General features: G+C 38.8%; 2 protein-coding genes and 2 long non-coding RNA genes across 17 annotated transcripts in view; 1 reads left to right on the top strand and 3 right to left on the bottom strand.

Annotated features, from left to right (window-relative positions):
- CNIH4 (cornichon family member 4) overlaps positions 1-7,074 on the bottom strand; it is a gene marked incomplete at its 3' end in the record, with an annotated part of 16,773 nt that extends 9,699 nt beyond the window's left edge. The window contains exons 1-2 of one of the 5 annotated variants that reach the window (XM_082428147.1): positions 6,932-7,074; positions 3,418-3,486 (exon numbers count right to left, since the gene is read on the bottom strand). In XM_082428147.1, the coding sequence (XP_082284273.1) occupies positions 3,418-3,486; positions 6,932-7,000 (138 nt within the window). In that variant the 5' untranslated portion in view covers positions 7,001-7,074. Of the gene's footprint in view, positions 1-3,417; positions 3,487-3,618; positions 3,725-6,878; positions 6,900-6,931 lie in introns of those variants that run through there. The other 4 variants (XM_082428143.1, XM_082428145.1, XM_082428146.1 and 1 more) reach the window with 4 other exon arrangements.
- A 21,322-nt stretch (positions 7,075-28,396) lies between these two features.
- LOC309644508 lies at positions 28,397-32,887 on the bottom strand. Its single transcript, XR_014254465.1, has 3 exons — positions 32,728-32,887; positions 31,819-31,894; positions 28,397-31,578 (listed from the first exon to the last, which is right to left on the bottom strand). It is a non-coding gene; the product is annotated as an uncharacterized lncRNA (long non-coding RNA).
- NVL (nuclear VCP like) lies at positions 32,882-139,053 on the top strand. 10 transcript variants are annotated; one of them, XM_082426370.1, is made up of 25 exons: positions 32,882-33,195; positions 36,807-36,880; positions 38,595-38,647; positions 38,734-38,833; positions 44,682-44,739; positions 45,489-45,761; positions 48,407-48,539; positions 48,729-48,805; positions 49,337-49,471; positions 50,910-51,011; positions 54,430-54,547; positions 59,892-60,036; positions 70,954-71,218; positions 72,916-73,134; positions 74,272-74,376; positions 79,160-79,222; positions 84,053-84,172; positions 87,595-87,694; positions 99,379-99,420; positions 104,631-104,737; positions 118,300-118,376; positions 121,070-121,158; positions 124,092-124,162; positions 135,661-135,688; positions 136,380-139,053. In XM_082426370.1, the coding sequence occupies exons 1-25, from the start codon at positions 33,139-33,141 to the stop codon at positions 136,394-136,396; spliced, it is 2,628 nt and encodes an 875-aa protein (XP_082282496.1). In that variant the 5' UTR covers positions 32,882-33,138; the 3' UTR covers positions 136,397-139,053. The 10 variants fall into 10 exon arrangements, with proteins under 10 accessions (XP_082282496.1, XP_082282497.1, XP_082282494.1 ...); XM_082426371.1 differs by lacking the exon at positions 135,661-135,688 and having other exon boundaries at positions 70,954-71,203; XM_082426368.1 differs by lacking the exon at positions 135,661-135,688.
- LOC309644670 lies at positions 63,358-70,945 on the bottom strand. Its single transcript, XR_014254547.1, has 2 exons — positions 70,406-70,945; positions 63,358-63,956 (listed from the first exon to the last, which is right to left on the bottom strand). It is a non-coding gene; the product is annotated as an uncharacterized lncRNA (long non-coding RNA).
- Positions 139,054-144,179: the final 5,126 nt, after the last annotated feature.

Below are 144,179 nucleotides of genomic sequence, written 5' to 3'. Positions count from 1 at the left end.
GAAAACACCTACAAAAAAACTGCTACTTCAGGTACCCCCAAAAAAGGTAGACACCAACTACCCTCAGTGAAGTCTTACCTACCAGTCAGTCAACAGCCTGGACCACCCAGTGAGCTTCCAATGAGTATTTTAGTGCCTTACCCTAAAGTATGACTAGATAGCCATGTATCAGAAATTGAGGAAAGCCCTCAATATGAAAGAAGGGGTAAAAACAAAGAGAAAGGAACTCGGAAAAAAACAGATATAATGTAGGAAGCAGAAGGAAATTTCAAAACTACTATAATCAATATCCTTGAGAACGAAGACAGTCAAGCATGAACCAAGAGAACAAAAAGCTCTTAGAAATTAAAAATTTGACATAAATGATATACATACAAAAAAATTCAGAAGATAAAACAGAGGAAATCTTAAAACAAGAAGGTAGAAAAAAAAGAGGGACAAAAAGAAGAAAAAAGAAGAACTGGGAGATCAGTCCAGCAGATAAATTATCCAGCAAATCCAAGTTGCTGAAAGAGAAGAGAGAAAATAGAAGGGGAAGACATTATCAAAGAAAGAAGTAGAAGAAATTTTCCCAGATTGAAAGAAGCTCTCAGATGCCCAAAACAATGAGTGAAAAAGGCCTAAACAAAGGTATACCACTGCAAAATTCCCAAACACCAAGGATTACCATAAATAAACCCAAACACCAAGGATAAAGGTTAAGATTCTAAAACTTCTGGAGAGGATGGAGGTAGGGGTGGGAGGAGAGGGAAGAGAGAGATCCCATTAAAAGGATAAGAAATCAAAATGGCACCAGACTTCCCAACTTGAACAACACTAGAAGTTAAAAGACATTGACCAAGCAAACTCTGAAAAAAAATCTTTTCTAACCTAGAATTCTATACTCAGAGAAACTATCAATCAAGGGAAAGGATAAGACATTTTCAAACATGCAAGTTCTCAAAATTTAATTCCCATGTACCAAATCTCAAGAAGCTACTCCAGCAAAATGAGGTAGTAAGCCAAGAGAAAGGAAGACATGATTTCCAAGAATCAGGGGATCCAACCAGGAGTCCGAGGATGGAGGCTGTGAAACAGGCCTAAAGAGCAACCAGTCCAGACTATAGCAAGAGGATATAGGTCTTGAGGAAAAATGTCACCTAGAAAAAAACTGACAGATTATTTTAGCATGTTTGAACCATGCAGAAAATAGTACTAAAGGGCTTTAAAGATGTTATCTGAAAAGACAAAGCTATGCAGAAAAAAAAATTAGAAAGAAAAATATGATCACTGTCTACCGTAAGGTTCGGCAATAAAAAATGTTTATATAATAGTACATCATAATGATATAAACATTGAATATGAACTTAAAAAGAAAATAGAAAAATAGGAGAGATGTTTAGAAGGGGGTACCTAAAACTAAATCTACCATATTAACTCGGAAGTCAATAGGTAATATGTAAAATTGATAAATCAAGAAATAGTGGGAGGGACTACCCTGGTGGTGCAGTGGTTAAGAATCCGCCTGCCAATGCAGGGGACACGGGTTCAAGCCCTGGTCCAGGAAGATCCCACATGCCGCGGAGCAACTAAGCCCGTGTGCCACAACTACTGAGCCTGCACTCTAGAGCCCATGAGCCACAACTACTGAGCCTGTGTGCCACAACTACTGTAGCCCGCATGCCTAGAGCCCATGCTCCGCAACAAGAGAAGCCACCACAATGAGAAGCCCGCGCACCGCAATGAAGAGTAGCCCCCGCTCACCACAACTAGAGAAAACCCGTGCACAGCAACGAAGACCCAACGCAGCCAAAAATAAATAAATAAATAAATAAAAATAAATTTATAAAAAAGAAATAGTGGGAGCTCTCCGGTGGCCTAGTGGTTACAATTCTGGGCATTCACTGCCGTGGCCTGGGTTCAATCCCTGGTCAGGGAACTGAGATTCTGCAAGCCACGCAGCACGGCCAAAAAAAATGAAAAAGAAATAGTAATGCAAGCACATAGAGAAATATGGATATAAATATCAGAAAAAAATTAACAGCTCAAGTGTTGAACTCAGTTGCCCCTAAAAATCAAGACAAATAGGATTTAAAAGGGTCAGGAAGGGACTGCTGTTTTTCACTACAAGCTTTGTAATACCTCTGACTTTAGTTGTATGCAAGTATAACTTTCACAAAAACAAAAATTAACGTTAAAAAAACTACTTAACTTCAAACTGAAGGAGTAACTTTCTCAATAGAAGAATCCAGGTAATCTTTTTTTGTGTGTTTGGATTTGTATTTTTGTAAAAGAAAACCCACAAAATACCCACCTAAAATACTGAGTAAGCAAGAAATATAAAAAGAAATACAATCCATCTGAAAAAATGTATATATTATTAGATGGATCTACCTATCAGTATAAAATCATTCTTCTAAAGATGAGGAGGCCTAATCAACCATACTTCAATTTTTTTAAAAAGCAGAGGGCCCTGCCTGGCACACAGCAGGAACTCAATTTGTTTAAAATTAATTAAATTTCAATTTTTAAAAAATTAAAAATAAAATAAAGATGAGGAGGCCTGAAACTAATGCAATGTTACATGTCAATTATATCTGAAGAAAAAAAAAGAACTCTGAAAGCATAGCAGATAAACAAAATCTTTTATTTAAATCTATCACTGTATTAAACCATGTTCTGGAAAATTGAGAAGGAAGGAAGGGAGGGATGGAGGGAGAGAAGGAGGAAGGAAGGAAGGAGAGGAGAGGAATATAATTTACTAGAAATTTTAATTTTCCAAGTGTAACTTCTTTTCCCTCATGGGCCAAAGAAACTTAAGTAGACTGAAGATGTGAAAAGACCCATGAAAATCATTTTTAGGTCAAGCCAAAAAGCACTTCTCAGTATTGTATTTCTATATGAACTTTTATATCCAGAAAACGTTTCTGTCTGCTCATCTCATAAAATGAATCAGGACCAACTGATTTCCCCATATCTAAACGAGCTGGGAAATTCAGAGTTTTATTGCCAATATAAAGTTCCGACTACATACTAAAGGTAAAATGGCCTTAAAACAAATCAACTAATTCCATTTCTCAAGGAGCCACAAAAAGGTCCTCTTTCATTCAACAAAAGACAGACTGAGCTTTTCCCCATGAGCAGGGAGGAGGGGGTTTGGACACAGAAGACAAAAACAGTTAACTGATAAGGAACCTTTACCTAGTCTGAGTTATGATGTTGTCCATTGTGGACAAAGGAAAAAAGACTAAAGAAACAAAATTTCAAGTTAGGTCTTCTGGTATAGTTTCATGATCTAAAAATATTGCAAAGCACAGTAGTTCCACCAACATTCCAATGACTATCAAATACACATATGTTGACTATCTATAATTATCTCTAACACAGAAAATGGAGAACTGCCTTCAATGCCAGAAAATGAGGAAAGAAATGTCTTACCTTGTTTAATTTCGAGCAACATGATCTAGCATTAATGTAATCACATTCTAAATCAGACAATGTAATTATCTGACAATCAAGATAAGGAATTATTAGACTTCTTTTATAACAACTATTTAAGTTTCAGAAAACAATCCCAGTTGCAAAGCAGAATTAGATTTGACTTGAAAAGATTAAGTTATTTCCTTAAAGTTCACTTACTAGACAACTAAATTTTCTCATTTATGTTCCTTCAACAAGTGATTTTCAAAAAATAATCCTCTTATTATGCGCAATTCTAATGTGACCCATACCAGAACATTCAACCTGGATTCCTCAAATGTCAAACAGTGGCTAAAAGAAATGGAAAATATGACCTATATAAACAGTTTAAATGTTATAAACCTGAATTCCCAATAGTAGAAAAATAGTGTTTATTTATGATATATACATAAAATGTCTTTGAAGACTTAAGATATTAAAAAAAAAATAGGATACAAAACTATAAACTCAGCTTGGTCATATGTTAGCAGTGGTTATGTCTTGAAAGTTGGATTACAGATGGCTTGTTTTCCCAATACTTTTCTCTATAACCAAACTTTCCACAGTAAACATATAATATACTGGACTTAAACAAAAAATGGGTTTTAGTACAAAACACAAACTTACAAATAAAAATGTGAGGGACAGATAGACATAAAAAGTCTTCAATTGAATGTGTGGTATTTACTTTAAAATGCTCCCCCAGCCTCCCCACAATAGTTGGGAAAAAAAATGAAAAAGAACGGCAAAATGTTGAAAACCACTGAAGGTGAGCAATAGAAACATGGGGTTTATTACACTACTCTCTCTACCTTTATGTTCGAAAATGTCCAATAAAATAGGTAAAAAGAAATGTTCTCAACTAAATTCTATACATTTCCATATGGATAGTCCCCCTATCACCTCAACCCAGCCAAAGTCAAAAGCATCACTTTCTCCACAAATTGTTCCACCTCCAGTTTGTCTTATTTCTGTCAATGACACAAGCATCATTTGCCCAGGCTCAAAATATGGAAGGTTATTTCTACCTTCTGTTTCATATCTCAGAATCAATCGTTACCAGGTCCTATCAATCATTTCTTTCTAACACCACTCACATTAATCCCTCCTTTCACCTGTCCACAATTAGTATCCCATTCCAGATCCAAATGAACCCATTCCCTAATGGTTTCTTACCTTCCAATCTTTCCTGTTTCCAACCCACTCTACAGACTTATCTGCATAATACACCACTTTATGTCAAAAATTTTCAATGGCTCCCTATTGCCTAGAGGATAAAAATGAAAGCCCTCCTCTGCTTAACATTCAAACCCTCCAAAATCTAATCTAATCTGGCCTTTCCAAACCTGACCTGCTGCTGCTAAAATCAACCTTGTGCTCCAGATGGCCTATTCCTCCATCACCCAGAAATGCCATGAACACACCTTTCTCTGCACCTTTGCTCTTGCCTATGTCTGATTTTGAATATCCACCCCTTTCCTTCTCTGCAGGTTTCCTTATTGGTTCAAAGTCCAGAAAAACTCTTATCCCTACAGAATGTATACCCGATGATTTTCCACCTCTTGGCTCTAATATTAAGCTAGTACAACTATCCAATAATACAATATGCTGAATTTCATCAAAACACATCCTGAATGTACCTTAATATCTAAGTCCAACACTCCACCTAACATGTTTCTATGTACATAAATTGGTATAAGCCAAGGCTTTTTTTTTTTTTTTTTTTTTGGCTGTGCCGCCCGGCTTGCAGAATCTTAGTTCCCTGACCGGGGATGGAACCCGGGGCCCCCCTTCAGTAAGCGCATCAAGTCCTAACCACTGGACTGCCAGGAAATTCCCTAGCCAAGGCTATTTTAAATTATCAAGACTAGTTTTCCAAACTGCAGTAAGATAAATCCAAGTTTCATTTCTCTGAACTTAAGCTCCAGTTCCTTATGCCACAAGAGATGTAGGTCATCAAAACTTCCTAAGTGATGCTGCCCTTTCAGTCAAGTTCACCAAGCCTAATAAAAGTCAGGGTTCTCCTCGTTAGAAATCATCAGTTAAAGTAAAAACTGCTGTTCAATGCGGTGTAGGGAGGGAAGGCAGAGCAATATCTACTAAACATTGGCCATGGGGTAGGCATTGGGCTGCTAGGTGCTTAACACGCCCTCATTGTGCACACACCTATCTGGGAAGTAAACATTTCCCCCCCATTTTAAAGATAAGAAAACTGAGGCTTAGAGAGGTGAAGTAATGTGCATAGCAAATAACTAGCTGAGCAAGGAGTCCTGATTCCAAGTTTTGTCCCTTCCCACTTCAACAAGTTGCCAGGCCATAACAAAGTATGAAGCCACACTGAAAACATACTCTGTACAACCATCCTAAAGCCAGAATGCTCTGGCAAACAAAAAGTTTAATTCTGTCGGAAAGGGACACATGTAATTTCCAAGGGAAAAAAATACAATGCAGAGCTTCTCACTGTTTTTTCTTTGCTTACATTTAATTACTTAAAATTGGACTGTGCATTGCATCATTGGGTGACAACTAAGACTAGAAGCTCCCTCGAGAGTACAGTTGTAGCCCACACGCCTTCTAGAGTGCTAGGTTCAACGACCATTTATTAGCCTGGAAAATACAGTTTGAATACTGTAGCACGAACAGCGATACACAATACGGAAGTTTTAAACATGCGTCGACACAGAAAAGTGTAAAAGCTGATAAACGACTGAGAAATAAATTACGTGTATAGTTACTGAATTTACAGATCTGCAACCGACAGGGGCAACCAAAGTAATCAGCTACAGCTGGTTTCTAAAACAAACCCTTCCCAACACTCCCTACAAAAAGGCATCGCGAAGGAAACACTTCACCCGTTTTTGAAATCAGTCAACTCCTGGATGTGAAAGGTCGCTACAAATTCCAACACCCGCGAGAACAAAGGGGCGGGCAGCGGGGGTGTTGCCCAAAGAATGACAAGAGGCGCCAAATCGCCTCCGCCGAGCTCAGCGCGGGACAGTCCACTAGCGACCACCCCTGGGACGTGAGCCGTCGTTCTCGGGACCCCCGGCATCCGGCGAAGGGCCCGGACTAGGGGAGCTGCAAGAAAAACCACAACCCTGATCTCTCCAGGGCCCAAAAGGAGGAAAACCGCGACCCCTCTCTCCTGAGGACCACAAGGGGAGGCCAAGTGCCAGCCCCCGCGCAGGGCAGAGCGGGTCCGGGCGTCATAGGGGCGAGCGGCGGCGGGCAGGCCAGGCCGGGGCGCTTCGAGAGAAAGGCCCGCTCGGACCCCCGCGTGAGGGGCGAAGTTGGGCAGCCGGGTTCCTCCTCCCGCCCGGGCTCGCCACATCGGTCCGGCGGGCCGGGCCAGCGCCCAGGGTACCCGCGCCGGCCACCGGCCGCCTGCCTTGCTCCCTCTCACCTGCCCTGGCCCCCACCCAGGCCCACCCTCAGCCTACTCCCTCGGGTGGAGGGCCCCAGGTCGGCCTCCGCCCGCCTCAGGCAAGGATACGAAGTACACTGAGAGGAAGATAAGCGCACAACAGTCAAGGAGAGAGAAGACGAACACCACCGCCTCCATTCTCCTCCACCACCGCCGCGCCGCTCCTTCCGTCAAATTGGCTCTGGTGCCCTAACCAGCCCCGCCCCGGCCCGGCCCGCCCCCTGATAGGCCCTTGCCCCTGCTTGTTGGGGCAACACAGTCCCCTCCGCCGGGACGCGGCCTGCCGGGAGTTGTAGTCTTTTTTTTTTTCCAAAAAACCTCTACCACCGTAAATCTGATGCATGCTGGGAAATGTAGTTCAGTAGTGCGAATACCTATGAAAGCGGTGGGCCGGGTCTCTATTCTAAATCTGATTGATTACTTCCAAAAATGTGACAAGCAATTAGTCAACGAGTATTTACTGATCGCTTGTAATCTGGATACGGGGTAGAACTTCTTTGCCATGTGCTAAATTTTCTTTAGATTCCGCACTGGACCCACTGGATCCCCTGACTTGGGAATGGTAAGAGGTTTTCATCTCAAAGCACAAATCTAACCTCAACACTCTTGGCTTGACAGTTGAGACTTGCCCTTCCTGATCTCAGTTTCTCCGGAGATTTCACAATCCCTTGCTTGTTCTCTGTTACAGCAATGTTTCTCTCCACTCTAGATCTTAAGATCTTTGAAAATTGTATATATTGTCTTATCCATTCATTTAACACAGGTTTACCAACTCCACTTCTACTATATGCTAAGAACTGCTCTAGACTCCAGAGATACAGAAATGAATAAGGCAGACAGATGCTGCTCTTATCAGGTGGGTGGGTGGGAGGAAGAGACAATAAGCTAGCAACTAAATACAGGAAAAAGATAATTTCAAAGGGTTATAAGCTCTATGAACAAACTATATCAAAGTCATACATTCATTCAACCAATATTTTCTGAGCAGCTAGTATATGCCAAGTACTGGACCTTAGAGATACAGAATGAGTAAAAGAAAAAAAAATCCCTACATTCCTGTAGCTTACTTTACAGTGGGGGAGACAGACACATACATACATGCACAGATACATACATAAGTAAATATCCACGACAGGCAGTTTTAGTACTTTGAAGAGGATGGGGAAGTCTCCTCAGATTGGAGACTGACTGATCAGAGAAGGCCAAGCTGAGGAACTGATATTTAAGTTGAAATCTGAACAATAGCTATGTAAAGATTTTCAGGCAGAGTGTTTCAGACACTGGGAACAGAGACCGCAAAGGTCCAGTTGCTCATAGAAACTTCGTGTGTTTAAGGAACAGAATAAAAGCCAATGTGGCTGAAGTACAATGAATACAGGTGAGAGAGTTTTGAGAGGACGTCAGAAGTGGGCAGGGCAAGGTCACATGGGCTTTGTGGACCCCTGGCAAGGAGTTTAACTGTTATTCTAATATGATGATAAACTGCTGGAGAGTTTTAAGTATAAAAGTATCAATACCTTGATCTGATTTACATTTTTAAAATATCCTTCTGTTAGGTGCACTGAATGTATGAAAGGGTGACAAGTTTGTCTGCAAGGTGATCACTTAGGGGAGAAGAGGATGAATAGGGAAATTAGGATGAAGGCAAAACCAACTGGATTTACCTGACACAGCATAGGTTCATAGAATCATAAAGGGTTCATAGGTTAAAGCTAGATGGACTGCTAAAAGATTATTTATAAACCAGCTATCATTACACTCCCACTGCACCTTGTACGTACCTCTATCAGAGCACTCATTACATTAACTGTCTTCCTTACATGCCCACCATGCCTTAAATTACAATAAAAGTAACATATTTTATTAGTTTTTGTACCTCCAGTATCTTCTATGCTGCAAATAGCTGGTGTTTGATAAATGTTTGCCAAATGAATGACCCATACTGACCATAAGAGAGATTTTATTGAAATTAGTCCAGATTTTATTAAAAACATAAACCTCATCTCACACACATTTCCCTCAAGTAGGAACAGAAAACACAGGCTATCCTATATTCTCTATCTGCCGTTTTATCTTGAGTTAATAAAAAAGCTGGCACCATAATCAAGGATTAGAAATATCAGTTCTAATTAAGATACTTCATCTCATCTTGTGAAAAGTTAAAACGTGGTTGCAATGTCAAAACTATGGGGAACGCAAAATTTAAGAGAGGGAAATAATCAGGATTAAAAAAGAATAAGTAGGCTGTGTGTTTGTGTGTGTGTGTGTGTGTGTGTGTGTGTCAGAGAGAGGGAGAGAGAGAGGGAGGGAGGGAGAGAGGGGGAGAGAGGGGGAGAGAGGGAGAGAGAGAGAGAGAGAGATCAAGACTTGTGGTTTAGGGAATTCCCTGGTGGTCCAGTGGTCAAGACTCTGCGCTCTCACTGCAGAGGGCCCAGGTTCAATCCCTGGTAAGGGAACTAAGATCCCACAAACCGCGTGGAGTGGCCCAAACAAAACAAAACAAAAGACTTGTGGTTTAAAATACATGTTACAGATTTCCCTGGTGGCGCAGTGGTTAAGAATCCACCTGCCAATGCAGGGGACACGGGTTTGAGCTCTGGGCCGGGAAGATCCCACATGCCACAGAGCAACTAAGCCCGTGCGCCACAATTACTGAGCCCACGTGCCACAACTGCTGAAGCCCACGTGCCTAGAGCCTGTGCGCCACAGCAAGAGAAATAACCACATTGAGAAGCCCGCGCACTGCAATGAAGAGTAGCCCCTGCTCGCTGCAACTAGAGAAACCCTGCACCCAGCCATGAAGACCCAAAGCAAGCAGCCAAAAATAAATCAAAATAAAAAAAAAACAAAACAGATGGATAATGTAACCAAAGAGATGGAAATTCTAAGAAAGGCTCACAAAGAAATGCACTAGGTCAGAAACATTGCAAGAGAAATGAAGAATGTCTTTCATAAGTTCATTAGTAGATTGGACGTCACTAAGGAAAGAATGAGCTTGAGAATACGTCAATAGATATGTCCAACACTGAAAAGCAAAGCAAAAAAAAAGACTGAAAAAATGGACAAAACATTCAAAATCATGGGACAATTACAAAAGATGTAACATCTGTATAATGGGAATACCAGAAGGAGAAGAAAGAGAGAAAGTGAAGAAATATTTGAAGCAATAATGACTGGGAATTTCCTTAATATCAGACACCAAAACACAAATCCAGGAAGTTCAGAGAATATAAGGCAGGATAAATGCCAAAAAACTATGCATAGGTATATCGTATTCAAATTTCAGAAAATCAAACATAAATTTAAAAATGATTGAAAGAACCCGAAGAAAACAGCGCCTTACCTACAGAGAAGCAAAGATAAAAATTACATCCAGCTTCTCAGAAACTATGTAAGCAAGAAGAGAGTGAAGTGAAATATCGGGCTGGCCAAAAAGTGCCTTCAGTTTTTAAGTAAAAATAAAAGAAACATTTTTCATTTTCACCAAGAACTTTATTGAACAACATATTCACCCTTTTGTTCCACTACCTTCTGCCATTTTTCAGGCAACTTTATAATTCCATCTTCCCAAAACCTTTTATCTTTTTGAACAAAGAACCGTCCCAGGTGCCTTTTACAGTCTTCCAGGGAATTGAAAGTTTTTCCATTAAGAGAATTTTGTAAAGACCTAAATAAATGGAAACCCAAAGGTGCAATGTCTGGTGAATACGGCGGGTGAATCAGAATTTCCCAGCCAAGCTGTAACAGTTTTTGCCTGGTCATCAAAGAAACATGCACTCTTGCATTATCCTGATGGAAGATTATGCGTTTTCTGTTGACTAATTCTGGACGCTTTTCGCCAAATGCTGCTTTCAGTTGGTCTACCTGGGAGCAGTACTTGTTGGAATTAATCGTTTGGTTGTCCAGAAGGAGCTCATAATAGAGTACTCCCTTCCAGTCCCACCATATACACAACATCACATTCTTTGGTTGAAGACCGGCCTTTGGTGTGGTTGGTGGTGGTTCATGTCACTTGCCCCACGATCTCTTCTATTCCACATTGTTGTACAGTATCCACTTGTCATTGCCCGTCACAATTTGTTTTAAAAACAGAAAATTTTCCTTATGTTTAAGTAGAGAATCTCATGCAGAAATATGGTCAAGAAGGTTTTCTTCGCATAACTTATGTGGAACCCAAACCTCGAAACGATTAACATAGCCAAGCTGGTGAGAATGATTTTCAACGCTGGATTTGGATATTTTGAGTATGTCGGCTATCTCTTCTGTGGTATAACATTGATTGTTCTCAGTGTCTCGATTTGATAGCTATCAACTTCAACTGGTCTACCCAACTGTAGAGAATCGTCCAGTGAGAAATCTCTAGCACGAAACCTCACAAACCACTTTTGACCCGTTTGATCAGTCACAGCACCTTCTCCATACACTGCACAAATCTTTCTTTGTGTGTTTCGGTTGCGTTTTTACCTTTCTTGAAATAATAAAGCATAATATGCTGAAAGTGCTGCTTTTTTTCTTCCACCTTCAATATCAAAAAGGCTACACAAAAATTCACCGATTTTGATAAGTCTTTTTTTAAATGCACACTGATATGATAGCTGTCACATACAATCTAACAAAATTGTTTCAAATGAAGTTAAAGACAACTAAGTGCTACTAGAGCCATCTTATGGAAAAAACCGAATGAACCTTTTGGCCAACCCAATGCATCTTTCTCCATCCCTATCCCCTTGCTTTTTTTTCCTCCAATTTTGTGAGATATAATTGACATGTAACATTGTGTAAGTTTAAGGTTTACAGTGTGATGATTTGATGCACATATATACTGCAACATAATTACCACAATAAGGTTAGTGAACACATCCTTTGCTTCAAATAATTATCATTTTGTTGTTGTTACAGTGAGAACATTAAAGCTCTAATGTCATAGCAACCATGCCTTTACTTTTAATCTATATGTGTTTTTATATTTAAAGTGGGTTTCTTGTAGATGATATATAGTTGGATTGTATTTTTTGGGACTTCCTTGGTGGTCCACTGGTTAGGACCCTGCGCTTTCGCTGCTGAGGGCATGGGTTCAATCCCTGGTCGGGGAACTAAAATCCCACAAGCTGCACTTTGCAGCCAAAAAAAAAATTTTTTTTACGTGATTATTGATATAGTTGGACCAATATTATATTGGATTCATATTTGTTACTGTTTTCTTTTTATATATATATAAATTTATTTATTTATTGGCTGCATTGGGTCTTCGTTGCTGTGCGCAGGCTTTCTCTAGTGCAGCAAGGGGGGCTACTCTTCGTTGTGGTGCACGAGCTTCTCATTGTGGCGGCTTCTCTTGTTGTGGAGCACTTTTAAATAACACTACACCATTTTGTGGCTAATGCAAGTATCTTATAATAAATTATTCCTAATTCCTCTCTTCTGTCCCTTGTATCATTCTTTTATTTTTTTTTTGAGTCTTTTATTTTATGTTGAATGAAACAATAGTGCTTTATAATTTTCAAAAGTTTCACACACGTGACTTCATATAATCCCATAATAACCCTTTTTTAATCCCCTAACCCTTTATTGCCCCTCCCCCCTTCCATCCCCACTGGTAACCACTAGTTTGTCCTCTGTATCTATGATTCTGCTTCTTTTTTTTTGTTTGCTTTCCTATCTCTTTTCTTTTCTTTTTTTTTTTTGACATCTTTATTGGAGGATAATTGCTTTACAATGGTGTGCTAGTTTCTGCTGTATAACAAAGTGAATCAGCTATACATATACATATATCACCATATCTCCTCCCTTTTGCATCTCCCTCCCACCCTCCCTATCCCACCCCTCTAGGTGGTCACAAAGCACCGAGCTGATCTCCCTGTGCTATGTGGCTGCTTCCCACTAGCTATCTATTTTACATTTGGTAGTGTATACATGTCCATGCCACTCTCTCACTTCTTCCCGTCTTACCCTTCCCCCTCCCCGTGTCCTCAAGTCCATTCTCTACATCTGCATCTTTATTCCTGTCCTGCCCCTAGGTTTTTCGGAACCCTTTTTTTTTTTTAGATTCCATATATATGTATAAGCATACAGTCATTTGTTTTTCTCTTTCTGACTTACATCACTCTGTATGACAGACTCTAGGTCCATCCACCTCACGACAAATAACTCAATTTCGTTTCTTTTTATGGCTGAGCAATATTCCATTGTATATATGTGCCACATCTTCTTTATCCATTCATCTGTCAATGGACACTTAGGTTGCTTCCATGTCCTGGCTATTGTAAACAGAGCTGCAATGAACATTTTGGTACATGACTCTTTTTGAATTCTGGTTTTATCAGGCTATATGCCCAGTAGTGGGATTGCTGGGTCATATGGTAGTTCTAGTTTTAGTTTTTTAAGGAACCTCCATACTGTTCTCCATAGTGGCTGTATCAATTTACATTCCCACCAACAGTGCAAGAGGGTTCCTTTTTCTCCACACCCTCTCCAGCATTTATTGTTTGTAGATTTTTTGATGATGGCCATTCTGACTGGTGTGAGGTGATACCTCATTGTAGTTTTGATTTGCATTTCTGTAATGATTAGTGATGTTGAGCATCCCTTCATGTGTTTGTTGGCAATCTGTATGTCTTCTTTGGAGAAATGTCTGTTTAGGTCTTCTGCCCATTTTTGGATTGGGTTGTTTGTTTTTTTCATATTGAGCTGCATGAGCTGCTTGTAAATTTTAGAGATTAATCCTTTTTCAGTTGCTTCATTTGCAAATATTTTCTCCCATTCTGAGGGTTGTCTTTTCATCTTGTTTATGGTTTCCTCTGCTGTGCAAAAGCTTTTAAGTTTCATTAGGTCCCATTTGTTTATTTTTGTTTTTATTTCCATTTCTCTAGGAGGTGAGTCAAAAAGGATCTTGCTGTGATTTATGTCATAGAGTGTTCTGCCTATGTTTTCCTCTAAGAGTTTTATCGTGTCTGGCCTTACATTTAGGTCTTTAATACATTTTGAGTTTATTTTTGTGTATGGTGTTAGGGAGTGTTCTAATTTCATTCTTTTACATGTAGATGTCCAGTTTTCCCAGCACCACTTATTGAAGAGGCTGTCTTTTCTCCATTGTATATTCTTGCCTCCTTTATCAAAAATAAGGTGACCATATGTGCGTGGGGTTATCTCTGGGTTTTCGATCCTGTTCCATTGATCTATATTTCTGTTTTTGTGCCAGTACCATACTGTCTTGATTACTGTAGCTTTGTAGTATAGTCTGAAGTCCAGGAGCCTGATTCCTCCAGCTCCATTTTTCGTTCTCAAGATTGCTTTGGCTATTCGGGGTCGTTTGTGTTTCCATACAAATTGTGAAATTTTTTGTTCTAGTTCTGTGAAAAATGCCAGTGGTAGTTTGATAGGGATTGCCTTGAATCTGTAGATTGCTTTGGGTAGTATAGTCATTTTCACAATGTTGATTCTTCCAATCCAAGAATATGGTATATCTCTCCATCTGTTTGTATCATCTTTAATTTCTTTCATCTGTGTGTTATGGTTTTCTGCATACAGGTCTTTTGTCTCCTTAGGTAGGTTTATTCCTAGGTATTTTATTCTTTTTGTTGCAATGGTAAATGGGAGTGTTTCCTTAATTTCTCTTTCAGATTTTTCATCATTACTGTATAGGAATGCAAGACATTTCTGTGAATTAATTTTGTATCCTGCTACTTTACCAAATTTATTGATTAGCTCTAGTAGTTTTCTGGTAGCATCTTTAGGATGCTCTGTGTATAGTATCATGTCATCTGCAAACAGTGACAGCTTTACTTCTTTTCCGATTTCAATTCCTTTTATTTCTTTTTCTTCTCTGATTGCTGTGGCTAAACCTACAAAAACTATGTTGAATAATACTGGTGAGAGTAAACGACCTTGTCTTGTTCCTGATCTTAGAGGATATGGTTTCAGTTTCTCACCATTGAGAACGATGTTCGCTGTGGGTTTGTCATATATGGCCTTTATTACGTTCAGGTAAGTTCCCTCTATGCCTACTTTCTAGAGAGTTTGTTTTTTTTTTTTTTAACAATCCAATGTATTTATTTATTTATTTATTTTTATTTTTAATTTATTTATTTATTTATTTATTTTTGGCTTTGTTGGGTCTTCGTTTCTGTGCAAGAGCTTTCTCTAGTTGTGGGAAACGGGGGCCACTCTTCATTGCGGTGTGCGGGCCTCTCACTATTGCGGCCTCTCTTGTTGCGGAGCACAGGCTCCAGACGCGCAGGCTCAGTAGTTGTGGTTCACGGGCCTAGTTGCTTCGTGGCATGTGGGATCTTCCCAGACCAGGGCTCGAACACGTGTCCCCTGCATTGGCAGGCAGATTCTCAACCACTGCACCACCAGGGAAGCCCCTCTAGAGAGTTTTTATCATAAATGGGTGTTGAATTTTGTCAAAAGCTTTTTCTCCATCTATTGAGATGATCATATGGTTTTTCTCCTTCAATTTGTTAAGACAGTTTATCACATTAATTGATTTGCACATATTGAAGAATCCTTGTATTCCTGGGATAAACCCCACTTGATCATGGTGTATGATCCTTTTAATGGGCTATTGGTTTCTGTTTGCTGGTATTTTGGTGAGGATTTTTGCATCTATGTTCATCAGTGATATTGGCCTGTAGTTTTCCTTTTCTGTGACATCTTTGGTTTTGGTATCAGGGTGATGGTGGCCTTGTAGAATGAGTTTGGGAGTGTTCCTTCCTCTGCTATATTTTGGAAGAGTTTGAGAAGGATCAATGTTAGCTCTTCTCTAAATGTTTGATAGAATTCACCTGTGAAGCCATCTGGTCCTGGGCTTTTGTTTGTTGGAAGATTTTTAATCATAGTCTCAATTTCAGTGCTTGTGATTGGTCTGTTTAAATTTTCTATTTCTTCCTGGTTCAGTCTCGGAAGGTTGTGCTTTTCTAAGAATTTGTCCATTTCTTCCAGGTTGTCCATTTTATTGGCATATAGTTGCTTGTAGTAATCTCTCATGATCCTTTGTATTTCTGCAGTGTCAGTTGTTACTTCTCCTTTTCATTTCTAATTCTATTGATTTGAGTCTTCTCTCTTTTTTTCCTGATGAGGCTGGCTAAAGGTTTATCAGTTTTGTTTATCTTCTCAAAGAACCATCTTTTAGTTTTATTGATCTTTGCTATTGTTTCCTTCATTTCTTTTTCATTTATTTCTGATCTGATCCTTATGATTTCTTTCCTTCTGCTAACTTTGGGGGTTTTTTGTTCTTCTTTCTCTAATTGCTTTAGGTGTAAAGTTAGGTTGTTTATTTGAGATGTTTCTTGTTTCTTGAGGTAGGATTGTATTGGTATAAACTTCCCTCTTAGAACTGCTTTTGCTGCAGCCCATAGGTTTTGGGTTGTCATGTTTTCATTGTCATTTGTTTCTAGGTAATTTTTGATTTCCTCTTTGATTTCTTCAGTGATCTCTTGGTTATTTAGTAGTGTACTGTTTAGCCTCCATGTGTTTGTATTTTTTACAGATTTTTTCCTGTAATTGATATCTAGTCTCATAGCATTGTGGTTGGAAAAGATACTTGATCAATTTCAATTTTCTTAAATTTACCAAGACTTGATTTGTGACCCCAGATATAATCTATCCTGGAGAACGTTCCATGAGCACTTGAGAAGAAAGTGTATTCTGTTGTTTTTGAATGGAATGTCCTATAAATATCAATTAAGTCCATCTTGTTTAATGTATCATTTAAAGCTTCTGTTTCCTTATTTATTTTCATTTTGGATGATCTGTCCACTGGTGAAAGTGGGGTGTTAAAGTCCCCTATTATGACTGTGTTACTGTCAATTTCCCCTTTTATGGCTGTTAGCATTTGCCTTATGTATTGAGGTGCTCCTGTGCTGGGTGCATAATATTTACAATCGTTATATCTTCTTCTTGGATTGATCCCTGATCATTATGTAGTGTTCTTCTTTGTCTCTTGTAATAGTCTTTATTTTAAAGTCTATTTTATCTGATATGAGTGTTGCTACTCCAGCTTTCTTTTGATTTCCATTTGCATGGAATATCTTTTTCCATCCCCTCACTTTCAGTCTGTATGTGTCCCTAGGTCTGAAGTGGGCCTCTTGTAGACAGCATATATACGGGTCTTGTTTTCGTATCCATTCAGCCAGTCTATGTCTTTTGGATGGAGCATTTAATCCATTTACATTTAAGGTAATTATTGATATGTATGATCCTATTACCATTTTCTTAATTGTTTTGGGTTTGTTATTGTAGGTCTCTTCCTTCTCTTGTGTTTCCTGCCTGGAGAAGTTCCTTTAGCATTTGTTGTAAAGCTGGTTTGGTGGTGCTGAATTCTCTTATCTTTTCCTTGTCTGTAAAGGTTTTAATTTCTCTGTCGAATCTGAATGAGATCCTTGCTGGGTAGAGTAATCCTGGTTGTAGGTTTTTCCCTTTCATCACTTTAAATATGTGCTGCCACTCCCTTCTGGCTTGCAGAGTTCCTGTTGAAAGATCAGCTGTTAACCTTATGGGGATTCCCTTGTATGTTATTTGTTGCTTTTCCCTTGCTGCTTTTAATATTTTTTCTTTGTATTTAATTTTTGATAGTTTGATTAATATGTGTCTTGGAATGTTTCTCCTTGGATTTACCCTGTATGGGACTCTCTGTGCTTCCTGGACTTGATTGACTATTTCCTTTCCCATATTAGGGAATTTTTCAGCTATAATCTTTTTAAATATTTTTTCAGTCCCTTTCTTTTTCTCTTCTTCTTCTGGGACCTCCATAATTCGAATGTTGGTGCGTTTAATGTTGTCCCAGAGGTCTCTGAGACTGTCCTCACTTCTTTTCATCCTTTTTTCTTTATTCTGCTCTGTGGTAGTTATTTCCACTATTTTATCTTCCAGGTCACTTATCCATTCTTCTGCCTCAGTTATTCTGCTATTAATTCCTTCTAGAGAATTTTTAGTTTCACTTATTGTGTTGTTAATCATTGTTTGCTTGCTCTTTAGTTCTTCTAGGTCCTTGTTGAACATTTCTTGTATTTTGTCCAATCTATTTCCAAGATTTTGGATCATCTTTACTATCATTACTCTGAATTCTTTTTCAGGTAGAATGCCTATTTCCTCTTCATTTGTTTCGTCTGGTGGGTTTCTACCTTGCTACTTCATCTACTGTGTGCTTCTCTGTCTTCTCATTTTGCTTAGCTTACTGTGTTTGGGGTCTGCTTTTTGCAGGCTGCATGTTCGTAGTTACCGTTGTTTTTGGTGTCTGCCCCCAGTGGCTAAGGTTGGTTCAGTGGGTTGTGTAGGCTTCCCTGTGGAGGGTACTGGTGCCTGTGTTCTGGTGGATGGGGCTGGATCTTGTCTTTCTGGTGGGCAGGAACGCGTCTGGTGGTGTGTTTTGGGGTGTCTGTGACCTTATTATGATTTTAGGCAGCTACTCTGCTAATGGGTGGGTTTGTGTTCCTGTCTTGCTAGTTGTTTGGGATAGGGTGTCCAGCACTGTAGCTCGCTGGTCGTTGAGTGGAGCTGGGTCTTAGCGTTGAGATGGAGACCTCTGGGAGAGCTTTTGCTGTTTGATATTATGTGGAGCTGGGAGGTCTCTGGTGGACCAATGTCCTGAACTCGGCTCTCCCACCTCAAAGGCACAGGCCTGACACCCAGCTATAGCACCAAGACTCTGTCAGCCACACGGCCAGGTATGTGGGAAGTTTCTTGCCTTTTAGGAAGTCTGAGGTCTTCTGCCAGCATTCAGTAGGTGTTCTGTAGGAGTTGTTCCACATGTAGATGTATTTCTGATGTATTTGTGGAGAGTAAAGTGACCTCCACATCTTACTCCTCCACCATCTTGAAGGTCTCTCCTCCCTTGTATCATTCTCGTCATTCATTTCACTTATACGTAAGCATGTATGTATGTATATATACACATATATATGTATATATATATTTGAATACATTGTTGCTATTATTATTTTGAACAAACAGAACAATCAAGAATAAGAAAAAGGTTTTATTTACCTTGATTTATTCCTTCTCTAAAGATCTTCCTTTCTCTATATACATCTGAGTTTCTGACTTACATTGGTTTCCTTCTCCCCAACAAACTTCTTTTAACATTTCTTGCAAGGCAGGTTAACTGGCAAGAAATTCTCTGTTTCTGTTTGTCTGAGAAAGTGTTTATTTCTCCCTCACATTTGAAGGATAATGTTGCAGGATACAGAATTCTAGGTTGGTGGTATTTTTCTCTCAACACTATTACTATGCTAACACTAATCAAAAGAAAGCAGGAGAAGCTATTTTAATTTCAGACAGAGCAGTCTTCAGAGCAAGAAAAATTATCAGAGTTAAGGCAGAGCATTGCATGATGATAAAAGATCAAGTCTCCAAGAAGACACAACAATATTTAATGTGTATGCACCAAACAATAGAGCATCAAAATATGTGAGGCAGAAACTGACAGAAATGTAAGGAGAAATACATGAATCTACTATTATAGTTGGAGACCTCAACAGCTCTCTAACAGAAATAGATAGATACAGCAGGCAGAAAATCTATAAGGACATAGCTGATCTCAACAATACCATCAATGAACTGTATGTAATTGATATCTAAGATCACTTCAAGAGCAGAATATACATTTTCTTCGCAAAATGAGAAGACAAGAGTGGAACATACATTTGCTTCTCAAATTGAACTGTTCCCTCACTTGCTGGATGGCTTCTTTCAGTAGATTCCAGAGAAAGGATACATGGATGTAAGGATACATAGAGGCTTAGTATGTCTAAGGATAGCTTCGTTCTACCCCTACCTTGATTGATAGCTTGAAATAGTACAGAATTATAGGTTGAAAATTATTTTCCATAATAATTTTGACACAATTGCTCTACTGTTTTCTAGCTTGTATTAGTGCACACATTGAAAATTTTGTGCCGTTCTAAAATTCTTGATACTATGGATGTATCCTGTTTGTTCTCCCTGGAAGATTTAGGATCTTCTCTTAGCCCTGACCTTCTGAAATGTCATGATAACATGTCTTCTTCATTGTGCAAGGCACTCAGTAGGCTTGTTGAATATAAATACTCATGCCTTCCAGTCCTGATACATTTCAAGGGTTGCTTCTTTGATTATTTTCTTTAATAGTTTGTTTTCTTTTTTTTATAAAGTTATTTATTTTATTTATTTATTTTTGGCTGCATTGGGTCTTCATTGCTGCGCATGGGCTTTTTCTAGTTATGACGAGCGGGGGTACTCTTCGTTGTGATGCGCAGGCTTCTCTTTGCAGTGGCTTCTCTTGTTGCGGAGCACAGGCTCTAGGTGTGTGGGCTTCAGTAGTTGTGGCATGAGGGCTCAGTAGTTGTGGCTCATGGGCTGTAGAGCACAGGCTCAGTAGTTGTGGCTCACGGGCTTAGTTGCTCCATGGCATGTGGGATTTTCCCGGGCCAGGACTCAAACCCATGTCCTCTGCACTGGCAGGCAGATTCTTAACCACTGCACCACAAGGGAAGTCCTTACTTCTTTGATTATTATTTTTTATTTCTGCTTTCTCCTTTCCAGCTTCATAAAACTTCTTTTAATTATAATTGGGACCTCCTAGATTGAGGCTATTTCCTCTCCTCTTTCCATCCCTGTGTATTTTGTGTTTTGTCCTCTGATTGTTCTTTCTTATAGCACCCTCTTCTTATTTCAGTGATACAGAATTTTCTCATTTCTATGAGGGTATAAATTTTAGTATACTTTAAATATTTTGCTCTGTGCTTTGCCTCTGTTTCCTCTCTTCTTTTCCCCCATTACTTTGTTTCGGTCTGTTCAGTTCATGTTCCTGATTACTGGCAAGCACACTTTGATCCTTGACAGTCTTTTCATATGTTAAAAAAAAAACCCCAAACACTAAAAAGGTGGTTGGAGGAATTCCCTGGCAGTTCAGTTGTTAGGACTCCACGCTTTCACTGCCCAGGGCCCAGGTTCGAGCCCTGGTCAGGGAGCTAAGATCCCACAAGCCATGTGGCATGGCCAAAAGAAAAAAAAAGGTGGTTGGAAGCTCAGTGTGGATGGGCAGGGCTGGTTGATTAACGGTTTCATGTGTGTTGATCAGTCGTGACCTAGTTGATCAGTGGTTGACTCTCACCTTCTCAAATGTGGATCTTCTCCCTAGGGCCCTGCAGTTATTCCAGAAAAGAATCCAAACTCTTGTCTACAGGAGTATAAGCCAGGCTGCTAGTGTTCTGAGAGACAAATGGGGAAATGCAACTGTGGTTTCATATTTGAAGACTTTCACTTAATCTTCTTGTTTTCAGTGTTGTGCCTCCTTTCTGTTCTCTGCTATGTCTAGTCAGTACAATAAGGGAAGAAAAAATACTTATGGGCTGGAAAGGAGGATATTAATTTTGTCTGTGTATATTGTCTTACTAACACAAGGTTGGAGGACACAAAGTCAATACACAAGAACCAAGTGCATTTTTATATACTACGAATTAACAGTTAGAAATGAAAATTTTAAAACAGTACCACTTATTTTTTTTTTTCAGTACCACTTATAATATCACCAAAAAAGCATGAGATATTTAGGGATAAATCTAATAAATTATCTCCAGGATCTTTTTGTGATAATTACAAAACACTCATGAAATAAATCAAACACTTAAATGAATAAAGAGATAAAGCATGTTGTGGATTAGAATACTCAAAATGGTTAAAATGTCAGTTCCTCCAAAACTGGTCTATAGCTTCAATGCAATTCCAATAAAAACCATAGCAGGGGGACTTTCTTGGCACAGTGGTTAAGAATCTGCCTGCCAACGCAGGGGACATGGCTTCAATCCCTGGTCGGGGAAGATCCCACATGCCGCGGAGCAACTAAGCCCATGTGCCACAACTACTGAGCCTGTGTGCCACAACTACTGAAGCCCGCATGCCTAGAGCCCATGCTCTGCAACAAGAGAAGCCACCGCAATTAGAAGCCTGCGCACTGCAATGAAGAGTAGCCCCCGCTCGCCACAACTAGAGAAAGCCTGTGTGTAGCAACGAAGACCCAACGCAGCCAAAAATAAAATTTAAATTTAAAAGAAAAAATAGTAGGATTTCTTTTATAGAAATATCAAGCTTATTCTAAAATTTATGTGAAAACGCAAAGGAAATATAATAGCCAAGACAATTTTGAAAAACAAAAACAAAGTTGAAGAATTCACATTACCTGATTTCAAGATATGCTAAAATCTACAGCAATCAAGACTTTGTGGGACTTCCCAGTGGCACAGTGTTAAGAATCTGCCTGACAATGCAGGGGACATGGGTTCGAGCCTTGGTCCGGGAAAATCCCACATGCCACGGAGCAACTAAGCCTGTGCGCCACAACTACTGAGCCTGCACTCTAGAGCCCTTGAGCCACAACTACTGAGCCTGCATGCTGCAACTACTGAAGCCCATGTGCCTAGAGCCTGTGCTCTGCAACAAGAGAAGCCACCGCAATGAGAAGCCCACGCACTGCAACAAAGAGTAGTCCCTGCTTGCCGCAACTAGAAAAACCTGCGTGCAGCAACAAAGACCCAACGTAGCCAAAAATAAATAAATAAATAGATAAATTTTTTAAAAAGACATTGTGATATTAATAAAAATAGAGACAGATAGGTAAATGGAACAAAATAGAATGTTCATAAAAAGACACACATATATATGGTCAATATATCTTTTTTGATAAAGATGCAAAGACAATTCAATAATCTTTTCCATAACATGTTATTCTGTAACTACTGGATATCCATAGGCAAAAAATGAACCTTGGCCCATAATCCTCACCTCATTCACAAATTAACTCAAAATGGAACCAGACCTAACTGTAAAATCTAAAAGTACAAAAGGAAAAGACTGTTATGAAACTTTTCATTGGTGACCCCATATTCAGTAAAGCAGGAATGCAACATCCTCAATATTCTAAGGGAAAAATTCAGTCGATATTGATTGAACATTATATCAATTAACCAAGCTGACACATAACTTACATGTCTTCCATCTAGTGCCAAACACAAAGAAATGTCACATAAAATGCAGCATAAAAAATAAACACTAAGGTAATTAATTAAAAGGTGGGATTACCGTAGTTTCTTAAACCCAAATCAGAGTAAAGCAGTAAAACAGGGCTGAAAATCTCATGAGAGAATTGTAGCTATGTATAGACTGCAATCATCACAAGCTGGGACTTCAATGTCCAAGTAGGAAAGTAAATCCAAGACCAAAACCTCATATGCAGGAGAGGAATGGCATAAATTACGGGAATCGTATAGAACAGCTCCATTTATAAGCAGAGTTGAGGATTAATAGAGATATAAAAAGCATATGGAAGTATCAAGGAAGCTTGACTTTGGGTAGAAAAAAGAGTCACCCAAAAGGAATCAGAATTCCCGTTCAGGGCCATGCTTATATTTGATCTCATTCACACTCACATTTACACTACACACACAGGATAGATTTCTAAGGTCTGAAGTTAATAGGGAAAAAATTTGTTCATGAATGAGGGAAGCACTGACAGAAGCAAACTACCAACTGAACAAAATAAAATATAAAGAAAAGAGATTCGAATATCTGAGGTAATGTAATATTAAAAAGGTGCACTTTAAAATAGTGGAGAAAGCCAAAAAATGGAAATCACCCAACAATTGTGAATAGACAAATGGGTAAGAAAAAACTGTGGTGTAAACATACAATGGAATACTACCCAGCAATAAAAACAACAAACTACTGATATGCAAAACATGGATAAATCTCAAAGATATTACATTGAGCAAAAGAAATCAGAAACAAAAGAATACATACTATATGATTCTATTATATGAAACTTGACAAATTAAAATCTAATATAAAGTAACAGAAAGCATTTCACTGGTGGCCTATATCTAGGGGACAGTGGATTGACTGGGATGAGGTGTAAGGTAATATTTCAGGGTTGCTAGAAATGATCTCTATCTTTGTATTGATTATACAGGTCCACATATTGTCAAAACCAATCAAATTTGAGCGACATCAGTAAAGCTGGTGGAGTAAGGAACTCCAAAAATCTCTCTCTCCACAAAACATCCAAAAATAAACTGGCAAAAACTGTCAGAATCAACTTTATCAAAACTTCAGAAACTAGTCAGAAGGTTACAGCACTGAGACAAAAACAACAAGAAAAAAAAACAGCTAAATCTTGGCAGTTAAGAAAATCTCTGTTGAATCACTAGCTGGCCACTAAACTAAAGGAACAGAGACCTTAGTTGCCACACACAACAAAGAATACAGACTTAATAAAATTAGTTCAGAAAAGTACTAAACAACCAAATAACAATTACAACAAGCTGCAACAATAAAACCTGGGGAGGGAGATGTCATATTATAACATTCAAAGTGTCCAGTTTTCAACAACAACAACAAAAAAATGAGGCATGCAAAGAAATAAGAAAGTAGGCCAATATACAAGATGAAAAGAAATTAACAGAAACTGTCTCTGAGGAAGCCCAGACATTGGATTTAATAAACAAAGACTTTAGGGACTTCCCTGGTGGCGCAGTGGTTAAGAATCTGCCTGCTATTGCAGGGGACATGGGTTCGAGCCCTGGTCCAGGAAGATCCCACATGCCATGGAGCAACTAAGCCCATGCACCACAACTACTGAGCTTGTGCTCTAGAGTCCATGAGCCACAACTACTGAGCCCACACGTTACAAATACTGAAGCCCACGTGCCACAACTACTGAAGCCTGCGTGCCTAGAGCCCATGCTCCAAAACAAGAGAAGCCACCGCAATGAGAAGCCTGCACATCACAACAAAGAGTAGCCCCCATTCGCCGTAACTAGAGAAAGCCCGTGCACAGCAATGAAGACCCAATGCAGTCAAAAGTAACTAAAATAAAATAAATAAATTTTTATAAATAAAGATTTTAAATCAACTATTTAAAATATGCTCAAAAATCTAAAGAAAACCATTTACAAAAACACTAAAGGACACTGTGAGAACGATGTCTCACCCAATACAGAAATTAATAAAGAGATAGAAATTATGAAAAAGAATCAAATAGAAATTAAGGAGTTGAAAAGTAAAATAACTGAAATGAAAAATTCACTGGAGGGTTTTAACAGCAGATTTAGGCAGGCAGAAAAAAAATCAGCAAACTTAAAGAAAAGTCAATTGAAATTACCTACTTTGAGAAGCAGAAAGAAAAATTAATAAAGAAAACTAGTCAGCTTATATGAAACCTGTGGGACATTATTAAAGGTACTAACATATGTATAATGGTAGTTCCAGAAGAGGAAAGAGAGAAAAGAATAGGAAGAATATTTCAAAAATACTGACCAATGACTTCTCAACTTTGATGAAAGACATGAATCTACACATCCAGGGACTTCCCTGGTGGTGCAGTGGTTAAGAATCCGCCTGCCAATGCAGGGGACACAGGTTCGATCCCTGGTCCGGGAAGATCCCACATGCCACGGAGCAACTAAGCCCGTGAGCCACAACTACTGAGCCTGTGCTCTAGAGCCCGCAAGCCACAACTACTGAGCTCATGCACCACAACTACTGAAGCCCACGCGCCCTAGAGCCTGCACGCCACAACTACTGAGCCCACATGCTGCAACTCCTGAGCCCGGGTGCTGCAACTACTGAAACTGTGGACCTAGAGCCCGTGCTCTGCAACAAGAGAAGCCACCACAGCAAGAAGCCTGTGCAATACAATGAAGAGCATCCCCCACTCACTGCAGCTAGAGAAAACCCACATGCAGCAACGAAGACCCAACACAGCCAAAAAAAAAAAAATACACATTCAACAAGCTCATCAAATACCAAGTAGAAACTCTGAAAGAAAACTCAAAGAGAGTCACACCAAGACACATTGTAATCAAATTATTTAAAGCCAAAGGTGGAATTCCAAAATCAGCAAGAGAGAAGTGACTAGTCTTGTACAAGGGAGCCTCAATAAGATGAACAGTTGATTTCTCATCAAAAAAATCACAGACACCAGAAGACACTGGGATAACATAATTAAAGTACTGAAAGAAAAGAAACTAAACACAACAAAATTCTACATGAAGAATTCCAGATCCAACAAAACTATCCTTAAAAAGTAAAACATAAGACCTAAAAATATAAAATGCCTATAAGAAAACATATAGGAAAGCTTCATGACATTGGATTTGGCAAAGATTTCTTGCATATGACACCAAAAGCACAGGGAAAAAAAGCAAAAAAATAAACAAATGGAACTATATCAAACTTTAAAACTTCTGTGCATCAAAGGAAACAACAGAGTGAAAAGGTAACCAATGGAATGGGAGAAAATACTTGAAATCATATATCTGATAAGGGATTAACATCAAGAATATATAAAGAACTGCAAATCAACAACAAAAAAACAAATATCCCAATTACAAAATAGGCAAGAACTCAAATAGACATTTCTCCAAAGAAGATATACAAATAGCCAACAAGCATATGAAAGGGTGTTCAACATCTTTAATAATCAGTATATGGCAAATCAAAACCATAATGAGATATTTCTTCACACCCATTAGGTTGACCACTATCAAAAAAAAAAAGAAAAAAACAGAAAATACCAAGTATTGGTGAAGATATGGAGAAAATGGAACTCTTGTGTACTGTTGATGAGAATGTAAAATGGTCCAGCCCCCATAAAAAATAGAATGGAGGTTTCTCAAAAAATTCAAAATAGAATTACCATATGATCCAGCAATCTCACTTCTGGGTATATATACGAAAGAATTGAAAGCAAAATCTTGAAGGGATATTTGCACACCATTGCAGTATTTTTCACAGTAGCAAAGAGGTGAAAACAACCCAAATGTCCCTTGACAGATAAATGGATAAAGAAAATGTGGTATACAATAGAACATTATTCAGCCTTTCAAAAGAAGGATATCCTGTCACATGCTATGACATGGATAAACCTTTAGGATATTATGCTAAATTGAAATAAGTCACCACAAAAAGACAAATACTGAATGATTCCACTTATATGAGATACTCTAGTAGTCAAACTCATAGAAACAGAGAGTAGAATGGTGGTTTCCAGGGGCTGGGTTGAAGAGGAAATGGGGACTTTTTGTTCAATGCATACAGAGTTTCAGTTTTGCAAGAGGAAAAAGTTCTAGAGATGTGTTGCCCAACAATGTTAATATGACTAACACTACTAAAATGTACAATTAGAAATGGTTAAGATGGTAAACTCTGTTACACGTTTTTTACTAAAATTTAAAATGTTTTTAAATGAAGCAAGAATAAAGACATTCCCAGATAAACAAAAACTGAGAGATTTCTTTGCCAGTAGACCTGCCCTACAAAAAAGGTAAAGGGTGTCAGTCCTTTAGGCTGAAATGAAGGACATTAACTTGAAACCATATGAGGAAATAAAGAATTCCGGTAAAAGTAACTACGTAAGTAAATTAAAAGGTCAGTATCAATTTAATTTTGGTTTGTAATTCTTCTTTGTTTCCTATATGATTTAAAATACAACTACATAAAACTATAATTATAAAGCTATTGATGGGCACACAATGTATAAATATGTAATATGTGACAAGGTAATGAGGGGGACAAAGCTATATATATAGTAGCAGCAAAGTCTATTCAATGTAGATTGTTATAAATTAACATGTTTAATTGTACTTTCCAGGGTAGCCATTAAGAAATTAACTTTAGGGAAATGCAAATCAAAATCACAATGAGATTATCATTTCACACCCACTAGGATGGCTGTAATTTAAAAAATAAAAAGACAGAAAAAAGGTTTGGGCAGGATATGGAGAAACTGGAACCTTCATACACTGCTGGTGGGAATGTAAAGTAGTGCAGCTCCTGTGGAAAACAGTTTGGTTGTTCTTCAAAAAGATAAACATTGAATTCCCACATGACCTAGCAATCCCAATCTTAGGTATATACCCAAGAAAACTGAAACCAGGTATTCATAGAAAAATTTGTATACAAATGCTCATAGCAGCATTATTCTTACAAGCTAAAAAGATGAAATAATCCTAAATGTCAACCAACTGATTAACTGATAAGTAAAATGTGACAGATCTATACAACGAAATCTTATTCAACCACAAAAAGGAATGAAAAAAAAAAAAAAAAAAGGAATGAAGTACCAGTACATGCTACAACCTGGATAAACCTTGGAAAGAAACTATGCTGAGTGAAAGAAGCCAGACACAAAAAAGTCACATGTTGTATGATTCCATGCATATGAAATGTCCATAATAGGCAAATCCATAGAGATAAAAAGTAGCTTAGGGCTTCCCTGGTGGTGTAGTGGTTAAGAATCCACCTGCCAATGCAGGGGACACAGGTTCGAGCCCTGGTCCGGGAAGATCCCACGTGCCGCGGAGCAACTAAGCCTGTGCGCCACAACTACTGAAGCCCATGCGCCTAGAGCCCGTGCTCCTCAAGAAGAGAAGCCACTGCAATGAGAAGCCCGCGCACCGCAACGAAGAGTAGCCCCCGCTCACCACAACTAGAGAAAGCCCGTGCACAGCAACAAAGACCAAACACAGCCAAAATAAATAAATAAAATAAACAAATTTATTAAAAAAAAAAAAGTAGCTTAGTGTTTTCCAGGGGCTGGGGAAAGGGAGGAACTGGGAGTGATTGGTTAAGGTATATGGGGCTTCTTTTGGGGATGATGAAAATGTTCTCGAACTATGTATTCATGATACTGGCCCAACACTGTAAATATACTAAACGCCACTAAATTTTATCTGTGATATAGTTTAAATGGTGAATTTTATGTTAATTTTACCTCAATTTTTAAAATATTGAACTATACACCAAAATGGACACATTTTATTATAGATAAAAGATACATCAATAGAGTTTTTTTTAAAAGAGTAATGATATTGAATTCTTATTCAAGAATCTTTTGCTCTTCTTGACCATTTGTTCTTTCACATTAATCTTAGACTCAACTTTTGAAATTCCTCCAAATTACCCATATCCACTCAAATTAATGTTGGTTGTCAATGACAGAAACCTCAAACACTGGTGATTTAAACAAGAAAGAAGTACATTTTCTCTCTTTCTCTTCCTAGAACAGGTCAACTTCTTTCCTGCTTTAGGGACTTTGCACACTCTCTCTATCTGAAATTCTCTTTCAGCAACCAGTTCTGCTATCCTTAAGGTTCTCACATGTCACATTCTCAGAAATTCTTCCGATAACTACTAAGACTGAGGTAGGCTGCTTTTGCTATTCTTTATCACAGTACCTTGATTATTTCTGTCACAATTTTCATTCATTTACTTAGCAATCATTCACTGAAAACCTTCTATATAAAAGGTACTGTTCCAAGGGCTATGAAATCCTCATTATTTGTCATTTTTGTAATTATATGTTAATTGTTTTGCCAGCCCACCGCTTGACCCTCTCACTAGAACATAAGTTCACAGACCATATCTGTTTGATCATCACTGTATCCTCTGACTTTAGCATAGTAACTGCCATATAGTAGACAAACATTTGTAGATCAAATGCATAAAATGCCAGCTGAGATATTATTTTTATTCTATTCAAGATTAGGGACAGGAATGAGGCATTCATCTCAAAGGAGAACAAACTTGATTAGAAATCGGAATTATTGGCCTTTACAAAATAAATCAAATCAAAGATTTTTTTTCTTAACCTCAGAAAACATGGATACAGACTCAGTCTCCAGCTCCCAGCAAGCAGGCAACCTCCCTTTTGAACCTTGGTAAGGAACCTCGGTCATGCAAACTCTCACCGTTTTTCTCCATGTTCCTATTATACATTGATGACCATATAATTCATTGTCCAAACTGGAACCCTTATGAGAGATAAAGATGAGAAACTGAATATACAAATGAACAAGACCCTGTAAAAAACATAAGAAACAAAACAAAACAATACTCTGACTTATAATCTGCAGCAACCAGTCCAGGAAACCAAGCTACTATCTGCAGGTACCAAACCAGGAAGCCAGCCTGCTATCTACAGGTTGGACTTGTAGGAAGTCAGAACAATATCTCTAGCAAACAATCCAGGAAGCCAAACAATAAACCCTGTAGCATTGGCCCCAAATGTCCAGAACTCCATTGACAGCTTCTCTAATTTTCGTCCCTGCTTCAAACTTAGGACTCACCAGAGAAAGCCAAATATACGCCCTTAACTAGTCACATAGGATGCCCTGCTTTTAGTTAGCCCTCCTACAGCTTCCCCATACCAAGAGTCTTCAGTCAGGGCATATCTGAAATCTTCCCTTTTTCAGCTATAAAGCTTTCCCAATCCTTCACCTGCCTTTGAGTCTCTGCCAAAATGCAAGTGATGTTGGCCAACTCCCTTGCTATTATTGCAAGCTCTGAATAGTCTTTGCCTGTTCTCATTTGGGTGACTTTCATTTATTTCCACAAAAGGAATACTGTTAATAATTGTGCTTGATTAAGAGGCAAAAATCGGGACTGTCTTGAGTAAATCAGGACATAGATCACCCTAATTAAGAAGCACAATTAGACAAGAGGCTGTTTGCGAGTGAGATACAAAATTTGGGAGGGCAAAGGTATGATGAACAGAAGGTGAAATGTGCCACTACCACTAGGTGGGGTTGCATCATTAAAGAATGGAGGACAATTCAATTGCTGCAGGAAGTTCTTGAGATGTATATGCACTCAAGTTACTATTCGGTAATGTTTTTGGTTTAGGTGTATGGTACTGTAAAATCTAAACACTGGAATTAAGGTAAAATTGTCTTCAGGGCAATGATTACTGGAAATAATTCCAATGGAAAATGTTCTAGCATACAGTTATTGATGCCTACTATTAACTTACTTTCAGTTATTGCCTACTGCACCTGATGCAGTAAATAGGTGAAAAACACACCCCTTGCCCTTAACAAGTTTGCATTCTAGAGTACTTAAGGACCAAATGAGTTACATAATTTTCAGGGCCCAGTGCAAAATTAAAATAAGGGGCCACTTGTTCAAACAGTATTAAGAGTTTCAAGATAGCAACTGCAGAGCATTAAACCAAGCGTGGAGCCCTTCTGAGCACAAAGCCCTTTGCGGCTGCACAGATCACACACCCATGAAGCTGACCCTAAGTGTAGAATAGTCCTCTCCAACAAATTATAGACTAATACACTATGCTGCTTGGTATATGTTGTAATGCTGCTGGACCCTTTAGCCTGTTTTATTCTATGTGGTACATTTGGTATGCACAGAATAAAATTACATTTAAAAAGTTACTGGGCAATGAGTATATTTGTGCTATTTGCTGTAAGGAATCTTCACTAAAGTTTAATCAAGCACATAAATACTTTATCTAATTTAAAATATTATAAAAGTTACAATTATAATTATTTTGCTTTTCCCCACAAGACTCAAGGGCAGGGCAGGGACTTATACTGGTAGGTATTCAGTAAATACTTGTTGAATGAATGAAAGGAGGCTTCACTGGGTGGAGATTTTAATAAAAGGAAATAACAGGAAAGGCTGTAGGGGAGATGGTTAGCTAGGATGCTGAAACTCATAGGCTGGCCAGGAAGGACATTGTAGATAAGAGGAAATGTCAGTGAAAGCAAAGTGCTGTGTATAATTTATTTATCTGTTTATCATTATTACCTTCCAATAGAACTGTAAGTCCCATAGAAGCAGAAATCTTTTCTTTCTTCATAGCTGTACTCAGTGCCTGTGACATAGTAGGTCTTCAATAAATATTCACTGGCTGAATAAATGCAGGCAATGCTGCTTAGCTAAAAGCAGAGTACCTATATAGTGAAGAAGTAGGAAATGAAGTTGGAGCCACATCGCCCAATGTTTTGAAAATCAGAGTGAGAATCTATACTTCATTCAGTGTACAGATAAGAACCATTAAAAAGAACAGTGTTATACTCCAAACTCTGCACAGAAAGTAAGTCAGTGGTACCCTGGCTAGAAGATTATCTGTTGTCGACTGAAAAAATGCATACCCTAAAAGTTGAGGATTATGTTTTATTTGGCAGACTTACTGAGGACTATAGCCCTGGGAACCAGCTCTGTGATCCAAAGAGGTAAGGGAGGAGCCAGGATGCATAGGAAGTTTTGCTGAAAACAAAAACAAAAACCTTTAGTTGAACATCAAAAGATTACTGCTAATCACAAAAAACAGACATCTCAAGTCAATGATTTTAGTGCTTTTTTTATGTACGGGAAGACGCAAGAGTCTGGCCTTATTGAAATTATACTTTTGATATGCACCTTAACTACCTAGGGTCAGCATCCTGTTTTTCTCCATCCTGAATTCCTCTCAGGGTGCACCACTGGGGGCAGCAAGAGTGGCTGATGGCTTTATGGCCACATCCTTTGTTTACTAAAATGTCAGGCAACATTCTTTATCCACACTGTCAACATCTCACCATCTTCTCTTAATTCCATCTCCTCTCCACACCTCAATACACTACTTAGGCCACACTTAATATTGTCATAAGCCAAGTAAGACCTCAAATAAGAATACTGAAAACACGATTAAAACAAGCAAACAAACAGAAACTAAAGCCAGTAAATTTTTTGATAATGGTTCCTTTATTTGTGTCTCCTTCGCTGCAAGATAAACTTCTTGCGGGCAAACACATACGTTTAATAAAATTCTGGGCAGTTTCTAAGCCAAGATGGAGTCTGCCACTGGATGTGCTCAATGAATTATCTGTCGAAAATACCATAATAGCAAGTGATTTCCAAATGTAACAGATGGTTTGGTTATCTGGGTAAGCTAATCTTTCCTTCTCTTTTGACACCAAGCCCCTTTGTCGGGTCTCAGTAATGCGCCTCACTGGGTGGGAAAGCAAGCAGCAGGGTGGCGCTGTGTTTTTATCCTGATCTAATCGTCCCAAGTATCTAGTTTTCGTTTTGTTAAGATTCTAAGTCAAGATTAACTTTACATTCGCAAACGGCGCGCCTGGAACGCCTAGAATCTGACAAGCGAAACCGGCTACAGAGGCGGGGGACCAGTCGCCCGCACGAACCTCTCTGCAGCCGCGTATGTGCATCACCGCACAGTTGGGAACAATAAAGTTGAGCGTGTTCAAACGGGTCCTTCATCCAGGGCCTCTCGGACAAGCCTGTAAAATAAGACTCCTAGAAACTCCCTACTGCTTTCAAGTCTTCTCCGTGTGTTTTCGGTAGTTTTTTTTTTCCTCACTCGCCATACAAAAGTCCTGAGGGGAACGGCACGGGCTAGGCCGGCTTGAGGAGCATTTCTGGGGGAAGCTGGCCCGGCGATCGCCGCGGGCAGCCTCGGGGAGGCCCTCGGTTCACGTGAAGCCCAGACAGTGGCGACGGAAGCAGAAGCGATGAAGCCCAGGCCCGCGAGGTTTGTGGATAATAAGCTGAAGCAGCGCGTCACCCAGGTGTGTATCCCGAACGGCCAGGCCTCACAGTGGTGCGCGTTCGGTGCCCAGGGTCACCGCAGGCCCCTTCTCGGGGGGCTCCCAGCTCGAACCCGACTAGCCGCCTGCTCCAGTTTGGGTGCGGGCATGGGGCTGTTGACAACTCCACTTCTTCGGGAGCGGTTCCAGGCCTTCCCTTCTCACTGTGGGGCGGGGTTTCACGGAGCAGCCCGAGACCGTGGGAGGCTGCGGCTTGATGGGGTCCTGCCCGGATCTGCTTGACCTCAGTGCAGATCAGCAAGGAGAGTGCAGATGGCCTTCGAGTTTAAATCTTCCTGTCTTGTGAAGTGGGGACGGAAACATTCTTCGAAAGCCCATGTGGACGAAGCGCTTTGGGGGCCATAAAGAATACGTTAATTTCCATTCTCAGGAAACTTGGGGTCAGGTTGGGACACAGTAAAAAGAGATACTCTGGATCTGACTTTATAATGGGCACTTTACCTACGGTTTTTTTCATTTTCATAATCACCAGTGGAATGCATTGTGTGGTAAATGTCTTGGAATGGTACAGTCAGCACGCAATCTTAGTTAGAAAGAGACACAGATACTTTAAGAGCTATATACTCTCGTTGTGTCTCTTTTACTTTTCCGGCCACTGTACAGTTTCCTTTTTGGATCTGTCTCTTCCTACCATCTGTTGGAAGTGCCTTTGAGCCCCTGTGCTCTTACCTTCTCTTTCATTATCCTCGTACTTCTCTCTTATCCATCCACACTTCTAGGTGATCTCATGCAGTCTAGTACCTTTAAATGCTATTTACACATTCATGACTTCTGAATTTATGTTATAATCCAATGCAGATTTTTATCTTGAATTCCAGATTCATATATGCAGCTGCCTACTCAACATCTTCTCTTGAGTGTCTGATCGATATTTCAACTTAACGTATCCAAACTAAACTTTTGATATTCTCCTCCAAACCTGTCCTTTCTTAGTGTTCTTTATTTCAGTATATAACATCCATTTGTTAAGACCAAAAACCTTAAGACTCATTCTGACTTTTGCTTCCTGTAACCAATTAATCAGCAACCTATTTGGCTTTACCTTCAAAATATACTTCAAACCTAACCACTTTTTACCATCTCCTCCAACATCCTAGTCCAAACCACACTCCCTATTAGAGTATTGCAGTAGCCTCCTAATTGATCTCTCTGATTCTAGTTTTACTTAAAGTCTGTTCCCCATAGAGCAGCCAGGGATATCCTTTTAGAGGGAAAATTGGAGTTTGCCAGGGCCCTGCTCAAAACCCTTCAGTGGACTTTCGGACATTTGGAGTAAAATCCATCCTAAATAGCCCTATGTACTTTGCCCCTGTCTACCTTTTTGTCCCTTTTGCTCTCTCCCTTGATTACACTGTCCTATATACACGGACTTTCTCAGACATGCCAAGCACAGGACTTTTGCTGTTGCAGTTCACTCAGTCTCAATGACTCTTCCTCTGGATGTTTGCACAACTTGCTCCCTTACTTTATTCAGGTCTCTGAGCAGTGACTCGTAATGGCTAAATCCAGTGGCCTCTTCTCAGTCCTTGCCACACTTGACTGCTCTTCAGCATTTGACATTAGCAGTTTTCCTCTCTTGCTTTTACTTTGGTTCATTATAAAAGTAATAGGTTCTTATGGTTTAAAATAAAAGGAACAGGAGGGTATAAAATGAAAAGAAAGAATTCCTTTCATCTCCACTCCATTTCTCCACAGGTAATCAGGGAGAGTTTCTATTGTATCTTTCTTAAAATTTTGTATGCATATATGCACTTATAGATGTATTAATTATTTTTAATCACACACATGGGCTCATCTGCATCTATTCTGCTGCTTGCTTGTTTCACTTAGCAGTATGTTTTAGACATCTTCCCACAAGTAGTACACTTGTCTCCTTTTAACTAGCATATTAGTTATCTATTGCTGTATAACAAATGACTCTAAGACTTAGCAGATTAAAGTGGTTTTAGTTCTGTTGCGTTTTGATTTGCAGTGGGTATGAGATATACATGTATATGTATAATTCAAGATTAACTGTGGTAAATGACAGCATGTTATAGGAGTTCAGAGAAGGGGAAGATTAACTAGAACGGTCCAGCTTTGGATACCTAGTCTCTTGTCATTGGAGGCATTTATGCAGAGACTGTTCTTATGTGTTAGGGATCCTTGAGAAGAAATTGCTGTATGAAATGGGGAACCTAGACTGGATAACTAGCAAGTAGTGAAACTTGGGAGTTGATGGTTAGACATTCCAGGTTTGAAATCTTGCCGTGTAACTTATGTGCACCAGCAAGTAACTGACCTTTTAAAGCCTCTTATAAAATGGGGGGAGATTGACATCTACCTCATAGCATTGTGAGTACTAAAAGAGATAATGTGTAAAAGGCCCCTAGAACAGGTTTACCAGGCCCTTAGTTTCTTAGTAATTTTTTTCACGATGCTCCTAGGCCCAAAGTAATACCTAATGGGTTTGTTTATTAAGTAGTTAGGTTCAAGCAACTTAATAACTATTTAGTTCAAATAACTTATTAGCTTTTTGAACAAATAATACAAAAAGTGCAAGGAAAGTTAATGCATTTGTATTTCATTCTTAAAATAACCACAGTTATTTACTAGTGGGATTTGTGAGTCCATTGGGCACAGCACATCTCATACCTTGCGATCAGATTGACACTGCTCCTCTCATTTTGTGTTCCACCTTGATTTTTTTTTCTTTTTTTAAATTAATTAATTAATTAATTAATTAATTTACTTTTGGCCGCTTTGGGTCTTTGTTGCTGCGTGCAGGCTTTCTCTAGTTGGGGCGAGCGGGGGCCACTCTTTGTTGCGGTGCGCGGGCTTCTCATTGCGGTGGCTTCTCTTGTTCCGGAGCGTGGCCACCTTGATTTTTATTACAGCAAATGCTTAAAAAGCCAGTTTTGCAAAGATACGACATCATCAAAAGGTGATTTAATATTGCAGCTGTGAATTGTCTCAGGCTGGTACAGTGGACCCTGGAACAATCCGGGGGTGTGGTGCTGACCACCTCCCCCCCACCCCCACCCCTACTCAGTTGAAAATCTGTGTATAACTGTACAGTTGGCCCTCCATGTGTGGTTCTGCGTTGGCATATTCAACCAGCCCTGGGTCACCCAGTACTGTAATACGTATTTATTGAAAAAAATCTGCTGTAAGTGAACTGGTGCAGTTCAAACCCGTGCTGTTCAAGGGGCAACTGTAGTTCCTGCACCTGTTGGACAGATACCGAATATTACTGTGTTCCCTCAAGTTTAAAATATCCCTCGGTGCTCTCACAAGTTGAGTGCTTTGTTCTGGTATATTTGGGAACCTAGGGTATAAGAAGCCCTCACCTACTTACTGCCTTATAGCTATCCTAGTTATTGTTGTTGTGTTGTCATAGTGATTAATAATGTTAATTAAATTATTTGATTCAGATTTGATAATTATTTGGTGATTTTTATTTATATTTCCAGTATACTTTATTAATGGAGAGTTTAACGTATGACATGTTTGAGTAGCTCAGTCGCTTACTTGTCGATTAAAATCACTGAGTTTGAACTATTGTCTTGTATTTATCACGTTTTCTGTTTTAGTACCTCACCAGTGACAGATGTGGCAAATACGTGGACACTGGAGTCTTAGCATCCGATTTACAAAGAATGTACAGGTAAAGAAATGTAGTCTCCAGATTCTTGCTTTTCTTTCCTACCATTTTTAAAGTTTACATCCTGTCTAAATTTCCAACTGATATTAATAGCCGCTGGTATTAGTTCACCAGTCCATACCTTTAGAATTCTGTTTACCTATACAAACATTTATCAAGCACTTGTGATATTATGTAAGGAGCCGTCCTTGTTGCTAAGGAAAATGGCTGCTGCTTATGTTTTAGCACCCGACTCTCTGGTCAGGAGTATTACTGCTTTTCCTGCGTCATTAAAAAATTAAAACCATTAGGCATGATCTCCCTCAGTCTCCTGACTATCTAAAAATGTGTCGCTCGAGTAGTCTTTCCACTGAAGATTAAATCCTCCTTTTGTGCCTCTAATCCCACTTCTTCTTCTGCTGTGTTGCCTCTCTAATTGTCTCTGCTTTGTGTAACTCACTGTTTCTATTTTCTTGACTTCCTTAGTCTGTATATTAGTTTGCTAAGGCTGCTATAAGAAAGTATCACAGAGTAGGTGGCTTGAACAACAGAAATTTTATTAGCTAATGTTGTGGAGGCTCCAAGTCCATGATCTAGGCATTGTCAGGGTTGGTTTCTTTTGAGCTCTCTCCCTGGCTTACAGAAGGCTGTCTTCTCCCTGTGTCTTTACATGGTCTTTCCTCTGTGTGTGTCTGTATCCTAATCTCTTATTCTTATAAAGACATCGGTCATGTTGCATTAGGGCCCACCCATATGACTTCATTTTACTTTATTTACCTCTTAAAAGGCCATGTCTCCAAATGCAGCCACATCCTGAAGTACTGGGGGTTAGGACTTAAACATATGAATTTTGGAGGGACACAGTTCAGCCCATAACACTCTGCCCTCTTGCCCCCCAAATTCATGTCTTTACTGTTTGCAAATATACTCCTTCCATCCCAGCGGCCCTGGAAGTCTTAACCAATTTCAACATCAACTCTAAATCCACAGTCTCATCTGAATATCATCTAACTCAGGTATGAGTGTGACTGGAAGTATGATTCCTCCTGAGGCGAAATTCCTCTCCAGCTGTGAACTTGTGAAGTCAGACAGCAAGTTCTCTGTTCCCAAAATATGATGATGGGACAGGCATACGATAGACATTCTCATTCCAGAGCAGGGAAATTGGGAAGAAGAAAGGGGTCATGGTCTCAAGGAAGTCCGAAACCTAGCAGGGGAAATTCCACTAGACTTTAAGAATAATCCTCTTTGACTCAGTGCTCTGTCCTGTGGGCTCACTGGGATGACTGCCCTGCCATTTGGAACCGAGTGGGAGACAGTGCCTCTCCCTGGACCTGTGTCCCCTGGGCGCATGGTATCAGTGGCAGCCCTGCCACCTTCGGACCCTCCTTTGTAGTCATTCTTTCCTTTTCTTGAAGGATAAATGTGTTCGCAGCTGCATTCCTCTTTTGGCCTGCCCTGTGGAATCCAAGAAGTCCAATGGCCTTCCTTCATTTCATCCCTTCTCTGTCTTCTTCAGTACAAGCTGGCAATGTTGCTGCTGCTCTAACCCTATTTCTAATCAGGAAAAATTACAATTGTAAAAATATAAACTCAGAAGTTGTTTGAAAATAGGTTTATGGTCAGTGTGAATACAGTGACATATATTTATGCAAATTTATGTTCTCAATTTAGATTGAGCTTAATGGGAAAATATTGGTGGAGACCACTGTACTAAACTTCTGGTTATGTTTTTCAGTATAGACTATGGTCGAAGAAAAAGAAATGCTTTTAGGATTCAGGTAGAAAAAGGTGAGTCTTTTAGTGTTAGAGCTGCATTATTAATAAAGTCATAGAAAGAATTGTTTGAGCTCATGGCATTTTTCTTTTCGTTTCAGTATTTAGCATAATTAGTAGTGAGAAGGAACTTAAGGATCTACCGGAATTAGAAGATGAACATCTGGCTAAAAGAGCAAGACACGGTGAAGAGGATAATGAGTAAGGATTACAGAATGGAGGGTTTTTTCCTAAAACATGAACCTGATCACGTTACCTTCCTACTTGTAAAACTTCAGTGGCTCTTCATTGCCAGTGAGGCCCGGCATAATGCTCACCTCACCTCTCCAGACTTTCACCTCAGACTACTGAATACCTACTGTTCCCCAGAGAGGTCAGCTGCTTTCTTTGTGCCTTTGTGTGGGTGGTTTTCTTTTTTCTTTCTTTTTTTTTTTTTTTTTTTTGTCATTTAAAGCTTCTGTTTCCGTACTTATTTTCATTTTGGATGATCTGTCCATTGGTGTAAGTGAGGTGTTGAAGTCCCCCACTATTATTGTGTTACTGTCGATTTCCTCTTTTATAGCTGTTAGCAGTTGCCTTATGTATTGAGGTGCTCCTATGTTGGGTGCATATATATTTATAATTGTTATATCTTCTTCTTGGATTGATCCCTTGATCATTATGTAGTGTCCTTCCTTGTCTCTTATAACATTCTTTATTTTAAAGTCTATTTTATCTGATATGAGGATAGCTACTCCAGCTTTCTTTTGATTTCCATTTGTATGGAATATCTTTTTCCATCCCCTCACTTTCAGTCTGTATGTGTCCCTAGGTCTGAAGTGGGTCTCTTGTAGACAGCATATATATGGGTCTTGTTTTTGTATCCATTCAGCAAGCCTGTGTCTTTTGGTTGGAGCATTTAATCCATTCACGTTTAAGGTAATTATCGACATGTATGTTCCTATAACCATTTTCTTAATCTTTTACATTTGTTTTTCTAGGTCCTTTTCTTCTCTTGTGTTTCCCACTTAGAGAAGTTCCTTTAGCATTTGTTGTAGAGCTGGTTTGGTGGTGCTGAATTCTCTTAGCTTTTGCTTGTCTGTAAAGCTTTTGACTTCTCCATCAAATCTAAATGAGATCCTTGCCGGGTAGAGTAATCTTGGTTGTAGGTTCTTCCCTTTCATCACTTTAAGTATATCATGCCACTCCCTTCTGGCTTGTAGAGTTTCTGCTGAGAAATCAGCTGTTAACCTTATGGGAGTTCCCTTGTATGTTATTTGTCGTTTTTCCCTTGCTGCTTTCAATAATTTTTCTTTGTCTTTCATTTTTGTCAATTTGATTACTATGTGTCTTGGCATGTTTCACCTTGGGTTTATCCTGCCTAGGACTCTCTGTGCTTCCTGGACTTGGGTGGCTATTTCCTTTCCCATGTTAGGGAAGTTTTCGACTATAATCTCTTCAAATATTTTCTCTGGTCCTTTCTCTCTCTCTTCTCCTTCTGGGACCCCTATAATGCGAATGTTGTTGTGTTTAATGTCCCAGAGGTCTCTTAGGCTGTCTTCATTTCTTTTCATTCTTTTTTCTTTAGTCTGTTCCGCAGCAGTGAATTCCACCATTCTGTCTTCCAGGTCACTTATCCGTTCTTCTGCCTCAGTTATTCTGCTATTGATTCCTTCTAGTGTAGTTTTCATTTCAGTTATTGTATTGTTCATCTCTGTTTGTTCTTTAATTCTTCTAGGTCTTTGTTAAACATTTCTTGCATCTTCTCAATCTTTGCCTCCATTCTTATTCCGAGGTCCTGGATCATCTTCACTATCACTATTCTGAATTCTTTTTCTGGAAGGTTGCCTATCTCCACTTCATTTAGTTGTTTTTCTAGGGTTTTTTCATGTTCCTTCATCTGGTATATAGCCCTCTGCCTTTTCATCTTGTCTGTATTTCTGTAAATGTGGTTTTTGTTCCACAGGCTGCAGGATTGTAGTTTTTCTTGCTTCTGCTGTCTGCCCTCTGGTGGTTGAGGCTATCTAAGAGGCTTGATGGGAAGCTCTGGTCGTGTGGGTGGTTTTCTGTAGCTGGAGTGTTCATTACCCCTTTATGAACTTTCATTCAGCCTTCAAGAGTTAGCTTTCTTTTTTTTGGGGGGTGGGGGCGGTTATAACATCTTTATTGGAGTATAATTGCTTTACAATGGTGTGTTAGTTTCTGCAAGAGTCAGCTTTCAAAAGGCTATGTTATTGCCTTTTCACGCCTTTTTGGACTCCTCCTTTCTCAGCATTTCCTTAACTCCTAGTTATAGATATTTAGTGTAGCGCTTCTATCATATGATATTGAGAGTATTTGTTTATGTGTTTGCGTTACTAACAGAACTGTCTCATTAGCTCTGTTTTTCTCTGCCCTAATACAATGCCACGTACATAAAAAGGTGGCAATTAATTTTGTGTTTAAGAAGTAATATTGTTGAGTTTTTTTTTGACTGTATTGCAATAAAATTGACATACAGTAAGCTGTACTTTTTTTTTAAGTTCCTTTACTCTTTTTTTTTTAATTAATTGATTTATTTATTTTTGGCTGCACTGGGTCTTAGTTGCTGTGCGCGGGCTTTCTCTAGTTGAGGCGAGCAGGGGCTACTCTTCATTGCGGTGCGTGGGCTTCTCATTGCGGTGGCTTCTGTTGTTGTGGAGCACAGGCTCTAGGCCCACGGGCTTCAGTAGTTGTGGCTCACGGGCTCTAGAGCGCAGGCTCAGTAGTTGTGGTGCACGGGCTTAGTTGCTCTGAGGCATGTGGGATCTTCCCGGACCAGGCCTCGAACCCGTGTCCCCTGCATTGGCAGGTGGATTCTTAACCACTGCACCACCAGGGAAGTCCTAAGCTGTACATTTTTAAAGTGTACAATTTGTTGGGTTTTGACATATGTATATACTCATTAAACCATCACCATAAGCAAGTTACTGAACATATCCAACCTCACAGGTTTTTTTTGCCTACTTGCAATTTGTTTCTCCTTGCATCCCTGTTCCAAGACAGCCGTTGATTTGCTTTCTGTCACTATATGTTTACATTTTCTAGAATTTTATATAAATGAAATCATAGAGTATGTACTTTAAAAATTTGGATTCTTTCAGGATAATGATTTAGAGGTTTATCAATGTTGTGTGTATCAATATTTCATTGCTTTTTATTGCTCTGTATGTATGTATATGCCACTATTTTTTTATCCATCTACCTGCTGTTGGACAGTTGGGTTGTTTCCACTTTTTGGTTATTACAAATAAAGCTGCTGTGATAACTTATGTCCAGGAATTTGTGTGGAAAGTGTTTTCATTTCCCTGGGTAAATACCTGAGAGTGGAATAGCTGAGTCACCTGGTAACTGCATATTTAACTTTATAAGAAACTGTCAGACTGTTTTCCAAAGTGTTTGTGCCATTTTACCTTTATATCAGCAGTATGTGAGACTTCCACTAGTTCCACATATTACCAACATTTGGTATGGTCAGTTTTTAACTTTAGATAGTCTGTAAGTATGATGTTAGCTGTAGGTTTTTTTAATAGGTGCCCTTTATCAGATTGAGAAAGTTTCCTAATATTCCTAGTTTGTTGAGAGTTTTTATCGTGAATGGGTATAACATTTGTCTAATGCTTTTTATACAGGTATTGAAAGATTTTATTATTGGCTTTCTCCCCTTATTAATTTGGTGTATTACATTGATTTTTGAGTGTTAAGCCAGTCTTGCATTCTTGGGATAAACCCTACTTGGTTCTAATATAGTATTCTTTTTACGTATTTAAATTTTTTTTTAATAAATTTATTTATTTATTTTTTGGCTGCATTGGGTCTTCGTTGCTGTGTGTGGACTTTCTCTAGTTGCGGCAGGCAGGGCCTACTCTTCGTCGTGGTGCACGGGCTTCTCATTGCGGTGGCTTCTCTTGTTGCGGAGCACGGGCTCTAGGCGCACAGGCTTCAGCAGTTGTGGCATGCGGGCTCAGTAGTTGTGGCACAGGGGCTTAGTTGCTCCACGGCATGTGAGATCTTCCCAGACCAGGGATCAAATCCGGGCCCCCTGCATTGGGAGCGTGAAGTCTTCTTATCCACTGTGCCACCAGGGAAGTCCCGATTTTTGCCAGTTTTATAGGCAAAAAAATTGATTGTATTATTTTTATTTGTAATTTTTTGAAAACTAGTGAGGTTAAGTTTTTTTTTTTTTTAATTTAGTTATTATTTATTTATTTATTTATGGCTGTGTTGGATCTTCGTTTCTGTGCGAGGACTTTCTCTAGTTGTGGCAAGCGGGGGCCACTCTTCATCGCGGTGCGCGGGCCTCTCACTATCGGGGCCCCTCTTGTTGCGGAGCACACGCTCCAGACGCGCAGGCTCAGTAGTTGTGGCTCACGGGCCCATTTGCTCCGCGGCATGTGGGATCTTCCCAGACCAGGGCTCGAACCCGTGTCCCCTGCATTGGCAGGCAGATTCTCAACCACTGCGCCACCAGGGAAGCCCCGAGGTTAAGTTTTTTGATTGTTTCATGTTTCCTTTGTGAATTTCTTGTTTATGGGTTTTATCTCTCATTTGAGAGCTATTTGAATTTTCCTTATTAGTTGTCAGAGCTCTTTGTATAAAATAGCACCTCTTTTTATATGTATTACAAATGCTTGTCACAGTTTGCCATTTGCCTTTTATTTTTGTTTATGGCATCTTTTAATTAGAGGAGTTTTGCATCTTTACCTAGTCAAGTCTTTCTACCTGTTTCTTTATGGTTTATGCTGATATACTTAGAAAGACCTCTATCACAAGAGTGTATAGAATAATTACCTATACATTTTTCTTGTGTCTTTATGGTATTTCATTTAACTCTTTATAATTAATTTTGTTAACTGATAATTAATTTTGTTTGTAGGGCATGAATTGTAGGGCAAAACAGTTTTTTTCCAAGTATTTGAATAATCCACCTTTTTTTTTTTTTTAAACTTTGGGTTTATTTATTTTATTTATTTATTTATTTATGGCTGTGTTGGGTCTCCATTTCTGTGCGAGGGCTTTCTCTAGTTGCGGCAAGTGGGGGCCACTCTTCATCGCGGTGCGCGGGCCTCTCACTATCGTGGCCTCTCTTGTTGCGGAGCACAGGCTCCAGACGCGCAGGCTCAGTAATTGTGGCTCACGGGCCTAGTTGCTCCGTGGCATGTGGGATCTTCCCAGACCAGGGCTCGAACCCGTGTCCCCTGCATTGGCAGGCAGATTCTCAACCACTGCGCCACCAGGGAAGCCCCTAATCCACCTTTTTTAACTTGATTAGAAATGCCCCAGATTATACTAGTCGAATTTAATGAATAACAAAAGAATTCATGTCTTAATTGTAAAGGTGGGCATAGAATTTATATAAATCTTTTTACTTAGGAAAAGTCCATTTCTTGTTTATTTTCTAAAGAAACTGTATTAAATAGTAACAGAGTCCTGTAGTTACTTGAAGCTATTAGATATCAGCTGTCAGTTATAATGAACTGAGATTGCAACTTCAGTTTGTAGTTACTAGGATTTATACTTGTTTTTGGCCCTATTATATGAAAAACTCTTTGTACTTTCATTTCTCATGAATGGACTTGGAAAAGTTGCATTTGGTTACATGGCTTGATCCTGTTGAATTTGTTACTCAAACTGCTTTATCATGGCTTGCTGGAATATTTCTTCTACTGGCATCTCACGTTCCTAAATGAGACCCTTGGATCTGATGGGAATTTGTATGTCACTTTGCTAGAATAAAGATAACCACAATTTATTAAGCATTTACTATTTGCTAAGGACTTTGCAAGCTTTCATTTAATCCTCTGTTAAGCCAGTGAGATAGACATTATTTATTATCTCCATTTTATAGATAAGGAAGCTGAGGCTCAGAGAGGTTAAGTAGAAGCTAGTAACTGGTAAAGCTGGATTTTGAATCCAGATTTCTCTAATTCCAAAGCCTGGACTCTCACTACCATAGTATTTTGCCTCAGTATATTTTCTTGTTTTGGGAAGTAATTATTTTAGGATGTGGGAGAAGAGCCTTTACAACGTTTCTTTTCTTCTTTTTACTGAGGTATACTGAAAGCTATTCTGATGATGGTTCAAATATGGAAGATTACCCAGATCCACAGGTAAGTCAGATATTTAATGGACCAACTTTGATTTTTAAAAAATCATGATGAATCCTTCTTAGAAAAGATCAATAAAAATAGAATAAGAGACTTTGAACATCTTCATCAGTAAATAATTGAATATTTCTGTGTACAGCCTTGATGAACCCTTGGATTGGCCATCCTTCCAGTATTTGTGTGTATAGCCTATTATATAGTGGAAAGAAGGGAAGAGAATGGCCAGAAATATGGGCAGACAAGAAAAGAAAGGGCAATTAATAGTAAAAATGGAGAAAAGAATACCTTTTCTGCCAAAGAGCTGGCATTGCCAATAAATAGGCTTGGATTAAAGGGAAGTATGGGAATAATATGTGAAACTATTTATAATTTTCTTTTTTTTTCCATTGATAATTCAGCTTTTGAATTTATTAACAAAGTCATGATGATACTGTTATATTTGATCCAGTTTTGAATTGATATTTATCCAGCTCATTTTCATACTTCTATTATATTTTTTAAAAACAACCATTCTTGTTTGGTTTTACTTAACTGCTAATTATGAATTTGTACATTAACTTGGAGTGGAGGGGGTACATCTTTTTGAATAGTAAATGTTTGTGAATTATCCAATTGTAAACACCTGTATTTTCTGACTGTAGTTGTTTTGAGAAGAGGTGTTGAGAGGAAAATGTAGAAAGCTTCTTAATATAGGTAATCAAACTTTCATGAGGACCTATTGAGTAATTTATGCTAAAATCATGTTTCTACAGTCAGCAAATCAGATGAACAGTTCCCTGCTCTCTTTATATCGGAAAGGAAATCCTGATTCTGTTTCAAGTACTCCTGAGGTGGAGCAAAGAGAAACCACCATTTCAACACCACGGATAACTTCCAAAACAGGCCCCATCCCTTTGAAGACCCCTGCCAGAGGTTCTGAAGGAGGATGGTTTATTGACAAAACCCCGGGTGGGAAGAAAGACAGTTTTTTCTCAGACCTGTCAGATGAGAAAAGTAATGATAAGAAGCCGATCTCTGAGATAGAGGTATTTTTACAGTGGAATTTTAGCCCCACATAGTTGGAGTACATTGCACCCTTTTCATTGAATGTAATATCAGGCAGATTCTTGTGTTTTGTAAAAGACTTAGGAACTTTGAGATACATGTAGAATTTGATCACTTCCCACTACCGTCATCATTTTCATCCTAGTCCAAGCCTCTACTCTTTCTTTCCTTAACTATTGAAATAACCTTCCAACTGGAGTCTGCTTCCATTCTTGTTCCCCTAGTTTATTCTTCACACAGAGATAACTTTTTTACAAGTTAAGTTCGATCATTGTCATTCTTTTATTAAAAACTCTCCAGTGGCTTCATTCATTCTACAGTCAGAGATCTTGTACTTGCCAGGAAAGCCCTGTATGATTTGGCTGCCCTGCTGCCCTCCTCCCTCACCTCCCAGCTTTGCTTCAGCCACAGCTGGGCTGTTTCTAGAATATACCAACCAGGGGACTTCCCTGGTGGCGCAGTGGTTAAGCATCTGTCTGCCAACGCAGGGGACAGGGGTTCGAGCCCTGCTCCGGGAAGATCCCACATGCCACAGAGCAGCTAAGCCCGTGCACCACAACTACTGAGCTTGTGCTCTAGAGCCCACAAGCCACAACTACTGAAGCCCGTTTGCCTAGAGCCTGTGCTCTGCAACAGGAGAAGCCACCACAATGAGAAGCCCGCAACAAAGAGTAGCCCCTGCTCGCCACAGCTAGAGAAAGCCCGCGCATGGCGACAAAGACCCAACGCAGCCATAAATAAATAAATAAATAAATTTATTTTTTTTAAAAAAAGAAAGAATATACCAAACCTTCTCTCACTTGGGGCATTCATACTTGTATTTTCTGTTTAGAACATCTTTCCTGAGATTCCTGTGGCTCACTCCATCATTTCTTCACATCTCTTTTCACACGTAGTCTTCGCAGGAAGGCCTTCCCTGACATGTAAACTAGCACATCATTGGATACTCTGTTTCCTAACCGTGCTTTATTTCTTTTTTTTTTTTTTAAGTACTTAAAAAATTACTTATTAATCCCTTGAGGGATCTGACATAAATGGATACACTATGAAAATGGACAAAATAAGTAGACACTTTTTTTTTATCTTTTTAAATTGAAATATACCATATATAAAGAAAAGTAAAGCTTGATGGATTATAACAAAGCGAGCACAATTGGACTTCATTCTTTTTTTTTTTATTTTTTTTTTTTTTATTTTGGCTGCGCCGGGTCTTAGTTACAGCATGTGGGATCTTTAGTTGTGGCATGCAGACTTCTTAGTTGCGGCATGCAGACTCTTAGTTGCGGCATGCGTGCGGGATCTAGTTCCCCAACCAGGGATTGAACCCGGGCTGCCTGCACTGGGAGCGTGGAGTCTTACCCACTGGACCACCAGGGAGGTCCCCTGGACATCATTCCTACCTGATTCTTTTAATGCATGGCAGAGAGGGGGTTTAAGGTAATCTGTCTCCCAGTAGAGTGGCTGGCTGTGCTCTGGGGCTTGCTGTCCAGTGTGGGAGATGTTAGCTACATGTGGCTGTTGAGCCTTTGAAATGCAGTTAGTGCAATTGAGGAGCTGAGTTTTTAATTTAGATTTAAAAACTAATAGTTCAGTTATTAGAAAACTTCTAAGTATACTTAGAACAACTTCTACTTTTTCAGCTGTAAATTTTATAAAATCTAAATACAAATCAAGTATTTCCCATGAAAATTTAGCATCTGACTTGAGATGTGCAGTAAGCATGAAGTATCCATTGGACTTTGACAACTTACTACAAAAACAATGTAAAACATCTCAATAATTTTTATACTGACTATATGTTGAAATAATAATGTTTTGAATATATTTGGTTAAATAAAATAGATTATTATTTTCCCCAAAAAATTATTTTCCCTTGTTTCTTTTTTCCTTTTTTAAATGTGGCTACTAGAATATTTAAAATTACATGTGTGGATGGTATTATATTTCTGTTGGATGATGCTGCTCTAAGTGGTTTTCAAGCACCAAGCCCTTTGATTTGGCAAAACCTCTCCCCTCCCTTTTGCATTATTAGTGGACCTTTTCCAAATCTATTTACTTTAATCATTTGTCTCTAAAGAACATTATTATCATTGGCAAGGTCAAGGGAAAAGCTTGATCCTTATGTTGAATTATACTGTTTTTTGGCTGTCCGAGCAGCTCTGTCATCATATTTAATTTAGTGATTGATCAGACATCAGATGAACACCAACTATGTAAAACGCTCAGTGAGAAATAAAAGATGAATGTTAGTGTCTTAACTCCAGAAGCACACAATTCAGTGACGGAGACATAGACAGGTGAGTCACTCAAATACAAGGCAGACTGTGGCAGGCTGTACTACGGTTGCAAATTCAGTGTTGTGAGTGCGAAGAAGAGATTCTAATTAGAAGAATCTGGAAAGGAGGTTTTCAAATGTTAGGATATAAACTGAGCATTAAGGCTATGGAAAAGGACATCCCCAGCAGAGATCAGCCTTAAGCAAATAGGTTGGGAATAGCTAACAGGTGAAAGTGCTAGGGCAGGAATGATTTTTTTAGTAATGCCCATCTTTTAAAAAAAATATTGGCATTATAATTTCAAGCATGGCACATTTAAATTTCCTTCTCCCCCCCCACCCCACCCCCAGAAGTCAAAAGATTCTTCTCTTCTGGAGAGTAATAAAAAAAGAAAAGGCAGGCTAAACGGCAAAAGAGGCAAAAGGAAGAAAGAAGATCTTCAGGAAGTAGATGGAGAAATAGAGGCTGTCCTGCAAAAGAGAGGTGAGACGCCAGTCTTGTGGGTGGCGGCAGCTGTGTTTGGTCTGAGAGAGGCATCACGATTCCAAGCTATTTTGCATGGGGGACCTTCTGTGTGCAGAGACATTTACTAGAATTGTTTAAAGATTATTCAATATAGTTCTGATTTGCTACTGAATCACTAATCCTTTCACCTCCTTTTTTGTTTACCAGCTAAAGCCAGGGGGCTAGAATTGCAGATCTCCAAGGTGAAGTTTGAAGATGTTGGAGGCAATGATACGACATTAAAAGTTAGTTCAAATTCAGAATTTCTACCTTAGATGGATATGGCCAATCAGTTATTCAAACAGAGCCTTTCTCTTTTTATCTAATAGGAACTGAGTATAGAAAAGGAAGCCAGGAAGGTGAGAAGGGCAAGCCTGGCTATACCTTTCAGGGTAGTGAGGGATAAAAGAAACATGTCTTCAACTTTTTTCACCATTTTAATTCTAGTGTACATAAGGTACATGCTTTATAAGGAGTATTACTTTAACAGTTGTAATGGTTACTATTTTTTGGTGTTTGTTTCAGTTACAGTCTAGTTACTATTCATTGTATTTGCAAGGTAGATATTATTACAGCTTAGGAAATGGAAGCTCAGAGAGGGTATTGCTAAAGTCACAAGACAGGTACTAGAGCCGGGATTCAGTCTCAGGTGTAAGCCTAAAGCCTGTTCTCTGTCTACTGTACTTTGCTGCTCCAAAGAATAGGTCCTTTCATTCCACATTGATTCTTTCTCTTTGGGGCTATGAAGGACATCGTTCCTGTTTATTCCCTAACAGGAGGTCTGCAAGATGCTCATACACATGCGTCACCCAGAGGTGTACCACCACCTGGGCGTCATACCCCCGCGCGGAGTTCTTCTTCATGGACCACCCGGCTGTGGGAAGACGTTGCTTGCACATGCAATTGCTGGGGTGAGGTTTGCTGACACTTGTTTGCTTTTGTTATTTTTGTTGTTACTCGTTTTTATTTTTTCTCTTTGGTCAACTTGAACCAGACTTGGCATATTCTCAGGAGGACTGATCCTTTCTTCATTTTTTTACCTCTTTTCATGCTGCTATTTGTGAGATGCTGTTTTCTTTTAATGTATCCAGTTATTTATATGACAGGGGTTGGGTGGGAAGCAAAATAATACAGCTGTAAACAACTCTTTTTTTAACACATAGTTTACATTTTAGTCACTTCTCTTTCTCTTTAAGCCAGCGGTTCTCAAGAGCAGTAAAATAAGAAAACTGAAGATTGTATTTTCCATAGAACCAAATATTCAGAATTTCCATTCAGAGTCATGTTTTTATCCTTTTTAGTGTTAAAATATCTTTTCTAAAATGGTGATAATAGATACTCACTTGGCAAAATAAAAAGCAGTCTTAATTTTAGTCCCATCAGATTTCTTGGAAACTGTGTTGGATGGTAAAATTCAAAATGTCCAAGTAACTTCAGTTTGAAGAATAGCATACTATGCCAATCATTAACAGATAGTGCTCTGTGAAAGCAAATTATTTTTATAGGAGAACTTGATGGATTTGCCTCATTTATTCATTTGTTGAATAAATCTTTTGTGTGACTGCTGCATGCCAGACATTGAAATATAGTGATAAGTAAAACAAACTCGGTTTTTATCTTTAAGGAGTTTTTCGATCAAATATGAGAGACAGACATTAAACAGTCTTTCACACAAATAAATGTTGCTCATGGTTACAATTACAGTGAGTGAGTGGGAGACAGAAGTGCAGAATGCTCTGCGGTATGTTGTTGGTATGTTGTCTTGAGCCAAGATAAGAGTTAGGGTCAAAGAGAATATCACTGAGGAAGTGAAATTTCAAGATAGCCAGAAGAATAGTAGGGTTTAGGCAGGGTGGCTGCCATTTGTACTGGTGGGACAGTGGTAGTTTCTCTTCCTTTACTTTAAGAACCTGCCTCCTCTGACTAGGAACTGGCTATTTCTGTGGGTTCAGGGCGGGAGAAACGCCGGTGGGGTGTGTGGGAGACCACTGTGTCACAACCCCCTGCTGTTTCCTTTCCAGCAGATAAATAACAGATGAAGTTGTTTTGGCTCAGCTCTAAGTGGGGGCAAACATATTTCTTAAGATTCAAGACCCTTTATTCAGAAGAGATAATGACAGTTTTATAGTGATATCTACAGAGTAAAAAGAAGTAGAAGGTATCCAGTCAAAGTGTTTGGATAAAATTTTAGATTTTTAAGTCATGTTTTTCATTGGACCAACACAAGATGAGGTTCCTCAGAAAATTGGTCATTTAAAAAATGTAATTTTGAGAGAGGGACTGAGTGAGGAAAAAGTAAGGAAGTGAAAATTTGACAATTTGGTCATTCTTTTATATATTTGTGCATAGGAACTTGACCTTCCAATTCTGAAAGTAGCTGCTACAGAGATTGTATCTGGAGTATCTGGAGAATCAGAACAGAAGCTGAGAGAACTATTTGAACAAGCTGTGGTGAGTCAGCTAATGGCTCTAATTTTAGGTTTTCAAATCGTATAAGGCTGCGAGGAAGATCCTGTTTTCTCTAAGGCTGGTGTCTGTTAACCTGTTCACTGGCCATTCTTTTCTAAACATGGTAATTTGTTACTCTTGGTGGCTAAATGTTTAAAGTAGATTAAATAACATAGTCTGTTGGATAAAATAATCTGTTTAATCTGAAAATAACGTAATTGGTGAGAAGTTATGGGCTGTCATACCCAGTAGCGATATGCTGAAAGGAGATTATCTTTGTGATTTTTTTTTCACTTTTACTTTCCTTAACTTAGGTTTGACAGAACAACCTATAAGCAGTGTGAACATTTTTAATATTTAAGGATTATCACATTATAAAAGCACCCATGGACATGCCAGGATAAACTCTTCTCTATTTGTATAATTGAAGCTGTGAGAAGAAAATTCTGTTACCAGAGAAATTACAGTTTGGATTTTATTCTGATTATAATTCATGTTATTAAAATTTGGATGCTTAAGAACTTCTGAGGAAGATGACATTTGTATCCCATTAAAGTTTTATCTTCAGTATAGTGTTATGGTTAAATGTACTTTCAAGTCAGAAACATGGGTTCAGATCCTTATGCCACCACATACTAATTGTGTAATCTTGGGCAAGAGATTTAACCACTCTAACCCTTAGTTTCCTTACTAGTAAACTGTTAATAATAATACTCAAATCTCATGGGGTTGTTGATTGTATTAAATGAGAGGGTTCATGTAAAATCTTTAGTGTTTAGCACACAGCAAAAGCCAAAAATGTTAGCTATGACATGCTCGCTTGAGCAGTCACTAGTCATCACTGGTTGAAAACTAAAAAATAGCAAAAAGTTTAATTTTATGTTGTCATCATTTGCACCACAGTTATATAGGGGCTGGTGAACATGGCCAATGCATCTGAAATGCAAAGCTGATGTGAAATTAGAAGAGAAAGTGTATTTTATTAGTACTTGAAAATGTTTTTTTAAATACCAAGAATGTAGCAAAATTCGTTACCTAGTCCAAGCTAGTATTGTTTGCTGCCGTAGGCCAGTAAATGGAGAGACAAGTTGTGGGAGCAAGGAATAGAGACTTTTATTTGGAAAGCCAGCCAACGGAGAAGAAGACTTTTTTTTTTTAATTATTATTAATTAATTAATTTATTTATTTATTTTTGGCTGTGTTGGGTTTTCGTTTCTGTGCGAGGGCTTTCTCCAGTTGCGGCAAGCGGGGGCCACTCTTCATCGCGGTGCGCGGGCCTCTCACTATCGTGGCCTATCTTGTTGCGGAGCACAGGCTCTAGACGCGCAGGCTCAGTAGTTGTGGCTCACGGGCCTAGTTGCTCCGTGGCATGTGGGATCTTCCCAGACCAGGGCTCGAACCCGTGTCCCCTGCATCAGCAGGCAGACTCTCAACCACTGCACCACCAGGGAAGCCCGAAGAAGGCTTCTTTTATTCTAAAATGGGGAAGAGGTAAAGTCCTGGTTCTGGTCAGACTCCAGAAGGGATGTGTTGATTTTTTCCTTCCTGCAGTTATTCACGCAGGTGAGCCTGGTCAGGATGTTTCCTGTGAGCTAAACATAGACTGGCATTGGTAAAGCTGTGGATGCACAAGAAAGATGCAGAGGAAGGGTGGGAAGGGTACTGTGCAGAGCAAAGCTAAATTCTTTCAGGTGTTACCTGTTTTCCAAAATGAGCTTGATTTGATTGTTAATTGGCGTACAGATGAAAGACAAGTAATAACTTTCATGTTTATGGTAAACACAATGATGAATGAGGATAAAAGAGACAAAGGGCAAAATTAGGTTGTTAGTTGTGTGTTTATATCTCTCTCGGAACCAGTACTGAGCTGGTACTATGCCTAACAGCAGATGCTCAGTAAGTGTATGGTCTATCTCCCCTCTTTCCTGGACCCCCTGTTTCCTAATGCAAGTCAGTACAATAAGGTATGTGTGGATTAGAGAACAAAAAGGTAAAATCAGATCAAATGGTTCTTTGTTGAAAACTATATGATTGCTTTAGGCTAAATTCTGATGACCATCATTTATTCTTTTTTCCTTTTTTTCTCATTCAGTTTTCCAGAACATTGACAAATACTTTTGCCCTTGCTTTCTGAGACCTTTGCTGTCTGTAACTTTACTCTTTTGTAACTGGGTAATGTGTCGAGCAGTCAGAGGTTCTCCTTTGCAAACATTATCATGAAGAGGATTGGAAAGGGAGCCAGCTAATGGCAGGCCAAATTTCTTTCCCTTTAAAATGCAATGGTTCACACACTTTTTAGATATCTTAGCCAGGCTGACAGTCTGACTCTTAGCATAATCAGTGTTGCTCCTAACTAACTAACTAAGGATGAGCTGTGCTTTAGATTGTAAATCTACATCTTTTTATTTAAATTTCTCATTTTAACTGATTCTTAATCTGTTTGTTTTTTATTGTGGTAAAATATATTTAACATAAAATGTGCCATTTTAAACACTTTTACAGTTTAGTGGCATTAAGCACACTCATATTGTTATGTAACCATCACCCCCATCCATCTCCAGAACTTTTCATCTTCCCAAGCTGAAACCCTGTACCCAGTAATCACTAACCTTTCATTTTCCCCTGCCCCCAGCCCCTGGCAAGTGCTGTGCTACTTTCTGCCTCTGTGAATTTGACTATTCCAGGTCGTTGTGCTTATATTGTATCTTAACGTACTCTCTCTGGACTCTATCTCGTTTATGTTCAAAAAAAGACTGAAGGTGATCGCTGTCCGCACTGATGTATTGGAACTTTACCCTCCTTTCCTACTCAATGTAGTCTTCAGAATAAGCCTCTGGTAGTTTCAGTTTGGGATGGTGAAAACAACATAAACGTATTTAATGCCACTAAACCATACACTTAAAATGGTTAAGATGGTACCACAATAAAAAAAATAAAAACAAAGCCTCTGGTGCTTCTTAAATTCCTCTTATAGCAGATTCTAGGAAAAAGCTTGGATATTTTTATGTTGGTAGGAACATTCATGAAATGTTTGTAGTGAACTTAGTTTTTCTAGTTTAAAATTTATAAACTTACTATTTTTAAATTTCAGAACATAGCAAATGTGCCTAATTTACAAAAGAATTTCAGTAGTTTTATCATCACAGAACATGGATTGATGAGAAGACTATACCATGGATTGATAAGAAGACTGTAAATGTGTTATCCTATATGTAATCTCTTACTGTTCTCTTTTAATCCTCTCACTTCTCCTAAGTCAGATAAAAATCAGAAGTAAATCACTGTGAACTGCCTTCTTTAGGGTTATTCTTTTGGTGAATGATCCTAGAACTTTAAGACTGAAAAAAATGTATATACTTAACCATGCTGCAGTATAGGGAATACATTTATGATTGTCTTTTTGTGATATTCTTATTTCTAGTCAAATGCACCATGTATCTTTTTTATTGATGAAATTGATGCTATTACCCCCAAAAGAGAAGTTGCTTCAAAAGATATGGAACGAAGAATTGTAGCCCAGCTCCTAACCTGCATGGACGGTCAGTTTGAAATAATGAATTCACTTTAAGAGAATGAATTTTTTTTTTTTTAGTGTAACATTTGAAGATATGAAACATTCAAGTAGCATAAAACACAGAGTAAAAACAGAAATCTTTTTCTTTTCATAAAAGATTGCATCATTAATTTTGGAGTATATCTTACAGTTATTTTTAATGCATTTACACACATGTATAAATGCAGTAACATTGTTTTGCTTTTTACAATACTCTGATTGCACCATACACACTATTCTATATAACCTGCTGTTTGTATCTTAATATTTCTTGGAAATGTTGCCATTTTAATGCATTTATATCTATCTCTTTTTAATTGCTGCTTGGTATCCTTTAGGATAAATTTATCATATTGTACTTAAATATTTCCATTTTGATGGATATTCAAGTTGTTTTGGTTTTTGCTTTACAACAAGTTGTAGGGAATATACTTAAATGGGCCTTTTTGATACACATGTATTTTTCTAAGACGCAGCAATGGTTAAAGAGTGTACATTTAAAATTTTTATAGGAAATGGCAAATAGCCTTCCAAAAAGTCTTTGCCATTTACATCTTTAGCAGCGCCGTACGAGAGTCACTCTTTCTCCAGATCCTTCACAACATTGAATTGTTTTAATTTTTGCCAGTCTGAGGGATGAAAATTGGTATCTTTGTTGTAATTTGCATTTCCCTGATTACCATTGATGTAGATCATCTTTCCATACTTTTTTGGCTATTCATATTATTTCCAAAATCCCTTTTCTCATCCTTTTCCCATTGTTCTATTGAATTTAAAAGAAAATTTGAGTGAATATTATATTTTAATATATTATGGAAACAAATCTTTTGTTACATATACTGCAATTACTTCCTATCTGTAATTTGTTTTTCAATTTTGTTTAATGGGTTTTGGATATAAATTTGGAGGAAAGGACTCAGCATGAGTAGAACTTTTGGAACTAAATCTTACTGTGAAATAGCATGTTTTATGTACATAAGAAAATTTGAAGTAATACATATTTTGCATTCCTTGTGATGCTAGGTTGTAGATTGCTAATTCTGCTGTTTTATTTTTATGTAAAATTTTCTTGCCATGTTTTAAGGACTGTGTTCTTTTTTTTAAATATCTGCATCAATTCTTTTTTTTTAAATTAATTTATTCATTTATTTATTTTTGGCTGTGTTGGGTCTTCATTGCTGCGTGCGGGCGTTCTCTAGTTGTGGCGAGTGGGGGCTACTTTTCACTGCGGTGTGCAGGCTTCTCATTGCAGTGGCTTCTCTTGTTGTGGAGCACGGGCTCTAGGCGCGTGGGCTTCGGTAGTTGTGGCATGTGGGCTCAGTAGTTGTGGCTTGCAGGCTCTAGAGCGCAGGCTCAGTAGTTGTGGCACACGGGCTTAGTTGCTCCGCGGCATGCGGGATCTTCCCGGACCAGGGCTTGAACCCATGTCCCCTGCAGTGGCAGGCGGATTCTTAACCACTGTGCCACCAGGGAAGTCCCAGGACTGTGTTCTGAATTATCATTATTTTATTGAAGCTAATTTGTTATCAGTTATAAGATACACCATTATTTTATGTACCTCTGAGAAGGAAAATGACAAAACACCAAAGTATGACATAATGCTTATCACATTGATAGTATAAACATTCTGATTTCAGAGATATTAAAATGTGGAAAAATGAACAAGTACAGGAATTAAGCAGACTACTATTACTAGAACATTGCTGAAAGCCCTGTTAGTTGGGATTTTTGGTGTGTCTTTGTGTGTGTTTTAAGTTTCCTCTTTATAAACCGAAATAGGGAAAACAATAAATAATTCAACTTACATAGTCATCCTTTTACTGAACTGAACTTAGATCCAGTTGCCCAGTGCCCAGCAAAGCGAATTTACTGACACTGGGTTGTGGTGAAGGAAAGAACAGTGTTTATTGCAGGGCACCAAGCAAGGAGAGTAGGCAGCTAATGCTTAAAAGACCCGAACTCCTGATGTTTTCAGGCAGGGTTTTTTAAAGGCGATATTAGGGGTGAGGGTCGCAGGGTACACGATCAGCTCCTGGGCATTTTTATGATTGGTTGGAGGAGAGGTAACAGGGTGATGTTTCGGGAATTTTAATCACCAGCCAGTCTGGGGGCTCTGTGCTTGTGGTCAGCATGTAGTCACCATCCTCCACTGGGTGGAGGGTCTTAGTTTCTGTAGAACCACTGAAAGGTGTGCGTCAGATTGTTATCTATATATCCCTTCTTGAGGAACTAGGAGTCCTGTGACTCTGTTGTTGTAACTGTTAGCTGCTTGAGTTCACTTTTTAGAACTCTGGGAAGGCCAAACAAGAAGCAGAGGACACAGAGGGGCTTGTACGCAGGAGGGCCCTGCGGAGTCCTGCTTGGTCTCAGTTCTCCCTTTTCTTTGATACTCCTTAATCCTGAGGGGAACAGGGGTGGGACAAGAAAGGGAATAAAGTTTTGGATAGAGATGTTAATCATAAACTCAGTGGAGGAACTCGGTTTTAGGAGGACTTGTTTCTTTCTCTCTTCCCAAATAGCCTGTACCACGTGGTCATTTTTTTCCCTACAGTTTGAGAATTTTGTAAAACCTTATTAAATCAGAGTTTATAAATCTGAAATTTTAAGAAGTTAACACTTTTTAGGTAAATTAATATGAACAAGATAATTAAGGAGACCACTTAAAAAAACTAATTTCACCTAATTTTAAAAACTTAAACTCAGACATAATTCTAATTATTAAGAGCTGCGAAGGATCTTAAAATATCATCATTTGTTTATGAGGAAACTGATGCACAGAGAGCTAAGGGCCAGGTGCATACAGTGAGTCATTAGCAAAGCATAGGCCAGAATCCAGATGTTTATTTGTACACATGCAATTAATGAGCTACCACAAATGCTTTATTTGTGAGAGCTATTATCCCAGAAACACGTTAACTAGTTTTTGTTTCTTTTACTCTGTATAAAAACAAGTAAAACTTTATTTTTTTAATAATCAGAAATTCATACTTTTGGCTAATGTAACTTCAATTTAAAATGATCAGATCCTCTAAAAGTGAGAAAAAAGAATGGGATTTATCTTGTAGTAGGTGGCCAATCCTAGCTAAGGTCTGATTTTTATCTTTCTAGCTTTTGAAACATCACTTGTGTTACTAAGTATTGACTTCCTGTGGAAGGATATTTTCATTACTGAAGATTTAACAGATTTCCATGATTGTTCTCGTTGAATTCTGTTATTAACCCTTGCTATGTTCAGAGCATATCACCAAGACTGTAGTGTCTGAGCAACGTGAACTAGAAAAAGGAAGCAGACTCCTACCCTTGGTCATTGTTTTAGCTGTGAGACTGAAAGCATCCCTGAGTCAGCAGTGGAACAGCTTTGGCTCTGTACCAGCATTAATGCAGGGAGGGTTCAGCATAGGAACATCTTCCTATGACTGCAAGTTTGTAGCTCGTGGTGCTACATCAATTCTGAGGTGTCAACTCGTTTTCTGTAAAGTAGTTCTGCTTGTTCAGGGATCTCCTCTTGTAGCGTGAGTCTCTTTAGCTGATTCCTTTTATTCAGTTTTCAAAAAGTATTAAAGAGCTTTCTTGTCTCACTCAAACGTATACCTTATGCCTCTTTTCTTTTCAGTCCAAATTTATCCAAAGAATAGTCACTGCCAATTAAATATGTTTCTATTTCAGTTCTATTCTGTAACCCCACCCCTACAGTTGTCTCTCTGCCTCTACCATTCCACTGAAACAATCATAGAAAACTCGTTGATGATCACCGCTGGCCACGTCTTTTGGTTTGCTCTCAGCCTTCACCCCTCTGAACCCACCTCTTACAGTTGTTACCTGGGGGCAGGGATTGTACCTAGAGTAGTTCCTGGCACGGGGCGCGCACCCAGTGAGTGTTAGCGGTGGTGGTTGAGAGCATTTGATACTGTGATCGCCTTGTCCTTGTCGTTGTTATCACACTTGGCTTGAGTAACACTCTCTCTGTCCTTCTGTTCTCTGACAACTCCCTACTGCTTTCCTTTACTTACTTGCCTCCTTTTCTCCATCCCTTAGAGAAAGCTATCCCATAAGGTTTTACACTTGATCTTCTTTTCTTCTTGCCCTCCCCACTTCCCAACTATCTGCTGTTCAACGCATTGAAAAACTGTCAAATTACATCTCTAACCTTCATTTCTGATAGGCTTGCAACCCATCTTCGCAGCTGCCTGTCAGATACTTGCAGGTGACTGTCCCATGTCCTCTCACACTCGGTGTGTCCAGAGCTCCACTGGCTTCCCCTGTGGCCCTTTCTGCACGTCTGGCCTCCCTCCTGTATTCCATATTTAAGTTAACAGCATCCGAACTGAGTTGTCTTTGTCTCTTCCTTCTCTTCCTCCTTCACATTGAATCATTTGCTTAGTGCTTTTGATTCTATCTACAACCTGGACCTTAAATTGGGCTTTTTGTTTTCATCTCCTGTGTTTCTGCCTTCACTCATCTCTCACCTGATTATTGTATTCAAATCACAACAAACTCTTTTTGCATTTATTCCTCTTTACTCCATTCAAAATTATTATTAGAGTTATCTTTCTAAAACACAAATCTTACCAGAGGAACCTTTCATGGCTTCCTGTTGGCAAAAGAATATACTCTAAATTCCTCACGACTTGGCTGATAGAGGCTTTAGTTACCTGTGAGGGGGTATAACCTCAGACTCTGCCAGTCACCCCTGGTTCAGTTGAGAGAAATAATACTTGTGGAAAATACACTTTAGGCGCTGCATTCTGTCCATTAATAAAAATATGTATCTGGATTAGGCCAGAGCAACTGGAGACTGTATTGTATTCCCCCATCTCAATGCCATGAGTCTGTTTTGAGATACATACTACTCTGTCTTGCCAAGACTCCCTATTGGTGGACCACTCACCTTGTCTTAACATGCCACACCTGTTAGTACCTCTGTGCTTTTTGCTTATTCCATTTCTTCCATGTAAAATTTCATTAACCTATGTTTCAGTTTATCAATATCCTATTTACCCTTCAAGCCTTTTCTGGAATGTTACCTCCTCCCTAAGTTCTCCCAGATTCCTCAGTCTGAATTCATAATATCTTCCATCGTATCACTGTGGTGCTTTGTTTACGCTTACTGTGCTTCAAGTAGATTGAGCTGCTTGAGGACAAAGTTTGTATTTTCCTCACATCTTTCCCATATTAGACATTTAGTGAATGTTAGTTTTATATACCTATATATATATTGCTGTCAGTGTGTAATACTCTATCTCTAACCACTTAAATGACTTGTGTAAGCATTATTATCCTTAATGTCAAGTGTCTTATTCACCACTCATCCTGTGTCCGGTTCTTACTAGATCTGAATAACATGGCCGCTACAGCTCGGGTCCTAGTCATCGGAGCTACTAACCGACCAGACTCCTTGGACCCTGCTTTGAGACGTGCAGGAAGGTTCGACCGAGAGATATGCCTAGGTATCCCAGATGAAGCATCCAGGGAAAGGTATACTCTTAGAGAATGAAGTTTATATGCCACTACATCATCTGAACTGAATGCTTTGAAAATGAGGGGTGAGAAATATCATGTAGCCTTTTCTTTCTCTCTCTCTTTATGTGTCAGTGAAATTGATTTGGAAAGGAGAAAGCCCACATTAAATTAATGCTTAAGAAAACAATTTACTCATTAATACGGCAGTTGTTTCAGGCTGCTTTTTTCAGTAGTGATATTGGACTTATGTATCCATACTCATTTATTTGGTCTTATTAACAGTGTCTTGTGTTTTTTAGGTGGCCGATCAGCCTAGGGAGAGTGTCTAAAGCTATGGAATAGTGCTCACTGGTCCACATGTAGGCTAAATCTGAGTTTAACAAGTATTTTAACTTGTTGCACTAATCTGCCTAAGGTCATAGGTTCCCTGACAAATAATTAAATGATAGCCAGAGAGTTGAAAGCTGTCTGTTTGCTCTAGGACCAACCTTTCCTAGTAATTGGGGTTGAATGTCCGTAGAGCAAAGAAACATCCACCAATATCTCAGTAACAAAAATATCTCGGGAGGCACTGTTGAGGCAATGGAGTAAAGAAAATCTAGTAATGTGCTGAAATACCGTATTTTTTTTTTGGCTGAGTTGGGTCTTCGTTGCTGCGCGCAGACTTTTTCTAGTTGCGGTAAGCGTGGGCTACTCTCCATTGCGGTGCGCGGGCTTCTCATTGTGGTGGCTTCTCGTTGCAGAGCATGGGCTCTAGGCATCTGGGCTTCAGGAGTTGTGGCTCGCAGGCTCTGGAGCGCAGGCTCAGTAGTTGTGGCGCACGGGCTTAGTTGCTCCGTGGCATGTGGGATCTTCCCGGACCAGGGCTCGAACCCATGTCCCCTTCATTGGCAGGCGGATTCTTAATCACTGCGCCACCAGGGAAGCCCTGAAATACCTTATTTATAATGACTTTTGGCTTAAGTTAATGACACTAAATTGCTGTACACGATCACCAGTGGCTTTTAGAGAAAGTGGTATGTAGTGAAAGTATAGTTATGGGGACAGTGGAGAAGGGAAGAGATAAAGGACAGGAGACTTCATGAATGCAGGACATAAAAGTGATCAGAAGACACTTTGGACAGGAGAAAGCATTAGGAAGGAACACGTCATCCTTGCCTTCTTCCCAGTACTTAATGTGACTTCAGCTTTTGATTCATTGGCATTTTCTTCAGCTATTGTATTCAGTGTCATCTATAGGTATGCTCATTACATTCTTACATATATAATCTTTAAGTAGTTACTCAACCATTCAGGTTTCTTTACTAACATGTTTATACCCACAGCAAAATAATATTATTTAGTATTTAAGTTGTTTGTATTTGTTCAGCAAACATGTATTGAGCGTATATTATATGTATATACCACTGGGGTAGGTAATATGAGGAATATAAAAAATTGTAAGTCCTTGCTTTCAGGATGCTTACAGTACAGAAAGAGAAATAAGGCCTGTATCCTTTATCAAGCCTTTTTTTGATTAAGTGCCAAACTTAATGGTAGAGACATAGACACAGTAGAGCCCATCATCCCTGCTAGATAAAATCCTTTGTCCATTGATCACGATTCCATCATCAACAAAGTTTTTAAAGGACTTTCCTAGATAGCCATATTTTGAAAATTTTCAAGCCTACAGAAAAGTTGAAAAAATAATACAATAAATATCTGTATGTCCTTTAGCTGAATTTACCACTTGTTAACACTTTACCGTGTTTACTTTCACTCTGTATGTAAAAACATCATATATTTGTGTGTGTGTGTATATATCTTTATTTTTTTTGCCAGCCCATTTGAAGGATAGTTGAAGACATCATGACACTTTAGCTGTAAATAATTCTCCTGTGTAACTATCATACCATTTTCCATACTAAAGAAATTTAACACTGGCAATAATATTATTTAATACACAGTCTATTCTAATTTTCCCAGTTGCCCCAAAACTGTCCATTGTACCTTTAATCTTTCATTTTGTTTAGCTTTTTTTTTTTTTACCCTAGATTCAATAAAGAGCAAACCTGCTATGTAGTTGTCATGTCCCTTTAATCTCCTTTAATCTGCCTTTTTGGGGGAGAGAGTACTTTCGTGACATCGACATTTTTGAATTGTCTAGATAAGTCTTTTGCAGATCACTCTACAACTTAAATTTATCTGATTGCTTTTTCATGATTAGATTCGGGTTAAATATTTTGAGCAAGAATACTACATTCGTGGTGAGGTGTCTCAGAACATTTCAGGAAGTTCATAGTGTCAGTTTGTATCATTGTTGGTGATGTTAAGTTTGATCACTTGAAAAATTTGTCAGAGTTCTCTCCTCTAAAGGTACCTTTTCTTTTGTACTTAATAAATAAAATCCATCTATTTCTGGTATCTACAGTTATTTATGATTGCCTTTTGTTGGTTTGTTCAAACTCCATTTTAGATTCAGGAAGTAAATTCTATAGGCATACATTGGTGTTTTATGTAGGCTGTAATGGTCTAGCTAAGTCTTAGACGGCTAGCGGAAGAATTTTTCTAAAGAGGGGTATTAAATGTTTACTATGTTTAAGGCCAATTGGGAAGAGCAAGGTCAAGCCTGAAAGAAGATAGCTCTTGAATATAATTATGAGGTAGAATTTTTTAAGGAAGAAGTTTTTTATTTATTTTTTTAATTTTTTGTGGTAAAAAAACACATACAAACTTTGCTATCTTAACCATTTTTAAGAGTACAGTTCGGTAGTGTTATATATACTCACATTGTAGTGAATCTCTAGAACTTTTTCTGTCTTACAAAACTGAAACTCCATACCCATTGAACACTAATTTCCCCTCCTAAGGAAGTGTATCTCTCTTTTTTTTTCTTTTTTTTAATAGTTTTAAAAAATTAATTTATTTTGGCTGCGCTGGGTCTTTGTTGTGGCTCTTGGGCTCTTTGTTGCAGCGCACAGGCTTCTCTAGTTGCGGTGCGCGGGCTCAGTAGTTGTGGTGTGTGGGCTTAGTTGCCATATGTGGGATCTTAATTCCCTGACCAGGAATCGAACCAGGGCCCGCTGCATTGGGAGCGCAGAGTCTGAACCACTGGACCACCAGGAAAGTCCTGGAAGAGTATTTCTGACTGAGTCTTTGACAAAGGCAGAATACAGTTTTCTTATTTTTATACTTTTATCTAGCTCTGAAGGCAGAAGCAAACTAGTTATATTATTATATGCAGATGTTAATGAATTAAATTCTAAGATGGGGAAATTATATAAATAGAATTAATATATTAATAGAATTACATCAGTGTTTTTTTTTTCTTAAATTTTAATTTCAGATAACGAATACTTTTTAATTTATTTATTTTTATATTTATTTTTGGCTGTGTTGGGTCTTCGTTTCTGTGCGAGGGCTTTCTCTAGTTGCGGCAAGCGGGGGCCACTCTTCATCGCGGTGCACAGGCCTCTCACTGTTGCGGCCTCTCTTGTTGCGGAGCACAGGCTCCAGACACGCAGGCTCAGTAGTTGTGGCTCACGGGCCTAGTTGCTCCGCGGCACGTGGGATCTTCCCAGACCAGGGCTCAAACGCGCGTCCCCTGCATTAGCAGGCAGACTCTCAACCACTGCGCCACCAGGGAAGCCCCATCAGTGTTTATTTTATCAATAATTCTTAGAAATAATAATTCTTAGGAAGTCATTAATTGAAGAAATATTTAAGCACCTGTTGTTTACCAAGGAGACACAATGGTTGACACTTCAGTCACCACTTTAAAAAATCAGAAGCGTGATGAGTACAAAAAGACAAAGACAGGATCTTAGGGAGGATATATCAGGCAAAGCTAATATGGTCTGGAGGTTCTCTTTTTTTTTTTTAATTTAATTTAATGTTTTTTTAATTTATTTGTTGTTTATTTGGCTGCACCTGGTCTTAGTTGTGGCATGCGGGATCTAGTTCCCTGACCAGGGATTGAACCCAGGCCCCCTGCATTGCGAGGGCGGAGTCTTAGCCACTGGACCACCAGGGAAGTCCCGGTCTGGCGGTTCTTAAAGGTTTCTCTGAAGAAGCTGAGACTCAAAGAATAAATAGCAATTAACTGATCACATGGTGAGAGTGATGAGAGTATTGGTAGGAATAGCATGTGTAAAGACCCTAAGGTGACCGAGAGCTCAGTGTGTCCAGGGAACTGGAAGAAGAATATGGCTATAGAAATAGAGACAGGATGTGAAAAGGCTGCAGAGGTGTACAGAATCCAGCTCACAGATACCTTGGTGAGGGTTTTGGACTAATTCTGTAAGTGGTAGGAAGCAATTAAATTAAGCAGGACAGTGATGGAAACAGATTTTTGTTTTGAGAAGGTCACTGTAGCTGCAGTGTGAATAAGGAATGACAGGAGAGCAAGATGGGTTGTGGTAGCCCAGTGAGGAAGCTGCTGTGATATCCAGAGGCAATGGTGGGCGGGCTTGAAGAGGTGGGAGTGCAAAGAGAGATAACTGGAGACATTTAGGAAGTAGAATCAATAAGTTATGTTTATCAATAGAATATATGTGTGGAGAGGTGGGGGCTATGAACAAGAGGGAAATATTCCCAAATTTTTCGCTTAAGCACCTGATGGTTTTCAGGTGCTTAAGGGGTGGGAAATACTGGAGGATGAGCAGATTTTAGAAGAGGATTTGGGGATAGATGGAGTTTAGAGGCAATTGCAGGATGTCCAAGTAGAGATGTCAAGTTGGCAATTGGACAAATGAGTCTGGATCTCCACAGAAGCCAACATTTAGGAATCATCAATGTATTGATGGCAGTTGAAGTTAAGAAAGTAGATGAGATTGTCCAGAGAGAGTGTGAAGAGAAAGTGTCAGAGGTTCTGGGAAAGGCCCGAAGAGGCTAACAGGCTCAGAATGTAGGAGGAGCATTGGGAAAATGAAGAGAAAGTTGCGTAATGGAAGCCAAGAGAAGTCTGTGTTTCCGGAGGGAGGAATGAGAGGTCCAGGGAGGGCTGAAAAATTGTCTTTGAATTGAGCAGCCTAGAGGTCACCAGTGACCTTAACAAAAAGCTGTTTGAGTAGAATGGTAGAGGTAAACTCCAGGTTGGAATGGTTGAGGAGTAAAGGGAAACTGAAAAAGCGAGAGCAGCAGACTTCCACAGTTCGGTCAGGAGAGTCTGCAGTGAGGGAGAAGGCAGAAGGTGGTGGCTTCGTGAGGTGGGTAATGGGGTGTCAAGAGAGGACTTTTCTAAGGTGGGAGAAACTTGAGTAGTGTCTTTAAGGGTTGATGGGAAGGAGAAATGGGAGGAGCAGGGAGTCAGAGCTTATGCATAGGTGCTGGCCTTAGAATGAGGGCTAATTTGTTGACCTGATAGTAAAGGGAGAAAGAATGGATATGCAGGCAAGAAGGATTATCAGTTTGGTACTGGAAAATTGAGGGCGTTGTCTCTGTGCATTAAAAAGCGAGATCTTCTGATGAAAGTGAGGCTCATGATGGATAGGTTAGAGGTTTGAGGTGGATGAAGGTCTGAAATTACTTTCTTGGCTAATTTGAGATGAACTGGCTAGGATAACAGGATTTTCAGGCAGTGTTTAGGATTGGGGTATGGAATGGTACCAGTAGGGCTGGTTTAATGATTTTTTTTCCCATAGCAATGCTCAACAGTCTAGGTTCAGGCACAGAGAAAGCAGAGATTTAGAATTTAGATTAAGAAAGAAAAAAAGAGAGTACGGACTCTTAAATTGTAAAAACAGGACTATTTGATGAGGCGGTGGTGAATCCAAGAACCTACTGAGGTTTGAAAACAGGTGTGTGGGAGACTGAGCAAAGAGGAGATGCTTGAGCTAGTGATTTCAGAGGTGGGACAGACCCAGGTGCTGATAAGGTCCAGGGCATGACGGTCCATGAAGTGGAGAAGAGGGCAGAGGCAGGTGAGACGGGGGCGCAGAGGCCTTCAGTAGGTGCCAGAACTCAGTTTCTATTCTTGCAAAACAAAGCACCCCCAAGTTTATTTTTATTGTTTCTCACCGTTTCTGTGGATAAAGAATTCAGAGAGGCTTAGCCAGCTGGTTATGTCTCAGGGTCTCCTGTGGCTGCAGAGACTAGCTGGAGCTAGAACACGTGCGGGATTAGGGCAGCGGGGCTGTGCTTGTCTGCCTACTTAGCTATCTGTATACCTATCATTTGATCTTGTCTGTTCCTTGCCTCCTGCCCCCCCAACCCCTTTCTCGTCTTGTCTGCTGAAGGCCTCTCATGTGGCACCCTTTACAGAATAGTGTGGGCTTCCTCAGAGTCGGGCAGCCTCAGGGTGGAAGGGTTCTTCCATGGCAGGTTAGGGCTGCAGCATGAGGATTGCAGGAAACAGGCTGAAGTGACACTGCTGTTCATTTTATGTTATGTTTTGTTATGTTTCGTTATGTTATAGTTGTGCTGGGTCTTAGTTGTGGCTCGTGGGCTCCTTAGTTGCGGCGCACCGGTTCCTTAGTCATGGCATGCAGACTCTTAGTTGCAGCACGCATGTGGGATCTAGTCCCCTGACCAGGGGTGGAACCCAGGCCCCCTGCACTGGGAGCTTGGGCAGCACTGCTGTTCTTGACCTCAGGATTTGTAAAACATTACATCAAAAGGAGGAAAAAACAGCATTCGAAACCAGCCACTCTTAACACACCCCAGCCCTGTCACCTGGGTGTGTGACTCTCCCCCAGGAGGCCCAGGAAGAGGCAGGTCCCGGGAGCAAGGCTCTCCGTCCTCCGGTCACCAGTCCACCTGGGGCCATGCAGGAGGGGGTGGCCTGGACTCGGACACTGAGGTCTAGGCTCTTTCTACAGCAGATCTTCTAGCCTTGGAAGTGAGGTCACATAGCGTCAAGTCCACTCGTCTCTATTGGTTGATTGCTCACTCAGGTCAGCCCAGATTCGAGAAGAGGAGTCATAGCCCCACCTCCCACTGAGAGGAGGGTTGAGAATTTACAAACATGCTTTAGAACGGTCACAATAATGAACCCCCATGTTTTTATCACCCAGTTTCAATAATTATCAACATTTTCACAGTCTTATTTTATTTATCCCCCACTTTTTTTTTCTTAGAGTATTTTAATGCAAATCCCAGGCATTATATCATTTCAGCTATAAATACGTCCATATCTAATGAATAAAGACTTTTTATTTAGCATTACAAAATGCCTTTATATACCTAACAAATAATAATTTATCTGATATCCAAACGTGTTCATATATTTGTAGTATGTAGTTATATTATGAAGTTTGACTATATCCATATTTAGCATTTTCATTTCTCATCTTTATAAATATTGTTCCTATATGAGGATCACATTTCATTTATTTACCTTTGTAACTTTTCTGAAATTCGTAATTGCCAAATTTTTTTCATTTGCTAGCCCTCTTACAATTTTTTCTGCACTCTGTTTCCTCCAAGTTTTTTTTTTTCTTTGTGTATGTATATGTGTGTATATGTGTTTGTTTTGGTCTGTATATTATACTGCAGTGAGAAATGCTGTCTTTATAAAGTCATAATAACAGGACCTGGCATGTGGTAAGTCTTGACAGTTGAGAGCTGTTACTATTACTATTTCATGCTGGCAGCTTAAGAGTGAGGCTAATTGCATGTGTGCGGTACAGGCTACTTTGTTGAAGTGTGAGTGCCATTGTAAGGCAGTCATAGGACCAGCTAACTTTTGAGCTAGAAAACTCCAAATATCTATTTCTGTAGATTCTTTTTGTTGAACCAATTCGGATTTTTCAGAAAAAGATCTTCAGACAACACCATGGGGCTGTCCGTCTAGCTGCTGGTCTTCTGACAGGGGCAGGGGCAGGAGGTTGAGCGACTGGACACAGACTTTGACCTTTTTTTCTGATGGAGTTGATCTTACTGTTGTCCACAAACCTGGGGCTTCCCTCTCCTGGTTCAGTTTCACCAGAGGGTACATTGCTGGTCTCCTGCTGGTTGACAGGGTGGAGGGTATGTGGGGTCTTCAGACTTCTTATGCAGATGTTCAGATAATTTCTGTGTTTTGGCTCCCTGCTGTGGCCCTAATTTCTGTAGTTCAACACTTTGGTGCCTCTGGTTCACGGTCTTCGAGGTTCCACCAGACACATATACTTCCTTCTCAATAGCTCACCTCTCTGCAAAACGTTAATTTTGACTTTGTGCCCTCTGCAGGGTCATTTACCATTCTCCACAAGTTTCTTCATAAATTTTGGTTCAAGATTACAGATAGTCAAGTATTTGTTAGTCTATACTGATAGAAATAAATGATTGAATAAATAAATGGGTGAGAATAGGCAAGTCTCTGATGCAAAAGAATTTCAAATAATTTATGTGGTTGCATTGCCCTTAAGGAGGTGGAGTATAGCTCCGTATTTCTTAAATGTGAGCCAGGCATAAGTGACTTACTTCCAGAGAGTGTAGTATGGAAAGGGAGGGAAGAGTAACTTCAAAGTGAAAACCCTTTCAAACACTGTCTCAAACCTGGTAGTCAAGGTTCACATCTACAACAGTAAGTCGTGTTGACAGTATGTATCCTTGATAACGATATGATGAGAATGACACTTTACCTCTGTGGTCTTCTTCCCAAAAATGCTTTACCCTAGTCTAATCGTGACAAAAATACCAGACCAATCCCAGCTGAAGGACATTCTACAAAATACTGGGCCAGTAATCCTGAAAATTTTCCTTAACGACAGGAGAGGTGTATGAGGTGTACAGAGTTCTCTGAACTATCTTTGCACTAATTCTATAAATCTAAAACTTTATAAAATAAAAGGTTTATTTTTTAAAACTTAGTTAAAACTCATCCCATTTACAGTCAAATATATTATTAAACCTGAATTTTTATTCTGGGAATTCCTAATACTTGAATCTTTATAGGGATTTGTAGTTCTTAGGGCACCAGCTAGAGCTGACACGAGAGACCCATATTGGGTGGCCTTTCTCTTCTTTGGTAGTAAAATATGCATATATCAGCACGCCCCCTCCACAAATATCTGTTTCCTTCAATATCTCATATCAGTGTAGATACCTGTCTTTATTATAGAGCCATACTGAAGCCTATAGCCTAAGACAAATGTTGATAGCTTTTTAAAGACCTCATGGAGATAAAGACTGATCCTCTTGTTGCAAATTCTTTGCCATACTTCCAGGATAGGATGGGGGGGTTTGGGGAGAGGGAGTAGAGTACAGATAATTTCCTAGGTTCTTTGACCATGGAGTTTGTGTTCCTGTTTGTTGTTCTTTTTTTGTTTGTTTGTTTTTGTTTTGGAGGTGGGGTGGGGTGGAAATATTGCTGAAACACTTTTACTCAACTGTGTTGAAACTGGAAATCTCTTAATGGTTATTTTCTCCTCCCGTGGAGTTTCCATAGTATGATGACCAAAATTACATTTTTTCAGGAGTAGACTGTAACTGAAAAAAGGATGATATTTATTTTAGCTAGTTTTCTTAACATTCTAAATTTCTTAGTATTCTTATGCATAGCAGCAAATCAGGTCTGTATCTTTAGGAAGTAGTTCTATAATGGGACTTCTTCTTGGCTACTATTGTTTACAGTATCAAAGTGAATTATTTTTCATTTGTCAGAAATGTTTATCTGCTTCTATTCTATTCATTTACATGATGCCAAATGACATTTGTATAGTAACTTATTCTCCAGTAACTTGACATTTGAAAATATTAGTCTCCTACAAATTTGGAAATTTCAAAATATATTTCCTTGTCCAATTTAATTTATAATATCACCATATGTAAAAATAATAACAAACATTTATTGGGCACTTATTGTGGATCAGTCACTGTTCTAGGAGCTTTGCATGTAATCACTTAACATCCCTACTATTAAGTGCTACTGTAATATATGTTTAACAAATGGAAAAACTGGAGCACAAAAATGAAATAACAGAGTGGCAGAGCTGGCATTCAGACTCAAGTGGTCTGGCGTCAGACCTTTTTTTTTTTTTTTTTTTTTTTTTGGCTGCCTTGGGTCTTAGTTGTGGCACATGGGATCTTTTGTTGCAGTGTGCGGGCTGTTCATTGCAGTGTGCGGGCTTCTCTTTAGTTGTGGTGCAGAGGCTTCTCTCTGGTTGTGGCGTGTGGGCTCTGTAGTTGCAGCATGTGGGCTCTCTGGTTGTGGTGCATGGGCTCAGTAGTTGTGGCGCACGGGCTTAGTTGCCCCGCGGCATGTGGGATCTTATTTCCCCGACCAGGGATTGAACTGGCGTCCTCTGCATTGCAAGATGGATTCTTAACCACTGGACCACCAGGGAAGTCCCTGGCATCAGACCTTTTGTCTTGAATATCTTTACTGCTTTTAAGTTTTATTCAGTAAATCTTACCAGAAATTGTTTAAGGTATTCCTTTAATAATAATAATTATCCAGAGTCCATATTTCATTGATACATACCATGTTGCCAGTTCAGTTGAGCAAAATTTTTCACACAGTACAAAGGATGAGCAGTAAATAAAGATGAAGTTGGAGAAATAACTGTCATAATATAAAATTGGACATTAAAGTTTGTATCAGCATAACTTTTCGTGATTAATAAAATTAATGGTTGATTTTGAGTTTAGAGACTTTTTTTTTGCTGGCAGATATCCATTTAAACTACTCTAAAAGAATTTACCTTATATCCTCATAAATCATTTGTCTTATTTCCTCTGTAATACTGTAAAATTCTTAAAGGCAGAATATTTTTTAAAACCAATTTTTTATTCTTCACAGAATGTAATATAGTTTCTAAAAAAGCAGATATGTATATACATTAACCCCTCTTGGAATAAGGTGGGATATATTATAGCGATTTAGCATTTGCTGAATGAGTGAGCTATTTGATCTTATTACCTGTTATGATACCATTGACATAGAGGAAGGGCTTCAAATAAATATACTTGGTGACTTGTTTTTACTAGTAGGTTAGGAATCTGAATTTCTTTTCCTTGTCTTTTCTACAGAATACTTCAAACTTTGTGCAGAAAACTAAGACTTCCCGAAACTTTTCATTTTCGTCAGTTAGCACACCTAACGCCGGGCTTCGTTGGGGCTGACCTCATGGCACTCTGCCGAGAGGCAGCCATGTGTGCAGTCAACAGGGTCTTAATGAAGCTGCAGGAGCAGCAGCAGAAAAATCCTGAGATTGAAGGTTTGCCCTCTGAAGGAGTCCAGGAAGAAAGGATTGGAACTGAACCCACTTCTGAAACACAGGTGCTTTCTCTACCGGTACCTTAAACTGTCATTTAAACGTTTTTAATATGTGTTATCTTACAAGCAGGCAAGTGTCTATATAGTTGAGGTTTATGACTTTCTGTTTCATTGGCATTGTATCTTTAGAGTAATTATCAGTTATACCCGGAGTGTCTATAATTTCAAAAGTACAAGTTGTTTTACTTTTTTCAGTTGATTCTGAATAAATTCCTTTTACAATAATGATTATGAAATCTACAGCAGGTGTTGGCAAACTGTGGCCCACCTGCTCACTGCCTGCTTTTGTAAATTAAAGTTATATTGGAGCACAGCCATGCTCCTTTATTTTTTATTTTATTTTTTAATACTGTTTTTTTTCTTTTTGGTTGTGCCAGGTCTTAGTTGCAGCTCACGGGCTCCTCAGTTGTGGCATGCGAACTCTTAGTTATGGCAGGCATGTGGGATCTAGTTCCCTGACCAGGATCGAACCCGGGCCCCCTGCATTGGAGCGCGGAGTCTTAACCACTGTGCCACCAGGGAGGTCCCCACGCTCCTTTATTGACACGGAGTCTTTTTCTACTTTCACACTTCACAGCAGAATCCGCATAGACGTCCATACAGCAGAGACCGCATGGCCCATAAAGCCTTTGGTGTTTACTCTCTAACTCTTTACAGAAAATGTTTTCCAGCTCTTATGAGAACACTGGCATTTTGTTATACTTCCAGGTTACCTTTTGGTTTGATATACTAAGATAGTCTGCTGATGCAACCATATCCTTGTCCCTAGCTGCAAATGGTGCTGGAGGACAGGGCTGAGAATGTGAGAGGGACATTTATTATCCAAGATCTGTTAAAATTTTGAGTTTTATGAGTCATGAAAACTCAGTATAACATTTATATAGCATTTTATAGCTGGCACAGGGCGCCTTTACATGTTACATAACTTGCTCCATATAACTTTGTTAAGTAAATATCATTACTTTTCCCATTTCATAATCAAAGAAACTAAGCTTAAGAGATTGTGACTTGCCCGAGGCCACACGGCCTCTACTTTCCAGAGCAGGAACTTAGATCCAGGTCTCTTGTTTTCAAATCATTTGTTTGTTCTGTACTCATTTGGAACCACAATGATATCTGTTAAAAATAATAGTAAACTCATTCCTTTTATAATATTGCATATAAATTAGGCTTTTATAAGTTGAATTATTCAGAGTTACTTTTTACACCTGTTCTTTCATATTCCTCGCAAAGCAAGAAATCTGCCTTTGAAGTTCAAGATTCATTCGTACTAGGAAAATTGCCTGCTTTCTATTTAGTTGATAAACTATCAAGGAGCCATATTATGAAATTAAACTGCCACCAGAGTAACTTTGTTTTAATTTCATCAAAATTCAGCTGTTTCGTGAATATTTGTAAATGAAGAATGGAAATAACATGATTGTTGAAATGAATATTTGCCAACTGCTTATGTTTGCTATAGCTAGCCCTAGTAGAGTAAATAAAAATCATTCTTCTATATTTGATGATAGTCAGTGTATCTTTGCTTGACTAAATCAAATGATCCATTTGGAGCAAAATAAATGACCTATGTCAATGGAAAAAATTATTAAAATGCATAGAAGTTCGTGTAGTTTACAGAAATATTGCAGTAATAATTTTTTGAAGTACAAACAATAACGTTTTCAACAAACTTTGTGGTTTTTCATTTTTTCCCCTCATTTGTTCCCTTTCAGGATGAATTGCAAAGGCTCTTGGGGTTGCTAAGGAACCGAGATCCCCTCTCAGAGGAGCAGCTGCAAGGGCTGTGCCTTGAGTTGAATGATTTCATTGTTGCTCTATCCTCTGTCCAACCCTCTGCTAAAAGGGAAGGCTTTGTCACTGTCCCTAATGTGACATGGGCAGATATTGGTGCCCTGGAAGACATTAGAGAGGAGCTCACCATGGCAATATTGGTAGGTATATCTGCCGCTAACTGTTGTTGGCGTGTGTGATGGGTAAACGACCATACGTGTGTACTAGGTTGTATGTCTAAATTGGCTTAACTGTATGTTTTCTTTTATCTGTTGTATTATTATTAAGCCCCCAATGATGGTTTTTCATTCTTCTGAGATCTGCTTTAGATTTTTTCTTTTGGTTGTGCTTGAATTCTATGGCAGTGAGTTTAAAGAAGAAAAGAAAAGAAAACGTTTTAGGTTTTAACCGAGAATAAATTATTATTATTATTATTATTTTTATAAATTTATTTATTTATTTTATTTTTATTTTTGGCTGTGTTGGGTCTTCGTTTCTGTGCGAGGGCTTTCTCTAGTTGCGGTGAGCGGGGGCCACTCTTCATCACGGTGCGTGGGCCTCTCACTATCACGGCCTCTCTTGTTGCGGAGCACAGGCTCCAGGCGCACAGGCTCAGTAGTTGTGGCTCACGGGGCCATTTGCTCCGCGGCATGTGGGATCTTCCCAGACCAGGGCTCGAACCCGTGTCCCCTGCATTGGCAGGCAGATTCTCAACCACTGCGCCACCAGGGAAGCCCGAGAATAAATTATTTGAGAAATACTTCCTGAACTTGATCATGCTCATAAGGGTCAAAGCAGTTTTAATGCCCGTGACACTTTGGATTTTCATTTACTCTTACTTTTCCACCTCCCTGATCATTTCATGGTTCATTAATGATGTATGATCCATTTAGAGGTGTGAAAGAGAAAATACGTGGAGATGATAGTGAACAGGTATCTCTTGCTTTTGATTACACAGAGTACCGCTGCTTCTGATTTCTTAAAGGGGGCCATTGCTTAAAATCTTTATAACCTAGAAATCTAGATACGTTTTCTAAAAATTGAGTTTAAAACGTTGAAATACTGTATCTAAAATGTTTTCAGAACTTACATTTAAGTATGAATTTTTCAAGAGCAGGGATTTTAAATTTATCACCATTTACCTCATGCTTGAAACAGAGGTAAGCACTCTGTGCCAGGCGCTGTTCTTATCTTCAGGCCTCGCAATCAGTGTTGAAAATAGGCATCTAGAGATGATTTGAATATGCAGTAGAAAGCAGACATTGGTAACAGGCTGCTGTTGGGATTGTTTTTTCCAGGCCCCAGTGCGTAACCCAGATCAGTTCAAAGCTCTTGGGTTGGTGACTCCAGCTGGAGTCCTCCTTGCTGGTCCCCCTGGCTGTGGGAAAACTCTGCTGGCAAAGGTATGGAGTAATTCACCTGCATGTGTTTTATTCCTTACTGTCAGTTAGGAGAACATGAATTTCAGTGTTACAGTGAGATATGTTTGCATATTTTCTGTTAGAATTTCATTTTGGAAAGACTGACAGTTTTCTTCAGGAAAGTTTCCCACTTTTATTTTAATTACACAAGGTATATCATTGAAAATTTGGAAAAGAAAATTTTAAATCAACCATAACCCCATCGATTTTAACACAGAAATTTTCATGTTTTCTGTGTATTATATTCTAAGTTTTTAATGAACATTATTGCATAGTTGTAGTTTGTAGCTGACCTTGTTTCCTGCTTTGGTATAGTTATTATTTATAAGTTAAGTATTTTCCTCTATGTTCCTTATTTTCCTCTATGTTCCTATTGCATAGTTGTAGTTTGTAGCTGACCTCGTTTCCTGCTTTGGTATAGTTATTATTTATAAGTATTTTCCTCTATGTTCCTTATTACAAATGTTATTTTGAAAAATTAGTTTTTTACAATAGAAAATATAGATAAGCAAAAGGGAAAAAGCATTACTTACAATCCTCTCACTATTGCCTACTAGTAACCACTGTTTCATTTTGTTGTTAGTCCTTCCAGATGTTCTTTTGTACATATATATCAAGATAATATGAATAACTTTTATACATATATTTACAACTATAAGGTTTTTAAACATGCATTTCTCACATATCAATATTTCTTGAACATCTTCCCATGTCAGTTTATACAGATACACATCGGTATTTTTAATGCCTGCATAGTATTCTACCATAAAGATGCTCTATAATTTATGGAAATGATTCTCCTATTAAAACAACACTGCATGAAACAGCCCTGTGCTTACATTTTTGTACCTCAATGGGTAATTTTAATAGAATGCATTCCTAAATAATTTTTTAATAAAAAGAATGCATGTATTTAAAGCTTTTGATCTATTACCACTCGATCAAAATGATCCATTACCCAGTTACACTTGATCCGTTACCAAAGTGTCTTCCAAAAAGTTTGTACCAGTTTCATCCCTATAGGGTATGAGTATCTATTTCCCCAACACTCCAAATTAGCAATAGCCATTAACATTGTTTTTAATATTTGACAATCTAATAGGTAAAAATGGTTATCTTACAGTTTTTAAGTTATGTTTTAAAAGCTACTAGTGGGCTTTTAAAACTAATGTGTTTATTGGCTTTTTTCTTTATGAATTGTCTGTTTGTATCCTTTGTTTTCCTAACATGCATGTGATTTTCTTATTTATAATCACTCTTCATATAGTAAGATCTGTTATATTTGTAGTTTGTCAGTGTTTTTGGCATTCTTACTTTATTGATCAAAGTTTTGACACTTTTTTGTTTAGGGGTTTTTTTTTCATATTTATGTGGGCAAATTTCTCAGTCTTTTGTGATTTTTTCCTTTGGAATCATGCTTATTAGAACCATTTTTCTTGTCTGTATCTTATATTAGTCATCATTTTTAATGTCTGTATAATATTCCACCTATAATTTACTTAACCCTTATCAACTTTTAAAAATATTTGGATTACTTGTAAATAAGAAATCAGAATTAATGGCATTTTTAATAAGTTTCACAGCAGCCGAATAATCTGCGGCTCCTCAGTAAATACCAAATGTCCACAGTGCCATTTGCCCATGTATATATATACGTATATAATATACATGTAGATTTTTTAAAACTTATTTTTACTTATATTACTAAATTTTCTTGCTTAATGCTTTCAGTACTCTTACAGGGCATTGCTGTAAAGGAGTTTGGGAACAAAGGAGGGAAAGGAGAACACCACAGTTGCTGGTCTATGTTTTTTCACAACAGTTTTAGAAAACCGTAGCCAGAAAGAAGGTCCTGCAAGCTAATGTGTGAATTCACTGTGTGGATGCAGTTCCCTTGCCTGAGTGCCTTGTAATGTTTGTTTGTTTTTTAGTTATATCTGCCTTTGACTAGTTCTGCTCACAGCAGAAAGGAGATAGCTTAGATCATTTGAAATCCCTAAATAATGTTAAGACATCATAGATCAAATTTTTCCTCTTCTTCCCACCTCCCGCCTCCCCAGATTGCCAACATTTTGGCCCCTCTCTGTTCAGTCAGATTTCTGGTATCTGACCATTTAGAGCAGGGAATCTTACCTAGGACTCCATGGATGGACTTCAGCAGCTCACTGGATCCATGAGCCCAGGCAATATATTATGAGTATATGTATTTTTTCCAGGGAGAGAGTTCACTACTTTCATTAGATTCTTCAAGAGATTCATGACTACATGCCCTACAATCTAGAAGTAATAGAAAATGTCCTGGAATGGCAGAAGCAAAGTGTTACTGGAGTAAAGTTATGGAACCACTTATCAGTCAGAACCTGGCAACCTAGAATCAGTTATAAAATTAAGATTTTGGATGACCTTGGTTGTTTTGTTTACTCATGCTAACAATAACATAATGAAAATTTTCTAAACACTAGCACATACTATATAAATAGCATCAAGTAAAGGCATGTGATTGCTGGGGGCCAGCACACTGAAAATTGGTGACTAATAAGAAGGAAACTGGAAAGAGAACAGTAAAAATCATTTAGTCATCTGCAACTATATATATAGTATGGAAGCAAACAGCTCCTAACACTGAGTACAAGATTCATGATGATATCCATGAAAAAATTCAATTATATTCACTGTATTTCATTTATCAATAGAAGACTGGATTTCTGATAATTTCAGGAACTCTGTTGGGTGTTTTAATGGGTGAAATCTTAGTTATCTCGCATATGGATGTTGAAAACCTAATGTAGATGAGTCATGCTTTATTAGATGTGTATCCTGACTCTACTTAGAGCATGAGAGGTAGGAAAGCTAAGAAATTGGCAGCCGGAAAGACAGAGATTTCGAGATGTGGATAAGCTACATATTGAGCAGTTTTTGCATGGCAGAGCCTGCATGCATTCATTTGTTCAGCCAGTATTTGCTGAGCTACATACACTTTGCTAGAACTTGTGCAAGGTGCTAGGGATAAACTAGTGAACGTGACACCTACTCTAATGGAATTTATTGTCTGTCTGGAAGAGGCAGGCAGTAAACAAAACAATAAAATTGCAGATTCAGCTAAGTTATGATGGAAATAAACAAACTGCTGTGGCTATTTTAGGTTTGGTATTCAGGGGATGGTGATATTTAACAGAGTCCTGAAGGACTAGATAGCCACATGAAGAGGCAGGGAAAGAAGGGGAAGAGTCTTCCAGATAGAGGGAACAGCAGTTACAAAATCCCTGAAGTGGGAAAGGCCTTGGTGAATTCGAGAACCAGAGAAAGATCTAGTGGCTGGACTAAGAAGAAACTGTCATGTCGCAAAATATAGGCTTACAAGCCATGGTGAATATTTCAATTTGTACTTGAAAATAAATGAGAAACATAGTAAAACTATATGATCTCATTTACATTTTTAAAAAATCTTTTATTGGATTATAGTTGATTTACAATGTTGTGTTAGTTTCAGGTGTACAGCAAAGTGAATCAGTTATATACATACATATATCTCCACTCTTTTTGTTTTTAGATTCTTTTCCCATATAGGCCATTACAGAGTGTTGAGTAGAGTTCCCTGTGCTATACAGCAGGTTCTTATTAGTTATTTTATATATAGTAGTGTGTATATGTCAGCCCCAATCTCCCAATTTGTCCCTCCCCTGCTCATTTACATTTTTTGAGTTAAGTGGAGAATGGATTGGAGGAAAGCAAGAGAGAGAGGAAGCCAGGTAGGGTTTCTTTGGTTTGGTTTGGTTTGGTTTTTTTGCATGTCCGGACAATAGGTGATGCTGGTCTGGATGAGGATTGTGGTATAGTGGAGAAACAGGAAGTATCAGACTCACCTACATTTTAGCATTAGAGCTAATAGAACTTACAGATGGATTGGCTGACCTGACAAGACAGGAGATCAAGGGGAGACACCGTGGTTTTGGCTTAGAAAATATATTTACTGGGATAGGGAGAAAAAGAGTTTGGGGTGTGGGATTTGGGGAGAGTTGGGAGAAATTCAGGAGTCCTGCTTTGGAAATGATAGATTTGAAATTCTTATGCGATCCAAATGGGAAAAGAAAAGAAGAAAAAAAAAATCCAAGGGGAGATGCTGAGGAATGTGTTGAACATAAATCTTGAGCTCAGATATCAGGTTCTAAGAATAGGAAAGAACTTTATTCCCTGATCATTTTGAAGTTGTGAGTGATTTTATTCGAGTTTCATCTCTACATTCTCAGTGTAATTTTTGTATTCTTCTACACATATAACCATATATTTCTCCTTTGTTATTCTCTTTGGCTTTCAGCCATGCAGTTTAATCTTTATTTATTAAACAAAATAACCTGTAAATACTGTAAAGACTGATACCGATGCTTTTGACTTCTGGTTTATAAATGAATGAATGAATGATTGCTTTCATTGGGCACGGCATTTGTTTATACAGAGATTATGATTTCACTAGGATTCTAAGCTAGGGCTACAAATATACTTATATACCATGTTTATGTAAACAAAACATTTACATAAATGTTTCAAGTCATTTCCATCTGATTTCTAGTCTGTGTAAAGTTTTAGGTTCACATTTACTTCCTTTGATTTTCTTTTTATTCCCATTTGTCTCCTCTCCTTCTAATGAGAAAGAGGCAGCTATAAAAAGGGGGAACTAGAGTATAAACCACAAAAAGTCCTTGCATTATCACAAATTATTGTTATTATTTTATTATATGTTTGTCTTGTGTCTTTTTTCTCTTACTAGGCTGTTGCAAATGAGTCTGGGTTAAATTTTATATCTGTCAAGGGGCCTGAGTTACTAAATATGGTAAGTTGTTGTGGCATTAGCCATTATTTTTGATTAGGAAAAGTAATGGTCATTCAAATTACAGGGTCCTCAGATCATTGAAACAGTAGGGTTTTTTGGTAAAATCACTGCAATAGGAGTGAAGAGATTGAGCTTTGCTCTCCTGTACTATTTACTGTGTATAAATGCTTTCTTAATTAATTCTGTTAACCTCTGAGCCTAAGTTTTCTCACCAGCAAAATGGAAATAACCAAAATAGTCAACATTTAAAGTGTTAACTCTGAATTTGTCAAGCCCTTTATATATATTATTCTTCAACAACCCTGTGAGATACAAATTGTTGTTTTCTCTGATTCACAGATGAGGAAACTTAAGTTTGGAGGGGTCGTATAACATGGCCAATGTCCAACAGCTTGGGGATAGTGGAGCTAACATTTGATCTGCTTTCCTTGTCCTGTTGTTGTATAGCTCAAATGAGTTAAGGATTAATAAATAAAAATACTTAGGGGGGAAGAAATCACTAAACTACTATATAATAGCTTCTTTCTGCATTTAAGCAGCTTATGTCTTAAATTTAAGAGACTTTGAATTTCTTATTTCTTGTTCATGCCTATGAAGAGTAAAATGCCATTCCATAATGTTCAAACAAAGAAGAAATGAAAGTGGTATCATTTGTTTTAAAAGGCTATTTCAATTTATCCCCCCTCTAATTTTTTATGTTTCCTGTTAAATATGTTACTTTGCTCCTAAAATAAGGATTTATACTTTTATCTTTACTCTTCTTACACTTCATTTTGGCTTTCTAGTGGAGGAGGTACTCAAAATAAGCGCTGAGGGGAAGGGATTGATGAGGGGATGAAGGGTGAGGCTGGAAAAACAGTAATAGCCAGGCAGTGCAAGGCCTTCATACCAAGCTAGAGTCAAAATGTTACCTTTAGAATATTAGAGAGCTGGGCTTCCCTGGTGGCGCAGTGGTTGAGAATCTGCCTGCCAGTGCAGGGGACACGGGTTCGAGCCCTGGTCTGGGAAGATCCCACATGCCGTGGAGCAACTAAGCCCGTGCACCACAGCTACTGAGCCTGCGCGTCTGGAGCCTGTGCTCCGCAACAGGAGAGGCCGCGATGATGAGAGGCCCGCGCACCGCGATGAAGAGTGGCCCCCACTTGCCACAACTGGAGAAAGCCCTCACACAGAAACGAAGACCCAACACAGCCATAAATAAATAAATTAAAATTAAAACTTAAAAAAAAAAATTAGGAATTTCTTTAAAAAAAATAGAATATTAGAGAGCTAACAGAGTGTAACTTTTTTTTAAGAGCGTTAATATTTTTTAAATTTTACTATGAAATATTTCAAGCATATAAGAAGTTATAAAGAGTAATATAATGACCCCTCCATGTATCTAACATCCAGCCTTAAAAAAAAAAACCAATATATATTCGAAGCCCCCTGCAAACCTTCCCTAATCATGTCCTCCATTCTCTTTCCCATAGAATTTACTATAATCCTGAATTTATTAATTCTGTACACTTCTTTCTGTAACTTCTTTCTACATTTACTGTATGTTATATATTTATCCCTAAATAACATGTAGTATTATTTTACATGTTTCAAAAAATAAGTTTATGAGAATTGGAAATGTGAACACCTACTGGACATTTTATATTAAGAAAATAACTTTTAAGTGTGATAATGATGTAGTTATGTTAAAACCATTATCTTTGGACTTCCCTGGTGGCTCAGTGGTTAAGAATCCGCCTGCCAGTGCAGGGGACACAGATGCGAGCCTTGGTCCGGGAAGATCCCACATGCCATGGAGCAACTAAGCCCCGTGTGCCACAACTACTGAGCCTACGCTCTAGAGCCTGCGAGCCACAACTACTGAGCCCATGTGCCACAACTACTGCAGCCCACTTGCCTAGAGCCCGTGCTCCGCAACAAGAGAAGCCACCACAATGAGAAGCCTGCGCACCACAACAAAGAGTAGCCCGCACTCGCCGCAACTAGAGAAACCCTGCACACAGCAACGAAGACCCGACGCAGCCATAAATAAATAAATAAATAAATTTATAAACGATGGGATTTTTTAAATATATATTTTTTTAAAACCATTATCTTTTAGAGACAGTGAAATATTTACAAATAAAGTTATGATGTCTGGGCTTTCCATCAAAATATCAAGTAGAAAGAAAAGTGGACAAGAGTATAGATGAAGCAAGGTTGATCATGAATTGAGCTGATAATAATGAAGCAGAGTGATGGGTATATCTGGGGTTTATTAAACTATTACCATTGAATGAGTATAACCACACTTTTAAAAAAATCAGTTTTTTTCTTTTTTTAAAAAAAATATTTATTTATTTATTTGGTTGCACCAGGTGTTAGTTGTGGCAGGCGGGCTCCTTAGTTGCTGCTCACCGGCTCCTTAGTTGTGTAATGTGAATTCTTAGTTGCAGCGTGCATGTGGGGTCTAGTTCCCTGACCAGGGATCGAACCCGGGCCCCCTGCACTGGGAGCGTGGAGTCTTAACCACTGTGCCACCAGGGAAGTCCCTTAAAAACATCAGTTTTTTTCTTGATTCATGTTTAGGTTGAACATTATATATATATATATCCTTACGCATATTTGTGAGATATTTTCGCCCTAGGGTATGTACTCAGCAGTAGAATTGCTATATCTTATACAGTATATACATTTTCAAAAATATTAAGTATTGCCCACTTTTTTCCCAAAGTGGTTGTTACTGAGTTTTACTTTCACCAGCAGTGAATGAAAGTTACTTACATTTTTGCCAGTCTGATGAGTATGAAATTTTATCTCATTGTCATCTGCTTTGTTTTTTAGAGGTAAATGTGGGAAGAGGTCTGTGGAAGAGTCCAGAATGACTCTGAGAGGTTAGGTGATCTAATGAGGAAGATAGATATCTTGGGGTTAGAAAATGAGTTTGCTCTAGGACATTTTAGATTTAAAGAGCCATTCAGAGGGATTCAGCAAACTATAGGAAATGTGAATCTGGAGCTCTGAAGAGATTTGGGAGTAAGTATCATCTAAATGGCACCTAAAACCTAGGGAATGGGTAAGGTGAGTAGTATTGTAAGGTGGTCTCTGACAGAACCTTGGAAGACACCAACATTTACGGGCCAGGGAAAGAAAAGCTGGCAAAGGAGACTGTTCCGAAGGTGGAGGACGCCCAAGACTTTCTAAGCCTGAAAACCTAGGGAAGATAATTTTTTCCACCTGTCAATATAACCAAACAATAGAAAAGAAATTGAAAGTAGGACCCTGGGTTTAGCAATTAGAATGTCACTAGTGACTTTAGGGAAAATATTTTCAACAATTATGTTTGCAAAAGCCAGATTATAATGGTTGAAAACTGATGGCAAATAAGGAATTAGAAATAATAAGTATAGGATCCTTACTTGAAATAGTTCTTAAAGGCCAAGGTAGTGGGAATTTTAATCATTGTTACCTTTCTTAAGATGAATTGATTTTAATCTGTCCTTTTGAAACTTTAGGTTTACCTTCCCCTAAATTAAATTTCCTTTTACTTAGTCATTTTGGTTAGCTATATCCAAAGTCCCTCTGCCAGCTGTATTGATTCTTCTCTTTCATCTCTGTTTGAAACTCTCTGTCCCAACCCACTGATATCTTTTCTTTAAAAATATCTACTGAATGTCTTTTCAGCATTCCAAATATAATTTTTGCTGATTCAGATTTTTCAGGAAACTAAATAGGTCTGCTGTATTTGTACGCTGAGCAGGATGTTATGATCAGACAAAAATTTGAAACTGTCATGACTTCTGCTTTCCAAGGACTTTATGATGTAATATAGTGAAGGTAGAATAGCTCAGAAGTTATAATAGTAGGAAGTGCTATAAGAGCAAAGAAGAGAGGGTGGAGGGAAGAAAGATTAGTGATCTTTAGTGATCTTGATCTAGAATGCAAGAGCTGTTTTAGAGGTAAGTTGGAGAAGCAGTTCAAATGAGAGAAGCAGAATAAGCAAAAGTAGAAAGAAAAGTTACAGGACAGATCTGAGGAAAAGAAGTTCTACTCAAATAGAAAATAAAAATACTTTAATCATTGTCATCTGTGATGTATTCTGTGCCTTAATTACTTTATTATGACCATATAGTCATAAAATAACATAAAAGATAACCTTATGATATAATTGGCACCATAAAGACATTTTCAGATTGCCTTATGTAGCAGTATTATTATGAGAAACAAAGCTTTTCTTAGTTAACTAATTCGAAATTTTACAAGAACAATTTCTTGTGCTTAGCTGAAAGTAAAACTGTATTTTTACATATAACTTTTTATATTAATTAGTCCTAATGTTATAGCTGCTTGTGAATTGCTTTGTATTTTGATTTTACCATACATTATGCATTATGAAACCTGGTAGATGTCTAACTGGCTCAGTTTGCCTCCTCTGATGCTGTATGACTGTTAGCTCTTCCTTTAGCAAGATGACTTGTGTAGAAACGACAGAACAGTAAATTGTCTTGTTCACATTTAAAATACTGTTGCATTAATGAAAATTACTGCTGGGTATTTTATATGCATAAAGCTTTGATCCGTTCTAAAATACCATAAAATTGTGGAATTTTTTTGAGCTAGAGGAGACCTTTCATTCTATTTAGTCTTCATTTTATAAATGAGGAAATTTATAATAAGCTTAAATAATAGCTAATCTTATTAGGTTGAACCACATATAACTGGCTATTTTTGACCTAATACTTCTTGGACTCTGACATATAAATGTCATTTAAAACTAGTACTACTATAATTTGGCTCAAACTCCAAAGTTGAAACATCTCTACGTTTTATTTCCTTTCTGTACATGGCTAGTATGTTGGTGAAAGCGAGCGCGCTGTGCGACAGGTTTTTCAGCGAGCCAAGAATTCATCACCTTGCGTGATATTCTTTGATGAAGTGGATGCCTTATGTCCTCGGAGATCAGTCCGAGAGGTAGGTATCATAGTTTAGTGATTACAGGTTTTTTTTTAAGCACCATAAACCTTTTGTAAGTTCTTCCAAAGTTATGTAAACTTCAAATAGTTCTTATAAAGTCATTCATTGAGAACACTGAGACTCTTTAAGTGAAGAAACCTAGTAATTTGGAAACAAGGCCTAGGGATAACAATTGTATTTTTATTAGCCTCTGTATCCATTTTTCTTTCTGTGTATTATTTTGGTTGCACATATCTGATTCACACAAATGAGTTTTGGGTAATGGAAATGATTATTAGTTTTGGATAGCCTGCCTTGTAATCGTATGATTCTCTTCAGAGTTCTTGGAGAAAATATAATTTAAGACATCATGCACTCAAAGTAGGGTCAGATGATATGCTTTAAGACGCAGCACCATTTCTATCTGGGGAAGATATAAATTGGTGTGCATTAAAGACCACTTGCATTACTACACTGAGTCACCATTCTTAGAAATTTTGGTACAGTGATTGCCTGGAAAACAGTTATTAGGAATACTGTTTGAATCATAGTGAAGCATAATATAAAGAATATATTTAAAATATATATATATAACCTTTTGAAGAGGATAGCAAAGACTGTGTAGTAAGTACATTTATTACAAGATGATTGAGGAAATGATTATATTTCTTATGTGACTTGTTGTCACATAGTTACTCTGTGTGTGTTCTTGGGCTGTGAAACATTTATTAGGTGCCTCATTGTGCTTAAAATTCCCAGCAATCAGAAGTTGCAAAACAAACCTTGACTAGGATAAGTGTGCTTCATATCATAGCAATTTCGTTTCCTCACCCAGCAGTCAGCAGTATCACAGAAAATCCTTATCACACTCTTATCTCTGATAGTGATGTCAGTGGCCAGGGCAGAGATCCTTCCCGGGTTCTCCTGCCGGCCGGCACGTTCCAAAATCTAATGTGCGATCCAGAGCAAAGTCCTACACACTATATCCAGCTGGTGGGGGCATGGTATGCTCTGGATTTTACTCCTTTTTATTCCTTTTTGCTGTGAATTAAACCCTTTGTTCATTGACAGCCTATTTCATTGGTTTGCATCTCTCTGTTATCAAGTGGTAATTTAAACTAGGAGGAGTTCATTGAGGTATATCCATTCAACTCCTTGCCCTCAGAGAAGTCTGCATTCTTATGAATCACATTTCTAACTTCTAGGTTATCTCTCTCGGCTGTCTGCTACCACACATCTCTGTAATCACATATATGTGTTTTGCTTTAACATTTTCACCTGAAGGGGATTCTGAAAATATTTTAAAATTAAATGTATTCTTTTTTTAATGATGCAAGTTATTCATGAATACATGCTTGTGAAAAATGCAAATAAATACAAGTATAAAGAGAGTCAAGTTTTTCTTCCAATTCTCCTCCCTGTTACTCTTCTTGGAGGTTACTTCTGCTGACAGTTTAGTGTTTTGCATTTGTGGTCTAGAACTTTTTCTGTAAGCTTAAAAACATGTATGATTTAAACTTTTTTTTTATATAAATGTGGTCATTCTATCTGACACTTTACCCATGTACTTAATAACTTATTTTGTAACTATTGAATAAATATTCCACAGTCTGGATAGGGAAGAATTAATTCAACAATTCCCCTGTTTTGGACATTTACATTGTTTCCAGTTGTTTCCCTTATAAACACAACTGTATTAAACATTCTTATCATGTATTTTTGTGCACATGTGGGAATATGTGAGAGTTTTGGAAGTAGAATTTCTGAGTAGAAGATGTATACAAATATTTTGAAAGCTAACACAGTCATTCTTCGCAAAAACTACCAGTTACATACACCTACCAACTAAAAATAACCATTTTCTACACCTTTGTCAACAATGGGTAATGACCATCTTTTTATTTTTCTCAATTTTATTGGCAAAACATGATGTTAAATTTTAGTATTCATGTCTCTGACCCTTTTGCTGTTGAAATGTTTTTCTGTGCTCACTTTGGCAGCACATACACTGAAAATGAAATGTTTCCCCCCCCCTTTTTTTAAGATTTTTTTTTTTTATGACCATTCTTAAAGTCTCGATTTATTGAATTTGTTACAGTATTGCTTCTGTTTCATGTTTTGGTTTTTTGGCCCCAAGGCATGTGGAATCTTAGCTCCCGCACCAGGGATTGAACGCACACCCCCTGCATTGGAAGGCAAAGTCTTAACCACTGGACCGCCAGGGAAGTCCTGTCTTCCCCTTTTTTTGTTGTTAATTTATAAGAGCTTTTTATATGTGATGGAAATTAGTCTATTGTCCGATTATGTGTGTTGGTACTATTTTTCCCAGTTTTATCACTTATCTTTTTTTATTATATAAAATTTTATATATAGTAAAGTCTGTCAGCCTTTTCCTGAATTAATTGTGAGGTTTTTGTCTTGCTTAGGTAGGACAGTGTTTTGGGGTTTTTTTGTCTTTTTGTTTTTTTAAAACCAGTACTTCTTTATTTTTTTGAGTCCTGATTATAATTCTTTTAATCTCCTAACGGTTAATACTGTGTCTCCAAGGAGTGATAGTAAGGTGCACCAAATTTTTTTTCTGGAGAAATCAGTATGTTAAACTCATTACCACCTCTGTACATAAAATTTATGTTGAAGAAAAGCAATTAATGACAAAAAGAAACACAGCATCACTTTTCTCATTTCCTACATTGTGCATTTTAAAAATTTCTGTATTTAAGGGATAAACATCCCTCTATTCACCAACTCCCTGAACATCTTAGATATTGCCCTGAGGTAGTTCAACTTTGTACTGCATGCTTCAAGGAAAAGAGAAAAGGCCTCAGTGTCCCAGCTGAAAACTCTGGAATATCCAGTATCCTGGGGAGTCTGATCTGGCATTCAAAAGCTGAGTCTAGATTTGCCCAAAGGGAAATTCATTGTGGCTATTAGATCTTTTTTTTAAAATTTATTTTATTGAAGTATAATTGATTTACAATGTTGTGTTAATTTCTGCTGTACAGCAAATTGATTCAGTTAGACACATATATATTCTTTTTCATATTCATTTCCATTACGGTTTATCACAGGATATTGAATGTAATTCTCAGCTCTTAGATCTTTGAATAGCTCAGAGGCATAAGACTGTGGGATCAGCTAAGCCTGAGATTGAATTTCATCTCTACCCTTATGTAGCTTTGAGACCTTGGACAAATAGCCTCTCTAAGCCTCAGTTTCCTCATCTGAATTGTGGATAATAGCAGGATTGCTGGGGAAGCACACTGATGAGAACATGTTTTGCACAGTGCTTAGATATAGTGACTTCTCAGGAAATAATTGTTATATCTTTTGACAAAAGCTTTCATTCAAGTTAGCAAATGTATTATTTTGCATGAAAAAAAAAACGGTGATGTATTTTTCTTTTATTGGGAGCTGATGTAGCTGTATTTATTTGTTTTTAGACAGGGGCAAGTGTTCGGGTGGTAAATCAGCTACTTACAGAGATGGATGGTCTGGAAACACGTCAGCAGGTTTTTATTATGGCAGCCACTAACAGACCAGGTAAGAAAGAAGAATATAAAACAGATGAGTCTAAAAACTTACAGCGTTTACAAACAATATAATTTATATACGTCCTAGTAAAGGAAGAGTAAGTTTGGGAAATCCTTTTTTGGTTCATAAGTTGGCATAAAACATTAGAAAGCTTTTATGTAAGCTATAGTAAAAAAAAAAAAAACCAAAAAACAGTATAACATTATTGCTTGGATTCTGTAAGAGTTTTTTCTGTGTTGGTGCGTAGAAAATTGTCTTGTTAGCAGAGAACCCTTGTAACATACACTTTTGACCACAAAGTATTATCAGGATTTATGTCCTATGGTTTCTCTCAAGCTTATAGGAGACAAGAACCAGTCTCTTTTTCACTGTGTCTGAAGGTTAAAGACAGGTTTTTAAGGTTTCATACTGGAAGCATGTCCATATACCTGCCCTTAACTATTTTTTAAAATAGTTAAAAAGCCTAAGTACTAGTGAGGGATTTAGAAAAAGTCTCAAAACTTCAAAAGTACCGAAGGTGGCTTTTACTTTGGGCCCTCAGTTCTCTTCATATTGTTTAATACTTTGCCATCCATATAAGCCGCTGTATCATAGCTGCTCCCGCATTGATATTTGTGTTAACTATGTCTGTCGGCGATGACTTGGGACTTTAATTGCTTAAATGGATTTTTCCGTTTTCAAGCTGATGTACTTTTTCTTGTAAGTTAGCACAGATACTAAAACCTTCATGAATTATATACCGTTTCATTTTGAAATGAAAAGTCGGAAGTTTGAATTAGACTCTTATCTTTGAATTAGAAATACTCTCTTTGAGTTAGGCAGAACTGGGTTTGAGTCCTGGCTCTAGCACTTCATGTCTTACTAACTGTTCTCTTTCAACCCTAACTAGTGTATACCAACTGAGTAGATTATAATTCAGGTCTGACACTAACCACCTGGCATTAATGTCAGAACCTGCAGGTTAAGGGGTCAGTTGTCTACAAGACTGCCCTACTTCAGATGCCAGATGCAAGTGGTGTCTCCAGGACACACGCACTTCTGACCAGCCTGCTACAAACTTGGGGATTCCCATCACCCCCTTCAGGTTCAGTAATTTGCTAGAAAGACTAACAAAATGAAGAAAAGCACCATACTTACAATTACAGTTGATTATAAAGGGTCCACTTAGGGCTAGGTCTCAGGGGGAGTGCAAAGCTTCCGTGCCCTCTCTCCATGGAGTCAGGGCACAGCACCCTCCTGGCACATCACTGTGTTTATCAGCGAGGAGTCTCCCTCAAGTTTGATGTCCAGAGTTTTTATTGGGATTTTGTTATGTATCCATGATTGATTGACTCATTGGCCATGTGACTGAACTCAGTCTCCAGCCCCGCCCTACCTCCCCAGATGTCTGGCTCCAAGTTCCAACTCTCTAATCAGATGGTGAGTCGTTCTGGTAACCAGCCCCATCCTGAAGTTATCTGCGGGGCCAACCTTGAGTCATCTCATTAGCACAACAAAGACACTCCTGTTACTCAGAAAGCTCTAGCCAGGAACCAGGGGCAAAGACCAAATGTATTTATTCTTTATTATACCACATTAATCCTGGGCATGTATTACTTCATCTTGCTAACCAGTACTTCTTCATCTATAAAATGAGGATAATAATACCTAATAGGCAGTATTGTCACAAAGCTTAAGTGATATTGGTAATGTATCTATCATAGTGCATGGCAAGTAGCTGTTTAGTATTATTATCATTATCATGAACACTTTTGGTATTAGCAGTAGGAGCAGTCATTAGGTCATAAAATCAGAGAGTCATCCTAGAAGAAACCTTGAAGGTCTGTCAAACTTGGACAGAATCACATCCTGCCTTTCCTGAGCAGCTACAGATTTTTCTAGCAGATTTCAAGAAGACAGTCTTTGGTGTGCTCTAATAACCTATTCTGTCTTTAACTGTACTCACCATTTTTCATATTTGTTTATTGTAAACACTCTTATCTTTTAGTTTAATCTCTGTAGATTAGAAAATAACAGGTCCTTCAGTGTTACTCAAATAATAGGTCCTTCAATGTTACTACTAGGTTTTACTTAAATCCCTTCCTTCGAAAGGGTTCAGGTACGTTACCTTTCCTCATGGGTTTTTTTTTTTTCCTCTGATCTCTTTATTCATCTTTGAATTCCTTAGGATTCTCCAGATTCTCCTTAGTTGTAAAACCCAGAACTGAGTACAGTAGTCTCTTGAGTTTAACCAGTGAATGACAGGATGAATGTGGTACCTCTGTTTTGTTCTTTCCAGTGTTCTTGAGTATTGTCTTCCTCTCCACTGTACCTCACCCATCCCTTTCTCCCCATAACAAACCCCATTGCATTGAGGATCCACATACATTTAAAAATAGATGTTTCAGATCTTTTCACTTGTATTGATGCCTGTTTGGCAGTTCTGTTCCATTGTATTCTATCCTGTGACATTTTGTTTGATTGTTTATAACTTGGATTCTGCTCAGCTTTAAGAAACCCCTTCTTGCCCGATGTCCTGGTCAGCTCTTGCTGCGTGATGAGCTACTGCGATACTTAGTGGCTTAAAATCACCATTTTTGCATTGTTCATAATTATGTAGGTCAGGAATTCAGGGAGGGCTTGTCCAGGTGGTTCATCTCTGATCCACATGCCACCAGCAGGCGTGGCTGGGCCAGAGGATCCCCTTTCAAGGTCACTTCTTTACTCACATGTCTGGTGCTTGGTGCGCCTCGGCATTCTGCACACCCCCTCCCCCCAGCCCCTCCCCACCACCAGTTGTCATCTTCCAAGGCCTCTCCATGTGGCTTGGCTTCCATTAGAATGGTTCTCTGAGTACTCACATTTCTTACTTGACAGCTGGATTCCAAGAGATAAAGGTGGAAGCTGCCATTCCTTTGAAGGCAAGGCCCAGAATAGACAAATTCTCTTGGTCAGGGCAGTGACAGGAAGGGCCAGATTCAAAAGGAGAGAAGTAGAAATGTAAAAAAAGGGGAGTTATCTTTAATCCTTCTTATGTATATTTTTCTTTCATCACATTCTTTGTTTTATGGTGCAAGTTATACATTCCGCCTTACAGTTTGGTGTTGTAGGTCAGTCATATCAGTATAATTTTCTTTAGTCTCTCAGATTTACTCCTTCACTCATCAGATATTTATTGAATTTTTATTATATGCCTGGTCCTGCTGAGCTTTGGGAATTCAAAAGTTAATAATTCGTAAAAATTCTTTGCCTGCCTGTATTCTGATTTGGGGCTGAGGAACAGGGGGTAAATAATAGACAATCAAATAAATAAAATAAAACAGGGTAAGAGGATGGAGAATGACTGGTGTTTGTGGAGAGGAATGCTAATTTAGATATCATGGTCCGGGAGAGCTTCTTCTTCAGAAGTAATGTCAGCACGCACCCAAATAATGTGAAGTATCAAGCTATGCAAAAATCTGGGAGAAGGCATTCCAGGTAGAGAACAAACAATAAGTATAAAGGCCCTGAAGTGAGAACAAGTTTGGAGAACCAGCAAGAAGGCCAGTGCATCTAGAGCGAAAAGAGTTGGGGGGCAGTGATGGAGAAGTGCAAGGGACCTTTTAGGCCACAGTAAGGGGTGTGGATTTTATTCTGCCATGAAGGGTTTTTCTAATATATTTATTTATTTATTTATTTATTTATTGGCTGCATTGGGTCTTCGTTGCTGTGCACAGGCTTTCTCTAGTTGCGGCAGGCAGGGGCTACTCTTTGTTGTGGTGAGCGGGCTTCTGATTGTGGTGGCTTCTCTTTGTTGCGGAGCACAGGATCTAGGCATAACACGGCTGCAGTAGCTGTGGCTCGTGGGCTCAGTAGTTGTGGCTCGCGGGCTCTAGATCTCAGGCTCAGAAGTTGTGGCGCACGGGCTTAGTTGCTCCACGGCATGTGGGATCTTCCCAGCCCACCTGTGTCCCCTGCATTGGCAGGCAGATTCTTAACCACTGTACCACCAGGGAAGTCCCATGAACGTTTTTTGAGTGGGGGAGTGAAGTGATCTGATTTTCTTTTTATAAAATGTGACTTTTTTTTTTACTTTGTATTTTGAAACAATTACAGATTCACAAGAAATAGAAAAATAATGCACAGAAGTTCCATGTACCCAGTTTAACTCAGTTGTTACATTTTACATAACTATGGTACAAAATCAAAACCAGGAAATAGACATTTGTGTAATTTGTCTATTTTTTTGCCATTTTAGCACATGTGTAGATTCATGTGATCGCCACTGCAGTCAATACAAGAACTATTCCATCACCACAAAGATCTCCCTCATGCTCTCCCTTTATAGTAACAACCACCTCTCTCCCACCATGTCTAACTCAGGGCAACCGCTAATCTGTTCTCCATCTCTATAATTGTGTCACTTTAAGAATTTTATATAAAAGTAATCATACAAAATGTGACCTTTTAGGTTGGCTTTATTCACCTATTCTAACACCCTTGAAATCTATTCAAATTCTTGTGTGTATCTATAGATTGTTCCTTTTCAGTACTGGGTAGTATTCTGTGGTGTAGAGGTTCTAGTTTGTTTAACCATTCTCTTCTGGGGGCATTATGATTGTTTCCAGTTTTTGACTTTTTCATATAAAGCTACTCTGAACATCTACATGTAGGTTCTTATGTGGACGTAAGGTTTCATTTCTTTGGGATAGATGCCCAGGAGCATGATTGCTGGGTCGTATGTTAAGTATATGTTCAGTTTTTTAAAGAGGTTGTCAAAGTCTTCCTGAGTGGCTATAATTTCTATCAGTAATGCTAAGGGAGATTCAATTTCTTTGCATCTTTGCTGGTATTTTGTATTGTCACTGTTTTTATTTTATCTTTTCCAAGAGATGTATAGTGATAGCTCATCATGGTTTTATTTGTATTTCTCTGATGGCTGATAAGAACTTCTTTTCATGTGTTTCTTTGCCATCCTTATATCTTCTTCAGTGAGTTGTCTCTTTGTGTCCTTTGCCCATTTTCTAAAATTGGAATGTGTATTTTTTTTATTGTTGAGTTTTGAGAGTTCTGTATATATTCTAGATGTGAGTCCTTTGTCAGATATGTAATTTGCAACTTTTTGTCCCAGTCTGTATCTTGTCTTTTCATCTTTTTAATCACAGAGATCCAAATTATTAATATTTCCTTTTATATATTACACTCTGCAGACCATGTCTAAAATCTGGTTTTCAAAACTATGTCCCAAAGATTTTCTCCACTGTTTTCTTCTAAAAGTTTTATGGTTTTATGTTTTACATTTAAACCTATGATCTATTTTTAGGTAACATTTATATGAGGCGCACAGTTTAGGTCGAGGGGTTTTTTTCCTATGGGTATCCAATTGCTCCACCATCATTCACTGAAAAGACTATCCTTCCTCCATTGAATCACTTTTGCACCTCTTTCAAAAATCAATTGGTAAATACTAGCAATGAACAATTGGAGTTTGAAATTAAAAACACAATACCGTTTATATCTGCACCAAAAAGAAAGAAAGAAACAGAGACAGACAGACTTAGACTTAGGTATAAATCTAACAAAATATGTACAAGATCTATATGAGGCAAACCATGACACTCTGATGGAAGAAATCAAAGAAGATCTGAATAAATGGAAAGATATTCCTTGTATATGATAGGAAAATGCAGTACTGTCAAGATGTCAGTCTTCCCAATTTGTTCTATAGATTCAAAGCAATCCTAGTCAAAATCCGAGTGAGTTTTTTTTTGTGAATATCGACAAATATTCTAAAGTTTATATGGAAAGGCAAAAGACCCAGAAGAGCCACCACAGTACTGAAGGAGAGAATAGAGTTGGAGGACTGACACTACCCAACTTCAAGACTTACCTTAAAGCTACAGTAGCTAAGAGAGTGTCGGGGACTTCCCTGATGGCCTAGTGGTTAGCATTCCAGGCTTTCACTGCTGTGGCCTGGGTTCAATCCCTGGTCGGGGAACTGAGATCCCACAAGCCGTGTGGGGCAGGCAAAAAAAAAAAAAAAGAGTGATTTATTTAAAAAAACAAAAAAAGTGTAATATTGATGAAAGAATAAGGTAAATAAATCAATGGAACAAAACAGAGGCCAGAAATAGACCCACACAGATACAGTCGACTGATCTTTGACAAAGGAACAAAGGCAACGCAATGGAGAAAGGGCAGTCTTTTCAACAAATGGTGCTGCAACAACTGCACACTCCCATGCAAAAAAAAAAAAAAAAAAATCTAGACACAGACCTTACACCTTTTACAAAAATTAACCAAAAATGGTGTTCTTAACCTTGGGGATCTGTGATTAGAATTTAGGGGGGTCTGTGAACCTGAATGTGAAAAACTTTCATCTCAGTTTCACCAACCCCTAACTGAAATTTAGCATCTCCTTGAATTATGAATGTTGGCAACGAGCCAAAGTAGTGTCTGCAGCTGTCAACCAGTAAAATCATAGCTGTTTCTCTATCACCTTACAGTCTTTGCGGATATCACAAAATACTGTTTATACCCATACTACTCCAAAATTACAATTCTATCAGACCTGCTGCTTAAGGTTATTAATAAGGAAGTACATATATTATTAATATCAAAATTTTGTTTTTCTAGCAGTTTGATAACTTTTAGTACCATTGATCTCTTTGTAATCCTATGCATTTTAAAACACTTTTTTTGACAAGGAGTCCATAAACTTTGATATATTCCCAAAGGAGTTCTTGACACAAAGGAGTTAGAAGATCCATGGTCCAAGGGAGAATTGATGTGGGCTTGGTGGGAGAAGTAAGAAGTGATCAATGGGGAGCTGACCCCGCTTTGGGATATATTTTGAAGGTAAAACCTATAGAAAGTGCTGGAATTAGATGTGGATGTGAGAAAGGGAATAAACAAAGGTTACTGTTAGATTTTTTTTTTTTCCCTAAAAAACTAGGTAAAAGGTTTTGCTACTTCCTGAGATGGAGAGCACTTGGAGAGAAGTACACAGGTGTCTTTTCAGTTCTAAAGTATCTCTAAAAGGGGGTGAAAATAAATCTATCCCATTTTCTTTACTTAAAACTCATCAAATCAACTAAACTCCAGTAAAAAAAAAATTTTAATTAAAAAAAAACTCATCAGTGATAACAACTGGAGTTCATGGAGCCTTGCTAAATAAATGCTAAGCACTCTGTTAACACATTTTTGACCAGAGATGTATTATGGCCACTGGCATTAGTTTCTGCAAAACTCCCCCAGTCAGTAATGTGTTAAGTGTTCACCTTGTTAAACCTCACAACAACCCTGTGAGGAAAGTACTATGATGTATATACTTCCTGTTGCAAAAGGTAAATTATTTTAATTTAATTAAATTAGGTTAAATTATTTGCCCAAGTAGAACTGACAAGGGTGGAGCAGAGATCTGAATCTCAGTCTGCCTGAGTCCAAATAATCATAATTATCGTATGAGCACTTGTATTCCAACCACTGCAGTGAGTGCTTCCCATGTTCTGTCGGGTAATCCTCACAGTAAAGCTCACAGTAATTAGTAGATCCTAGTTAGTTTGCCACCAGATAAGTTAGCAGTGGCAAAACCAAGATTTGACCCTCAGGCACCCACCGAATTATATTTTCTTTAAAGCACAAGTTCATTTCCTCTACATTCTGTACCGTAGTCACCTCTGCATACCGAAGTTTGTTTTGTTATGTCTCAGATTTTGAACAGTGTTTGTTTTGTGTGACACGGTTCTGGTAAATTGACAAACTCCTTAAGAGAATGGCCTTATATAATAAGCCTCGAGGTTGTGGATCCAGTTGGTGAATGGCATGAAAAAGAAAAACCCACACAGGGAGATATCAGTTAAACATCAAATGACACCGAAAAACTTATAACAAAAACTATTGGTCCTCTGCGTCCCCCAGCCCCCATCCCAGAGGCTTCTACTGGTAAAATCCTTGAGCCATTATTTTTTTGCTGTGTTTCCTCCATATTTTCAAATAATATGCTCATACTGCTATGTCTTATCAATTTCACACACTACCCATTAACTTCTTTTCAATGAATGAAGATTCATTATCTTACATTCACCCTTTCTCCACACACATAGCCCAGCCCGCCATCACTGCCACACCATGCACACCATCTGTTCTTGCCACTCCAGCCTCCCAATATTATAATATAGATTTATTACAACTTTTGGTTAAATCACTAGTCAACACTTACATTACCATGACTTTGAAAAAATTTCTCTCCGCTTACCCAAGAATCACACCATGATTAGGTTTCCTTCTCATAAAACCTTTTTATTCTTAGATTTAGTAACCCTCATTTTTTTCTTTTGCTTTGTTTTCTGTGTTCCCATTCTTCATCAACTATGTTATACATCAGTCAGTATTATTTATCTAGATGATGTATCAATTCCATTTGACGTTTTGTTTGTTTTTGGAGACCTCCCTTCTGGAGCTTTCTATCCTCCTGCTCCAGTCTGGACTGGTGCCATCTAGGTCTGTGATATAAATGGCTGTCATTTCAGGACTTCCTTTTCCTGCTTTCCTTTGTTTTGCGCTGTTTTTGATCTTATGTTTGTCTCTTGGTTTACTCTTCCATTTTGCTAGAGCTTATCTTTCAGTGGCTTTCTTAAGAAAGGTCATGTAGGAGGTAAATTTTTTTTGAATTCTTATATATGTGAAAATATCTTTATTCTAGTCTCATTATTGATTGGTACCCTGGCTGGATATAGAATTTTGAGTTGAAAATTTTGTTTTTTGTAATTTGTAGGCATTGCTTTTTTTCTTTTAAAAGTTCTATGTCATTCTGATCCTTTTTATGTGACTTTTTTGTTTGTTTCACTTGTATGCTTCACACTTGGTGGGTTTTAAACCTCTTGAATTGATCTACTAGAGTTCTTCTTTTCACCTATTTTCCATCTCTGTCTTTATCCTTTTTCCCTAATTTTTGAGGTACTAATTTTTAGGAAGTAAATTAAAATCCTATCCTCTCAGGGGCTTCCCTGGTGGCACAGTGGTTGAGAATCTGTCTGCCAATGCAGGGGACACGGGTTCGAGCCCTGGTCTGGGAAGATCCCACATGCCACGGAGCAACTAGGCCCGTGAGCCACAACTGCTGAGCCTGCGCGTCTGGAGCCTGTGCCCTGCAACAAGAGAGGCCGCAACAGTGAGAGGCCCGCGCACCGCAATGAAGAGTGGCCCCCACTTGCCGCAACTAGAGAAAGCCCTCGCACAGAAACGAAGACCCAACACAGCCAAAAATAAATAATAAAATAAATAAATAAATTTTAAAAAAAAATCCTATCCTCTCACCATTCTACCTCTGGTTGTCCTGAGGAACTGTGACAGCCTTCTTCTAACATGTGGTGTACCAAAGTCCATACCCTGTTCTGGAAATAAACCAGTTCCCTGTGCTCAACCAAAGGAGATGGAGCTCCTGGTGCAAATTACATCTTGAGCACAGATGCCCTAAATTTAACTCTCCTGTACACATCTTTGCATTCCATTCTTCAGATACCAAGTCCTCTAAAGGATGTCCTCACTTGAGGAACAGTTCCCACTTAACCCCTGTCTAGCTGGTTAAAAACACTCCTGAGCAGCATGCGTAGGTTATGTAACCCAAATGGCCACACTAGCTTATTACTTTTTCTTCTATTGAGTAGGTGTCTGTTTCTTACCAGTAGCAATTCAGTATCTAGAATGAGTTTCTGCTCTCCATATATGGTGCAGTCCAAAAAATAAATAAGTAAATTATGATGTGTAAGCTTCTTCTAGGCAAGGAGTAAGTCTGCAGCCTTATATTTGAGAGAGAGCTTCAAGTTCAGGGTTTCTACCTATTGTAAGCCCACAGTTATTTGTCAGATGAAAGAGTGGGTGACTTAAAAGAAGATACTGATTTTATTATAGTAAGATATTCAGCCACTTAAGTACCAAGTCAAATGCAATGCTCCCTTACCTATTTATTCTGAATGGCCTTGGATTATGGTTGAATGCTTCTTGAAGGCAGTTGAACAATGACGTGGTGCCATGGTCAAGCCAGTATATCTTGCCCTTTGGTAAGTACTGCCCTTATAAAATTAACACAGGCCCTGGCATTACTTCTGCTGATATACAGGTACCCTGGTGCATCCTAGAACTCAGTAAATATTTGTTTATGAATGATAAGAAGAGATCTACTTCTGATTCATGAAGGCTGTCTGATCTTTTAATAACTTTTATTTCACTGGACATATTGATAATCTCTTTAGTCTGAGGATCTAATTTTTAAAAAAAACAGCTTTATTTAGATATGTGGTGTACCATAAATTTTCCCCATTTTAAGTGTACAATTCAGTGGTTTTGCATATATTTACAGAGGTGTGCAGCCATACCAATAATCTAATTTTAGAACATTTCCATTGCCCTAAGAAGAAAATCTGTGTCTGTTAGCAGTCACTCCCTATTCTTCCCCCACTGCCAACCCTAGGCAACAACTAGTCTACTTTCTGTCTCTGTAGATTTCCCTATTCTGGATATTTTATGTAAATGGAATCATACAGTATGTGGGAATCATACAGTATGTGGGCTATTGTATCTATCTTCTTTCACTCAACATGCCTTCAAGTTTCATCCATGTTATAGAATGTATCAATACTTCATTCCTTTTTATTGCTTTATAATATTCCAGTGTATGGATATACCACATACTGTTTATTCACCAGTTGATGGACATTTAGGTTGTTTGTACTTTTTAGCTATTATGATAATGCTGCTATGAACATTCATGTACAAGTTTTTGTTTGGATATATGTTATAATTTTTCTTAGGCACATACCCAAGAGTGGAATTGCTGGGTCATATGGTAACTCTATGTTTACCATTTTGAGAAACTGCCAAATTCTTTTCCAAAATGTCTGAATCGTTTTATATTCGCACTAGTAATTGTGACAAGGCAGTGTATGAGGCTTCCAGTTTCTCCACATCCTCACCAACACCTGTTATCGTTTGTCTTTTTTATTATAGCCATGTAGTAGATGTGAGGAGGTATTTCATTGTAGTTTGATTTGCATTCCCCTGATAATTAATGATGCTGAACATCTTTTCTTTTGCTTGTTGGCCGTTTATATATCTTCTTTGGAGAAATGTCTGTTTGAATCCTTCCCCCAGTTTTTAATTGGGTTAATGCCCTCTTGTCATTGAGTAGTAAGAATTCTTTATTTATTCTAGATACAAGTCCATAATCAGATATGTGATTAGCATATATATTTTCTCCCAATCTGTGAGTTGTCTGTTTACTTTCTTGATGGTATCATTTGAAGAACAAAAGTTTTAAATTGATAAAGTTCAATTTATTTATTTATTTTTTTAATCACGTGTACTTTTGATGTCATACCTGAGAAATCACTGCGTAACCCAGGGTCACAGAGATTAACTCCGATGTTTTCTTACAAGAGTTTTAAACTTTTAGTGCTCACATTTAGGTCTTTGATCCACTTTGAGTTAATTTTTTGTATGTTGTGAAGAAGGTGTCCATTCATCCTTTTGTGTGTGGATAGTCACGTGTCTCAGCGTCCTTTGTTGCGAAGACTGATCTTTTCCCCATAGAATTGTCTTGGCACCATTGTTGAAAATTGAGGGTCCGTTTGTAACAAAATACTGTTTTCCTAAAGTTGAAAGTTGCTACCATTAGCTCTTAAATTTTAGCGTTTTTTTAGTACTTAATAGAATAGTAGTTGCTTTTTAATCAACAGATCTGAGGGAGAGTTCCTCCTCTTCAGGCATCTGTCTCATTTGTAAGTGAATGGATTTTGTCCTTAAATCTTTGGAATTGTTGGTGACTTCCTCATTGCAAAGATAAGAATTGATATCTTGAGTCTTCCACCTAAAATTCTGACACAATTAGGTAGGGAACCACTTAGGAAGCTGTAAAAATAATCTAAGTGCTGCGAGATGCTTCGAACCAGGTGACGCCTGGGAGTGTGGAAAGAATCTGAATATACTGTGTCGTATGGTTGACAGGATTTGCTAATGGATTGGATATAGACGTGGGAGAATGGAATCAAGCATGACTCCAAGTTTTAGGCCTGAAAAACTGGAAGGATGAGTTGCCATTAACCAAGATGGGAAGAACAATGGTTAGGGCCCTGTTTGGGGAGGTGATGGAAAAGATCTGTATCTCAGTCTTAAATATGCCATGTTTAAGATGCCTGTTAGTGAAACAGAATTGTCGAGTCTGAGCCAGCTTTTCTTTGAGAAAAGATGTAATACATAGAATTTTGTAAGAGTTTTTGGTGGAGCATAGTTTAAATCATCTAACACATATATACACACACATACTTTATGGTGTATAGATTACTCAGGATGCTTTTTACTGTAAATAAAATAAGTAAATAATTTCTTAAAACAATAAAATACTAAATGTGACGTTGTCAGAGAATTAAAATGATTATAAAAGTCCTAAACTAAGAATGCTTTCTGAGTACAATTGGGATTCTTTATATCAAGCTTTATTTTGGGGCATGCAGATCTGGCTGTAAGATCTCTGTTTGTATATTTAAGATAAAAGATGTTTTCACAGCATGGTATTGGCATAGACATAGACATATAGATCATTGGATAGTAGAATTAAAAACTGTTCCCACAAATATCTGGACAATTGATTTTTTTTTTATAGAGCACAAAGGCAATACAGTGGAAAAAGGATAGCCTTTTCAATAGTGCTGGAACAGTTGGATATCCATATGCAAGAAAAATGACCTTTAATCCCTGTCTTTTACCATATGCAAAAATTAATCCAAATGAATCAAAGACCAGTGAAAGCCCAAAGCTATAAAACTGCTGGAAGAAAACACAGGAGAAAATTTTTTCTGTCTCGGATTAAGCAAAGATTTCTTAGATGAATAAACTGAACTGCTCTTCAAAAGATGCCACTAAGAGAATACAGAGACAAACCACAGACTGAGAGAAAATACTTGCAAAGTATATTATTTGATAAAGAATATATAATGAACTCAACAACACAACTCAAAACTCAACAACAACAAAAAAGACATTAAAAATAGGCAAAAGATTTGTACAGACACCTCACCATAGAAAGTATACAGGTGGCAAATAAACACATGAAAAGGTGCTCAACATCATTAGTCATCAAGGAAATGCAAATTAAAGCCTCAGTGAGATATCACTGCAAACCTTAGAATGACTGACTAAAATGAAGAAGACTAACTATAGGCCATTTCTCGGACGCTGGGTTTGCGAGAGCATCTGCGGGTGCCCGGCGGGAGGGGACCGGAAAGACCCAGCTGAGGGTGTGTGGATTTGAGCCTCCGCGTTTCTAGCCCAGGATCTCGAAATGCATCATGATTCCTGTCCATTAGACTGTAAACTTTATGTAGGTAGTCTTAGAAACAATGGTAGTGACCGAATTGGAACAAGCTTTTGGCTATTGTGGATCCATCCAAAGTGTGTGGGTTGCTAGAAACCCTCCTGGCTTTGCTTTTGTTGAATTTGAAGATCCCAGAGAGGCAGAGCTGGATGGGAGAACACTGTGTGGCTGCCGAGTAAGAGTGGACCTGTTGAATGGTGAAAAGAGAAGTCGAAATCTTGGCCCACCTCCTTCTTGGGGTCGTCACCCTCAAGATGATGATTATTTTTATGTATTTATTTATTTATTTATTTTTGGCTGCATTGGGTCTTCGTTGCTGAACGCGGGCTTTCTCTAGTTGGGGTGAGCGGGGGCTACTCTTTGTTGCGGTGCTCAGGCTTCTCATTGCGGCGGCTTCTCTTGCTGTGGAGCACAGGCTCTAGGCGCGAGGGCTTCAGTAGTTGTGGCACGTGGGCTCAGTATTTGTGGCTCATGGGCTCTATAGAGTGCAGGCTCAGTAGTTGTGCTGCATGGGCTTAGTTGCTCTGTGGCATGTGGGATCCTCCCGGACCAGGGCTCGAACCTGTGTCCCCTGCATTGGCAGGTGGATTCTTAACCGCTGCGCCACCAGGGAAGTCCCTCAAGATGATTATTGAAGGAGGAGGCCTCCCTCGCTGCAGAGCCACAGATCTCCAAGACAGAGAACCTTCTCCTACAGCTGGAGCAGGTCCCTTTCTAGAGATAGGAGAAGAGAGAGAAATTGCCGTCCTGGGAGAGAGATCACAAGCCGTCCCGAACTTTCTCTAGGTCTCGTAGCCGATCTAGGTCAAATGAAAGGAAATAGAAGACCGGTTTGCAAGAGGAGGAGTGGTGTACAGGAAATAACTTCATTTGACAGGAGTATGTACAGAAAATTCAAGTTTTGTTTGAGAATTCATAAGCTTGGTGCATTTCTTTTTTAATAAATTTATTTATTTATTTATTTTTGGCTTCATTGGGTCTTCGTTGCTGCACACAGGCTTTCTCTAGCTGCGGCAAGTGGGGGCTACTCTTCGTTGTGGTGTGCGGACTTATTGCGGTGGCTTCTGTTTTGCAGAGCACGGGCTCTAGGCGCGCAGGCTTCAGTAGTTGTGGCATGCAGGCTCAGTAGTTGTGGCTCGCGGGCTCTAGAGCGCAGGCTCAGTAGTTGTGGCACACGGGCTTAGTTGCTCCGCGGCATGTGGGATCTTCCCAGACCAGGGCTCGAACCCGTGTCCCCTGCGTTGGCAGGCGGATTCTTAACACTGCGCCACCAGGGAAGTCCAAGCTTGGTGCATTTTTAAGATGTTTTAGCTGTTCACATTTGTCTGTCTGTTGGCACAGTGACGCATAAAGGTGTAATTCTCTATGGTTTGAAATGGACGATATGAGGCATATAATATCAAGAATTGTTACTTTACAATGTTCCCTTAAGCAAAATTGAATTTGCTTTGAATTTTAGTCTTGCATAGACTGATCATAAATCTCCAACTCCTGCCCAGCTAAAGTATAATGTTTAATATTATGGAAACAAAACTGGCAAAAATTGAAAAGACTTTTTCCATAGCTGGGATATGGTATGCAGCTGTAGTTAAGCAAGCAGTCTTTAAAACCTGCTGTGAACACAAGCCAGCAGGTAAAAATTAAAGCTGCACCCTTAAACTAGATTAGAGGTTTAAAAATTCCACTTAGTGTTCACACTGGACAAGAGGTTGTCCAGTTGGTGTAGAATCGAAGAAGCTTCAAGAAATTAGTTTCCCTTTGCTTTAGGTCAGAAGTTCCTTCTGTGATTGCTGTATATGAATACATAGCTCTTTGTAACATTATTTATTTGGAAATTTGAGACTAAAATACCAGTGTCCTGCCAGTTTAAGGGTACATTGTAGAGCTGAACTTTGAGTTGCTGTGCAAGATTTTTTTTCATGCTGTCATTTGTTATATGTTTTGTGAGAATCCTTGGGATTAAAGTTTTGGTTACAAATTGTTGTTTAACCTGAAAGCCTGTTTTTCCTTGCAAAACTAAAATTTGAGCTTGGTACCAAGTCCAGGTATAACATTCCTATTGGAAGCCATACTTATATTTTCTTGTAAAGTACTTCTGAAAATAAAATATTAGCATAATTGTGTAATAGTTGAACCCACCATTACCAAAGTTCTTGTCCCATAGAAGGCAGTTAGTTACACAAATCTTATTTTGTAAGAAACACAGTTGCGGCTTTTGAAGTGAAGGGAGTTTTTGGTTGTCCACCTAAGTGATGATACATTTTTAGGAGTAGAAGCCAGTTCAAAGTCCATGATATTCAGTGATCAACATTTTAAGGTAGAGCCACCTGATACACTATAATCCAAAGTTTCCCTTAAAAAAAAAAGGCTTTTATCGTTAGCATGAAAGCTTTGCACAAAACTTTAAAAATTGCTTCCATTTTATATAATTTGAGGTGTTTCATGGGAATCCTAAGTTGATCCATCATGATGTAAAATTCACTATATGGTTCAAATGTAACAGTGAGAATTGAATATGGAGGCATGCATAACCTTGCTCTTAGAAATCTAGAGGAGGTGTAATTTCAAATTTTTGTGCCATTAGATTAAATCATAATGCAGCAACAACAACAAAAGACTATACTAAGTATTGACAAGGATATGGAGGATCTTGAACTGTCATATACTACTGCTGTTGGGAATGTAAAATGGTACAACTCATTTGGAAAACAGTTTGTTGATTTTTAAAAGTTAAATGTGCACCTACAGGGTGTTATAGCCGTACTGCTTTGCATCCCACACTTAGGTATTTACTAAAGAGAGATGAAAGCATATACAAAGACTTGTACTTGAGCGTTCATAGCAACTCTATTTGTAGTAGTTCAAAACTAGAAACAAACCAAATGTTTGTCAACAGAAGAACTAAAAAACAAATGTGGCATACCCATACAATGGAATGCTGCTCAGCAATAAAAAAGAATTAAGTACTAATACAAATAACAACCTAGGTGAATCTCAAAATAAGTATGTTGAGTAAAAGAAAGCCGATAGGATATGCTGTATGATAAAGTGCAAAGGTTTCCTGAGACCAGAATTTTGAGAACCTTTGCCCTGTGGAGTCAGGTGACCCTTAAGCTTGTCAGACACATGAGGGTGCAAGTGTTAGGCTTCAATCTGTAGTGGGAAGCAGAAGTTGAGAGAATTGAATATGTATTTTAGGAAGATAACCTTGGCATCATTCTAAGGGGTCCCAGAGAGGGGAAGTTTAGAAATAGGACCAGTTAGGGGGGCATTACATTTGGCCTTGACTTAGGGTCTAGGTAATGGGAGCCGGACTCAATAGAATTGATAGACTGTATCTCCAGTTAGAGGGAAGGGAGAAACCTGCCTGGTATTTGGGGGGGCAGGTGGGGGTCATCATCTGAGATTGAGAATCCTGAAGGAAAAGCAGGTTTGGGGCAGGAAGGAAGTGGGTGGACTTCACTTTCTTAAGGATGAGCAGAATCTTTTAACTGTAAAAAAGTCTAAATTATCAACTTTTTCTCTTAAAAATGTACTCTTCCTATCTCTCATGTTAATTATATTTTGTAAAAGATTCTGTTTCATTTATTTAAGCCTTTTTCCTCCCTTTGTCTCTAGATATCATTGACCCTGCAATCCTGCGCCCAGGCCGCCTGGACAAAACACTCTTTGTGGGTTTGCCACCCCCAGCAGATCGTCTCGCCATCTTAAAAACTATCACAAAAGTGAGTAAAGGAAATGGTATATTTTTGTGTATGTTTCTTGCATTTTATTTTATTTTTTTATTTTATTTTTTAAATTTTTTATTTATTTATTTATGGCTGTGTTGGGTCTTCGTCTCTGTGCGAGGGCTTTCTCCAGCTGCGGCGAGCGGGGGCCGCTCCTCATCGCGGTGCGCGGGCCTCTCACTATCGCGGCCTCTCTTGTTGCGGAGCACAGGCTCCAGACGCGCAGGCTCAGTAGTTGTGGCTCACGGGCCCACTTGCTCCGCGGCATGTGGGATCTTCCCGGACCAGGGCTCGAACCCGTGTCCCCTGCATTGGCAGGCAGATTCTCAACCACTGCGCCACCAGGGAAGCCCTCTTGCATTTTAAATACAGATAACTGATCATTTAGGGTGCCTAATCACTGTCTTTTCTGTAGCTTTAAATATTTGCCCAGCCTGTAAGATCTTTGTTACTTTAAAGGAATTGTTCTCAGAGCGTATTTGAAATGGAATAGAAGCTTTTGGAGATGAAAAGTAAATAGATATAGGCCCATTTTAAATATCCAGAGAAAAATTGAGTTTTGAAGCCACAACGTTGAATTCTGTCCTCCATGTTGGTATGTGCCAACTTTTAAGATGGCTGTACAGTATTGACTTTGCTCTTTTTATAAAAATCATAAGCAGTGCATACAGAATACAAAGAAGAAAGCAGATCACCCTAAATTGAACTACTGCAAAATAATCTGCGTTAACATTTAGTGCAGACATCATTCCAAACATCTTTATGCAGAATGGGTTGTTGGATGGGTGGATGGTTGAGTGAATGAGAAGGAGGAAGGGGAATAAGTTTAACACATTATTTAAATAAAGTTAAATTTATTTGAAATTTAACAGAAAACAAAACTAAAGGAATTATTAAACTTCCAAGTACACGTTTCATTTTAGATGGCATCAGTTTAATTTCTGCTCTGAAAGTTAGATAATTAGCATTCTTGTATTTCTCTTTTTCCACTTACCAGCTTTTGTTCCCTGTATATTTTTTATTTGCCCAGTGTCATCAAGTTTACGTTCTGTTCTATAGTCATATTCTTAGTTTCACATTTAAATACATAGAGTACTCACAACCAGCACTTTTGCCACAGCTTTTATGTTTTCTAGTTTATTTCATTTTGTCATTTGGTTGACTGTATTTCATCATCAGGTTTATTCCATTTATTAATAGTTTATTCAACTGTATTCCTCAAGTTCTTTTCATGATTAAGAATGTCTGCCTGTTGTCTTTATAATTAAATGATATATTAGCTTTATACTTAAATGATATATTAAATGATATAATTTTTCCCTGGTCGCACAGTCTTTCTGGTCTTTGTAGAAATTGCAGCATGATTTTGGGCATTGAATGTGTTTGTAAAATGTCTGAGGTCAGTCTGATCTTTGTTTTCTCTTTGGTAGGTGACTTGCTTTTTCTGCTTGGATCCCTGAAAAATTCTTTATCTTTGAAGTTTAATAACTGAAATAAGATATGTCCCTGTCAGTTTTTTGTTGTTGCTGTTTCTGGTGGTGGTGATAGTGGGGTTTTATTTTGAGTAGTGAAGAACTAAAGTCTGGTGTGCCTTTTTATTTTGTAGGTGCAATTCTTCCTTCATTCCAGGGAAATGTTTCTGTGTTGTATGTATGAATACTTTTTCTGTATCATTTGTTGGATTTATTTCTTCAAGGTCACTGATTATTCTTATATTAGATACCCTTTGTCTTCTGTATCTTTTGTCTACTTGCTTTATTTTTTATTTATTTACTTTTTTAATTAATTTATTTATTTAATTTTATTATTGGCTGCGTTGGGTCTTCGCCGCTGCGCACAGGCTTTCTCCAGTTGCGGCGAGCTGGGGCTACTCTTCGTTGTGGTGCGCAGGCTTCTCATTGCGGTGGCCTCTCCCGCCGTGGAGCACGGGCTCCAGGTGCATGGGCTTCAGTAGTTGTGGCACATGGGCTCAGTAGTTGTGGCTCACGGGCTCTAGAGTGCAGGCTCAGTAGTTGTGGTGCAAGGGCTCAGCTGCTCCGTGGCATGTGGGATCTTCCCGGACCAGGGCTTGAACCCATGTCCCCCGCATTGGCAGGCGGACTCTTAACCACTGCGCCACCAGGGAAGCCCCTGTCTACTTGCTTTAATTTGTCTTTTTCTACTGCACTCACTGTGATTAAACTTGAAGTCTTCTCTTTTTTTCCTTTTTTCCTTCCTTTCATTGGAACTCCCAAGTTCATGAAATGAACTTGATTGTTACTTCATCCATACCTTCTCTTTGTCCCGGTGTAGAATGAATGAGTTCTCTCATCACCCTCTCACTCTACCTGGAACTAGTTTTCCTACACTTCACACATTACAATTTGAGGTCTGGTTAATTGCTTTCTGTCCACATTTTTATAGCCTGGGGGTGGGAAAGAGAGCTAAGCTGTTACTGATTTGACCATTATAAGGAAGCCTGAACTTATTCTCTTCTGAAAGAGACCCTGTGAAATGCCTGATGCCTGGACCTGCTCTCTTCATGCAGAGCATGTCTCATTCCTATGTGCTTGTGCCCCCAGTGCTGTGCAGCTCCTGGGGAATGGCATACCTTGGCGGTTCTTCCTGATTCTGCTGAAATCCCCTGATAGTATATCTGAAGGTTTGTGTTTAGCTTTTCCCAGGGATATCTGCTCCAAAAACTGCTTCTCTCCGGATTGGAATCTTAATGGACATTCATAAGATTTTGTTAGCTTCTTTCCTCAATGCTGCTTCCCAGGAATGGAGGCCTAATTACTAGCCACTCCAGAATGATCTCTTTCCTTGGAACCCACTTTTCAACATTTACAACATAAGGTTTACCCCCTTTCTTTATTTGGTTGCCACTGGTAAATTTTTAAACTTAACTTTTTTTTTTAGTATTTTCCTTCTGTGTTGGCAACAGAAGATTCTGTGTTCCTACTTCACTGGGCCACCCTTACTTAAAAGTGCACAGAGCAGTGTTCATAACTGTCTCCCGCAGGAGGGGGAACAGGAGGATAACCAGCTCTGGGGGTTAACAAGACCCCACTGACAGCAGTGTGGAAGCCAGCTTGGAGGAAGGTGAAAGTAAAGGTTGTAAAATGAGGCATGCCGGAACTAAGGCAGTATCAGGGGAACAGCAAAGAGGACATAGGTGTGGGGACTATTTAAAGATTTTAATTAATAGGACATTGGATTAACTATAGAGTTAGGGGTGTAAAGAGAAAGGAAGATGATTTCTCAGCTTGAGCAGCTGAATAGATGGTGGTGTCTGTCAGCATAGGAGATTTAGGAATGAGGAGGAGATGTTATTTGAGTTTCAGGTGCTTGGGCACTATCCAAGGGGAGACGTGTAGCAGGATGTTAGTCCTGTGGTTGGGAGTTCAGAGGAGTCCTCTGGCTGGGTTATGGTTTCGCCTGTCATCAGCACATAGCTGGTGGTCAAAGCCATGAAAACACATTGCTTTAGTTCAGTGGCTCTCAACCTAGGGCAGTTTTACCGTGACCAGCAACCCATCTCACCCCAAGGGCAATGTCTCGGGACATTTGTTTATCACCAAGGCAGGGGAGTGATGGTGCTACTGGACATGCTACAGCATACAAAACAGCCCCACAACAAAGAATTTTCCAACTCAAAATATCAATAATGCCAAAGTTAAGAACCCCTTCTTTAGTTATATGTACTTGTTTCTTTGTATCAATCAAGTTTGATAATGAATGCATCAAGGCATTTTTGTTTGCTTTGGTTAATGTCTATATAGATCTTCTGCCCATTTTTTGTTTGGGTTTTTTGTTTTTTTGATATTGAGCTTCATGAGCTGTCTGTATATTTTGGAGATTAATCCCTTGTCGGTTGCTTCATTTGCAAATATTTTCTCCCATTCTGAGGGTTGTCTTTTTGTTTTGTTTACGGTTTCCTTTGCTGTGCAAAAGCTTTTATGTTTAGTTAGATTTGTTTATTTTTGTTTTTATTTCCATTACTCTAGGAGGTGGATCAAAAAAGATCTTGCTGCAATTTATGTCAAAGAGTGTTCTGCCTATGTTTTCCTCTACGAGTTTTATAGTGTCCAGCCTTGCATTTAGGTCTTTAATCCATTTTGAGTTTATTTTTGTGTATGGTGTTAGGGAGTGTTCTGATTTCATTCTTTTACATGTAGCTGTCAAGTTTTCCCAGGACCACTTATTGAAGAGACTGTCTTCTCCATTGTATATTCTTGCCTCCTTTGTCATAGATTAGATGACCATAGGTAAGTGGGTTTATCTCTGGGCTTTCTATCCTGTTCCATGGATCTATGTTTCTGTTTTGGTGCCAGTACCATATTGTCTTGATTGCTTTGGTTAACATATGTGTGTATGTATGTATACACACACAGGCACATTTATACAATCCTAATTTGTTTCTGTAAATTTCTTATAATGATATAATGATGATACCTTCACACTTGCCTGTGGGAGATCACTAATTAAAGGCAAAGATGGGAGTAATAATTCATGAGGTATTTGGTGTTGAGGGCCTTACAGATTTGGACCCAGAAGAATGATTGGCTCATTCTTCCAGACGTATGTCATCTACTGTATGGTACTCAGCACCATGGAACAAGTTTACACTTCCTTCATCTAGAATTTCAGCGCTATTTGCTAAAATTGTTAGCTCTTGGACTCAGGGGTAAAGGCCCCACTTCAAAGATAAAATTATTAGGAAAATAAAATACTAGAATATTAACCTAAATGAATGATCTTCTAGTCAGTCAACAAGTATTTATTGTAAACTAAATATATCCCTGGTTGTGTGTATACTGTGGGGAGACTAAGACACATAAGACATAGTCCTTACTTATAAGGAGCTTTTCTTCTAGAAGAAAAGATAATATGAATGTTTCTAAAACAACAACAGGCATATTAATTCATTCCTGAGAAAGGGAGAAAAATGAAGGCAACTGAGTAACCTAGAGATTTCAACTACATAAAGAAATATAAAGAAAAAAGTCAAGAAGAAAACATAGCAAAATATGAACAGTGCTTGCCTCTTGGGGATGGGCTTACAGGTTACTTCTTCTGCCTTCTCAGGGCCCTCCAGTCAGAGACCAGGAACACACGTGGAGTTGAACAAGCAGGGCTTGTTTCTCTTTGAAGTGAGGGAGGACCCGCACCACAGAGAACTGTGGGGCGACTCAGTAAGAGGATGTTAGAAAGGACTTCAGTGATTTGTGTTTGTGTTAGGTTTGGGAAGAGTTTAAGGGGCTTTGCTCTGAATTGCTTTCAAAAACCAGGCATTATTCTGTGATTGAGGGTCTTAATAAATCTTACCAAGAAGGAAGACTAGACCAAGGCTAAGGCTGTGATTGGTAAAGAAGCAGCTGTCATTTACACTAGCCGGGACAGGCAATGTTTGACCATTCTGTGGTTTGGACAGTGTTCACGTTTTATCTGTGTTCAGACATGATTATGCAGGAATCTTGTTTTTCTCTTGATCCATCCTGGTCACGGAGTGGCCTTCTCTGATGTTGATGTTCTGTGAAATTGTTTATGTTCAACAGGAGAGCACCACTGCCTAGCTGTGAGGGCCCAGTCAGCTCGTAGCAACACCAAGGCCCACTTGCTGGATGTCAGGGCCTGCTTGTCTCTGTCTCAGTGGCTTTATATTTCCAAATTTTCTATCATGAGCATATATGCATATAGCCGGGGGAGGGGTACGGAGAATGTTTTGTGGGTTTTTTTTTTAAACAAAAACATAAATGTTGAGGTTAAGGAGGAAGGGCCTAGAATTAGATAGAAAGGCCCTTTGGGCAGCCTCCGTGCACAAAGTTGTGACTATAGAAAGAAAAGAAACCAGAAAAAGACATTTTGATAAAAATCTATTTGACTTTAAAAGCAACTTTTGTGAGATTGTGGTTTAGACTGTTATATAGTCAGTTCTCAGCATCTGTCTATGCTAAAAGCAAAGGAGGGCTTTTGGCTGTTTATTCTTAGACTGTATTTTTGCAACGGTTATGGGCGTGTCGTGTTCTCAGACCCGCTCCAGAGGAAGGGACCCGCACTGGCCTGAGTGACGGTGCACTTTCTGTTGCCCTCTGAGGAGAGCTGCTTGCACTGCATTTCACATCCTTATCTTTTTCCCTCCAGAGGCCTTGAATGTTTTTGCTTAAAGATCTTTGTTGATGGCTAAAGCTAAAGCAGGGTAGAGGGAGAGGAAGCAGGATCTCTAGTTTCAGGGCAGAGTCCACAAGGCAGACCTCCTGCCCATGGCAGTCTTTATAAAGACTCAGACAGAAGTGAGAAAAATTGGCCTTTTTAATGTTTAATAAACCTTTCTATTTCAAAGTTTGCAGGCTTTTTACTTAAATTCCCCAGATTGTTTTATATATACTATTTCCTCTTTTTCCAATTAATACTTGAAATATTTTGGGGAGATTAGAATAAAATTCTTTAGTCTTGGTCCTAAAAATCTAAAGATCTGTGGGTCAGAGCAACTTCTCAGTATCTTTTGGAGTCTGAGTTTCTTAAGAGAAAAACAAGCAATGACATACTACTTTTTTTATATATTCTATTTGGTGTTTCTGGTAATGATGTGGTAATAAGAGGTTTATCACTGAAAACCCCTTGGACAAGTAGAACTTTTTTTTCTTAATTTCTGTTTCTTCCTATAAATGTCATTAAAACTTACCCTTATCTCAGAAAGTCAGAAAGGTTATTTGATGTCTGCCAAGTGCTTTGAGGTAATATGCAGTCTTTAAAATAGTGATAAAAATTCCACTAAGAGACCCAAAATTCTCAATATGTTTTTTAAAATGTGCCCCGTAAGACTAAAACATGTAACATCTCACCAAGAAACATATCCGTTAAATTTTCATGAACTAAGATAAGAATATCTGATATAATAAAAAGTGATATTTATTAAGCACTTACTGTGTTCTAGGTACTTTACAAATATGAATATGCTTAATCCTTGCAACTGCCTTTTGAACTGTTTCAATTGAATATTTAAATATTCAAATGAATATTATTTCCATTTTACTGATGAGCAAACTTTATCTCACAAAAACAGGATACAAAGATGTGTGTTTTTTTCTTTTTTCTTTTATTGAAGAAATATAGTTGATTTACAATGTTGTGTTAATTTCTGCTATACAACAAAGTGATTCAGTTTTTTATATATATAAAAGAATATATATATATATATATTCTTTATCATATTCTTTTCCATTATGGTTTATCACAGGATATTGAATATAATTCCCTGTGCTATACAGTAGGACCTTGTTGTTTATCCATTCTGTATATAATAGTTTGCATCTGCTAATCCCAAACTCCCAATCCATCACTCCCCCACCCCCCCTTGGCAACCACAGGTCTATTCTCTGTGTCTGTGAGTCTGTTTCTGTTTCGTAGATAAGTTCATTTGTGTCATATTTTAGATTCCATATACAAGTGATATCATATGGTATTTATCTTTCTTTTTCTGACTTCACGTAGTATGATAATCTCTGGGTCCATCCATGTTGCTGCAGATGGCATTATTTCATTCTTTTTTATGGCTGAGTAGTATTCTGTTGTATATATGTACCACATCTTCTTTATCCATTGATTTGTCAATGGACATGTAGGTTGTTTCCATGTCTTGGTTATTGTGAACAGTGCTGCTATGAATGTAGGGCTGCATGTATCTTTGAATTAGAGTTTTATCTGGATATATGCCCAGGAGTGGGATTGCTGGATCATATGGCAACACCATTTTTAATTTTTTGAGGAACCTCCATACTGTTTTCCATAGTGGCTGCACCAATTTAACATTCCCACCAAAAGTGTAGGAGGGTTCCCTTTTCTCCACACCCTCTCCAGTATTTGTTATTTGTAGCCTTTTTAGTGATGGCCATTCTGACCATTGTGTGGTGGTACCTCATTGTAGTTTTGATTTGCATTTAGAGATATGTGTTTCTATGTATATGTTCAAAGACTGGCAAGAAATTGCAAAGTAACAGTTACCATGTTATGGTGGTACGATTATGTTAATTTTCCGCTTTATTTGTTTTCCACTCAACTATATGAATAAAAATCATTGCTGATTGCAGACTCTGTTATGTGCTATAAGAATAGATTTCTGTGACTCAATATGGATGTAATTATTGAAATAACATAAAAGTTGTAGCACATCTTGAATTACTTTTTGAACCTGAGTTTTCCATAACGTATAATGCTTAATCAGAATTATAGGATTAAACATCAGAATAGCAGTGTAAATGGGTCATAACTTCCCTTTTTTTTAAATTATGGTAAGAGGACTTCCCTGGTGGCGCAGCGGTTAAGAATCCACCTGCTTGGGGCGTCCCTGGTGGCGCAGTGGTTGAGAATCTGCCTGCCAATGCAGGGGACACGGGTTCGAGCCCTGGTCTGGGAAGATCCCACATGCTGCGGAGCAGCTAGGCCCGTGAGCCACAATTACTGAGCCTGTGCGTCTGGAGCCTGTGCTCCGCAACAAGAGAGGTCGCGATAGTGGGAGGCCCGTGCACCGCAATGAAGAGTGGCCCCCACTTGCCACAACTAGAGAAAGCCCTCGCACAGAAACGAAGACCCAACACAGCCATAAATGAATAAAATAAATAAATAAAAAAATAGTGTTAAAAAAAAAATCTGTTAAAAAAAAAAAAAGAATCCACCTGCCAATGCAGGGGACACGGGTTCGAGCCCTGGTCCAGAAAGATCCCACATGCCACGGAGCAACTCAGCCACAACTGCTAAGCCTGCGCTCTAGAGCCCACGAGCCACAACTACTGAAGCCCACGCGCCTAGAGCCCGTGCTTCGCAACAAGAGAAGCCACCACAATGAGAAGCCCGCGCACCACAACAAAGAGTAGCCCCCGCTCGCCACAACTAGAGAAAGCCCGCGCACAGCAACAAAGACCCAACGCAGCCAAAAATAAAGAAAGAAAGAAAGAAAATAAGTTTTTAAAAAATAAATTAAAAAGATAAATAAATAAATCACGGTAGGATATGTCTAACTTAAATTTACCATTTTAACCATTTTTAAGTGGACAGTTCTTTGACATTAGTGCATTCACATTGTTGTGTGCAGTCATCACCACTGTCCATCTCCAGAACTCTTCATTTTGCAGCCTGAAAATCTGTACCCGTTAAACAGTAACTCCCCATTCCACCCTCCCTCCAGCCCTGGCAACCGCCATTCTACTTTCTGTCTCTATGAATTTGACTACTCTGGGTACCTCATATGAGTAGAATCATATTATATTTGTGGGCTGTAACTTCTTAAGAGACTATTTTCCTTTTTCTAATAATTCTTTTGGTTCGGCTTTCTCTAGTTATGAAATTATTTGAGATATCCATTAGAGCTTTATTAAGAGATAATAAAACCAGTAGTGAAGAAAACAAAGTTAGTATAAAAAGTTCTAAATATTTAATATATATAAATATTTTAATAAATGATTCTCTAAACTATTTATATACTTGGTTTTATAAGCTTTGTAATATGCCATTTAAAATTTTCTCATTGCTCCCACTTGACAATGCATAGAATTCACCTGCCATTTTACTTCTTACTGCAGGTCACATTCTTACTGCCACATTTCAGTTAAGAATAATTAGATTTTAATTATACAGAGATTCCTCAGCCCTTATTTCTACTAATTGGAAAGTAATGTTGGGGCTTCCCTGGTGGCGCAGTGGTTGAGAATCTGCCTGCTAATGCAGGGGACACGGGTTTGAGCCCTGGTCTGGGAGGATCCCACATGCCGCGGAGCAACTAGGCCCGCGAGCCACAACTACTGAGCCTGCGCGTCTGGAGCCTGCGCTCTGCAACAAGAGAGGCCGCGATAGTGAGAGGCCCGCGCACCGCAATGAAGAGTGGCCCCCGCTTGCCACAACTAGAGAACGCCCTAGCACAGAAACGAAGACCCAACATAGCCATCAATCAATCAATAAATCTTTTAAAAAAAAAAAAGAAAGTGATGTTGCTATTGAAACTTTTGGAAGTATCCTATGTAGGCCACACACCCCAAAAAAAGGCAGTTTGTTACTTTCTTTCAATTGATAGTATTTTGGGGGTTTATTTTTCTAAAAAATTAATCTCCTAAGAATTAGAAAATTTCTGAGAATCTAAATTTCTAAGAATTATTTTTCTAAAATATTACTTTTAGATAAGCATTTGTTTATTGTGTTCCTTTATATATTGAGCTTTCTCAAAAGATTTAACTTAAAGAGTGCCCTAAATATGGCAAGTTGGCAATTGCTCCCTGTATGCAGTTGTGAGAAAAATTTCTCCTCTGGGTTCTCATAAAGAAGACACTCAGTTGTGATAGACGTTTTTACCAATATCCCTATCATAAACACAATAATAAGCCTTTCAGGACTGAAGCTGGTGGTTCTCCTAATGTAAGCTGCGGACATAACTAAAAGCCAGTTCATTAAAAACAACTTCATGAAAGGTCAAAGAAATGCACTTTGAGGATGTGTGAGCCTTTATGAAAGTCCGGCTTGACCCAAGAATAGAATTTAGATATTGAGAAGTATAAAAGAATTATCATCAGGCCATCCTCCATGAATCAGTTTCTTATGATTGAGCTTTTGCTTAAAACAGGACAGTAGGGACTTCCTTGGTAGCACAGTGGTTAAGAATCCACCTGCCGGTGCAGGGGCACGGGTTCAATCCCTGGTCCGGCAAGATCCCACATGCCGCAGAGCAACTAAGCCTTTGTGCCACAACTACTGAGCCTGCGCTCTAGAGCCCACAAGCCACACTACTGAGCCCACATGCCACAACTACTGAAGCCCACACGCTCTAGGGCCCGAGAGTTGCAACTACTGAGCCCGAGTGCTTCAACTACTGAAGCCCGCATGCATAGAGCTTGTGCTCAGCAACAAGAGAAGCCCCCTCTTGCCACAACTAGAGAAAGCCCGCACGCAGCAACGAAGACCCAACACAGCCAAAAATAAATTAAAAAAAAAAAAAAAAACAGGACAGTAGATAGTTTGAGGTAAAATTCTCTAGTAGCACAGGGAACATCCATGTGCTGGGTGACCGTCAAGGTAGGGTTGATAGTTTCTTCCTTCCTTCCTTCCTTCCTTCCCTCCTTCTTTCCTTTCTCATTGCGTTGGCTTCTCTTGTTGTGGAGCACGGGCTCTAGGCGCGTGAGCTTCAGTACTTGTGGCGCATGGGCTCAGTAGTTGTGGCTCATGGGCTCTAGAGCACAGGCTCAGTAGTTGTTGCACACGGGCTTAGTTGCCCCATGCATGTGACATCTTCCCAGGCCAGGGCTCGAACCTGTGTCCCCTGCATTGGCAGGCGGATTCTTAACCACTGTGCCACCAGAGAAGCCCTAATAGTTTCTTAAGAACATTAAAGAATCTCAAAAGGGCTCATGCCTAATGAGGTAGCCTCTTGCCCCACCCCCTACCTCCTGCTACTGGTAGATTGAGGGACTCAACAGGGCAGTGTCCTCAGGCTTTCCCACTTCCGACATAGCTTGGAAAGTCCAAACATTTCTATTCTCCATCATGATAAATCCTTATTACCTGTTCATCATCACTATTTAAACAAGACTTCCCCTTCCCCTCCCAAATAAATTATCTCTGCTTATCTGGAGATAAGATACTGGGTTTTGGGGGGAATTCCCTGGTGGTCCAGTGGTTAGGACTCAGTGCTGTGAAGCCGGGTTCAATCCCTGGTCAGGGAACTAAGATCCCACAAGATGCATGGCCAAAAATAAAAATTTTTTTAAATTAAAAAAAAAGATGCTGGGTTTTTTTAATTACGAAAATACGCAATAAAGATTTGGGGCCTTACCAAATGTCCATTCAGTTGCAGATTTGAACTTCAGAACTCAAGTTTTTAAATTCCTGGTTCAGTGTTATTTCCACTTTTAGAGCTTTTTATTAAAGTATAATGCACGTACAGAAAAGTAGACATATCATTAAATGTCCAACTTCATGCGTTTTTATAAACAAAACCTTCAAGAAAGAATATTAGCAGTTAATTTCATGGAGACAGAAAGTAGAATGGTGGCTGCCAGGGGCTGGCAGGGGGCGGGGAGTAGGGGAGGGGAGGGTGGTCCCTTAACACAAAGTTCCATTTTGGGAAGGTGGCTGGTTATGTTTTAGAGATTGATGGTTGCACAGTAACGTGAATGTAATTAATGCCACTAAACTATACATTTTTAAAAGGTTAAAATGATAAATTTTGTTACGTAAATTTTACCACAGTAAAAGAGAGAACATTACCAGAGCCACAGAAGCTGGCCTCCTGCTTCCTTCAGGCACTGCCCACCTCTATCCGCACAAGGTTAACTGAGGAGATTGAAGGAAACTTACGGATCACGCAGTCTGACCGTCCAGTTTTACACACAGCCAGAGGGAGAAAAGAAAAAAGCACAAAGATTGTTTCCTGAGGTCACACAGAGAGTTTATTTTCCCATGTTTATTTCGCAGGTCAAAGTGGATTGAATGGGAAACATAACTGTTTCTTGAACCTGTGTTAGATGAACATTTGCATTTTATCAAATAATAGCAGCTAGCAGATGTACAGTTGATTAAATTCTTAAACATGCCCAGCTGGGAGGACATGAGAGGACACCCTCTGAGCATGGACCAGAAGCAGGTGATAGCTCAAGGTGCTGGGTCGTCTGACCCTCTGCTTGGAGCACCTGCCGAGCTAATATTTACACTTGAGGCTTAATGACATATGTTTATTTACTTTTTTCCTGTGTGTTTCTTCTTAAACTGTTTATTTCCATGTAGTATTTGCTACCAAAGAAAGACAATATGCAATGTAGATTTAAGTTATGAATCAGAATAAATCAGAATAATAAAGCAAATACTCACAAACCTACCATCTTAACAATGTCCTGTACTTTAAGTCACTAAGAACTGTTTTGTTTGCCTCTGCAGTTTAAGTCACTAAAAATGTTATTAAATATGTACTATATGCATGCAAGGTACTGTGTTAAGTGGTGTTGGAATTCTAAGGCTGTTCTGATACTTGTCCTTTCTAGCATCTCTTAGTATGAGCTGAAGGGGAATTGGCACCAAAGTCAGGGTTGAGATTTAGATAAAGGGTTAGGAAAGAACACATTGAGCACAGAGGGCTTTTGGCTTTTTTATGTAGAGCAGTTTGCTGATTGTTCTCTCTTGGCCACGTTCAATGTTATTTCTCCCTTCCTAGCCAGCCTCACACCAAAACTAAGCACATATGCACATCAAAACTAATCACTGCTTATGTACTTGCCATATCAGGGAAAGGAAGTGTGATTCTTCACCTTTGGAAAGATTGAGGGTGGTGGGTTTTGTTCTTGGTGTTTTGTTTTTGCTATAGTACTTACAGATTCTTCAGACTTCACCAGCATAAATTGTTTGCCTTCAGCTTTCCCAAGTTTGGGATCTACTTCTTAACCTCATTTCTCAAAATTGAAATTTGTAAAAATCTGTAACACTAGTCTGGGAGTCAATTATATTCATTTAGTCAAGCAGCCATTACTCTTTATTTAGAACCTATTATGTGGGAAAATACAGATCTTTAAAGCCTCAATGAAAGTGGATTTTTCTCTCTTACTCAGAATGGCACCAAACCCCCACTGGATGCAGATGTAAATTTGGAAGCAGTTGCTGGTGACCTTCGCTGTGATTGCTATACGTGAGTATCTCCATCTCCAATCAGTTAACTCTCTGAGGCTCAGTTTTCTCATGTGCAAAATGAGGGAGAATGATGTTGGGAGGATTAAATTAGGAATCCTGTAAAGCACCCAGCGTCTGGCTTTTCCTCCTTCTTCCTTCTTAGAGAAGGTACTACCCATTTCGAGGCTCTGAGGAGTTCCCAGGAGTAAGGGGAATCCTCTCATATGTTCACTCTTGGTACTCAGCTACCCTGACCACCATCACTGCCTTTCACAAATTGTCTCTGTCGTTCCAGAATATTAAAGCAGACATTTCATTACCAGCTGCCAAATTATCGAGGTGCTTCAGCATTTAAAAGAAAATAATCTACAAGTTTTTCAAGCCTCAGAATGTATTTTTCACAGCACACCTGTTAATATTCACACAGCCTGTAGTAAAAGCAGGAGGTCAAATATTTCTGCCTTCAGCTTTCATATGTGTGTGGTGGTTGTTGTTTTTGTTGTTTCCTACATGTGTTTTTAAGTAAATTTGTTAACTCTCCTAATTTTGGTTCACAGGGAGGAAAATGAAATTCACATTGGACTAACAGGGGACATCTCTCCCTCTGGCTTATTTAAAAAACCCTGTTGATTGTCCACAATATACTAGGGTGTTCATGATATTCCTCTAGGTCAAGGGCAAATAATGTGCTTTCTGAAGCTAAGTCAGTCAAGGAAAGCAGTGTTTTAATCTTTGAGGTCTTCAGGAGTCTATTATTCAGCAGTGTAAATTTATATCCAAGGATCATAGCCACTGGTACTGATATAGGCACTCGGTTCTTTCCAGTTCTGGTTGAAGAATTTCACATAACCGTCTCTCTTTTTTTAAAAAAAAAATAATAAATTTATTTATTTATTTATTCATTCATTTTTGGCTGTGTTGGGTCTTCGTTGCTGCGCGCGGGCTTTCTCTAGTTGTGGCGAGCAGGGGCTGCTCTTCCTTGCGGTGCGCGGGCTTCTCATTGCGGTGGCTTCTCTTGTTGCGGAGCACGGGCTGTAGGCACGCGGGCTCAGTAATTGTGGCGCACGGGCTCAGTAGTTGTGGTGCACGGGCTGTAGAGCGCAGGCTCAGTAGTTGTGGCGCACGGACTTAGTTGCTCCGCGGCATGTGGGATCTTCCTGGACCAGGGCTCGGACCCGTGTCCCCTGCATTGGCAGGCAGATTCTTAACCACTGTGCCACCAGGGAAGCCCACATAACCGTCTCTTATTAAGATGATTGCACTTGAAACCATGCTGGTCATTTTTAGGGCATGTGGCCGGGATCCAAAGTTTAATGTCCAGTTTTTTCATATATGAACATCTAGGGATCTGAGTCTTGATCTTTGTTCTGCCACCTCAACCCCAACGCGCCTGAGAGATTTGCCGCACTCTGGTCAGGACTCTTGGCTCACTTAAGAAAGCAGTGACTGTCTCAGTGAAAGGGAAATGGTCCCCCAGGCCGTGATGGTGAGGGGCGTATGTAAAAGCCCTACCTTACCTTTAAGGAGAATGTCTCTCTTCCCCTCATTGGGAATCAAATGCATGCCAGTCTATAATTAATGAACTTACTGCTAAAGAAAGTAAGACTTAAGTGAGCAGTTTACATGTTTGAGTGCTAAAATCTGAAAAGATTTTCGGTTGGTAGCAGAGGCAGTTTTGATGGCAGAACTTACCCTGGGCCAAATCTTCTGGATTATACCATGTAAGGAGTCAGTTAATGTGGCTTAGGGTTAAAGTTGAATGTTGTATGTTTTGAGTTTTAATGCCATTGTCTTCACGGTTTGAAAGGCAGTATAATACTACAGTCTTCAGCTACTTGTTACATTATTGGTTAATGTGTGTGATTATTAAATAATGTTACAAACCTAACACATAACCAACAGAAAGATTGGATTCAGTTAATAATTTAAACTCTGTGGGTCTTTAATTTTATTAGTTATGTGGATTGTCACATTATATGTTAAATGTTTGTCTAGAAACGAGGTTTTTAATCCCCCAATTCAAAATCTTTCTCAAAGCATCTGTAAGAATCCTGTTAAAGATGTAATGTATTGAAACACCAGTCAGCCCCAATGTCTTTCATTGAACTCAAGAGCCATGCTGACTCAGCATATTACACAGAACCATTAAATGAAGGCTTGTTAGTTCTTGTCATATTTTAAGTAATTTGTGATGTATCCATTCAGGTTGAGCTTGAATCAAGTGCATCAAAGACTTTTTAGCCTTTGTATTTTCCTTTTTTGAACTGGGGTCATAAATGATTTTTTATATAAGCTTAGTTTAGACATTAGGTAATATACTAATGGTGTATACTGGTAATGGGCCAGTTAGCACTTTAGCATGGGCCTTGTGAATGAAAATTTTACAATAAATAATGTATAAGTTGCTTTCTACTGACTGGTTGTTTTAGACGTTTTATATTATCATTAGTATCTATAGTGATTAGCATGGGAATATTTATGATTCATTGCATTGTTTCCTTCATAATTTCCTTTCTTCTGAAAGTTAGAAATATTTTAGGTGAAAACTAAAAGCTCTTTCCTACTGACCATGATCAGTTTATCCCACCTTTATTGGTTAGTGTCTTTCCTGATTGTTTAATATGTGACTTAAAAAGAAATTGCTGTCAGTATTTTTTCTGGGCTCTTGCAGTGTCTAAGAATAAATGAATAAGAACGGTTCTTTTATTACAGGGGTGCAGATCTCTCTGCTTTGGTACGGGAGGCTTCTATCTGTGCCTTGAGGCAGGAAATGGCAAGACAGAAGAGTGGAAGTGAAAAAGGTACAATTCTCTACAGAATCTCTCAGTCCTAGTTAATTATGACTCTGGATACCTAAAATCACTGTTAACCTGGAAAATGTCCATTTCCTAGCATCTATCATCTGTGATATTAAAACTGACATTTTTCTGATGAGACCTTTAGCAGCTGTTCTGGAATATTACATAACCTCTGTGGCTGACAACTACAATAATAGCAAAGTTATTTGGTGCCTAATAAAATGTTTTCTGTCTTTCCTTATCATCATATACAAACGTTTAGAGTTAGGCAAGTAGGTCCATTTACTGTCTTCATCATGAGTTTGGTCTATTTATCAATGCTGGAAAACTTTCTCATTCTTTTTCTAAGGTGATACCTACTTTCCTGTTAAAATGTAGCCTAAATTGAAGAGCTTAGAAAACACACAAACAAGAAGTAAAAATTGAAATAACTTTCCATATACTTACATTTTCCTTTGGGGCCATGTCAACAGCTTTGCATTGTTCTTCGCATTTGACAGTGTCTTTGATTGTATTATTTGGGTTACAGAACAATTCATTTGTGACCTGCAGGCCAACCATGCCAAGTACAGAAATAACCTCTACTTTGCTTGGTTCCTGGGACAGTTGTTTGATCAGTTGCAGTGAGTGGCCGTCTTCCTTACAGTACTGTCGAATACCTTCTTCAAAAGACCTGCCTTGTCCTCAAAACCTGTACTTTCATCTGAAGTTCAAGTCTAGGTTGATCTCCTTTTATTCAGTAGATTTCCCAGAAGATGTCTTTCTTTATTCATATTTATTTGTTTTATTCTTTTCCCTTTTTTCTTTGGCTACCAGGAATCTTGGAGCTAACTTTTCTTTGCAGTTGCAGCAGCATATGCTTAGCTTAGATTTGTCAACACACGTATCTTGATTGTGAAGTCCCTCATTTTTTTGGTTGTTTAATTTAAGATTCAGTTATCTGAACTTATTTTATTGTAAGCTATTTTAAGTTCGTTTTGGAAGTGGGTGGGATATAATTAGCAAAATTAGTATGTCTTATAAGAAATCATTATGTGGTAGTATGCCACCTGAGAGCTGAATCTGATGACTATCTTTGGATTTGTCACTAAAAATTAGCAGGCCTCTGTATATGTATTGGCTGCTACTAATAATTCTGATTGGGGACTTCCCTGGTGGTCCAGTGGTTAAGACTCCATGCTCCCAATGCATGGGGCCCAGGTTTGATCCCTGGTCAGGGAACTAGATTCCGCATGCCGCAACTAAAGATCCCGCATGCCACAACGAAGATCCCACACATGGCAACGAAGATCCTGCATGCCACAACTGAAACCTGGCACAGCCAAATAAATAAATAAATGTGTTTTTTTTTTAATAATAATAATTCTGATTGGATGTTACTTTATAAACGTGTAACAAATTCTGACATCCCTGCTTTGCTACAGTTTGCATTTGCAGCTGCCTGTCCTTCAGGGACTTTTCATTGATATCTTAACAGAACCTGAAATCAGTAATGGCATTCAAATTCCATTTGACTTGTTCAGCAACACATTGTATTTTACTTTTAGGTAAATACACTACCTTAATATCTGTATAAAATTTACTATTTTAAGTATAAATTGTCATCACTTAAGTTGTCATACTAAAATTGTAAACCAAGCCTTATTTAACATTTAGTTATTAAATTTCTCTTACTATGTGATGGCATAACCTTATAAGAAATTAAAACACCCTTCTATTCCAGTGTTGTGATATGACCTATATATATTATGTATTATGATATAATTCCATAACATCTAATTACGTGTATGCCCTCTTGAATACTATGGAATTCTACTTTCCATTCTTAGTTAAATTTATTTGAATTATCCTGAAAGAGAACAGTTCTGGTTCTTCTTCATGAACATTGCCATTTAGTTAAAGTAAACAGTACAAAGATAACAAAGGGTTATCTGTTTATAAGTGATAGTTTTCTTTGGGTGGTACTGCATTAAAATCTGAGGAGCAGAAGGTAGGGAAAATGGGGAGATACTGGTCAAAGGTTACAAACTTCCTGCTACAAGATGAATAAGTTCTGGGGATCCAGTGTACTAATTAGCAATACTATGTTATATACAGTTAACCCTTGAACAACATGGGTTTGAACTGTGCAGATCCACTTACACGTGGATTCTTTTCAGTAAATATGTAGTATAACACTACACAATCCACACTCAGTTGAATCCGCAGATAATGGAACCGCAGATTCGGAGGGCCAACTTTAACATTATATGCAGATTTTTGACTGAGGGTCACCACTCCTAACCCTGGCATTGTTCAAGGGTCAGCTGTACTTGAAAGTTGTTCAGAAAGTAGATCTTAAAAATTATCACCACAAAAATAAAAAAACTATCCTGAAGGGATAGAGGTGTTAACTAACCCTACTGTGATAACTATTTTGCAATATATTCACCCATAATATCATCACGTTGTACTCCTTAAACTTAAATGTGTTATATGCCAACAATATCTCAATAAAGCTGGGGAGAAAAACAAAGTAACAAAACACATGAACTGTTTTCTTTAAAGGATAAGAATCTTTCTCTAATTAAGTCTAGACAAAGTACTTTTTGGTATAATTTGTTCCACAATAAACTGTTTTGATTGCTGGGGAAAAAAAGATTACAAATAAAAAGATTACACTTTTTAATATAGGATATTATAAACATTACACGTTTATGTAAAATTAAATGTGGTCAGGTATATGTAAATTAAATTAAAATTAAAAAGTGTCTAAAAACTCTTGAGCAGAATATATCTGGCTTGAATATTGTTCTGAAAAAGAGTAGAACCAGTGTCATCATTGATTTCCTCAGTGTTCCCCTTGAATGCTTAGAAGTCTCTCAAGAGAAATTAAGTTGTAAATCACAATTAGCATACTGTACCCAGATATGTATATTTATGCATTTGCTCCACAGGTGAACTCAAGGTTAGTCAGAAGCACTTTGAAGAAGCTTTCAAGAAAGTAAAGTCATCTGTATCAAAAGAGGTAAGCAATGCTCTTAAAGGTATAAGAAAAAAGCGACTAGAATTGAGAGTAGTAGGTATGTGAACTCATGAAAACAAGCAAAATAGTTGCCTCTGTGAGAGTGTTCTTGAGAGACTGTAATGTTGAATGTTTTTAGAGACTAAACACAAAGAGAAAATGACCTCTTCTGTCTGTTTCCACAAGCTCAGAATTTTTAATCAGTCTCATTCAAGTATTATTGGACCTGCTTCACCCTTTTAAACAAATAATTTCTTATCTTCTTCAACCTAAGCTGCCCAGACTACGCACTATGGACTTACCCGTAGTTTTAGGAGACTAAAAATACCTTCACCATAAGGTCAGAGAAGGGTTAAAAATCATTGTGACTTGTTCTTACAAAAAATACCAGATTTTCCCATATTTATTTCTTACTGTGTTGAGGTATTCTGTTTGTAATAAGTTAAATGTTTGCTATTAAGTGAAGTTAGGTTACTATGACACTTACAAAGAGAGCAACAAAATATCCAACCCTGAGAAATGCATAAATTGAAAACTGTTGTGATAAGTTTTGTTCACTTGGATATCTTGTGTTTCTGAACTCCTAGAATGTGCCTTAGCCACGAGATCCTGTTTATTGACTATACTAAAAATTCCTTTAAATCGTTTGCCATTTATTACCCCAGGCTCAGTGTTTATGATTACTCATTGAAAACACTTAAGTCCAAGTTCAAACACTTACTGGGTTGGCCAAAAAAGTTCGTTCAGGTTTTTCCATAACATCTTACAGAAAAACCCGAACGAACTTTTTTGGCCAACCCAATATATGCGATGGGTTGCTTTGTTCCAGTGCCTCCGGTCTTGGTGTAAATGCTCTAAGTTAGTTGACCATCTTATCACTTTTAACTAAAATAATCAATTAAGGGGTTTGGGCTGGTGGTGGTATCTTTTAGGCCGATGACTTACTTCTTTTTCTGCTAGAGTAAAGTCAAGTCTGCTGAACTTGGACTGGGTCTTCTACCATATTTGGAGAAATGAAAGTCTGCTTTGACCTCTCAGGCATTTTTGTATACTAGAGGAAATGTTTTTATTTTATTGAATATCTTTGAATAAGATAATCTTATTAATTAAAATCAGAAACAGTTTTACAGTTAATCTTACTGGAAGTTTTCATTCTGATCAACAAGAGAGTACTGATATAAGTGTCCTCCCAAAGATTTAGTCATTAAAGAAAATCTTTTTTAATTGAGATTGTTTCTTATCTACAGCCAAGTTTTGAGGCTTTTCAAGAATTAGGACATACTGACATAGCTCCACATTTGGCACTCTCATCCTGTAACCTTACTTTTTTTAATTGAAATTTAATTTACCTGTGTAATGCACAAATACAGTTCTGTAAGTTTTGGCAAATGTAACCAGCACTACAATCAATATAGAGAACATTTTAATCACTTCAGAAAGTCCCTTGTGTTCTTTTGTAGTTGTCAGTCCCTTTCTAAATGCTGCTCTAGGTAACCCCTCATCTGACTTCTGTCATCATGCTCTAACTTTGCCTGTTTTAGAACTTTATGTAAATGCAGTCATACATGCAGTCATACAATATATACTCATTTGTCTCGCTTCTTTTGCTCAGTGTATTGTTTTAGAGACTCATCCACTTTGCTCTGTTTTTCACTAGCTTGATCCATCCTCTTGCTGAGTAGTTTCCCATTATATGAATATACCACAATTTGCTTATCCTTTCCCCTCCCTGTTGGTGGACACTTCAGTTGTTTCCAGTTTTTGGCTTTTATGGATAATGGTGCTCTGAATGTGTGTGTGGGTTTTTTTTGGGGGGGGGGGGGGGGAACATGTGTTTTTATTTCTTTTGAGTAAATAACCAAGAGAGGGGACTTCCTTGGTGGTCCAGTGGCTAAGACCATGCTCCCAATGCAGGGGTCCCCAGTTCGATCCCTGGTCAGGGAACTAGATCCCACATGCTGCAACTAAGAGTTCACATGCCACAACTAAAAAATCCCACGTGCCGCAACTAAGACCCGATGCAGCCAAATAAATAAATAAATACAAATTAAAGAAAAATATAACCAGGAGAGGAATTGGTGGGTCTTATGGTGAATTTATGTTTAACTTTATAGAGAACTGCCAACCTTCTTTCCAAAGTGGCTGTAATACCGTTTTGTATTTTATGAGAGTTCTAGTTGGCTCACAGTCTCACCAACACTTGAATATTTTCAGTCTTTTAATTTTAGCCATTCTACTGGATGTGGAATAGTATCCTTTTGTGGTCTAAATGTGTGTTTCCCTAATGACTAAAATGTTGAGCATTTTTTCATATGCTTATTGGTCATTTGGATATCTTATTTTGTGTCCTCATCTTTTGCTCTTAAAAAATTGAGTTGTTTCCTTATTATTAAGTTGTACAAATTCTTAGTCTATCTTAGATAGAAGCCTTTTATCAGATATGCATATTGAGGGTATTTTCTCCTAACCTGTTGTTGACTTTTTTATTTTCTAAAGGCATCTTTTGAAGAGCAGAAGTTTTTGATTTAGATGAAGTTCAATTTATCTTTTTTCTTTTTTTTATAATTTGTGTGCTTCTGTCATAAGAAATCTTGACTATTCTAAGTTTGCAAAAATGTTCTCCTTTGCTTTTTTTCTAGTAGTTTAATAGTTTCTGCTTTATAACAAAGTGAATCAGCTATACATATACATATATCCCCATATCTCCTCCCTCTTGCGTCTCCCTCCCACCCTTCTTATCCCACCCCTCTAGGTGGTCACAGCATCAATTGGTTTTTATATATTGACCTGGGATAGCTCGTCATTTGTCACTCTTTTACTTTCTTTACCTCTAAAAAGATCACTTCAGTTTTCTAGAAACTTGTTTGTATTTGCTTGCTGTAATTTTGAAAAGCTTCTATGTTTAATGTTCAAGTAATTTTATTACAGATGGCTACAAAAATGTCATGCAAAGTTTGAAAATTGTTTGGCCTGTCCTTAAATTTGGCCACATTTTTATCCTTGCAGCTATAATAATTAAAGATTAAATCTTTATTTTACCACCTTTGCTTACTCTTTGCAGGTAAATTTGAAACCAGTGTTTCGTTATGTTTATTGGGGGCTCAGTCCTTTCTGGTTCTCATTCTAGTCACAGTTCAGAGCTGTACCAAAGAACTTCTTCCTTCCTTAAATTTTGTTTTTTTAATTTAAGTATAGTTGATTTACAATGTTGTGTTAGTTTCTGGTGTTCAGCAAAGTGATTCAGATATATATATGTATGTATATATATTCTTTTTCATTTTCTTTTCCATTATGGTTTATTATAAGATACTAAATATAGTTCCCTGTGCTACACAGTAGGACCTTGTTGTTTATTTTATATATAGTAGTTTGTATCTGCAATCCCAAACTCCTAATTTATCTTTCCCCCTTATAGCCCCTTTGGTAGCCGTAAGTTTGTTTTCTATGTCTGTGAGTCTGTTTCTGTTTTGTAAATAAGTTCATTTGTATAATATTTTAGATTCTATATATAAGAAATATATGGTATTTGTCTTTGTCTGACTTAACTTCACTTAGTACGATAATCTCTAGGTGTATCCATGTTGCTGCAAATGGCATTATTTCATTCTTTTTTATGGCTGAGTAGTGTTCCATTATATATATATACTACATCTTCTTTATCCATTCATCTGTTGATGGACATTTAGGTTGCATCCATGTCTTGATTGTTGTAAATAGTGCTGCTGTGAACATTGGGGTATATATATCTTTTCGAACTAGAGTTTTTTTCTGAATATATGCCCAGGGGTGGGATTGCTGGATTATATGGCAACTCTATTTTTAGAAGAACTTCTTCCTTCTGATTTAGGAGAATTCATTTGAAATTAGAGGAGTTGTATGGTCAAATAAAATCCATTTCAAAAATCAGGCCAAAAGAAAAACATATCAAACCAAAAGAAAGGTGTGGCATTTGTTGAGATGTTTTTCTGAACGTAAGGTTGAGCAGCTCATTTATCAGTCACCTCTTTCTACTTTTAATATTAGGGCTCTTTTAGTTGTAAATGACAGAAACCCAACTCAAACTAATGTAAGTGGGAAAAAAGAGGAACTCATTGGTCCACATAACAAGGAAGTTGAGGGTACTGCTGGCTTCAGGCATGCTAGATCCAGAAACCTCATTGCTTCATCTCATGGGGGGAGATGGCTGCCTGCAGGCCCAGACATACAGGGGGTTTATTAACCCCCATAGCAAGAGAATTCCCTGATAGCTCTGGCAGGAGAGTTTCAGGGAGCCTGTGATTAGTCCAACTCAGGTTAGAGCCCATGACAAAACCAATCACTATGACTCACTAGGAAATTAGATACTCTGGCCAGGCAGATTCTAAAGGGCATAGTTTTGTAAAGGTCATGACTTCAAGCCCTAGAATGAAAAGCTGTAGATAAGACACTGGCATCAAGTTAATTGACTTGTTAGCGGCAGGGTTGGGATTTTTGAGTCTTTTCACACTAAAAGAGAATCACTAGATTTTGTTAAATGTAAAAGGAACACTTACTACATTTTAACATTTCAGATGTACTTACAGAGATAGTAGTTGCTTGGAAGTGAGTTAACATTAAATAAATGATCAGGAGATGTCAAAAAAGGAAAAAGAAAACTGAAAGAAGAAGGGTGTGCACATTCTGTCCCAAAGTCCACAGAGCTGGTCTTTACAGTTCTGAAATATTCATCATGCTCTCCTGCCAAGTAAATCATTCCTACTAGCTGGTGCCTTCTCTTTCCTTGAAGCAGTTGGCTCCCTGGTGCCACATGGTTGTTAATTTGAGGTTGGACAACAACGGCATGTGAAGTGGATTCCGTGTCCAGCGATTGGCTGACATGATAGTAGGGTGTAGTTTAGAGGCCAAATGCAGAAACGTGTCACCTGACCCAGTAAATCCTTGGTAACCAGTTGAGGGTGGAAAGTGAACACATGAGCAAATATTCCTTCTCTGAGTCTCTACCTGTATTCCTCGTTCATTCCCACTTCATTGGTACCAAACTTTTAGGCTCCATCTGAAGATACCTGCCCTGTCCTAGTTTCTAGTGAGAGGCCATGTCCTATTGTGGTCCTAAGAAGACTTAATAGACTGGTAATTTGTTATGACAGGTATCCCAACAAAGAAGATTGAACTCTTTTTGCCAGTTGCTTCTCAGTCACTGTTAATTCTCTCCCCTCAATGAAGTCAGGTTCTCTTGTCCAACATATGTCACTTCATAGACCTATGAAGCATAACTTATTTTGCTGGTTTGGTTTTTTCAGTAATAACTGCTCACCAGAGACCTGAGGCTAGGTTAACTATTAATAAATGTTGAGACCTTGAGATTACTTTCCCAGCTATTATCTCAAATTATAGCCTTTTCACTCTGCTTACTATGGCATTGTTCAGATGTCAGGAAGGAAACCTCACTCAAACATAAATTATAATAATTTTTTTCCTCCTCTATTAAAGCCACACCATAGAAACTCTCCTGTTTTATTAACCCGTTGTTTTAGTGTTTTTCACACCCACTGGCCAGAACACATTGATTCTCTTCTTCACACTCAGGATTATATGGTTCATCCATTTGCTTGATAAAGTCTGTCGCATTGACATTTATGAGAGAAAAACTTCCCAAGTATAGTCCCTCTTGCCTCTAGCTGTGTATTGAGTTGCCTAAGATCCCATCCATCCGTAAACATCACATACCTACTGTACATATGCCAGCCTCTGTGCTAGACTCACAAGCTATATTTAAAATCACATAAGACGTGGATTAGGAACCATTTTGAGCAATTAAGAGTTGTATGGTAAGCGCTACCATAGATGTATGCATAGAATACATATTAACATGGTCACTCAATTCTGTTAATGTTAGAAAATTGTTTGCAAGCAGCTTTTGCTTCGAAGGTATCAACTACAGTATGACAAAGGCCATGTGACTGATTTTATTAAAAAGGTGGACCTATAATTCCACACACGGTAGAATTTTTTTTATCCTCTTAGGAACATCCCTTGGAAGGCTACATGTATGTCCTAGTGATGCTATTTGATTCTAATATATTCTCTTTAATATTTTTGGTGATCATAAATCTTTAAGTATTTGATCTCTGGAAACTACACTAGTGAATAAGAAGGTATAACTTCTCTTTTGGAGGAGGCATGGTATGAATTTTGAATAAATGATAAATGAGACAGATGACCAAGCTGATTATTACTTTGTTTGATCTTTTAAAAAAATAAGGCACAACATTAAGGTAAAGAGACTACTTTCCTTGTTTGGCATATTAACTGGCCCTTATGAAATTATTACTTATGAAACTAACAGTGGTTGCTTGTGGGGAGAGAAACTGAGTAACTGGAGGACAGAGGTGTGAAAGTTGACCTTTCATCCTGTTTGAATTTTGAACCACGTAAATGTATTACCTATCTTTAAAAATTAAATACTTAAAAAATAATAATTTAAAAGATCTGTAAGACCAAAATAGTAATAATAGTTATCTCTGGAAATTAAGGATTAATTTTTTTTTTTTGCTGATCTGTATTTTCTTTATATTTCTACAAAAATATTGTTTTATAACTTAAAATGTTATTTTATTATTAAAAAAGGAATTGCTTTAATCTGGCTATAAGCAAAGCATGCTTAAAATGTCTTTACTATACATATATTATTTAGCAGTGATGTGGAAATACAGAGGCCCTTTTATCCTATTTCAGAGTTAATTCAGCATTTCACTCATACCTGTTTTCTGTTCACCTTTGACACGGTTTGAGAGGTACTTGAGGGGAGTCGGTCCAGTGGTTAGGACTTGGTGCTTTCACTGCCGAGGGCCTGGGTTCGATCGCTGGTCAGGGAACTAAGATCCTGGAAGCCATGTGGTGCAGCCAAAAAAAAAAGAGAGAGAGAGAGTGGTGCTTGAAAAATCACTGAAATAAGTATATAGACATTATTTTTTTTAATTCATCTTCCAAACCAGAGGTAACCTTCCTGCAGTCCAGAAAAGGTTTTCCTTCTTGAATGGTATATTTGCCCTTTCTCTGTTTCAGTGTTCTGATCTGTTAGAGAGAGATAACATCTGTTCTGCCTTTGTCATGGGATTATCGTTAGAATAAAATATAATGGTGGTAAACTCATTTTTTAAAAAGTCAAAAGCATAATACATGTAAAAGAATATATTATTGTTAATTTCCGTGAATTTAGCTTGCAATTTCTGTAAATGTTTTTAAACTCTCCACTCCTCCATACCTTCCCTCAAGTCTTACTTGCATCATGCTAGAAGAGAGAACACTGTGTCAGAATTGTGGGCTGTTCCCTTGGCAGTACAAGACAATCTTGTTGATTTGACTTTCCCCAGTCTAGTAGGCAAAGAAGAAACCATCAGAGCTATGGCCGCTTGGTATTATTCAAAATTATTTCAATGGCTCTGCTCTTGGTCTTTTTATTTTAATTTTCCTTGTTTTGTTTTTGAAACCAGACAGAGGCAACCTAAAGTTTATATTGAAAAATAAGCAAACTGAAGAGCCAGGAAAACTCCAAAAAGATCAGGCTGGGGGTGGGGCCTAAAAAACCACTAATGTGTTTTCAAAAGCCTCAGTAATTAAAACACTGAAGTAGTGACACATGAATCAACAGACACATGGAGCAGGATATAAAGTTCAGGAACGGATCCTAATATAATACATAATTTATATAAAGAGATGTAATGTATAATGTTCCTCACACCAGTACCAGTAAGGAGACAATTCAGTGATTAATATTGGGACAATGGGGAAGCCGTCTCTAAAAATTAAAGTTGAACTCATACTTTGTACCAGGATAAATTCCAAATAAATCAACGATTTAAATGTAAAAACTAAAACCATCAGAATATTAGAAGAAAACAGGGAGATTTTTCTATAACCTCAAGTAGGAGTTCCTTTTTTTCTCTCAACATAAAACCCAGCCACCATAAGTGAAAAGGTGGAAGAATCTGATACGTAAAAATAAAAACTTCTTAGTTAAAAAAAATGTTTTCAGAGGACAAATGATCAGATGGAAAAATATTTGCAGCTCATATCACAAAGGGCTAATCTCCTGCACACATAGAAGATGACTAGAAATTGATAAGATTTTTAAAAAATGGGCAAAGAATATGAACAGGCCCTTCACAGAAAAGGAAATGAGCTTGTTAAACATATGGAAAAATTCTCCATTTACTGGTAGTAAAAGAAAAGCAACTAGGATACCACTTTTTACCTGTCATTTGGCAAAAATCTCAAAACTTGATCACACCCTGTTGTCCAGGATATGTGGAAACAGTTGCTTATAGCTGGTGAGGTGTTGGCTCAGTATGGCCCTTTTGCATGGCCCGAATTATAATCACAACAGAGCTTGATCCAGCAGCTCCTTTCCTCAGAAATATAGTTACTCGTTGGAGTATTGTGTGTAGTAATAGCTGAAGTTTGACTCTAAATGATGTAATAAATTATGATGTAACCACTATAAAAAGACTGAAGAATATCTCCTAAATATATTGTTAAATATGTTTATATTAAAGAGTACAAATCATGTGGATGAAATGCCACTGTTTATATAAAAAAGTGGAAAAAGGAAAAAATAATGACTATTCTTGTTTGCTTGCATATGCAGGAGGATGCATTGATGCGGGGCAGGGTAGGAAAGAGACATTCTTCACTTTATAACTGTTTCTATATTTTTGAATCTTATGAACATTTTACTTATTCAAAAGAATAATTTAACAAAAGCAGATGTTTTCTTTAAGATTTTAAAGGGTCGGAAAAACAAAAACATACTGCAAACATTTCTTGGGGTTAAGTGTACAGGAATGGAATTGCCTTCCAACACTTAAAATGTTAGTGTGACCACAGAGAGTGGCGATCACTTTGTAGTATACACAAATATTGTATTATATTGTATATCTGCAACTAATATAATGTTATATACCAGTTTTACCTCAGTTAAAAAAAAAAATGTTCGTTAGAATTCGACAGTGAAGCCACCTGGTCCTGGACTTTTGTTTTGGGGAGGTTTTTGATTATAGCCTTCTTACTAGTAATCAGAAAAAAGAATAAATGGTGGAGAGTCCACAGCTAGATTGTCTTGCATCCCAGTGACTGCTCTGCTTTGTTCGAGCCATCCTCACTGCTGCCTGATGCCTTGAGTACAGATGTCAGTGTCTGGATTCTGTACTTGAGGTTTGCCAAAAAGTGACTGCTACCGCTGCTTCAAGTATTTCGCTATATAGAATATAATTTGGTTTTTTTTTTTTTTAAGGAATTCCTTTATTTTTATTTTTTATTTATTTATTTTTGGCTGTGTTGGGTCTTCGTTTCTGTGCAAGGGCTTTCTCTAGTTGTGGCAAGCGGGGGCCACTCTTCATCGTGGTGCGCGGGCCTCTCACTATCGCGGCCTCTCTTGTTGCGGAGCACACGCTCCAGACGCGCAGGCTCAGTAGTTGTGGCTCACGGGCCCAGTTGCTCCGCAGCATGTGGGATCTTCCCAGACCAGGGCTCGAACCCGTGTCCCCTGCATTGGCAGGCAGATTCTCAACCACTGCGCCACCAGGGAAGCCCAGTTTCGTTTTAATAAGTTTTTTTTTTTTTTTAACAGTTCTAGGCTTTCAGAAAAATTGAGCAGAAAATACAGAGATCCCAAATATTGCTGTGCACGCGGCACACATACCCCAATTCCCCTACTATCTGCGTCCTATACCAGGAGTTTTACATTTGTTGAACCTATGTTGACACATCTTTATCACCCAAAGCCCATAGTTTACATTGGGATTCATTCTTTGTGTTGTACATTCTACTGCAGCGGTCCCCAACCTTTTTGGCTCCAGGGACTGGTTTCGTGGAAGACAGTTTTTCCACGGACTGGGGTTGGCGTGGCGGGGGGTGGGTATGGTTTTGGGATGATTCACGTGCATTACATTTATTGTGCACTTTATTTCTATTATTATTATATTGTAATGTATAATGAAATAATTATACAACTCACCATAATGCTGACAGGAGGCGGAGCTCAGGCAGTAATGCGAGCGATGGGGAGTGGCTGCAAACACAGATGAAGCTTCACTCGCTCACCTGCCGCTCACCTCCTGCTGTGCGGCCCAGTTCCTAACAGGCCACAGACCAGTACCAGGGGTTGGGGACCCCTGTTCTGTGGGATTTGACAAATATGTAATGACATAAATCTACCACCATAGTGTCTTACAGTATAGTTTCACTGCTCTGTGCTCAACACACCCTCCCCCAACCCCTGATATTTTTACTGTCTCTATAGCTTTGCCTTTTCCAGGATGTCATACAGTTGGAATCATACATTAGTGTTTTCAGGTTGACTTCTTTCACGGTGATACGCATTTAAGGTTCCTCTCTGTCCTTCATGGCTTGACAGTCCACTTCTTTCTAGCACTAAATATTCCATTGTCTGGATGTGCCAGAATTTATCCATTCACAAACTGAAGGCCATCTTGGTTGCTTTCAGGTTTTGGCAATTATGAATAAAGCTGCTATAAACATTTGTGTGCATGTTTTTGTGTGGACATACATTTTCAACTCAATTGGTTAAATACCATGGAGCATGATTTCTGGATTTTCTAGTAAGAGCATGTTTAGTTTTGTAAGAAATTGCCAAACTGTCTTCCAGAATGGCTGTACCATTTTACATTCCCACCAGCAATAGATGAGAAATCTTGTTGCTCCAAAGCCTCACCAAAAAAAAAAAAAAAAAAAAGTTAGTGTGACCACAGTGAGAATCCGCTACACATCTACCAGAATGACTAAAATTTAAGAGACTGACAACAGGACTTCCCTGTTGGTGCAGTAGTTAAAAATCCTCCTGCCAATGCAGGGGGCATGGGTTCGAGCCCTGGTCCGGGAAGATCCCACATGCCGCGGAGCAGCTAAGCCCGTGTGCCACAACTACGGCAGCCCACATGCCTAGAGCCCGTGCTCCGCAACAAGAGAAGCCACCGCAATGAGAAGCCCGCGCACCGCAACAAAGAGTAGCCCCCGCTCACCGCAACTAGAGAAAGCCCGTGCGCAGCAACGAAGACCCAACACAGCCAAAAATATATACATAAATAAATAAAAGACTGACAGCACCAAATGGTGGCAGGGATGTGAAGCAACTAGAACTCTCATACATTGTTACTGAAAATGTAAGATGATACCACCAATTGGAAAATGCTCTGGCAGTTTCTTACAAATGTTAATGTAGTATAAGAAGCCTCTGCTTCTGCCTCCCATTCTCATCTGGACCCAGTACAGTTTAGAATTTTGCTTTCTTCATTAAATAGATATAGACATAAGAATCTTCTAATCTGATTTTTACAGCAAACTTTAGTCAACAATTATAAGAGTCATGGGCATTCCCTGTAAAAAGGAGTGTGTATGGAATTTAAATCAGGGAGGTAAGGCCACCTCTCTTTCTTTGCTCCAGTTGCTATAACAAAGTACCACCAACTGGGTGGCTTAAACAACAGAAATTTATTTTCTCACAGATCTGGAAATTAGAAGTCCAAGATCAAGGTATTGGCAGGGTTGGTTTCTTCTGGGCCCTGTTTGGAGATGATGGTCTTCTCCCTGTGTCTTTACATGGTCTTCCCTCTGTGCGTGTCTGTGTCTTAATCATCTCTTCTTTTTTTTTTTTTTTAATTAATTAATTTATTTATTTATTTTTGGCTGTGTTGGGTCTTCGTTGCTGCGTGTGGCCTTTCTCTGGTTGTGGCGAGTGGGGGCTATTCTTCGTTGCCGCACGCGACTTCTCATTGCGGTGGCTTCTCTTGTTGCGGAGCACGGGCTCTAGGCGCGCAGCCTTCAGTAGTTGTGGCATGCAGGCTCATAGTTGTGGCTCGTGGGCTCTAGAGCACAGGCTCAGTAGTTGTGGCGCACGGGCTTAGCTGGTCCGCAGCATGTGGTATCTTCCTGGACCAGGGCTCGAACCCATGTCCCCTGCATTGGCAGGAGGATTCTTAACCACTGCGCCACCAGGGAAGTCCTTAATCATCTCTTCTTATAAGGGCACCAAGTTGTATTGGATGTAGTAGAGCCCACCCTAGTGACTTCATTTTAACTTAATCACCACTTTTAAGACCCTGTCTCCAAATCCAGTCACAGTCTGAGGTACTGGGGGTGAGGACTTCAACATCTGAATTTTGGGAAACACAGGTAAACCCATGTCAAACAGTGACCAGCTCTATATTCTGTCCTCTCCTCTCAGGATCAAGCGATGTATGAAGCTCTGCAGTGGTCCCTCAGCCGGTGACTTCAGCAGCAGGCCTTCAAGGAGTCCAGTGCATCGAGCTGCCAGAGATACCCACGTGCTCTGAGCTATTATCCACTTTCAACCTGACACAGATGTGGTCTCACATAAGCATTTTATCCTCAGATTAATGAGGCCAAGTCAGAGCTAAAGATTCTTCCCATCTGGCCAACCTTGTACGGAAACACCCTATACCTCCTGTTTAAGAAAAAGAAAAAAAATTTTAACTGTCAAAATAAAATAACAGATACTTTTTAAATAGAATGTTTATTTTGAAACAACCTTGACTGTACCACAGGAAAGTTGCAGTCACAATAGAAAGAACTCCCCCGCCCCCCAAACCGTCTGAGAGTATTTGCCATCCTGATGCCCCATCACCCCTAAATACTTTAATGTACACTTCCTACACACCAGGATATTTCCCTACATAACCAGCCATCAACATCAGGACATCAGCTGTGATACTTTGCTGCCATGTAATCCTCAGGCTCCATTCAGGTTTCTCCAGTTGTCCCAATAATGTCCTTTATAACAAAGGGATCTAGTTTAGAATTAGCTATTGCAACCGGTTGCCGTTTCTCTTTAGTTTCCTTAAAGTCTGGAACAGCTCCTGTCTTGACTTTTGACACTTTTGAAGGTTACAGCCCAGTTACTTTGTAAAATGCCCTCAATCTGGATTTGTCTGATGTTTCCTCGTGATTAGACACAGGTTGTGCATCTTTGGCAGGAATATCATGAGGCGATGCTCTTCTCACTGCATCGTGTCAGGTGATGTGCAATTTCGATTTGCCCCAATACTGGTGATGGTCACTTTGGTCACTTAATTAAGGTGGTTCTGCCAAGCTTCTTACACTGTGAAGTTACTCTTTTCCTTTGTAATTCATACGTGTGTTGTGTGGAGGTACTTGGAAACTATGTAAATATCCCATTCCTCGTCAAACTCAGGTATTACTATTTCTGCAGTGTGTTATCCGTTACTCTCATTATATGATGTTCAGATTGTCCCAGATTCAGCCAGTTGGGAGCCCCTTCACACTGTCCTCTGTGCGCCTTTCACAAGTCTCTAGCTGATACTTTCGGGAGGGTTTAATTTGTGTCGTGTTTCATCTCATTCCTTGTTTACAGTGCTGCTCACGGTGTATTCTTAGGTTGTATAGATGGCTTTGGTTACCTACTTTTTTTCCTTCCAAAATTTCTCCTCCACCTCAGTCTATAAAAATGTTTATGCTACTTTTAAGAATGTAATTGATAAGATGGAGAAAATATTAATAGATCAAAGCAAGTCAGGTAAGTAAGACACAGTCCTTTTTTTCAAGGAGTTCACAGATGGATACAGACATCTAAACAGAATATCACAATGCCCAAGGAAGGGGCATAGAAAGGAGGGTGCTGTAGGACTCCAGAGGAAGGAAGACCGAAAGAAAAAGCAAATCAGGATCATGTCCTAGGCATAGATGATTAGGAATGAAAGTTAAATTAGAAGTGTGGGCCAGAAGGTCTTAAACAGTTATTAAATTTGAGTAGTAGATTTGATTGTGCTTGATATCAGCCAAATCAAAAGAGAAACACGGGGAGTTCCTTGGTGGCCTCGTGGTTAGGATTCCGGGCTTTCAGTGCCGTGGCTCGGGTTCAGTCCCTGGTTAGGGAACTGAGATCCCGCAAGCCACATGGTCAAAAAAGAGAGACACAGTCTGGTATATCATATATGTAGGTTATGAGGGAAAGCAAAGATTTTCTTGACGATTGAATTTTCTTGACAGTTTCTAGACAATTAGGTCTACGTACCGAACTTTCTGGTAGTTTAGCTTAGCCTAAACATAAAATGTCGACCGCATCAGAGATCAAATAGGCTGCATGTCCATCAGCTTTGCAAATCAGCTGCTATGTAGGTTGGACAGCAGGCAGTTATTGGGCAGAAAGCTAACCAGCTAATGTCACAGTGGATAGTGCCAGCCCTTCTCCATAAGGAAGGAAAGGTAACGTGTTCTAAGTACCATCCGTGTGCTAGACACTGTCATATGTTCTCCTTAATCCTCCCAACTCTTATTCCCCACACAATGGGGATCGGATGGCATCCCCATTAAAAAGAATAAGGTTCAGAGCTTGTTCAAAATCACCTGTGTATATACATGCGTAAGAAGAGTCTGAATTCTGGTCTACAGCTGTCCAGCTTTTCTTTCTCTTGTGAACAACGTCCAGTCCTGTGTTGAGAAACATCTGGAGTTGTATCCTCTGTTCTAGCATCCTGAAAGATGAGGCAATTTCATTAAGTACTTTGTGCTGAGCACTGATAACATAATGGTGAACAAACTCAGAACTTACTGCCTAATTTGGCCTAGTTTGTTGCCTAGTTTCTGCCTAATTTGTTAGCAAAAATAGCTGATTGTCCCATAATAGCCATTCGTCCCTTCTTCCTTTTAGTAGGAGAGTGATTAAGTTCTGGCTAGTGTAATATGAACTCAGGTGATGAGTGCAGCTTCTGGTCACATCCTTAAAAAGAAGCAGCAGCTTGGAGACTTGGCAGTCCGGTGGTTAGGACTCCGCACTTCCATTGCAGGGGGCATGGGTTCAATCCCTGGTCGCAGAACTAAGATACCGCGTGCTGCCCAGTGAGGGCCACGGCCCCCCGCCCCCCCCCCCAAAAAAAGAAGCAGCTTGGAATGCGAACCCTTCGTTAACTGGGGGCAGCCTGCCTTGAACTCATGCATCTTAGCCCATAGGCAGACTCTGGGAATGTCCTCAGAAACCACAACTGGTTTAAAAAAGAGGAAAACTCTGCTTGCTCTCCTAATTCCACTTTTCCTTTTCCAGGGCTAGAATGTGATGAAGTGATGATGAACCAGCTTTGACCGTGTAAATGGAGACATTCTGGCGGGTGACAGAGCAATAAGACATAAAAAACCAAGGTCCCTGGGCACTTGTGGAGCAGTTTTCTCACTGCTCAGACACAGTTGGCCTGGACTTTTATGTGTGACCTTTATCGTGCTTAAGCAATTATATTTTGATCTCTGTTAAAGCAGCCAAATTAATGTCCTAATTAATACAGTGAAACAAGTCAAGAGGCAGTTGCAAAACAGCCTGAGAATGACTGTGAAGGGATAAGAATAGATGCCATTCATTAGGAGGAGCACAGAGGAAGGGCAGTGGGGTCCAGGAGAAGTTCTCCAGAGAAAATGATGTCTCAGCTGAGTCCTGAAGGCCGAGAGGGAAATGCAGGAAGGGAATACATGAGCTAACTGACAATAGAGACCTGCAGATGGGAGAGGGGCTGGTGTCTGAGCAACTAAGGACAGGTGTGCTCTCACATTCAGCCACAGGATATTGCTGAAAACACATCAAAGCTGTGTTTACAGGAGGAACTTATTTCCAAAAGCTAAAATAGTTAGAAAGCACCTAGTTACCTGTTAGGCACAATCTTTAGTCATTGTTAATATCTCTCACTGTTGAAGTTCTCACTGCCTGAACTCAGGAACTGAATGGATTTGCATACATTTTTGCACTGCTCACATCCCAAAGCTGAGAGGCCAGATAGATTTGGGATAAAATGGAATCCCACATCATTCAGAGGCTACCCTTAACTCCATTGCTTTAGGTCCATGAGACCTATGCTTATCACTGATATCAGCATTTTTAATTTTTACAAAATAAGGACAAACAAAAATATTCAGTTAAATGTGCAGGCATTATAGTTGTCTGACTTGGGGTGTCCTGCTAAGTTTCATGAGGAAGGGATCCTGTCAGTCTTGTCTCCTTAGCATCCAGCCCAGTGCCTGCATTGCAGGAAGCATTTAATAAATGTGAAATGAATTACCTTTCTTAGACAACAAGACTGTCAAAATTAGACTGCTGGCTGTGCCCAGCCCCTCCCTCCACGTGAGAACTAAAAATGTTGATTCATTGGGTAATAGAAATCTCACTTTGTCATATGAGAAAAGATAAAGGGGCATGTGAATAGCCTATAACCCAGCAGTTCCACTCTGACATATGTATCCAACAGAAGTGCATACACCAAAATAGCAAAATTCATAATTGACCAAAAATGGAAACAACCTAAATATCCATCAACAGTAGAATGGATAAACATGGTGTTTTCATGCACCATGAAAAATACATGTAGAATACTACACAGCAATGATGAACTATATGCAACAACACGGGTGATTCTCACAGATATTGAGAGGAAGAAGCCAGTCTTGAAATCATCTTGTGCGATTCTACTTATTAATGTATAAAATTCAAAAAGGCAACTGATCGATACCATTAGAAGTCAGGTTGATGGTTACTATTGCAGGGCAGTGCCTGGAAGGAGCACCAAGTGGGGCGGCCTCTGGGATGCTGGCCATGCCCTCCTTGATCTGGTGGTGGCTTCATGCATGTGTTTTCTTACTGATAATTCATTGCACCGTTTGCTTATCACAGCTCTTTTCTGTAAGTATGTTCACTTCAGTTAAAAAGTTTTTTTAGGGCTTCCCTGGTGGCACAGTGGTTAAGAACCTGCCTGCCAATGCAGGGGACACGGGTTCGAGCCCTGGTCTGGGAAGATCCCACATGCCACGGAGCAGCTAAGCCCGTGAGCCACAACTACTGAGCCCACGCGCCGTAACTGCTGAAGCCCACGTGCCTAGAGCCCGTGCTGCGCAACAAGAGAAGCCACCGCAACAAGAAGCCTGCACACCGCAACCAAGAGTAGCCCCCGCTCGCTGCAACTAGAGAAAGCCCACGCGCAGCAACAAAGACCCAACGTAGCCAAAAATAAATAAGTAAAAATAAATAAATTTATTTTAAAAAAAGGTTTTTAAAAAACTTATGAAAATTTTTTCTGTAATTCATGATTCTTCATCTGATTTTATTTATAATAAACATTTCAAAAATTTAAAACAATAGGAGTATCAATATTGAAAACGTGGGTCACTTAAAAGTAAAGAGGTGCATAGAGCCCAGTATACCTGAGGATAAGCCAGCCACTCTTTTCTCTTTCTTTTTCCCCTAAAACACCAGGCGTTTTGCTCATGCTGTCCTCCCGTCTGGTCAGTGGTGAGAAAATAAGGTTGAAGAGGTGAGTGGGAGCGGAATTTTGTTATTTAAATTAGCCCAACACTAATATCATTCTCTCTTCCTGGGAGAATATGAGCTTCAAAGATGCCTGCAGCCATCGAGGTTGTCTGGACCAATGCTGCCTTCTGGAACGTTTCCTTAGACGGCATGTTGGCCATGCAGTCCGGTTCCACTGCCAGGTAGGCCTTGCCCCTGAGAGGGGGAGGGAGGGAGGAACTCAGCAAAGTGTGTTCCAAAGAACTCTTTCTTAGGTGTGGAGATAAGCAGTCCACGTTACGTCACAGCCAAGGACGTTCTATTTTCCAAGACCACACACAGTAAGTCTCAGGAGGGAGAAACTCGACAGCTCCTCAGCTTCCCTCCCCTCTACCTGAACACCTGCTCTGTCTCCCACAGTCCTCATCACCCAAGCTGGGAAGGTGGAAGGCATCTTCAGTTCTTCTGATCAGTGATCAGGCACTTATTATTTAGATGTATTTATTCTCACAGACACTGACCTAGCTCAAGCTGTCGTCGCCTTTCATAAGTTTACTCTGGCCTCCTATTTCATCTCCTATTCCAGTCTCTTATACAATAAAACCAGGGTTGCCTTCAAAAGATACTAATTAATCACGTCACTTCTCAGCTCAGCATCCTCCTGTGGCCTAAACACATTGGTCTAATTATGCATGGGCCTTTGTAATCTGACATCAATCCACCTTTGGCACCTGTCCTGCCCTCTCTCCACTGACTGGGTATATTGCCATTCCAGTGGAACATCATGTTCTTTCACATCTCAGCCCTGGCTCACGGTGTTCCCATTACCCACCTCCTCCCTCCACCCAAACACAAGACCCACTTCTGGGCTTGAAATACCCATCGTGAGAAGCCTTGCCCAAGCCCTCCCTCCACTTTCTGCTCAGACTGTGCTGACCTGGACTGTGGCCGTTAAACACTCTCTGCTTAAGTACTAGATTCTCAATGGCAGAGTCCTTAATTCATTTTTGCATTATAGCACTTGACACATAATAAGAACAAAGTAACTTTTTCATAGCACAATTGAATCGCTTTGCTCTATGGCACAAAGCACAGCTAACATAGGGGAGATTTGCTGGAGATTTTGTGTTGTTTCCACCCCAGGAATCTGCCAAACTGGAACTTCGCAGCTCATGGCTCTCTGAAGAGAAATCAGCAAAGCTTTGAAGGTGGGGCTTCCTCAGGCATTTAGTTATTGCTGATCAGAAGTCCTTTTGGCAATACTTCTCCGTGGCTAAGGAGCCCCTGAATGTGCTCAAGGCATTCAAAAGAAACTGGTTCTAAGAGCTTGGCCCACACAAGCATTCTCTCTCTAAAGCAGAAAGTTTTAAAGAGGAGATAATATATATTTATTACAACCGAAATTCTAATTACCATCTTTACACAGACAGGAAAACCTGCTCTTCTACTCTGGCTAACTGTGAGTGAGCCTGGTAAATAGACAATGGGTCTTCCTAACTCCAGGAGGTTTTGCTAGCTTGAACTTTCTCAAAACTAATAATGCAGAAAGCTAAATGAGTTTCACAATAATCGAGGCCTTTAGAAGTGGAGATACCGGGTGATGGAAATAGCTTAATTTAGGGAACTGTAGAAGCCCTGTTTTGCAGCGTATGTATAAGGAAGTCTGTTTTTCAAATAAAAAAGCCCTATCTGAAAAGGGGTCAAAAACAAATTAATTAATTCAACAAATACTTTTTGATCATCTACTTCATATCTGCTTTTTTCCAGCTGCCTCGTTTATTACTCTCAGCTCACTTAGAACTTGGATGTTGAAGCAGCATTCAGATTCTCTGACCCTTTATTGCCAAACTCAGTTTGTAGTCCAGCTTAGATTCATTTATTAAAAATGACATTATTTGTGCCACTTTAATTTTGCACCTTGCACAGCACAGGTTTGGAGCATATGTGCCTTGACACACAAAATGTCACAGGCTTTGTTATTATTGCTGGTGGCATGGGATGGGGGAAGAAGAGGAAGGTGGACTTACAAACTGTATCTTTACTAATACATTAAAACTGAGACATATAGTATCTTCACTTTATATTTGAGAAAACTGAGGCTCAGAGAGGTTGAACAACTTGTCTTGCCACACAGCTAATAAGTGGCATCTGGAAATTCAAACCCGAGACTGTCTTAACTCTAAAGACTTTGTCCTTCTCCTACATCCTACTGGCTTTGGGGGCAGGAGATGGACTTCTGTGTCATGTCCCCTGGGGAACTACCAAAATGCCTTCTAAATCATTAACTAGTGTGAGTTGTAATAATAATAATCTTTATTAAATAGGGAATAACATTTTTTTCTTTGAACTCAAGCAACTAGTATCAGAAACCTCTCTACACAGTTGCCACTCAGTAAACTCTGATGTTCTGACAGACAAGACTTTATTTATTTATTTATTTATTTATTTTTGATCGCACCACACGGCATGCAGAACTTCCCTGACCAGGGAACGAACCCGCGCCCCCTGCAGTGGAAGCGCAGAGTCTTAACCACTGAACCACCAGGGAAAGTCCTGTCCATGTATATTTTAAATAGTGATTTTTAAATGGATAGGGTGGAGGCAAAGAAATAGCTATCGTGTTGCCCAGCCTCGGAAGTAAAAGATTTAAGAAAATGGGCAAATGTTTAACTCTAGGAACCTTAGAGTACGCTCACATCCCTCCTTAGGCATAATCAGAAGCCAGTG

The sequence above is a fragment of the Balaenoptera physalus genome (genome assembly GCF_965194825.1).
Source record: "Balaenoptera physalus genome assembly, chromosome: 1".
NCBI classification, from domain to species: domain Eukaryota; kingdom Metazoa; phylum Chordata; class Mammalia; order Artiodactyla; family Balaenopteridae; genus Balaenoptera; species Balaenoptera physalus.
This window is presented reverse-complemented; position numbering and strand designations above follow the sequence as displayed.

What these genes read in the sequence shown, in the direction of transcription:
- NVL (XM_082426368.1), top strand. Translation starts at nt 33,139, where the DNA reads ATGAAGCCCAGGCCCGCGAGGTTTGTGGATAATAAGCTGAAGCAGCGC. An exon ending in TTCAGGCATCTGTCTCATTT is followed by an intron (nt 99,421 to 104,630) that starts GTAAGTGAATGG and finishes CTTTGTCTCTAG; the next exon opens with ATATCATTGACCCTGCAATC. An exon ending in GAAGAGTGGAAGTGAAAAAG is followed by an intron (nt 121,159 to 124,091) that starts GTACAATTCTCT and finishes TTTGCTCCACAG; the next exon opens with GTGAACTCAAGGTTAGTCAG.